The 144179-nt window shown below is 45.3% G+C and overlaps 1 protein-coding gene across 7 annotated transcripts; it reads left to right on the top strand.

Annotated features, from left to right (window-relative positions):
• The first annotated feature begins 39058 nt into the window (after positions 1-39058).
• On the top strand, positions 39059-138377 carry LOC141132666 (potassium voltage-gated channel subfamily A member 1). Of its 7 annotated transcripts, XR_012242950.1 has the most exons (3): positions 40202-40659; positions 40936-43618; positions 137928-138377. XR_012242950.1 is itself a non-coding variant. In XM_073621304.1 (2 exons), the coding sequence occupies exon 2, from the start codon at positions 41355-41357 to the stop codon at positions 42822-42824; it is 1470 nt and encodes a 489-aa protein (XP_073477405.1). In that variant the 5' UTR covers positions 39059-39333; positions 40936-41354; the 3' UTR covers positions 42825-44294. The 7 variants fall into 7 exon arrangements, 6 of the variants coding, with proteins under 6 accessions (XP_073477405.1, XP_073477403.1, XP_073477404.1 ...); XM_073621304.1 differs by lacking the exons at positions 40202-40659; positions 137928-138377 and adding an exon at positions 39059-39333 and having other exon boundaries at positions 40936-44294; XM_073621302.1 differs by lacking the exons at positions 40202-40659; positions 137928-138377 and adding an exon at positions 39059-39396 and having other exon boundaries at positions 40936-44294.
• Positions 138378-144179: the final 5802 nt, after the last annotated feature.

Below are 144179 nucleotides of genomic sequence, written 5' to 3'. Positions count from 1 at the left end.
CCTGAAGTGCGAAGACAGTAGAAACATCCACAAAAAAAAGCAGACACCCCAAGGTATTTTTTAAGATGCATAGTGAGTCTTTAGAAATTCCTTTTGTTTGCCACATGTTTCTGGAGAATGTGGAACGATAATGAAAAAGACATGCACGGAGTAGAGGAGGAATGGAATAAGCGTAATGCATACATGACAGGGTGAGAAGGGGAACCGGTCATTAAGGGGTTAACATAATTAAGTAACATATTAGTATTGGCAGTTACCTTATTGGCTTAGAGTAGGGTGTGGCAGGGTGGGGCCAGTAGCCAGTTGCCTGGAGGGGAAGGTCCCGGGACACTTGCTTTGGGACAATCATCAGAAGAGCATCCTGCTGTCTGTGTTCCTGTGTTCTGAAGAAGGAAAACAAAAATGAGCGATTTAGAACGTCTGATGGCTCAGCTTAGGGCTGCTGCAGCTATTAATGGCCCAGACTGGGTTCAGAACCAGGTTGCAGCCACTCTGCAAGAGGTCCACCAGAGCCCCCCACAAGCGGGGTATTCCGTGCCACGCGCTCAGAGATCTCGGCCGCTGGAGCGCTTTAGCCCAGATCGGAATCCCAGGCTCAGCGCCGGCTAGGGACCCCACAAGTGGACCCTCCAGGCCCCCCTGCTAAGCGTATGTCACCTTCTGCTGGGGGTAGTCCTGGGAGGAATCCCCATCTTAGGCGGAGCCCACGGGGAGGTGACACTCACCGCCGCAATGCTACTGTCACCTCCTCCGTCGTCCGGATCCAGGAGCATGCGGCTGCATCTACTGGCGAGGTACCGGTCGGTGGAGCGTGGGAGAGCTACATCTGCGGGCGTCGGCATGTCCCCAGGTGCGGCCGGCGGCCCTTTTCTTGGAAGAGACGTGCGGCGGGGGAAGTCGGGCATGTCTGCCCTCGGTGCCAGAAAGTCGCAACTTACCTCCGGGTCCTGGCCGGGTCCTGGGAGAGAAGATGGTGAGGAGTGCGGTAATGCGCGTGGGAGGCGGAGCTCCAGCGCAGCTCGGGGGATGCCTCGGAGCAATGGCCGGATGTCTCAGCAGGAATCGCCTGCTGCGGTGGACGAGAGGAGCCGAACGGAGGACGGGAGGGATGGCAGACCTGACAATCGGCGTTCGGAGGGGGAAGTGAGCAGTGAGGAGGACGGAGAGCTGGAGGAGGAGAGCCGTGCTGCATCCAGGGATTCCGCATCTGCGGCTGGGGGGGCCCCTCGGTACTGTGCAGCCTGGTGAGTACCCTTCTAATGTCTTGTCTGCTTTTTGTCCTTCTGTCGGGGAGGGCTTAGAGGTTAAGGGTCATGAGGGTTAGGGGGGCCAAGTCTTTCAGGGGTGAGTGGTGGTGAATTATTGTCATGTTTGCGGGACTTGCTGGGTAGATTGGAGGGCTCGGTTAGGGATGGGGCTCCGGTGACGGCGTGGGACCCGCCGGGGGCAGGGGATGGCAGCACAGGAGACGGCAGCACAGAGGACATCCCTCACGCCAGTGGTGCAGGTTGGGTTGGCGGCTGACACGCAGACAGAGAGTGCCGAGCTTGGCCCAATCGCGACGGCAGGGAAGGAGAAGGCAGTGGACAAGACGGCGGATCGGGTGTGGTCGGCGGATGCGGCGAATGCGGCATGGAAGGAAAAGGAAGCGGACAAGACGGCGGATCAGGTGCGGTTGGCAGATGTGGCGAATGCGGCAGGGAAGGAGAAGGAAGCGGACAAGAAGGCGGATCAGGTGCGGTCGGCGGATGCAGCAAATGCGGCAGGGAAGGAGAAGGAAGCGGACAAGACGGCGGATCAGGTGAGGTTGGCGGATTCGGCGAAGTGTGAGGTATACGTTTGCTTCAAGGGACCGCTCGGTGCTCATCTTAAACAGGAAGTACGTGACAAAATCTGGAAATGAGAATATGTGGAAATTTTTTCCCTTCTCCCCTTAGAAAAATTTAATTTGAATCGGATTAAACCGGACGAAAGCAAGAAGGAAGAGGAGGAGCGGCAGAGATATCGGCTTATCCCACGTACGTTTGCCAATTGGTTGCAGGCGTTTGCCATTTTGGCCAGTGTAATCGGAGAAAAGGCGCTGGATAATTGTTCGGCCCGTTTTTGTTATTTGGACACGATTGGTGAGGCGTATAGAGTGTAAGGCGGTACAGCATGGCTTCGTTATGACGAGCAATTCCGCCAGCGAAAAGCCATCAGGTTATCTATTCGTTGGGATCATAAGGATATCGGCTTATGGATATCCAGGAGGGGCTGGTGGGACTTCCACTTCTGGTGCGCCGGCTGCTAGGAAGAAGGGGTTGTGTTGGCAGTTTAACGATGGTTCCTGCCATTTCGGCAACTCCTGTCATTTCAAGCACGAATGCTCAGGATGTGGGGGCAGCCATTCACTCTCACGCTGTCTCAAGCAGGGTAAAGGAAACACTGGGGACTCCTCTGGAAAGAGGGTCGACTCCAGTGAGGGTGGAAAGGATGGTTCCTTTTCTAAATAGGTACCCTGATCGGGAGGCAGCTCAGCTCCTGGAGGCAGGTTTTAGGGCGGGTTTTCATATTCCATGCAGTTTAAATGCTGATCCCCCATTGGCGAAGAATTTACGTTCGGCAATGCTTCACCTGAAAGTGGTTTCGGAGAAACTCTTTAAAGAGGTGGCTATGGGGCGCATGAGTGGCCCCTTTTTATCTCCGCCTTTTCCGGGTTTGGTTGCCTCGCCGTTGGGGGCAGTCCCGAAGAAAGGCCCCGGGAAATTCAGGATTATCCATCACCTTTCTTATCCTAAGGGAGCCTCTGTTAACGATGGTATTGATCCGCTTACGTGCGCGGTTACATATACCTCGTTTGATGCGGCTATTTCATGGGTGCGTCGATATGGCCGCAGTTCCTTATTAGCCAAAACGGATGTGGAAGCAGCTTTTCGGCTGCTTACGGTTCATCCCCACAGATTACATTTGTTGGGCTGTCACTGGCAGGGATCGTACCTTGTGGATCGATGTTTACCAATGGGTTGCTCAATTTCATGTGCCCTGTTTGAGACTTTTAGCTCTTTTGTCGAATGGGTGGTGCGGGATGTGTCAGGTGTGAACTCTGTCATTCATTATCTGGATGACTTCCTTTGCATCGGGCCTTCGCATTCTTGGATTTGTGCGCTTCTTTTGGGGACCTTGCAGCATATATCGCAACGTTTCAGTATTGCTTTAGCCCCAGACAAGACGGAGGGTCCCAGGACGGAATTGGTTTTTCTTGGCATTACGATTGATTAGTTGGCTATGGAATGCCGGTTGCCGTTGGATAAATTAGTGACGCTAAGAAGAGAGGTCAAAGAAGCTTTTGGTCGACGGAAATTGCAGTTGAGGGAACTGCAGTCGTTATTAGGTAAACTGAATTTTGCTTGTCGGATCATTCCGATGGGCAGGATTTTCAGTCGCTGGCTGGCGGCAGCGACTTCAGGTGCTAGTGCACCAAGGCACTATATTTGGTTGACTGGAGAGCTCCAGGCTGACCTTCAAGTTTGGGATCTGTTTTTAGAGTCTTATATTGGACACTCCCTCTGGATGGCTGGGCCAGTGAGCAACGCAGACTTGGTTTTGTTTACCGATACGGCTGGTTATGGAGCATTTTTCCAGGAGAAATGGAGTGCGGAAGGGTGGCCAGAGGAATGGCAGTCGGCTGGCTTTCTCAAAAATCTGGTACTGTTGGAACTATTTCCAATTGTCCTGGCGGTTGAGATATGGGGGGAGGCCTTTCGCAATAAAAAGGTTCGCTTTCACTGTGATAATATGGGAGTGGTGTCAGCAATTAATTCTATATCTGCTTCTTCCCCACCAGTGGTGCGCCTTTTGGTTTTGCTCTGTCTTTGCTTAAATACTTTTATTTATGCTGTACACATTCCTGGAGTTTGCAACAAAGTGGCAGATGCTTTATCTCGATTTCAGTGGGACGAGTTTCACGTGTTGGCACCGGAAGCGGAGCAGTATGGGATGCCTTGTCCCCAAAGCTTTGGAGGATCGCTTTGGAGTTGCCGCTGGACTGATTTGGGATTCATTAAGTACTGCAACCTGGGAGGCGTACTCAAGGGCATGGAGGGAATGGATTTCCTTGCTGGAGGAGGTAGGCACTGGGGGGTGGAGGTCTCTTGGTTGGTCCTTTATTTTGTGAGTCGCAATTTTGAGAGGGGTCTATCAGCTTCTGCGGTGGACCGTAAATTGGCCGGCCTGGCTTTTTGTTTCAAATTGCTGGGTGTACAGGATTGTAGTAAAGCGTTTGTGATACAACAGGCCATGAGAGGGTATCGTAAGGGTCGCCGAGCGATTGATTTGCGGAGCCCTGTGTCTTTTCCTGTTTTAGAGGCCATATTGAGTCAGTTACGTACGGCTTGTTCGGCCTCTTATGAATAGACTTTGTTTCAGGCGGCCTTTCTGGTGGCCTTTTTTGGGGCTCTTCGCATTAGCGAACTGGTCAGTCCTTCCAAACGGGTGGCTGGGGGATTGATGGTTGAGGACGTTGCTTGTTCCACTTCCTCGGTTAGGATTTGGATTAGGCGTTCCAAGACTGACCAGAGTGGTAAAGGCTTGCTGGTATGGCTTTTTGGGGGTAATGGTCCCCCATTTTGCCCGGTGCCTTGGAACAATTCTTGTGGGTTCGACCGCGGACCGGCGGTGCTCTGTTCATACATGCAGATGGCTCGTGTTTATCAAAATTTCAATTTGTTGCTGTCTATCGTAGGTGCCTAGCGGCAGCTGGGTTTAATCCTCTTGGTTATGCTTCTCACTCCTTTCGTATTGGGGCGGCCACTGGATGAGAAAATTGTTAGGCGCATTGGTAGGTGGGAGTCTAACCGATTCCGTTTGTATGTTAGGCCACATTTGTTATTAGGTAAAATTTTATGCGGATGGGGTTTCTTCATTTTTCTGTACTGCTGTTTTTGTGTTGTCTATTTTCTGTGGTGGTGCACTGTGTTTGTTTTTCTTTTCAGATGCCCACTGATGCCTCGTTTAGATAATGAGACATTCTTTTGTGTTTTGGGGGGCTAGGAGGGCAGAGGTTCGACACAATGACAGGCAGGTGGGTCTTAATCAGGAGTCGGGCAATGTAAGTTGGATTGGGATCCCAGGTATGCTATGGGGCCGGGTAGTCCCGGAGTTCTCTCATTTTGCCAGGTTGGATAAGTCACTGGATATTTTGATTCTTCATGTGGGAGGTAACAATTTGGCCTCCGCTCCGGTAGGGAACTTATCAGGGATGTGAAGTTTGATTTCCTTCGACTTTGCACTGAGTTCCCTGGTATGCTCATTATCTGGTCTGATATCGTTGCTCGTACATCCTGGCAGATGGCCAGATCGGTAGAAAAAATCAATAAGGCACGAATTAAAGTGAATAAAGAAGTGGGGAGGTTTATTGTTCGTAATGGGGGATTGGTTATTCGCCACTTAGATTTGGAGACGGGCACCTGGCATTTTCTTAGAGGTGATGGTGTCCACCTTAATGCAGTTGGGACTGATCTATGGCTGCTAGATTTGGAGGTTGGGCTACGTTGGGCTACAAGGAGATGTTCAGGTGTGGAGGGGCGCCCAAGTGTAAGGCATTACTCTTGGAGCGCAGTGGCGGTTGGGGTCCTTGACGAAGGTCTATTCAGGGTTATTGGAAAACGGTGGGGATACATCTGAGGTATGGAATCCTCGAGTGGGTACGGTACGACGCATATCAGTGTTAAGGTTAGGTTATGTTTATAGAAAGTATATGTTTAATAAATAGGCCGTGTTCGGCCATTTTAACTCCACTTATGTCTTGCGAGGTCATTAATTCAATTAATGGGGAAAAGGGGAGGGGGTAGGTGGGTATTGCAGAGGTGGTATAGTAGCAGGTGAGCTCTTACCTACCCTAGTCATGTATTTTTTATAGAAAGTTGTACATTAATAAGATACAGTATTTGTACCAGACAACATGGGCATAGGGCATGGGCTTAGAATTACACAAATGTATATTATTTAGTCTGCGTGAAAGTTATAGAGTCTAGAAACTATGGCGCAATGGTGTAGTATACTCTTTTGCCCCATACACACGATAGGGTTTTCCGACGGAAAATGTTCTATGGGAGCTTGTTGTCGGAAATTCCGACCGTGTGTAGGCTCCATCGGACATTTTCCATCAGAATTTCCGACACACAAAATTTGAGATCTGGATCTCAAATTTTCCGACAACAAAATTTGTTGTCGTAAATTCCAACCGTGTATACACAATTCCAACACACAAAGTTCCACCCATGCTCGGAATTAAGCAGAAGAGCCGCACTGGCTATTAAACTGCATTTTCTCGGCTCGTCATACGTGTTGTACGTCACCCCGTTCTTGACGTTCGGAATTTCCCGACAAGATTTGTGTGACCGTGTGTATGCAAGACAAGTTTGAGCCAAAATCAGTCGGAAAAAAACATGGATTTTGTTGTCAGAAAATCCTATCATGTGTACAGGGCATTTGTGTGTGTATATACAGTATATACATATTGTGAGGGGTTAGCTCGGCAGCGGGTGTGTGTGACCCCCTGGATGGGTTCACCACACAAAAACAGGCACAGCAGACAGCTTGGTAGGTGAAACAAAAACAAAGGTGCGGTTTATTCAGACTAGATGCATTGAAAAATAACAGAAAAACAAAAAAGAAACATGAAAAGAAATCCTGGTCAGCTTGACCGCTTACTACACACGTAGATTCCCTAACTAACAACTGGGTGCAGCCTTGTGCTGCCCCAGACCCTATCTCTCTTTGAGAAGTTTTGCCACACAGGCGTTAACTCACCGCAAAGCTCAGATACCACACTCCCCAGTCTACACAATCACAGAACTGGTTCCAGGATGGAGCATCTCCCTAAGCCTGCTGGGGTGTTTTCTATAGGTCTTAATGAGCCCACTTACTTCAGCTGGGCTCATTAACTCTTCCCCTGCAGGACTCCCAGCACTCCCCCTAGTGGTATAAGTCAGCATAAAGCCTGAATCTAGGGCATACATATTTTCCATCCTGGATGCAACCAGGTGATTTTACCTGCCTGCTGTCACATACCCCCCCCTCTTGTTTCAACCTTGGGGTTGGAACACACGCAGTCAGGCACGCATGTACTCGAGACAAAGCATCCACATTCCCCATTTTAACGCCAGGGCGATGCTTTACTGTAAAGTTGAATTCCTGTAGGGCCAGGAACCACCTATTTATCCTTCTATTGGTCTCCTTGTTTTGAGCCATCCACTTTAAAGGAGCGTGATCAGTTACCAGGTCAAAGTGCCTACCTAATAGATAGTACCGAAGGGAATCTAGAGCCCACTTCACAGCTAAACACTCCTTCTCAATTGTGGCGTAATTTACCTCATGGGACTTCAATTTCCTGCTGAGGTAAATGACTGGGTGCTCTTCCCCGTTCCAGACCTGGGACAACACTGCTCCCAACCCAACGTCTGATGCATCAGTTTGTACAACAAAGTCCTTAGAGAAGTCTGGGGAGTACAACACTGGCTGGCTACATAAGGCAGTTTTTAATGACTGGAATGCTGCTTCAGCCTCCGGGGACCATTTGACCATGACAGACTCTTTCCCTTTTGTCAGGTTGGTGAGGGGCACAGCCTGAGAAGCAAAATGGGGGATGAATCGCCGATAATAGCCAGCGATTCCCAGAAAGGCTCGTACCTGTTTCTTGCTGTTGGGACGTGGCCAACTCTGTATGGCCTCGACTTTATTGACTTGAGGCTTTATCACTCCCCTCCCAATAGTGTACCCCAGATATTTGGCCTCCTCCTGTCCAATGGTACACTTCTTTGGATTGGCCGTAAACCCAGCTTCCCGAATGGAGTCTAAGACTGCTTGCACTTTTGGCAGATGTGAGACCCAATCTGTGCTATGGATAATCACATCATCCAGGTAAGCTGCAGCATACTTCTGATGGGGCCTCAGAATCTTGTCCATTTTCCGCTGGAATGTTGCAGGTGCATTCTGTAACCCAAACGGCATTCTCTTGTATTGAAACGCCCCATCTGGGGTTACAAACGCAGTTTTCTCCTTGGCCGACTCGGCCAGGGGAATTTGCCAATACCCTTTGGTGAGATCGAGAGTTGTCATGTATCGGGCTGTTCCCAGCCGGTCGATCAACTCATCTATACGCGGCATGGGGTAGGTGTCAAATTTTGTAACTTTATTCAATTGTCGAAAATCGTTACAAAACCGCCAGCTCCCATCAGGTTTGGGCACTAGTACGATAGGACTGGACCAGTCACTCTGGGACTCCTCTATCACACCCAATTCCAGCATCCTTTGAACCTCCCCACGTATTGCCTCCCGTCGGGCCTCTGGTATTCTATAAGGTTTTAGTTTTACCCTTTCTCCTGGCGGGGTAATAATATCATGCTCTACGCCAGATGTTTCTCCCGGCAGCTCAGAGAAAATCTCTTTGTTGCGAAGTACAAACTCTTTAACCTCCTGTTTTTGGGGTTTCGATAAGGTGACTGCGATTCCAACCTCAGGAACAAAGCAATCAGACTGGACCGGTGACAAAGTCTCTGCAACTAGGGATTCCCTATCCCTCCAGGCTTTCAGCAGATTGACGTGATATACCTGTTCCAGCTTTCGCCTTCCTGGCTGTCTGACCCTATAGTTCACCTCGCTCAATTTTTCAAGAACTTCGTATGGACCTTGCCATTTGGCCATGAATTTGCTTTCAACCGTAGGGACTAGCACCAATACCTTATCCCCCGGGGAAAAAGTACGGGTCTTGGCCCCACGGTTGTACACTCTCTGCTGTGCTAACTGCGATTGGGCCAAATGTTCCTTTACGATTGGCATTACCTGTGCAATTCTATCTTGCATCAGGGCGACATGCTCAATCACACTCCTGTGGGGAGAACTCTCATTTTCCCAAGTTTCCTTGGCGATATCCAGCAGTCCTCTTGGGTGTCTCCCATAGAGTAACTCGAAGGGTGAGAAACCCGTAGAGGATTGGGGTACCTCCCTAATGGCAAACATCAAATAGGGTATTAGACAGTCCCAATTCTTTCCATCTCTATCCACCACCTTCTTTAACATTTGTTTTAGGGTTTTGTTGAATCTTTCAACTAACCCATCTGTTTGGGGGTGATACACAGACGTACGTAATTGTGTCACTTTGAACAACTTGCATAGTTCTTTCATAACCCGGGACATAAAAGGTGTACCTTGGTCCGTAAGCAGTTCCTTACAAATACCCACACGGCTAAAAACAAGAGATAGTTCTTTGGCTATGGTTTTGGCCGAGGTATTTCGAAGAGGAATTGCCTCCGGATAACGGGTGGCATAGTCCATTATAACCAAAATGTACTGATGCCCCCTAGCGGACTTCATTATCGGACCTACCAAATCCATTGCGATCCTCTCAAAGGGGACCTCAATGATAGGAAGAGGTACCAGCGGGTTACGGAAATGTGGCATAGGTGCCGACTTCTGACACACAGGGCAGGAGGAACAATAATTTTCTGTTTCCTTCATGACCCCAGGCCAATAGAATCTCTGCAATACTCTCTCTCTGGTTTTCTCTGTCCCCAGATGACCTCCAAGAATGTGCCCATGGGCCAATTCCAACACCAACTTCCTGTAAGGTTTGGGCACCACAAGTTGCTCAACGGTTTCTTCTGCCCTTTGAGCCACTCGATACAGTAGGTCCCTTTCCACAGTGAAGTACGGGTAAGTGCAAGTTTTTTCTGGGTTCACTAACTCGCCATCTATTTTCACCACATTTTCCCGTGCCTTTATTAGGGTGGGGTCTTTTAACTGTTCTGTGGCAAAATTTTCCCTGTGAACCTCAAGATCTGAAAATTCCACAGACGGCATGTTTTCATCTGAGGATGTTGGCTCCTCCCCATTTTCTCGAGTTTCCCCTGCCAATACCGACAAGGGAAATTCTGGAGAGTCCTCACCACTCTCAGAGGAATTCTGGTCATCATCTTTCTGGTCTATAGGGGCACCAGTGGGGGGCTCAGGACAATCCCAGAGTTCCCAGAACATTGGAAAATCCCTTCCCACAATGGCATCATGTGGTAAGTGAGACACTAACCCCACCTGATGAGAGAGGTTACCTTTGTGGGTCTCAAAAAACACTGAAGTTACAGGATACTCTCGGGTGTCCCCATGCACACAAATAACAGCCACCTTGTTATTCCCAGAGACCACTGTAGTAACTAATTCAGCCTTTATCAATGTCACCAGGCTACCTGAATCCAGCAACACATCCACATTTCTACCATTAATACACATTTTACATAAATGTTTCTCAGGTCCCCGAATGGCAGTACAAGCGACTGTCGCAAACATCGACTGACGTCTGTCCCTTATAAAGTCACATTGCATAGGTTCATCCACAACTGGGCAATTAGCTGAAATATGTCCCTCTTGCCGGCAGCGGTAGCAAATAATCTTTTTCGCTGCCTCTTGCGGCCTGGGCTTCCCGGGCTGCTCCCGCCAGACATTAGGTTGAACCCCCACCTTCTCACTCTCTCCACCCTCACCCCTTGGAGTCATCTTACCCGCCACTGGGGATGGTCTGGTCTTAGGGTGGAAAGTCCGTGAGTCCCTGGAAGAGGTGGTCAGGTTCTCTGTAGCCAAGTACCTCTCAACCAGATCCACAAGCTTATCTGCAGTTTCTGGGGCTCCATGGCTTACCCACTTTTGGATGGCAGTAGGAAGAGCTCTCAGGAAACGATCCATAACAACACGTTCCACAATGTTTGGTGCGGTCAAAGTCTCTGGCTGCAGCCACCTCCTGCTCAGGTGAATGAGATCATACATTTGAGACCTGGGGGGTTTTCCAAGCCGGAAAGTCCAGTTATGTACACGCTGAGCCCGGACGGCCAGGGTGACACCCAGCCGTGCCAATATTTCTGTTTTTAGCACCACATAGTCTTTTGCTTGGTCCGGCTCTAGGTCATAATAGGCTTTCTGCGATTCCCCTGTTAACAGAGGGGCCACAAGTCCAGCCCACTGCTCCTTAGGCCATTTTTCCCTTTCAGCAGTCCTTTCAAATGTGGTCAAAAACACCTCCGGATCATCCTCTCCAGTCATTTTTGTCAGTAAACGGCTCACACCAAAGGATGCAGTATTAGTGGAACCACTTGCCTCACTGGTCTGCGGCCGTTGCTGCATTAATGTCTCGATTTGTTGTTGGAGTCTCTGCTCTTGCTTTTGTAACAGCTCTATTAAGCGGGCCTCAGATTGCTGCTGGGCTCGTTGCTGAGCGTCCAGACTCTGCAGTTGAGCTTTCTGCTGAGCTTCCAGACTCTGCTGCAAAGTTGCATTTATCTGCTGCTGGGCTGCAAGGCTTTGTTGTTGAGCTGCAAGGCTCTTTTGCAAACCTGCATTTGTCTGCTGCTGATTTGCATTTGCTAGAGCCAGCTGTCTCAGTATCTCCTCCATGCTGGCCTTTTAAAAAAAACTGCCCCTGCTTCTCCACCAACTGTGAGGGGTTAGCTCGGCAGCGGGTGTGTGTGACCCCCTGGATGGGTTCACCACACAAAAACAGGCACAGCAGACAGCTTGGTAGGTGAAACAAAAACAAAGGTGCGGTTTATTCAGACTAGATGCATTGAAAAATAACAGAAAAACAAAAAAGAAACATGAAAAGAAATCCTGGTCAGCTTGACCGCTTACTACACACGTAGATTCCCTAACTAACAACTGGGTGCAGCCTTGTGCTGCCCCAGACCCTATCTCTCTTTGAGAAGTTTTGCCACACAGGCGTTAACTCACCGCAAAGCTCAGATACCACACTCCCCAGTCTACACAATCACAGAACTGGTTCCAGGATGGAGCATCTCCCTAAGCCTGCTGGGGTGTTTTCTATAGGTCTTAATGAGCCCACTTACTTCAGCTGGGCTCATTAACTCTTCCCCTGCAGGACTCCCAGCACTCCCCCTAGTGGTATAAGTCAGCATAAAGCCTGAATCTAGGGCATACATATTTTCCATCCTGGATGCAACCAGGTGATTTTACCTGCCTGCTGTCACAATATATATTTGAAATTTATCAGCCCTGATGCTCTGACTGCCTGTCTAATTTCTTGAGGTGCTAAAATTCCAGGTAATTCCCAGTAAAAAAAAAACAAAAAAAAACCCCCAGATTTACCATTTTTGAAAAGCAGACACTCCAAGGTATTGTTCAGCATGGTGAGTTTTTTAAGGTAGTGATTTTTTGCCATTAAAAAAGTAAATAATATTTTATTTTATTTTAAAAGTTATCTTTTAACAAATTATTTCTCACAAATGGCACAGGCATACCTACAATTTACACCCCAAAGCACATTCTGCTACTTCTCCCAAGAATGGAGATACTGCATGTGTGGGTATTTTTATCCTAGAGCAAACACTCCAAGGTATTTTATAAGAGGCATAGTGAGTGTTTTAAGGATTTTTTTTTTGCCACAAGTTTTTAGAAAAGGTGGAGAGAAAATGAAAATGTATTTTTTATATATATTTTTGTCAAATTAATAAGATATTTCTCATGCATGGCATGGACATTAGAATTTAACCCAAAATACATTTTACTGCTTCTCCTGAGTATGGGGATACTATATGTGTGAGACGAGCGCCAACAATTACATATAGGAGAATCTCCTGTTTACTCTGCGGCCTCTTTAATACAAAGTCCTGCCTCCTATGATAGACAGAGCAGTCATCCAATGGTAGTCCAGGAGACGGGACTTCCTATTACAGACCTCGCTGAATAAACGGTAGATTCTCCTGTATGTACTCTGATGGCGATTCATTGGGGACCAAAAAAGATATATATATAAATCACCAGGGGGGCTGTATTAAACCGGAATGCAGGCCGCGATTGGCCTGCGGGCCGGACTTTGGACATCCCTGCTCTAAAAAAACAAAACAAAGTACAAGGACTGTTTCTGGACTGAAGTGTGTCTGGAAATTCATGTGCCTGGCTGTGCAGGGTGGGAGACGGACCACAATCACCAGAGGCCCCTACGGGGGTAGCACTACATGTGCATTTGGAGATCTGTGATATAAGGTGGTTCTACAGCTGGTATTCTACAGCCCTTGTAAATAGAGTGGCACATGTACAGTAGGATATTGGTGATCTGAAATAAATCTGCAGCTAGTACTCTACAGGTCTGATAATTGGATTGGCACATGTGAAGTAGGGGATGTTGTAGGACGGTTCTACAACTGGTTCTTCACAGCCTTGGAAAATCGAGTGGCACATACACAGTAGGATATTGGTGATGTAAAGTGGACCTGCAGCTAGTACTCTGCAGCTCTGGTGAATGGATTCACACATGTGCAGTAGGGGGTTGGTCATGTTGGGTCGTCTTGCAGTCGGAACTCTGCAGCCCTGATAAATGGATTGGTACATTTGCAGTTGGGGATCAGTGAAGTGGGGTGGCCCTGCAGTTGGTACTCTACAACCCTGGTAAATGGACTGACACATGTGCAATTGGGGATCAGTGATATAGGGTGGTCCTTCAGCTGGTAATCTATAAACCTGGTATATAGGTTGACATGTGTGCAGTTAGTGATCTGTGATTGGCACAAGTGCAGTTGGGGAATGGTGAAGTATGGTGGCCATGAAGCCTATTAATCCATAACCCTGGTTAATAGAGTGGCATATGCGCAGTTGGTGATGAGTGATGCAGGGTGGCCCAGTAACTGGTACTCTACAGCCCTGGCAAAAGGATTGGCACATGTGCAGTTGGAGATCTATTATATAGGGTGGTCCTGCAGCTGGTACTCTACAGCTTTAGCAATTGGATTGGCAGATGTGAAGTAGGGCATCGTTGATGTACAGCTAGTACTCTACAGCCCTTGTAAATAGAGTGGTATATGCATAGTAGGATATTGGTGATGTAAAGTGGACCCCCAGATAGTACTGTGCAGCTCTGGTGAATGGATTGGTCCATGTGCAGTAGGGGATTTGTCATGTTGGGTGGTCTTGCAGTTGGAACTCTGCAGTCCTGATAAATGGATTGCTACATTTGCAGTTGGGGAATGGTGAAGTAGGGTGGCGCTGCAGCCTTTTAAACCATAACCCTGCAATATACATTGGCATATGTGCAGGTAGTAATGGCCCAGTAGCTGGTACTCTACAGCCCTGGTAAATGTATTGTACTTGACATTTTATATTTGGGATTGGTTATATAGGGTGCCCTTTCAGTTGGTACTCTACAGCCCTGGTAAATAATTTGGCACATGTGCAGCTGGGGATCAGTGATATAGGGTGGTCCTGCTGCTGGTAATCAATAAACCTGGTATATAAGTTGGCATATGTGCAATAGGTGATCTGTGACTGGCATAAGTGCAGTTGGGGAATGGTGAAGTAGGGTGGCCTTTTAATCCATAACCCTGGTATATAGATTAGCATATGTGAAGGTAGTGATGAAGGGCCCCACAACTGCTGTATGTCTTTCAGAATTCCCCCATGTGGATCTCTAATAAATGGTTCAAGAGAATAGATACACAGATGCGAGACCTCATTTGGAAACGGAAAGGAGCCAGATTTAGTTTAACTACCCTACAATATAGTAAAGATAGAGGAGGTCTAGCAGTACCGCATCCTAAACTATATGTTTTGGCCTCTCAAATGCAGCAGCTCACGGGGTGGGAGAGTGATGAAGTCTTGGATGATCCCATAGTCCGTCTAGTAAAAGATACCCATTTACAATTCCAACACGCACTACAGGCTCAGGGTCAGGTGACCTCCCTGTCGGTGACCTCCTCCCCGCTTCTAAGGGAACTATTTTATGTGACCGTCAGAAAAGGACAGATTTCCACAATCTATTCAGCATTGTTGCTCTCCATTCAGGACCATGCGTCCTTGAAATGTAGCGCTAAATGGGCCACAGACATCGAGAGATTGATGGTGATCAATGGGACATGGCATTGGAATCAATCCTATTGTCTCCATTTCGGCCTCCCACAGGTTATCGCAGCTGTTTATTCTGCATAGAACCTATCGTACGCCAACTAAACTGTCTGCATGGGGCTTGAGGGATACACCCCTATGCCCAAAATGTAAAATTCACCAGGGGGACCTCATCCACATGCTGTGGCGATGTCCAAAGCTCAATAGGTATTGGACAGCGATCACACAGACCGTATCCCGTTTGGCGCAGGTACCGATGCCCTCCACCCCTCTGGTGTTTCTATTGGGTGTGATTGATGAGGGGAATGTACACTATGATCACTAGACTGCCATACCTGGCTAGAAAACTTATAGCCAGACATTGGATGACGTCTACTGTACCAACGGGGAAACAATGGATTGTATATGTGAATTCACTCTTGAGCAGGGAACAACTGGCATATCGCCATAGAAATGCCGTGAAAAAAATTGAAGCTGTCTGGCAGCCATGGATGTCTGATCCAGCTCTTGCCCCCCCCCCCCCACAATTAGTAATGGGGGGGGGTCGGTGATGTAGGGGAGATCGTTGATATAGGGGGTCCTGTCAGTTGGGCATTGGTGATGTAGGGGGTCCTGACAGGTGGGATCAATGATGCAGGGGGGATCGATGATGTAGGGGGGATCGATGATGTAGGGGGGATCGGTGATGTAGGGGGGGTCGGTGATGTAGGGGGTCCTGTCAATTGGGGAACGATGATGTAGGGGGATCGATGATGTAGGGGGGATTGTTGATGTAGGAGGTCCTGTCAGTTGGGGATCGAAGATGTAGGGGGATCAGTGATGTAGGGGGTCCTGTCAGTTAGGGATCGATGATTTAGGGGAGATCGATGATGTAGGGGGGATCAGTGATGTAGGAGGGATTGATGATGTAGGGGGGATCGGTAATGTAGGGGGGTTCGGTGATGTAGGTGGGGGTCGGTGATGTAGGAGGGATCGATGATGATGTAGGGGAGATGGGTGATGTAGGGGGGATCAGTGATGTAGGAGGGATCGATGATGATGTAGGGGAGATGGGTGATATATGGGTGATATAGGGGGGATTATTGATGTAGGAGGGATCGATGATGATGGGGGGATCAGTGATGTGGGGGGATCGGTGATGTAGGGGAGGTCAGTGATGTAGGGGGGGTCGGTGATGTAGGAGGGATCGATGATGATGTAGGGGAGATGGGTGATGTAGGGGGGATCGGTGATGTAGGAGGGATCGATGATGATGTAGGGGACATGGGTGATGTAGGGGGGATAAGTGATGTAGGAGGGCTCAATGATGATGTAGGGGAGATGGGTGATGTGGGGGGATCAGTGATGATGGGGGGATCGGTGATGTAGGGGGGATTGGTGATGTAGGAGGGATCGATCATGATGTAGGGGAGATGGGTGATGTAGGGGGGATCAGTGATGTAGGGGGGATCAGTGATGTAGGAGGGATCGATGATGATGTAGGGGAGATGGGTGATGTAGGGGGGATCAGTGATGTAGGAGGGATCGATGATGATGTAGGGGAGATGGGTGATGCGGGGGAATCGGTGATGTAGGGGGGATCGATGATGATGATGTAGGTGAGATGGGTGATGTGGGGGGATCGGTGATGTACGGGGGTCGGTGATGTAGGAGGGATCGATGATGTAGGGGAGATGGGTGATGTAGGGGGGATCAGTGATGTAGCAGGGATCGATGATGATGTAGGGGAAATGGGTGATGTGGGGGGATCGGTGATGTAGGAGGGATCGATGATGATGTGGGGGGATCAGTGATGTAGGAGGGACCGATGATGATGATGGGCGGATCGGTGATGTGGGGGGATTGGTGATGTGGGGGGGTCGGTGATGTAGGAGGGATCGATGATGATGATGTAGGGGAGATGGGTGATGTGGGGGGATCGATGATGTAGGGGGGATCAGTGATGTAGGAGGGATCAATGATGATGAAGGGGAGATGGGTGATGTACGGGGGATCATTGATGTAGGAGGGATCGATGATGATGTAGGGGAGATGGGTGATGTGGGGGGATCGGTGATGTAGGAGGGATTGATGATGATGTGGGGGGGATCGGTGATGTAGGGGGATCAGTGATGTAGGAGGGATCGATGATGACGGGGGATCGGTGATGTAAGGGGGGTCGGTGATGTAGGGGGGGTCGGTGATGTAGGAAGGATTGATGATGATGATGTAGGGGAGATGGGTGATGTGGGGGGATCGGTGATGTAGGAGGGATTGATGATGATTTGGGGGGATTGGTGATGTGGGGGGATCGGTGATGTAGGGGGGATCAGTGATGTAAGGGGGGTCGGTGATGTAGGAGGGATCGATGATGATGATGGGGGGATCGGTGATGTGGGGGGATCGATGATGTAGGGGGGGTCGGTGATGTAAGAGGGATCGATGATGATGATGTAGGGGAGATAGGTGATGTGGGGGGATCGGTGATGTAGGGGGGATCAGTGACGTAGGAGGGATCGATCATGATGTAGGGGAGATGGGTGATGTGGGGGGATCGGTGATGTAGGAGGGATTGAGGATGATGTGGGGGGATCGGTAATGTAAGGGGGATCGGTGATGTAGGAGGGATCGATGATAATGATGGGGGGATCGGTGATGTGGGGGGATCGGTGATGTAGGGAGGGTCGGTGATGTAGGGGGGGTCGGTGATGTAGGAGGGATCAATGATGATGATGGAGGATCGGTGATGTGGGGGGATCGGTGATGTAGGGGGGATCAGTGATGTGGGGGGGATCAGTGATGTGGGGGGGTCGGTGATGTAGGAGGGATCGATGATGAGGATGGGGGGATCGGTGATATGGGGGGATCGATGATGTAGGGTGGGGTCGGTGATGTAGGAGGGATAGATGATGATGATGTAAGGGAGATAGGTGATGTGGGGGGATCGGTGATGTAGGGGGGATCAGTGACGTAGGAGGGATCGATGATGTAGGGGAGATGGGAGATGTGGGGGGATCGGTGATGTAGGAGGGATTGATGATGATGTGGGGGGATCGGTGATGTAGGGGGGATCAGTGATGTAGGAGGGATCGATGATGATGATGGGGGATCGGTGATGTGGGGGGATCGGTGATGTAGGGAGGGTCGGTGATGTAGGGGGGTCGGTGATGTAGGAGGGATTAACGATGATGATGTAGGGGAGATGGGTGATGTGGGGGGATCGGTGATGTAGGAGGGATTGATGATGATGTGGGGGGATCGGTGATGTAGGGGGGTCGGTGATGTAGGGGGGGTCGGTGATGTAGGAGGGATCGATGATGATGATGGGGGGATCGGTGATGTGGGGGGATTGGTGATGTAGGGGGGATCAGTGATGTAGGGGGGGTCGGTGATGTAGGAGGGATCGATGATGATGATAGGGTGATCGGTGATGTGGGGGGACCGGTGATGTAGGGGGGGGTCGGTGATGTTGGAGGGATCGATGATGATGATGGGGGATCAGTGATGTGGGGGGATCGGTGATGTAGGGGGGGTCAGTGATGTAGGAGGGGTCGATGATGATGATGGGGGGATCGGGTGATGTGGGGGGATCGGTGATGTAGGGGGGTCGGTGATGTAGGAGGGATCGATGATGATGATTTAGGGGAGATGGGTGATGTGGGGGGATCAGTGATGTGGGGGGATCAGTGATGTAGGGGGGTCGGTGATGTAGGAGGGATCGATGATGATGATGGGGGGATCGATGATGTGGGGGGATCAGTGATGTGGGGGGGGGTCAGTGATGTAGGAGGGATCGATGATGATGTAGGGGGGATCGGTGATGTAGGGGGGATCAGTGATGTAGGAGGGATCGATGATGATGATGGGGGGATCGGTGATGTAGGAGGGATAGATGATGATGTAGGGGGATCGGTGATGTAGGAGGGATCGATGATGATGATGGGGGGATCGGTGATGTGAGGGGATCGATGGTGATGTGGGGGGGTCGGTGATGTAGGAGGGATCAGTGATGTAGGAGGGATCGATGATGATGATGGGGGGATAGGTGATGTAGGAGGGATCAATGATGATGTAGAGGGGATCAGTGATGTTGGAGGGATCGATGATGATGTAGGGGGGATCGGTGATGTAATGGGGATCGGTGATGTAGGGGGGGTCGGTGATGTATGAGGGATCGATGATGATGATGGGGGATCAGTGATGTGGGGGGATCGGTGATGTAGGGGGGGTTGGTGATGTAGGAGGGATCGATGATGATGATGGGGGGATCAGTGATGTGAGGGGATCGGTGATGTAGGAGGGATCTATGATGATGATGGGAGGATCGATGATGTGGGGGGATCGGTGATGTAGGGTGGGTCGGTGATGTAGGAGGGATTGATGATGATGTAGGGGGGATCGGTGATGTAGGGGGGATCGGTGATGTAGGAGGGATCGATGATGATGTAGGGGGGATCGGTGATGTAGGGGGGATCGGTGATGTAGGCGGGATCGGTGATGTAGGGGGGGTCGGTGATGTAGGAGGGATCGATGATGATGATGGGGGAACGGTGATGTAGGGGTGGTCGGTGATGTAGGAGGGATTGATGATGATGATGGGGGATCTGTGATGTCGGGGGGTCGGTGATGTAGGAGGGGTCGGTGATGTAGGAGGGATCGATGATGATGATGGGGGGATCGGTGATGTGGGGGGATTGGTGATGTAGGGGGGGTCGGTGATGTAGGAGGGATCGATGATGATGTAGGGGGGATCAGTGATGTAGGGGGGATCGGTGATGTAGGGGTGATCAGTGATGTAGGCGGGATCGGTGATGTAGGGGGGGGTCGGTGATGTAGGAGGGATCGATGATGATGATGGGGGGATCGGTGATGTGGGAGGATCGGTGATGTAGGGGGGGTCGGTGATGTAGGAGGGATCGATGATGATGTAGGGGAATCGGTGATGTAGGGGGGGTTGGTGATGTAGGAGGGATCGATGATGATGTAGGGGGGATCGGTGATGTAGGGGGGATCGGTGATGTAGGGGGGATCAGTGATGTAGGCGGGATCGGTGATGTATGGGGGGTGGTCGGAGATGTAGGAGGGATCGATGATGATGATGGGGGGATCGGTGATGTAGGGGGGGTCGGTGATGTAGGAGGGATCGATGATGATGATGATGGGTTGATCGGTGATGTAGGGGGGGTCGGTGATGTAGGAGGGATCGATGATGATGTAGGGGAGATGGGTGATGTAGGGGGGATCAGTGATCTAGGAGGGATCAATGATGATGATGTAGGGGGGATCGGTGATGTGGGGGGATCGGTGATGTAGGAGGGATCGATGATGATGATGGGGGGATCGGTGATGTAGGAGGGATTGATGATGATGTAGGGGGGATGGGCAGTGTAGGGGGGCCGGTGATGTAGGAGGGATCGATGATGATGTAGGGGAGATGGGTGATGTAGTGGGGATCAGTGATGTAGGGAGGGTCGGTGATGTAGGAGGGATTGATGATAATGTAGGGGGGATGGGCAGTGTAGGGGGGCCGGTGATGTAGGAGGGATCGATGATGATGTAGGGGAGATGGGTGATGTAGTGGGGATCAGTGATGTAGGGAGGGTCGGTGATGTAGGAGGGATCAATGATGATAATGTAGGGGGGATCGGTAATGTGGGGGGATCGGTGATGTAGGAGGGATCGATGATGATGATGGGGGGATCGGTGATGTAGGAGGGATCGATGATGATGATGGGAGGATCGGTGATGTAGGAGGGGTCGGTGATGTAGGAGGGATCGATGATGATGTAGGGGGGATGGGTGATGTAGGGGGGTCGGTGATGTAGGAGGGATCGATGATGATGTAGGGGAGATGGGTGATTTAGGGGGGATCAGTGATGTGGGGGGGGTCGGTGATGTAGGAGGGATCAACGATGATGATGTAGGGGGGATCAGTGATGTGGGGGGGTCGGTGATATGGGGGGATCGGTGATGTAGGGGGGATAAATGATGATAATGTGGGGGGATCGGTAATGTAGGGGGATCAGTGATGTGGGGGGATCGGTGATGTAGGGGGGATCAGTGATGTGGGGGGTCGGTGATGTAGGAGGGATCAATGATGATGATGTGGGGGGATCGGTGATGTAGGGAGGGTCGGTGATGTAGGAGGGATTGATAATGATGTAGGGGAGATGGGTGATGTAGGTGGGATCAGTGATGTGGGGGGGTCGGTGATGTGGGGGGATCGGTGATGTAGGGGGGATCAATAATGATGATGTGGGGGGATCGGTAATGTAGGGGGGATCAGTGATGTGGGGGGATCGGTGATGTAGGGGGGATCAGTGATGTAGGGGGTCGGTGATGTAGGAGGGATCAATGATGATGATGTAGGGGGGGTCGGTGATGTAGGAGGGATCGATGATGATGTAGGGGGGATCGGTGATGTAGGGGGGATCGGTGATGTAGGCGGGATCGGTGATGTAGGGGGGGTCGGTGATGTAGGAGGGATCGATGATGATGATGGGGGAACGGTGATGTAGGGGTGGTCGGTGATGTAGGAGGGATTGATGATGATGATGGGGGGATCTGTGATGTGGGGGGGTCGGTGATGTAGGAGGGGTCGGTGATGTAGGAGGGATCGATGATGATGATGGGGGGATCGGTGATGTGGGGGGATTGGTGATGTAGGGGGGTCGGTGATGTAGGAGGGATCGATGATGATGTAGGGGGGATCAGTGATGTAGGCGGGATCGGTGATGTAGGGGGGGGGGTCGGTGATGTAGGAGGGATCGATGATGATGATGGGGGATCGGTGATGTGGGAGGATCGGTGATGTAGGGGGGGTCGGTAATGTAGGAGGGATCGACGATGATGTAGGGGGATCGGTGATGTAGGGGGGGTTGGTGATGTAGGAGGGATCGATGATGATGTAGGGGGGATCGGTGATGTAGGGGGGATCGGTGATGTAGGGGGGATCAGTGATGTAGGCGGGATCGGTGATGTATGGGGGGGGGTCGGAGATGTAGGAGGGATCGATGATGATGATGGGGGGATCGGTGATGTAGGGGGGGTCGGTGATGTAGGAGGGATCGATGATGATGATGATGGGTTGATCGATGATGTAGGGGGGGTCGGTGATGTAGGAGGGATCGATGATGATGTAGGGGAGATGGGTGATGTAGGGGGGATCAGTGATGTAGGAGGGATCAATGATGATGATGTAGGGGGGATCGGTGATGTGGGGGGATCGGTGATGTAGGAGGGATCGATGATGATGATGGGGGGATCGGTGATGTAGGGGGGGTCGGTGATGTAGGAGGGATTGATGATAATGTAGGGGGGATGGGCAGTGTAGGGGGGGCCGGTGATGTAGGAGGGATCGATGATGATGTAGGGGAGATGGGTGATGTAGGGGGGATCAGTGATGTAGGGAGGGTCGGTGATGTAGGAGGGATCAATGATGATAATGTAGGGGGGATCGGTAATGTGGGGGGATCGGTGATGTAGGAGGGATCGATGATGATGATGGGGGGATCGGTGATGTAGGAGGGATCGATGATGATGATGGGAGGATCGGTGATGTAGGAGGGGTCGGTGATGTAGGAGGGATCGATGATGATGTAGGGGGGATGGGTGATGTAGGGGGGTCGGTGATGTAGGAGGGATCGATGATGATGTAGGGGAGATGGGTGATTTAGGGGGGATCAGTGATGTGGGGGGGTCGGTGATGTAGGAGGGATCAATGATGATGATGTAGGGGGGATCAGTGATGTGGGGGGGTCGGTGATATGGGGGGATCGGTGATGTAGGGGGGATAAATGATGATAATGTGGGGGGATCGGTAATGTAGGGGGATCAGTGATGTGGGGGGATCGGTGATGTAGGGGGGATCAGTGATGTGGGGGGTCGGTGATGTAGGAGGGATCAATGATGATGATGTGGGGGGATCGGTGATGTAGGGGGGGTCGGTGATGTAGGAGGGATTGATGATGATGTAGGGGAGATGGGTGATGTAGGTGGGATCAGTGATGTGGGGGGGTCGGTGATGTGGGGGGATCGGTGATGTCGGGGGGATCAATGATGATGATGTGGGGGGATCGGTAATGTAGGGGGGATCAGTGATGTGGGGGGATCGGTGATGTAGGGGGGATCAGTGATGTAGGGGGTCGGTGATGTAGGAGGGATCAATGATGATGATGTAGGGGGGATCGGTGATGTAGGGGGGGTCGGTGATGTAGGAGGGATCGATGATGATGTAGGGGAGATGGGTGATGTAGGGGGGATCAGTGATGTGGATGGGGGTCGGTGATGTAGGAGGGATCAATGATGATGATGTAGGGGGGATCAGTGATGTAGGGGGAATCAGTGATGTAGGAGGGATCAATGATAATGATGTGGGGGGATCAGTGATGTGGGGGGGTCGGTGATGTAGGAGGGATCAATGATGATGATGTGGGAGGATCAGTGATGTGGGGGGATCGGTGATGTAGGAGGGATCAATGATGATGATGTTGGGAGATCGGTGATGTAGGAGGGATCGATGATGATGTAGGGGAGATGGGTGATGTAGGGGGGATCAGTGATGTGGGGGAGTCGGTGATGTGGGGGGATCGGTGATGTAGGAGGGATCAATGATGATGATGTGGGGGGATCGGTGATGTAGGGGGGATCAGTGATGTGGGGGGATCGGTGATGTAGGGGGGATCAATGATGATGATATGGGGGGATCGGTGATGTAGGGGGGATCAGTGATGTGGGGAGATCGGTGATGTGGGGGGGTCGGTGATGTTGGAGGGATCGATGATGATGATGGGGAGATCGGTGATGTAGGAGGGGTCGGTGATGTAGGAGGGATCGATGATGATGTAGGGGAGATGGGTGATGTAGGAGGGGTCGGTGATGTAGGATGGATCGATGATGATGTAGGGGAGATGGTTGATGTAGGGGGGGTCGGTGATGTAGGAGGGATCAATGATGATGATGTAGGGGGGATCGGTGATGTGGGGGGATCGGTGATGTAAGAGGGATCAATGATGATGATGGGGGGGATCAGTGATGTGGGGGGATCGGTGATGTAGGAGGGATCAATGATGATGATGGGGAGATCGGTGATGTAGGAGGGATCGATGATGATGTAGGGGAGATGGGTGATGTAGGGGGGATCAGTGATGTGGGGGAGTCGGTGATGTGGGGGGATCGGTGATGTAGGAGGGATCAATGATGATGATGTGGGGGGATCGGTGATGTAGGGGGGATCAGTGATGTGGGGGGATCGGTGATGTAGGGGGGATCAATGATGATGATATGGGGGGATCGGTGATGTAGGGGGGATCAGTGATGTGGGGAGATCGGTGATGTGGGGGGGTCGGTGATGTTGGAGGGATCGATGATGATGATGGGGAGATCGGTGATGTAGGGGGGTCAGTGATGTAGGAGGGATCGATGATGATGTAGGGGAGATGGGTGATGTAGGAGGGGTCGGTGATGTAGGATGGATCGATGATGATGTAGGGGAGATGGTTGATGTAGGGGGGATCAGTGATGTAGGGGGGGTCGGTGATGTAGGAGGGATCAATGATGATGATGTAGGGGGGATCGGTGATGTGGGAGGATCGGTGATGTAGGGGGGGTCGGTGATGTAGGAGGGATTGATGATGATGTAGGGGGGATGGGTGATGTAGGGGGGATCAGTGATGTAGGGGGGGTCGGTGATGTTGGAGGGATCAATGATGATGATGGAGGTGGGATTGGTGATGTGGGGGGATCGGTGATGTTGGAGGGATCGATGATGATGATGGGGGGATCGGTGATGTAGGAGGGATCGATGATGATGATGGGAGGATCGGTGATGTAGGGGGGGTCGGTGATGTAGGAGGGATCGATGATGATGTAGGGGGGATGGGTGATGTAGGGGGGTCGGTGATGTAGGAGGGATCGATGATGATGTAGGGGAGATGGGTGATGTAGGGGGGATCAGTGATGTAGGGGGGGGGGTCGGTGATGTAGGAGGGATCAATGATGATGATGTAGGGGGGATCAGTGATGTGGGGGGGTCGGTGATGTGGGGGGATCGGTGATGTAGGGGGGATCAATGATGATGATGTGGGGGGATCGGTAATGTAGGGGGATCAGTGATGTGGGGGGATCGGTGATGTAGGGGGGATCAGTGATGTGGGGGTCGGTGATGTAGGAGGGATCAATGATGATGATGTGGGGGGATCGGTGATGTAGGGGGGATCAGTGATGTGGGGAGATCGGTGATGTGGGGGGGTCGGTGATGTTGGAGGGATCGATGATGATGATGGGGAGATCGGTGATGTAGGGGGGTCGGTGATGTAGGAGGGATCGATGATGATGTAGGGGAGATGGGTGATGTAGGGGGGATCAGTGATGTAGGAGGGATCAATGATAATGATTTAGGGGGGATCGGTGATGTGGGGGGATCAGTGATGTAGGAGGGATCAATGATGATGATGGGGGGATCGGTGATGTAGGGGGGTCAGTGATGTAGGAGGGATCGATGATGATGTAGGTGGGATGGGCGATGTAGGGGGGGTCGGTGATATAGGGGGGGTCGGTGATGTAGGAGGGATCAATGATGATGATGTAGGGGGGATCGGTGATGTGGGAGGATCGGTGATGTAGGGGGGGTCGGTGATGTAGGAGGGATTGATGATGATGTAGGGGGGATGGGTGATGTAGGGGGGATCAGTGACGTAGGGGGGGTCGGTGATGTAGGAGGGATCAATGATGTTGATGTAGGTGGGATCGGTGATGTGGGGGGATCGGTGATGTAGGAGGGATCGATGATGATGATGGGGGGATCGGTGATGTAGGAGGGATCGATGATGATGATGGGAGGATCGGTGATGTAGGGGGGGTCGGTGATGTAGGAGGGATCGATGATGATGTAGGGGGATGGGTGATGTAGGGGGGTCGGTGATGTAGGAGGGATCGATGATGAAGTAGGGGAGATGGGTGATGTAGGGGGATCAGTGATGTGGGGGGGGGGGTCAGTGATGTAGGAGGGATCAATGATGATGATGTAGGGGGGATCAGTGCTGTGGGGGGGTCGGTGATGTGGAGGGATCGGTGATGTAGGGGGGATCAATGATGATGATGTGGGGGGATCGGTAATGTAGGGGGATCAGTGATGTGGGGGGATCGGTGATGTAGGGGGGATCAGTGATGTGGGGGGTCGGTGATGTAGGAGGGATCAATGATGATGATGTGGGGGGATCGGTGATGTAGGAGGGATCAATGATGATGTAGGGGGGATCGGTGATGTAGGGGGGATCAGTGATGTGGGGGGATCGGTGATGTAGGAGGGATCAGTGATGTGGGGGGATCGGTGATGTAGGGGGGATCAGTGATGTGGGGGAATCGGTGATGTAGGGGGGATCAGTGATGTAGGTGGGATCGGTGATGTAGGGGTGGGGGTCGGTGATGTAGGAGGGATCGATGATGATGATGGGAGATCGGTGATGTGGGAGGATCGGTGATGTAGGGGGGGTCGGTGATGTAGGAGGGATCGATGATGATGTAGGGGGATCGGTGATTTAGGGGGGGTTGGTGATGTAGGAGGGATCGATGATGATGTAGGGGGGATCGGTGATGTAGGGGGGATCGGTGATGTAGGGGGGATCAGTGATGTAGGCGGGATCGGTGATGTATGGGGGGGGGTCGGAGATGTAGGAGGGATCGATGATGATGATGGGGGGATCGGTGATGTAGGGGGGGTCGGTGATGTAGGAGGGATCGATGATGATGATGATGGGTTGATCGATGATGTAGGGGGGGTCGGTGATGTAGGAGGGATCGATGATGATGTAGGGGAGATGGGTGATGTAGGGGGGATCAGTGATGTAGGAGGGATCAATGATAATGATTTAGGGGGGATCGGTGATGTGGGGGGATCAGTGATGTAGGAGGGATCAATGATGATGATGGGGGGATCGGTGATGTAGGGGGGGTCGGTGATGTAGGAGGGATCGATGATGATGTAGGGGGGATGGGCGATGTAGGGGGGGTCGGTGATGTAGGGGGGGTCGGTGATGTAGGAGGGATCAATGATGATGATGTAGGGGGGATCGGTGATGTGGGAGGATCGGTGATGTAGGGGGGGTCGGTGATGTAGGAGGGATTGATGATGATGTAGGGGAGATGGGTGATGTAGGGGGGATCATTGATGTAGGGGGGGTCGGTGATGTAGGAGGGATCAATGATGTTGATGTAGGTGGGATCGGTGATGTGGGGGGATCGGTGATGTAGGAGGGATCGATGATGATGATGGGGGGATCGGTGATGTAGGAGGGATCGATGATGATGATGGGAGGATCGGTGATGTAGGGGGGGTCGGTGATGTAGGAGGGATCGATGATGATGTTGGGGGGATGGGTGATGTAGGGGGGTCGGTGATGTAGGAGGGATCGATGATGATGTAGGGGAGATGGGTGATGTAGGGGGGATCAGTGATGTGGGGGGGGGGTCGGTGATGTAGGAGAGATCAATGATGATGATGTAGGGGGGATCAGTGCTGTGGGGGGGTCGGTGATGTGGAGGGATCGGTGATGTAGGGGGGATCAATGATGATGATGTGGGGGGATCGGTAATGTAGGGGGATCAGTGATGTGGGGGGATCGGTGATGTAGGGGGGATCAGTGATATGGGGGGTCGGTGATGTAGGAGGGATCAATGATGATGATGTGGGGGGATCGGTGATGTAGGAGGGATCAATGATGATGTAGGGGGGATCGGTGATGTAGGGGGGATCAATGATGTGGGGGGATCGGTGATGTAGGGGGGATCAGTGATGTGGGGGGGATCGGTGATGTAGGGGGGATCAGTGATGTGGGGGGGTCGGTGATGTGGGGGGATCGGTGATGTAGGGGGGATCAATGATGATTGATGTAAGGGGGGATCGGTAATGTAGGGGGATCAGTGATGTGGGGGGGATCGTTGATGTAGGGGGATCAGTGATGTGGGGGATCGGTGATGTAGGAGGGATCAATGATGATGTAGGGGGGATCGGTGATGTAGGGGGGATCAGTGATGTGGGGGGATCGGTGATGTAGGGGGATCAGTTATGTGGGGGGATCGGTGATGTAGGGGGGATCAGTGATGTGTGGGGGTCGGTGATGATGGGGGGATCGGTGATATAGGGGGGATCAATGATGATGATGTGGGGAGGGATCGGTGATGTAGGGGGGATCAATGATAATGATGTGGGGGGATGGTAATGTAGGGGGATCAGTGATGTGGGGCGATCGGTGATTTGGGGGGGTCGGTGATGTAGGGGGGGATCGATGATGATGTAGGGGGGATCAGTGATGTGGGGGGGGGTCGGTGATGTAGGAGGGATCGGTGATGTAGGGGGGGATCAGTGATGTGGGGGGGTCGGTGATGTAGGGGGATCAGTGATGTGGGGGGATCGGTGATGTAGGGGGGTCGGGTGATGTGGGGGGGTCGGTGATGTAGGGGGGATCGATGATGATGTAGGGGGGATCAGTGATGTGGGGGGTCGGTGATGTAGGAAGGGATCAATGATGATGATGTGGGGGGATCGGTGATGTAGGGGGGGTCGGTGATGTAGGAGGGATTGATGATGATGTAGGGGAGATGGGTGATGTAGGTGGGATCAGTGATGTGGGGGGGTCGGTGATGTGGGGGGATCGGTGATGTAGGGGGGATCAATGATGATGATGTGGGTGGGATCGGTAATGTAGGGGGGATCAGTGATGTGGGGGGATCGGTGATGTAGGGGGGATCAGTGATGTAGGGGGGTCGGTGATGTAGGAGGGATCAATGATGATGATGTAGGGGGGATCGGTGATGTAGGGGGGGGGTCGGTGATGTAGGAGGGATCGATGATGATGTAGGGGAGATGGGTGATGTAGGGGGGATCAGTGATGTGGGGGGGGGTCGGTGATGTAGGAGGGATCAATGATGATGATGTAGGTTGGATCAGTGATGTAGGGGGAATCAGTGATGTAGGGGGAATCAGTGATGTAGGAGGGATCAATAATAATGATGTGGGGGGATCAGTGATGTGGGGGGGTCGGTGATGTAGGAGGGATCAATGATGATGATGTGGGGGGATCAGTGATGTGGGGGGGTCGGGTGTGATGTAGGAGGGATCAATGATGATGATGTTGGGAGATCGGTGATGTAGGAGGGATCAATGATGATGATGTGGGGGGATCGGTGATGTAGGGGGGATCAGTGATGTGGGGGGATCGGTGATGTAGGGGGGATCAATGATGATGATATGGGGGGATCGGTGATGTAGGGGGGATCAGTGATGTGGGGAGATCGGTGATGTGGGGGGGTCGGTGATGTTGGAGGGATTGATGATGATGATGGGGGAGATCGGTGATGTAGGGGGGGGTCGGTGATGTAGGAGGGATCGATGATGATGTAGGGGAGATGGGTGATGTAGGAGGGGTCGGTGATGTAGGATGGATCGATGATGATGTAGGGGAGATGGGTGATGTAGGGGGGATCAGTGATGTAGGGGGGGTCGGTGATGTAGAGGATCAATGATGATGATGTAGGGGGGATCGGTGATGTGGGGGGATCGGTGATGTTAGAGGGATCAATGATGATGATGGGGGGATCAGTGATGTGGGGGGATCGGTGATGTAGGAGGGATCAATGATGATGATGGGGAGATCGGTGATGTAGGAGGATCGATGATGATGTAGGGGAGATGGGTGATGTAGGGGGGATCAGTGATGTGGGGGAGTCGGTGATGTGGGGGGATCGGTGATGTAGGAGGGATCAATGATGATGATGTGGGGGATCGGTGATGTAGGGGGGATCAGTGATGTGGGGGGATCGGTGATGTAGGGGGGATCAATGATGATGATATGGGGGGATCGGTGATGTAGGGGGGATCAGTGATGTGGGGGAGATCGGTGATGTGGGGGGGTCAGTGATGTTGGAGGGATCGATGATGATGATGGGGAGATCGGTGATGTAGGGGGGGTTGGTGATGTAGGAGGATCGAAGATGATGTAGGGGAGATGGGTGATGTAGGAGGGGTCGGTGATGTAGGATGGATCGATGATGATGTAGGGGAGATGGTTGATGTAGGGGGGATCAGTGATGTAGGGGGGGTCGGTGATGTAGGAGGGATCAATGATGATGATGTAGGGGGGATCGGTGATGTGGGAGGATCGGTGATGTAGGGGGGGTCGGTGATGTAGGAGGGATTGATGATGATGTAGGGGGGATGGGTGATGTAGGGGGGATCAGTGATGTAGGGGGGGTCGGTGATGTTGGAGGGATCAATGATGATGATGTAGGTGGGATTGGTGATGTGGGGGGATCGGTGATGTAGGAGGGATCGATGATGATGATGGGGGGATCGGTGATGTAGGAGGGATCGATGATGATGATGGGAGGATTGGTGATGTAGGGGGGGTCGGTGATGTAGGAGGGATCGATGATGATGTAGGGGGGATGGGTGATGTAGGGGGGTCGGTGATGTAGGAGGGATCGATGATGATGTAGGGGAGATGGGTGATGTAGGGGGGATCAGTGATGTAGGGGGGGGGTCGGTGATGTAGGAGGGATCAATGATGATGATGTGGGGGGATCGGTAATGTAGGGGGATCAGTGATGTGGGGGGATCGGTGATGTAGGGGGGGATCAGTGATGTGGGGGGTCGGTGATGTAGGAGGGATCAATGATGATGATGTGGGGGGATCGGTGATGTAGGGGGGATCAGTGATGTGGGGAGATCGGTGATGTGGGGGGGTCGGTGATGTTGGAGGGATCGATGATGATGATGGGGAGATCGGTGATGTAGGGGGGTCGGTGATGTAGGAGGGATCGATGATGATGTAGGGGAGATGGGTGATGTAGGGGGGATCAGTGATATAGGAGGGATCAATGATAATGATTTAGGGGGGATCGGTGATGTGGGGGGATCAGTGATGTAGGAAGGATCAATGATGATGATGGGGGGGATCGGTGATGTAGGGGGGGGTCCGGTGATGTAGGAGGGATCGATGATGATGTAGGGGGGATGGGCGATTGTAGGGGGGGGTCGGTGATGTAGGGGGGGTCGGTGATGTAGGAGGGATCAATGATGATGATGTAGGGGGGATCGGTGATGTGAGAGGATCGGTGATGTAGGGGGGTCGGTGATGTAGGAGGGATTGATGATGATGTAGGGGGGATGTGATGTAGGGGGGGTCGGTGATGTAGGAGGGATCAATGATGTTGATGTAGGTGGGATCGGTGATGTGGGGGGATCGGTGATGTAGGAGGGATCGATGATGATGATGGGGGGATCGGTGATGTAGGAGGGATCGATGATGATGATGGGAGGATCGGTGATGTAGGGGGGGTCGGTGATGTAGGAGGGATCGATGATGATGTAGGGGGGATGGGTGATGTAGGGGGGTCGGTGATGTAGGAGGGATCGATGATGATGTAGGGGAGATGGGTGATGTAGGGGGGATCAGTGATGTGGGGGGGGGGTCGGTGATGTAGGAGGGATCAATGATGATGATGTAGGGGGGATCAGTGCTGTGGGGGGGTCGGTGATGTGGAGGGATCGGTGATGTAGGGGGGGTCGGTGATGTAGGAGGGACTGATGATGATGTAGGGGGGATGGGTGATGTAGGGGGGATCAGTGATGTAGGGGGGGTCGGTGATGTTGGAGGGATCAATGATGATGATGTAGGTGGGATTGGTGATGTGGGGGGATCGGTGATGTAGGAGGGATCGATGATGATGATGGGGGGATCGGTGATGTAGGAGAGATCGATGATGATGATGGGAAGATGGGTGATGTAGTGGGGGTCGGTGATGTAGGAGGGATCGATGATGATGTAGGGGGGATGGGTGATGTAGGGGGGTCGGTGATGTAGGAGGGATCGATTATGATGTAGGGGAGATGGGTGATGTAGGGGGGATCAGTGATGTGGGGGGATCGGTGATGTAGGGGGGATCAATGATGATGATATGGGGGGATCGGTGATGTAGGGGGGATCAGTGATGTGGGGAGATCGGTGATGTGGGGGGGTCGGTGATGTAGGAGGGATCGATGATGATGTAGGGGGGATGGGTGATGTAGGGGGGTCGGTGATGTAGGAGGGATCGATGATGATGTAGGGGAGATGGGTGATGTAGGGGGTTCAGTGATGTAGGGGGGGGGTCGGTGATGTAGGAGGGATCAATGATGATGATGTGGGGTGATCGGTAATGTAGGGGGATCAGTGATGTGGGGGGATCGGTGATGTAGGGGGGGATCAGTGATGTGGGGGGTCGGTGATGTAGGAGGGATCAATGATGATGATGTGGGGGGATCGGTGATGTAGGGGGGATCAGTGATGTGGGGAGATCGGTGATGTGGGGGGGTCGGTGATGTTGGAGGGATCGATGATGATGATGGGGAGATCGGTGATGTAGGGGGGTCGGTGATGTAGGAGGGATCGATGATGATGTAGGGGAGATGGGTGATGTAGGGGGGATCAGTGATATAGGAGGGATCAATGATAATGATTTAGGGGGGATCGGTGATGTGGGGGGATCAGTGATGTAGGAAGGATCAATGATGATGATGGGGGGGATCGGTGATGTAGGGGGGGTCGGTGATGTAGGAGGGATCGATGATGATGTAGGGGGGATGGGCGATGTAGGGGGGGTCGGTGATGTAGGGGGGGTCGGTGATGTAGGAGGGATCAATGATGATGATGTAGGGGGGATCGGTGATGTGAGAGGATCGGTGATGTAGGGGGGGTCGGTGATGTAGGAGGGATTGATGATGATGTAGGGGGGATGGGTGATGTAGGAGGGATCAGTGATGTAGGGGGGGTCGGTGATGTAGGAGGGATCAATGATGTTGATGTAGGTGGGATCGGTGATGTGGGGGGATCGGTGATGTAGGAGGGATCGATGATGATGATGGGGGGATCGGTGATGTAGGAGGGATCGATGATGATGATGGGAGGATCGGTGATGTAGGGGGGGTCGGTGATGTAGGAGGGATCGATGATGATGTAGGGGGGATGGGTGATGTAGGGGGGTCGGTGATGTAGGAGGGATCGATGATGATGTAGGGGAGATGGGTGATGTAGGGGGGATCAGTGATGTGGGGGGGGGGGGTCGGTGATGTAGGAGGGATCAATGATGATGATGTAGGGGGGATCAGTGCTGTGGGGGGGTCGGTGATGTGGAGGGATCGGTGATGTAGGGGGGGTCGGTGATGTAGGAGGGATTGATGATGATGTAGGGGGGATGGGTGATGTAGGGGGGATCAGTGATGTAGGGGGGGTCGGTGATGTTGGAGGGATCAATGATGATGATGTAGGTGGGATTGGTGATGTGGGGGGATCGGTGATGTAGGAGGGATCGATGATGATGATGGGGGGATCGGTGATGTAGGAGAGATCGATGATGATGATGGGAAGATGGGTGATGTAGTGGGGGTCGGTGATGTAGGAGGGATCGATGATGATGTAGGGGGGATGGGTGATGTAGGGGGGTCGGTGATGTAGGAGGGATCGATTATGATGTAGGGGAGATGGGTGATGTAGGGGGATCAGTGATGTGGGGGGATTGGTGATGTAGGGGGGATCAATGATGATGATATGGGGGGATCGGTGATGTAGGGGGGATCAGTGATGTGGGGAGATCGGTGATGTGGGGGGGTCGGTGATGTTGGAGGGATCGATGATGATGATGGGAAGATCGGTGATGTAGGAGGGGTCGGTGATGTAGGAGGGATCGATGATGATGTAGGGGAGATGGGTGATGTAGGAGGGGTCGGTGATGTAGGATGGATCGATGATGATGTAGGGGAGATGGTTGATGTAGGGGGGATCAGTGATGTAGGGGGGGTCGGTGATGTAGGAGGGATCAATGATGATGATGTAGGGGGGATCGGTGATGTGGGAGGATCGGTGATGTAGGGGGGGTCGGTGATGTAGGAGGGATTGATGATGATGTAGGGGGGATGGGTGATGTAGGGGGGATCAGTGATGTAGGGGGGGTCGGTGATGTTGGAGGGATCAATGATGATGATGTAGGTGTGATTGGTGATGTGGGGGGATCGGTGATGTAGGAGGGATCGATGATGATGATGGGGGGATCGGTGATGTAGGAGGGATCGATGATGATGATGGGAGGATTGGTGATGTAGGGGGGGTCGGTGATGTAGGAGGGATCGATGATGATGTAGGGGGGATGGGTGATGTAGGGGGGTCGGTGATGTAGGAGGGATCGATGATGATGTAGGGGAGATGGGTGATGTAGGGGGGATCAGTGATGTAGGGGGGGGGGGTCGGTGATGTAGGAGGGATCAATGATGAAGATGTGGGGGGATCGGTAATGTAGGGGGATCAGTGATGTGGGGGGATCGGTGATGTAGGGGGGGATCAGTGATGTGGGGGGTCGGTGATGTAGGAGGGATCAATGATGATGATGTGGGGGGATCGGTGATGTAGGGGGGATCAGTGATGTGGGGAGATCGGTGATGTGGGGGGGGTCGGTGATGTTGGAGGGATCGATGATGATGATGGGGAGATCGGTGATGTAGGGGGGTCGGTGATGTAGGAGGGATCGATGATGATGTAGGGGAGATGGGTGATGTAGGGGGGATCAGTGATGTAGGAGGGATCAATGATAATGATTTAGGGGGGATCGGTGATGTGGGGGGATCAGTGATGTAGGAGGGATCAATGATGATGATGGGGGGGATCGGTGATGTAGGGGGGGTCGGTGATGTAGGAGGGATCGATGATGATGTAGGGGGGATGGGCGATGTAGGGGGGGTCGGTGATGTAGGGGGGGTCGGTGATGTAGGAGGGATCAATGATGATGATGTAGGGGGGATCGGTGATGTGAGAGGATCGGTGATGTAGGGGGGGTCGGTGATGTAGGAGGGATTGATGATGATGTAGGGGGGATGGGTGATGTAGGGGGGATCAGTGATGTAGGAGGGGTCGGTGATGTAGGAGGGATCAATGATGTTGATGTAGGTGGGATCGGTGATGTGGGGGGATCGGTGATGTAGGAGGGATCGATGATGATGATGGGGGGATCGGTGATGTATGAGGGATCGATGATGATGATGGGAGGATCGGTGATGTAGGGGGGGTCGGTGATGTAGGAGGGATCGATGATGATGTAGGGGGGATGGGTGATGTAGGGGGGGTCGGTGATGTAGGAGGGATCGATGATGATGTAGGGGAGATGGGTGATGTAGGGGGGATCAGTGATGTGGGGGGGGGTCGGTGATGTAGGAGGGATCAATGATGATGATGTAGGGGGGATCAGTGCTGTGGGGGGGTCGGTGATGTGGAGGGATCGGTGATGTAGGGGGGATCAATGATGATGATGTGGGGGGATCGGTAATGTAGGGGGATCAGTGATGTGGGGGGATCGGTGATGTAGGGGGGATCAGTGATGTGGGGGGTCGGTGATGTAGGAGGGATCAATGATGATGATGTGGGGGGATCGGTGATGTAGGAGGGATCAATGATGATGTAGGGGGGATCGGTGATGTAGGGGGGATCAGTGATGTGGGGGGATCGGTGATGTAGGGGGGATCAGTGATGTGGGGGGATCGGTGATGTAGGGGGGATCAGTGATGTGGGGGGGTCGGTGATGTGGGGGGATCGGTGATATAGGGGGGATCAATGATGATGATGTAGAGGGATCGGTAATGTAGGGGGATCAGTGATGTGGTGGGATCGTTGATGTAGGGGGATCAGTGATGTGGGTGATCGGTGATGTAGGAGGGATCAATGATGATGTAGGGGGGATCGGTGATGTAGGGGGGATCAGTGATGTGGGGGGATCGGTGATGTAGACGGGATCAGTTATGTGGGGGGATCGGTGATGTAGGGGGGATCAGTGATGTGTGGGGGTTGGTGATGTGGGGGGATCGGTGATATAGGGGGGATCAATGATGATGATGTGGGGGGATCGGTGATGTAGGGGGGATCAATGATGATGATGTGGGGGGATCGGTAATGTAGGGGGATCAGTGATGTGGGGCGATCGGTGATTTGGGGGGGTCGGTGATGTAGGGGGGATCCATGATGATGTAGGGGGGATCAGTGATGTGGGGGGGTCGGTGATGTAGGAGGGATCGGTGATGTAGGGGGGATCAGTGATGTGGGGGGGTCGGTGATGTAGGGGGATCAGTGATGTGGGGGGATCGGTGATGTAGGGGGGTCGGTGATGTGGGGGGGTCGGTGATGTAGGGGGGATCGATGATGATGTAGGGGGCATCAGTGATGTGGGGGGGTCGGTGATGTATGAGGGATCGGTGATGTAGGGGGGATCAGTGATGTGGGGGGTCGGTGATGTAGGAGGGATCAATGATGATGATGTGGGGGGATCGGTGATGTAGGAGGGATCAATGATGATGTAGGGGGGATCGGTCATGTAGGGGGGATCAGTGGTGTGGGGGGATCGGTGATGTAGGGGATCAGTGATGTGGGGGGATCGGTGATGTAGGGGGGATCAGTGATGTGGGGGGGTCGGTGATGTAGGGGGGATCAGTGATGTGGGGGGATCGGTGATGTAGGGGGGATCAGTGATGTGGGGGCATCGGTGATGTGGGGGGATCGGTGATGTAGGGGGATCAATGATGATGATGTGGGGGGATCGGTAAAGTAGGGGGGAGCAGTAATGTGGGGGATCGGTGATGTGGGGGAGTCAGTGATGTAGGGGGGATCGATGATGATGTAGGGGGGAACAGTGATGTGGGGGGGTCGGTGATGTAGGAGGGATCGGTGATGTAGGGGGGATCAGTGATGTGGGGGGGATCAGTGATGTGGGGGGTCGGTGATATAGGAGGGATCGGTGATGTAGGGGGGATCAGTGATGTGGGGGGTCGGTGATGTAGGGGGGATCAGTGATGTGGGGGGTCGGTGATATAGGAGGGATCGGTGATGTAGGGGGGATCAGTGATGTGGGGGGTCGGTGATGTAGGGGGGATCAGTGATGTGGGGTGGTCGGTGATGTAGGGGGGATCAGTGATGTGGGAGGTCGGTGATATAGGAGGGATCGGTGATGTATGGGGGATCAGTGATGTGGGGGGGTTGGTGATATAGGAGGGATCGGTGATGTAGGAGGGATCGGTGATGTAGGGGGGATCAATGATATGGGGGGGTCGGTGATGTAGGAGGGATCGGTGATGTAGGGGGGATCAGTGATGTGGGGGGTCGGTGATGTGGGGGGATCAGTGATGTGGGGGGTCGGTGATGTAGGGGGGATCAGTGATGTGGGGGGGTCGGTGATGTAGGAGGGATCGGTGATGTAGGGGAGATCAGTGATGTGGGGGGGTCGGTGATGTAGGAGGGATCGGTGATGTAGGGGGGATCAGTGATGTGGGGGGGTTGGTGATATAGGAGGGATCGGTGATGTATGGGGGATCAGTGATGTGGGGGGGTCGGTGATGTAGGAGGGATCGGTGATGTAGGGGGGATCAGTGATGTGGGGGGTCGGTGATGTAGGGGGGATCAGTGATGTGGGGGGTCGGTGATGTAGGGGGGATCAGTGATGTGGGGGGGTCGGTGATGTAGGGGGGATCAGTGATGTTGGGGGTCGGTGATGTAGGAGGGATCGGTGATGTAGGGGGGATCAGTGATGTGGGGGGGTCGGTGATGTAGGAGGGATCGGTGATGTATGGGGGATCAGTGATGTGGGGGGGTTGGTGATATAGGAGGGATCAGTGATGTAGGGGGGATCAGTGATGTGGGGGGTCGGTGATGTAGGGGGGATCAGTGATGTGGGGGGTCGGTGATATAGGAGGGATCGGTGATGTATGGGGGATCAGTGATGTGGGGGGGTTGGTGATATAGGAGGGATCGGTGATGTAGGAGGGATCGGTGATGTAGGGGGGATCAATGATGTGGGGGGGGTCGGTGATGTAGGAGGGATCGGTGATGTAGGGGGGATCAGTGATGTGGGGGGTCGGTGATGTAGGGGGGATCAGTGATGTGGGGGGTCGGTGATGTAGGAGGGATCGGTGATGTAGGGGGGATCAGTGATGTGGGGGGGTCGGTGATATAGGAGGGATCGGTGATGTAGGGGGGATCAGTGATGTGGGGGGATCAGTGATATAGGAGGGATCGGTGATGTAGGGGGGATCAGTGATGTGGGGGGGTCGGTGATGTAGGAGGGATCAATGATGAAGGGGGGATCAATGATGTGGGGGGGTCGGTGATATAGGAGGGATCGGTGATGTATGGGGGATCAGTGATGTGGGGGGGTTGGTGATATAGGAGGGATCAGTGATGTAGGGGGGATCAGTGATGTGGGGGGGTCGGTGATATAGGAGGGATCGGTGATGTAGGGGGGATCAGTGATGTGGGGGGATCAGTGATATAGGAGGGATCGGTGATGTAGGGGGGATCAGTGATGTTGGGGGTCGGTGATGTAGGAGGGATCGGTGATGTGGGGGGTCGGTGATATAGGAGGGATCGGTGATGTAGGGGGGATCAGTGATGTGGGGGGGTCGGTGATGTAGGAGGGATCGGTGATGTAGGAGGGATCGGTGATGTGGGGGGTCGGTGATATAGGAGGGATCGATGATGTAGGGGGGATCAGTGATGTGGGGGGGTCGGTGATGTAGGAGGGATCGGTGATGTAGGGGGGATCAGTGATGTGGGGGGGTCGGTGATGTAGGAGGGATCGGTGATGTAGGGGGGATCAGTGATGTGGGGGGATCAGTGATGTGGGGGGGTCGGTGATGTAGGAGGGATCGGTGATGTAGGGGGGATCGGTGATGTGGGGGGTCGGTGATGTAGGGGGGATCAGTGATGTGGGGGGTCGGTGATGTGGGGGGGTCGGTGATGTAGGAGGGATCGGTGATGTAGGGGGGATCAGTGATGTGGGGGGGTCGGTGATGTAGGAGGGATCGGTGATGTAGGGGGGATCAGTGATGTGGGGGGATCAGTGATGTGGGGGGGTCGGTGATGTAGGAGGGATCGGTGATGTAGGAGGGATCGGTGATGTAGGGGGGATCAGTGATGTGGGGGGGTCGGTGATGTAGGAGGGATCGGTGATGTAGGGGGGATCGGTGATGTGGGGGGTCGGTGATGTAGGGGGGATCAGTGATGTGGGGGGTCGGTGATGTGGGGGGGTCGGTGATGTAGGAGGGATCGGTGATGTAGGGGGGATCAGTGATGTGGGGGGTCGGTGATGTAGGAGGGATCAATGATGATGATGTAGGGGGTCCTGGTGATGAGCAGTGAAATGTCAGATCCCATTGCTCCGCACCGCCTGCAGTCCGCCGTCACACCATCACATGGAGTCCGGGGAGATGTGAGCGGCGGCTGTAGAAGAAGCGGCTGGAGGCGGCACGGATCTCTCCTATTACTGCACAGCCCCGCATAGCAGAACCGGAGGATTCCCCCCTCCCCCTCCCCTCCTGTCACCCTGCAGCTGACAGCAGCCCCTTGTCACACCGGGAATCTCCACGACACGCCGACCCCTAGCTCCCCCTCCCCCTTTTTCTTGTGCTGATCATGGAGCACGGTACGTGGTCTCCTCCTGATCTACTAACCTAAATCAGCCGCAAAGTGGGAGGACTGAGCCCGGGTAAGGCTGACAGCCAGCGGAGGAAGGAAGGGGGAGGGAGGCTGACTGATCGCCTGGCGTGGGTTGCCTCTGCAGATGGCACGGAATTGGCAGCCAGGTGCGAAGGAGAAGGGAGCTGCGGGCAAATCTCGGGCAGGAGGTGTTAGGCAGGGATGCATGGATCTCCGCAGCCTGGCACCTGATCCCCAACCCCCCCCCCCCCTGCTGCTTGTGGGTATGGATGAGCTGGGCAATGCCAATGGGCACCCTGACAATGTCTGATGATAGGGTAGATGAGTGTAGATCTGGGGAAGGGGAGATGGGGGTGATCTGGTCAGGAGATTGGGGGGTGCACTAGACATAAGATGGGGGTGATCTAGATAGGAGATGGGGGTGCTGTTGATAGGTATAGCTGCAAGTGGGCACCTGGGCACAGACAGCTGCCTCTGGACTGGCTGCTCCATCTCCTACACGTGAAATGAGCTCTCTTTCCCCTCCCACATGTTCCTTCATATACACATTATCATGCCTAGTAGATGATCTGACCCCCCCCCCCCTGTTTTTCCTTTAATTCACATAGATGGGGGGGTCTGCCTGTATTGCATGCCGCCTGCATTGCGTCTCTATGTGAATTCCCATAGAAAAAAAAAATGTTTTTGTTTTTTTCTCCTTCCTTGGCAGTAAAAAAAAAAAGAAAGCCTTTAGGATGTAGTATTTGGAGTGGCTGGACTTGTGATGGCCAGGGAGGATGTTGCTGCCCTCTCCTCTCCTGCACCAAATCGCTCTCAGGTTTCTGCTGATACTGCAACGTCAATAAATGGTTAGTTTGCTGTCCCTCTTAATGTATTCAGACTTAGCAATAAGCCACACTCATTGCTGCTGGTGATGCAGCTGGTCTGCAGTTCCCTGGATTCTCCCGGCTCCCTATGCCTCTTTTGGAATAAGTGAGGATTTTACAGCACACATTATTTTACTATTATTTTTTTTTATTTTTTATTTTTTTGTATCTACTCATTTTATTTAACGGAAGAGTTGCCTGTGCAGCCGCCTTTGACTTGCTTTCGATGCAGCCTTCCATAGCATGCAGTATGAATATTTCAGCAGGACGTGCACTGGCTGATGGGCTGCTGTAAACCGATCTGTTTGTTTAAGGGGCACAGAAGGCTGATCTGCATGCGCCTTTTATTTTTAAAAATTTTTTTTTTCCAAATGCTGCAAGGCTTGACGCATTCCCATGCTGCTATCACAGTACCTACCATGCTGCTGCAGCTACACACAAACAAGGTAAGACACCAGCACTTGCCTTAATCCCCCCCTTCTCCTCCCTTTGCTCCCCTCCACACTGCATCCTATTCACTGCAGTAGAGTGATTTGTTTGTGTAGTTCCCTGAACTTGGTGCTTTGTGTCGGAATGTGAAGTGTTTTGCCTTGCCTTGCTCCGAACCACTCCAGAAAGTCTGCATGTCTGGGTATGTGTTTTTTGCACATTGGGGGTAGTCGATTCCCTATTTTTTCCTCCTTTTTTTTAGTGGTTCTTCTTTTCTTTTTTCCCCCCTGCAGCTTTCTTCTACTGCACTGCTGTTATGATCCGGTTTACCTAACTGTGAAAGCAAAAAAAAGAGGAGGGGAGAGGAAGAGGAGGAAAATCTGCTGAGTTGGCAAAGCCTTTAGCATCCTGCAAGCATTTCTGGAGAAGGGTGACAGCAAGCCCAGCAATGAAATATTCGGAGAGGAGAACTGACTTGCTGGATTAGAGCAGAGAGGAGTGAGAAGATTTTTTTTTTTTGCAAGATTTGGGTTGGCCGAGGGCGGATTTTGGTTGTGGTAGATGTGACGGGGGCATCGAAGTTGGCATCCCTTGGTCCCCTTACTGTGTTTTACCTTGAAGACCCTGGACGGGTTAGAAGGAGGGTGCTGCATCAGCAAAGTGGTTACCCCCAGCGGCATCCCCTCCCCCACCCCTCCTCCCCTGCAGCAAAATGACCGTGATAGCGGGAGAAAACATGGACGATACGTCAGCCCTTCCAGGCCACCCTCAAGACAGCTACCACCCTGACCACGATGACCATGAGTGCTGTGAGCGGGTGGTCATAAATGTGGCTGGGTTGCGCTTTGAGACCCAGTTAAAAACCCTTGCTCAGTTCCCCAACACATTGCTTGGAAACCCCAAAAAAAGGATGCGCTATTTTGACCCTTTGAGGAATGAGTACTTTTTTGATCGTAACCGCCCTAGTTTTGATGCCATACTGTACTACTATCAGTCTGGGGGTAGGCTTCGTAGGCCAGTCAACGTACCCCTGGATATGTTTTCTGAAGAGATCAAGTTCTATGAACTAGGGGAAGAAGCCATGGAAAAATTTCGTGAGGACGAGGGCTTTATCAAAGAGGAGGAGCGCCCCTTGCCAGAAAAAGAGTTCCAACGTCAAGTGTGGCTTCTGTTCGAGTACCCTGAGAGCTCAGGCGCAGCAAGGATCATTGCCATAATTTCGGTCATGGTAATCCTCATCTCCATTGTCATCTTCTGCTTGGAGACTTTGCCAGAATTAAAGGACGAGCGGATCTTCAGCCGCAGAGTGGACAACAGTACAGTCTTTTTCAAATCCAACATCTTCACAGATCCCTTCTTCGTGGTGGAGACTCTCTGCATCATCTGGTTTTCTTTTGAGTTGGTGGTAAGGTTCTTTGCTTGTCCCAGCAAACCAGAATTCTTTAAGAACATCATGAACTTTATTGACATAGTGGCCATCATCCCGTACTTTATCACCTTGGGGACTGAAATGGCTGAACAAGAAGGTCCCCAAAAAGGGGAGCAGGCAACCTCTTTGGCCATCCTGAGGGTCATCAGACTGGTAAGAGTATTTAGAATCTTCAAACTCTCCAGACATTCTAAGGGCCTCCAAATTTTGGGACAGACCTTGAAAGCTAGCATGAGAGAACTAGGGTTGCTAATCTTTTTTCTGTTCATTGGGGTCATCTTGTTCTCCAGCGCAGTGTACTTTGCTGAAGCAGAAGAGGATGACTCTCATTTTAGTAGTATACCTGATGCTTTCTGGTGGGCGGTGGTATCCATGACCACTGTGGGCTATGGTGACATGTACCCTGTGACAATTGGAGGCAAAATTGTGGGCTCCTTGTGTGCCATTGCTGGTGTCCTGACAATTGCCCTGCCTGTACCTGTCATCGTGTCCAACTTCAACTACTTCTACCACCGAGAAACTGAAGGGGAAGAACAGGCTCAGTTACTCCATGTTAGCAATCCCAATTTAGCCTCTGACAGTGACCTGAGTCGCCGCAGCTCTTCCACTATGAGCAAATCTGAGTACATGGAGATTGAAGAAGATCTGAATAATAGCATAGATAATTTTAGAGAGTCGAATCTGAGAACTGGCAACTGCACCGTAGCCAATCAAAACTGTGTTAACAAAAGCAAGCTACTGACAGATGTGTAGAGCCACACCCCCTTCCCAAAGCTGCAGGATCTCATTGGCTCTGCCACTTTCTGTAGATGCTTTAAAACTAGTCTTTTGAATGCTTTACCATCGTTAATGCATTGTTGCATTGCGAATTTGTGCTCAGCGATCAAAAAAAAAAAATACAGAAGCTTTCAGGATCCGTGAAAGATAATTATCATTTATTTTTAAATGGGATTTTTTTTGTTTTGTTTTGTTACCACTGGTCATTGGGAAGTGTCTCCCAACCAGTGGTCTTAGATAAAGGGGTATAAACAAAGTACTACAGGACAGCAACTTACAAATACTTTCTTCCCTTTGCTTGTCGATCTTAAAGTTTCAGAACAAAACCATTGATTAAAGATATGCATGGATTTTTTTCAGTAGCTTTCTTGAAAGACAGTTGCTTTGAACATCCAAGGAAGTTCTCCTTAACCAAGGAGTATGAAGTATGCAATTACTTGCTCTTTTTTTGACCTGAAGAAGTGTATTACTGTCCAGTGAAATATTATGCACTTAAACGATGACCTGATCCATAAAGCACCTTAGGAATCAATCCATGACTTTGCTCCATCATAAAGGGAGAGGGACATATATTTAAAAAAAAAAACATTTAAATGGAAAACAATGGACAGACATCTGCAATTGCTGCTAGAGTTTTCTTTCTTAAATGCAGATGAGTTCGACCTTTTTCTTTTTTAATTTCTCTTTGGTTCACAAAACTTGGATGCAACTACCCCTCTTCTCTTTATGCCTCTCCTCCCTCATCATCCTCGTTGCAAGACAGCACAATGGTATTAATCATAAGCATGTTTTTCAATTTGATACCAGTTGTATTTATTTGGTAATCTCGCATGCTTGAAATGTTACCTCAAAAATATGGGGGTTAAGTTTTATTTTTCCTTTGGTAATTATTTTTAAAATTCCTAATTGGATCACTTTGTCTTCCAAAGGGGTTTGGGACAGCTTGCAGTGCAAGATGCTGTGCCCCTCTCTGGCAAAACAAAGGGTGAACTTAAACCATTTTTTAAATTGTTATTTATTATTTGAATTTTATTTCGGTTATTATCATTTGCATTCACCAAAAGTGCACTCCTAATTTCTGGAAAACAAAAAAATGAAAAAAAGAAACTTTAAATTAGTAATTTGCAGTACTGTATGTAAATGCATAGCAAGTCAAATGGGGACAATAACCTTTTCTTAGAAGACCACGCATGTTCAAGTATTCAGCATTATGGCCTATTTGACTAAGGTGTAATTCGAAGTAAATTTATGCATGATATCAGTATTAAAAAGAAAAAAAAAAGAAAAAAAGAAAAAAAAAAAAAAAAAAAAAAGAAAAAAGTTCTTAATGGATTAGGAGCCAGTTGGAATATAAGGGCCTATTGATTTTCCTGAAGTATGACTCAGGGAAATATGTTAACTTTTTCCAGGCATAACTATTAAAAAACAAAAATTCAAAAATACATAGGGAGAAGGTGGGATTTTGATAAAAGTTGGAAAGGATAGTATTTAGTAATACCTAAGACTTAAAAAAAAAATGAATTGAGTAGATTTACTGAACTGGTGCAGATGCATGCATTTTGCTGCAGTCTCAGAATGTAATTTTACCATTTACAGTATGCATTAAAAACTGCAGACCATGTTCTTAGCCTCTCATCATTTGACATCCATAGACTTTTTTTCTACAGCTCTAGAATGTGCTATGTTCTAGAGAGGAGAACGATCGAGATCAGGAATGGGTTACCTGTGGCTCTCTAGCTGGTAAGGAAAGGCCGCTCCCAGCATGCATAGCTAACAGAAGGAATGACTCCCAGAAAGCACCGTTGTTCTCCTGTTGTTGAGAGCTGACATTCTTCATGGTAACGGATGCTAGGAGTTGTCTGTCCTCAATATCTAGAAAACTGGAGGTTGCCCAAGCCTCATCTACATAGTTGCTAGTGCCTTTATCCTTCCTTCACCGACTTTGCTGAAAGTGCCTCCGTGACTAGAGCTAAGATGTACAGGAACTGTACTGTGTAAAAAAAAGTCTTGATAACTTCATATGAATCCCTAGGGGCGTGATCTCCCTTTGTGTCACCTGAAAAAAAAAAAAAAAACTCTAATGTACAGAGCAGGGCCAGTATGCTTGGATGTATATTATCTTGAAAGATCATTTGTATTATTAATGCTTTTTATTTGTTAAGCAACTAAAAAGCTTTTTATATTGCTTATGTGCTGTATGAAGAAAATTGATCTTTCAGCCTGTGAGAGTTTATGCACTTAAAAAGCTACAACTTTTCATTTTTTTTTCTTTCATTTGCTGTTTGGTCATTGTCCGATTATGTGTTCCTTCCTGTTCTTTGCCAGACTACCCAACAATTCATATGCAATGCAATGCAATGCAATGCTGCAGAATGTTATTTACTATTTTAGACGCACAATGTCATGGGTATCGAAAATACGTATATACCCTGAAAATATGAAACACTCAGTATAGTGTCTCTTTATTGGAAAGGTTAATGCTTGATAAGCAGTGCATTACAAAGGTTATCCCACCGTTGTGATAAATTTGCTACTGAAAGAAATGGCAGAGATATAGAATACTTTGTAAAGAAAAAATAAATTACTAATTTTTTTGTTGGGTGACTTGTAAGTCACCTGACGTAATCTGAATGGGTTTTGGGCCCCAAAAAATTGTTCAAGGGTGTCTACAAAAATGGATATTGGCAAAGCCTGAATATGTTCCGTTGGGTACAGTTGATGGAATAAAAGCCTGTATGTGCTATTGTTCATAGCTGCTGTTTACAAAGTTTCGCATCTTCCTGCCCTGAAATTCAGGATCAGATTTGCCAGGAAAGTGGGCAAATGCAGCTACGTTTTAAAGGCTTACACCTCTCCTGTGATTTCACTGTTTTCCCACAAAATCATTTGTGTAAAGTGAGCATTTCACCCATCAGCTTTATCAAGGGATGTACAACAAAAGGTGACTTTGGCAAAGGATCATTATACTAAACCATTTCTGAAATCAGGCTGCAGAAATACACCAAACCTCGTTCATTCAATTTTGTAAACTACTCTCAGGCTGGAGGCATGTACCTTCCAAGCGACCCCAATAACGTCAGCTCTTGGAGTCACTCCTCGGCCTGTTCCTTTCTGCCTCCCGCACCTCGCTGTTGGCCAGTGAGGCCTGCACATCACATTGAAGGACCATTAGGAAGCAGGAAGGGATGGGTCAGAAATTGACTTTCAGCACAGGAGTCTAGATTTGCATGACTGAGCACCAAGAATTTTGGGGCTTTTTAGAACCTCTAAGTACCTGATTTCAGTCCTGTAAGTAGTTTAGGAATTTTAAGGGACACATCGTTTACTTTAGCATAATAAAATAAGCATATAAATGGGGTTTAAACTTAACATTTAAAAATAATAAAATGTTTTTGCAGGTTAGGTACCATTAGGTACCTGTTTTTATCACTGTTATGTCTGAAGGATGAAAATCCTTCTACACTTAGATGAAGAAGGTAACATAAGTCTTGGTCCATAATTCCTGAAAACAGATGTGAAATTAGGAAAAAAATGCTGTTACTATTATGTTCCTTGAAGTTTGAATGAAATAAAAAAAACATATGCTTTGCTATCATGTATAGACAAAATTGTATCTGAGGGATAATTCAGGTTTTTCCTTCTTTAGCATTGTAAACCTAAATTAATACAGCTGTGAGAAAACATTTGGGTACCCATGGTCAAGGCATGTTTTGTTGATTTTCCAAAGGGGTATAAAAAGTTTTCAGGGAACAATCGTTAAAGGTGAATTATAATCCTTTAAATATTTTAGAGGTATACATCTAAAAGAGTTCATCTCAATTTAAATAATGATGTCAGTGGGGTTGATTTACTAAAACCGGAGAGTAAAAAATCTGGTGCAGTTTTACATGACAGGGAATCAGCTTCTAACATTTCAGTTCAAATAGGCTTTGACAATAAAAAACCTGGAAGCTGATTGATTTCTATGCAGAGCTGCACCAGATTTTGCACTTTCCAGTTTTAGTAAATCGACCCCAGTGTGTATTTGCAGATTAGAAACTTAATTTCCACGAACAGTATGTAAAAATAAATGTACATGAAGGCAGCCATACATGTTCATTACATGTGCAGCTATTTGTCCTGCTTAGCAATGTTCTTCAGTGGTTTCTTATCTCAATACAGGTCTTCTAGAGAAAATCTGTTTGATTAAAAGTAGTAAACTCCACACAATATCAAATAACATTAAAAACCCACAACATCCTATCTCCTGGTAGGCAAAGATCATGTGACCAAAGCTGTCTAGGCCTTAGGTCACATGAAAAATCATATTTTTAAAATACTGGTTCCATTGATTCATTAGAAATCTGGGAGTAGTAAATCAATTTTAGATTTGGATATAACTCAAAATCGGCCATGAACTATTTACAATTATTGGCACGTCAAATGAAAATAAGCAGAAAAAAAAGAGATTTCGAGTTTAATCCTTTTATTTGCTCACAAATCAGTCAAAAATGCCAACATGTTCAAAGGTTCTTAACATGTCCCCTCTTCAAAGCTAAGGAAGAAAAATCACAAACTACTTCAGGAAATGAGATAAAAAGATATTGTATTGTCCTTTAGAGAATTATCTACTAATGAAATCTGTAGGTAGATATCAGATTAGCAATGTACATAGGATACATCTTTTAGTCTCCTTTCACAATACTGACTTATTAACTGACATATCAGCATGAATAACCACTTGCTCAAACTCAATCTTTCCAAAACTGAGCTCATAATATACTCCACCGCCTGTGCCTTCCTCCCCGACTTTTCCATCAAGATCAATAATACAACTATCAGTCCCTCCCCTCCTGTCAGGTGCTGACAGGTGCTAGGTTTAATCCTGAGCTTTGACCTGTCCTTTCAGCCCAAAACCCAATCAGAGTCCAAATCTTGCAGACTTCACCTCTATAACATCTCCAAAATATGCCCCGTTTTAGCCAATGAAACCTCCAAGCAACTCATTCACTCCCTTGTTATCTCTTGTCTTGACTCTTACAACTCTTTCCTCATAGGCTGACCTCTACACAGGCTATCCTCCCTTTAGTCTATTATGAATGCTACTGCCTGATAAATGCAACGTACCCACCACTTCGTGTCCACCACCCCTCTTTGCCAGTTCCTCCACTGGCTTCAGATTGCCCAACAAATTAAATTCAAAATACTAACAACATACATATCCATTTACAACTCTGCCCCAAGCTGCATCACTAATCTTGCTTCAATATATCACCCAAACCATACTCACTGCTCCTCCCAAGACCTCCTACTCTCTAGCTCCCTTGTTTCCTCTTCCCATGCTCATCTTCAGAGCCTCTCCTATCCTCTGGAACTCTCTACCCCAATATATATGGTTATGTCCTATTCTGTCCACTTTTATGTGATCCATGAAAACTCAAGTCTTCAGGGAAGTCTATCCTGCTTTCACCTAATAACTGAACTTTTAATTCTCTCATCAGCCCACCCCTCACAGTTATTTAATTATTTATTTCAGGTACTTATTTAATGCCGTCAATTTACACAGCACTTTATATATATATTGTACATTCACATCAGTCCCTGCCCCCAAGGAGAGTACAATCTAAGGTCCCTAACGCATATTCATACATACATATACTAGGGCCAATTTACACAGGAGCCAATGAATCTACCAGTATGTCTTTGGAGTGTGGGAGGAAAACGGAGAACCCACGCAGGCACAGGGAGAACATGCAAACTCCAAGCAGGTAGTGCTGTGATTGGGATTCAAACCAATGACCCTAGTGCTGCTAGGCAGAAGTGTTAACCACTTTGCTGCGTCAAAAGTAAATGTGCAGAAGACAAGAGATTTTGAGTTTTATCTAGTTATTAGCCGTTGTACCACTTGCCCCTCACTACTAAATTGTATGGTCTTAGGAGCAGGGAACTCATATCCCTCTTGTATTGAATTAAACTGTAACTGTACTGTCTCCCTTTATAATGTAAAGCACTGCACAAACTGTTGGCACTATGTAAATCCTGTATTATAATAATAATAGGTAATAATAACCTTAGAACATTTTTGAGCCAGAAATTGTCTCCAAATAAACATGGACACAATTCCTATAGTAAAAATACTGAGGGGTTTCTTTCTGCATAGTGGATTTAGGATACGCTAGTTAATTTGGCTCATTTCATAGGAACAGCTGATTTTGGGGAAGTTGGCCCAGGTTGATGGAAGTTGGCCCAGGTTGATTTCAGCACATGATGTCCATGCCAATGATTTTGGCGCCAATAAGATAAGTCTGGCTTTTTAAGTCATTTGGTAGGTGTCAGTGGTTAGGGAGTTAGGTGTTTGGTTAAAGTGATTCTTTCCATTTTTCACTTACAAGAGATTTTTATTGAAATAGGGTAGCGTAAAATTACTTTTTTAATTGCCAAAAATATTAGACAGCTAGAACATAGCTGCCGAGAATGTAAAAACACCCAACAGTATAAATAGAATAGTAATCAACCAAAATTATCGCCTGCAAGTTAGAGTAGGCATCGATCCTTACCATTTTTCAAGCGTGCAAACAAGTAGTAAGTTCTCCTGTTCTGTCAGATGTTTCATAGTACATAGTTACATAATAGGTGACGTTGAAAAAAGACATAAGTCCATCAAGTCCAACCTATATATTTCAAAAGTGATCTTTCTTTTCCCAAAACATGCGTTGTTGCTGATATGCAACTTTACTTTCACTGGGCGAATTGCTATGCAAAGTCTTTATAAATCAACACTGTAAGGTTAAGTGTTAGGTTAAGGCTAAGCATTAAGAGATTCATTTCAGGACTGGATTAACTGTTGGGGGGGATTTTAAACAGTTGATTTTAAGGTAGTAGGTTAAGCATTTGGGGTTTCGTGCTAGGGATACATTTTTTTAATGCTGGAAACTCTATGCTAAAATGTACCAACATTTTGTGTTTTTCTTTTGTCCAGTTTATTACATTTAGCAAAAACATGAAAACTTTGCTTTTCATTTCCAACACTGTAATGTGTAGTGTTTAAAGCGGAAGTTCACCCTAAAAGGGAAGTTGCGCTTCAACACCTTCTGCCCCCCTCCTCTGGAGTTGTTTTTGGAGGGGGTACCTAGTTTTAGCAGTGTCCCCTTCTGGGACTTGCCACAGGTCTCAGGAGGCTGCGGGACCAATCACAAAGTGCAGCGCGACTCGCGCATACGCAGTGGGAAGCCGGCTGTGAAGCCACAAAGAATCACAGTTGGCTTCCATTAGTAATAATGCCAGCATTAGGGACCCAAAGTAAACAGGTAAGGACAGGTAAATGTCCTTTTTTTAAAAAAAAGTCAGCAGCTACAGTATTTGTAACTGACTTTACATTTTTTTTTCTAAATTCTGTTTCCTGTAGAATTTGTGCCTTACTTAGAAAATTCAAAAAACATGTGATCGGAACAAGGGTGCCCAAACCAATCTCACAACCATAAATGAAAACCGTATTGCAAATCATAAGAGGGCATTAAGCTTCAGTGTAAAGTACAGAAAGGAGAACATGCAACTGGTGCAATAGGAGCCGCCCCCTTGGATTTTTAAGGCAGAAATGGGAGTAATGAAGTATGTAAAAGGCAACCAAGTGCCACTAACCGAGTGGCACTTGGTTGCCTTTTACATACTTCATTACTCCCATTTCTGCCTTAAAAGTCCAAGGGGGCGGCTCCTATTGCACCAGTTGCATGTTCTCTCTTTTTATATTTAAAGTATGTTGGCAGTCCTTCATATTCGATTCCCTCACAATCTTTTTCTCTTTTTTCAGTGTAAAGTACAGTAGATGATGTTACATGTAAATAGCGAATTTGAATGGCCTTTCAGCCATTTCTCCAAAGATGTTTGTACTGTATGCATTACATGTAAAATAAGATACAGTATTGTTAGCCATGAGGCTAACATAGACAACCTGGAATATATAGAATTTGGGAGTTCCCACACATCTATGGGCTTCCGCATGGGTACCGAAATGGCTGCATGTTCTGTTTTTTTTTATTTATTTTTTTATATATTTTTATTATTATTGTTATTATTATTTTTATTCTGGAAAGGCTGAAGTGTGTGTATGACACTTTTCTCATTGTAATTCTGCCCATCTGGTTAACCCTTTGTTTGAAGTACAGGGATAAAGTCACATAGCCTAGGCATGCAGATCTAAAAGTTAAACGTCTGATGAAATGTCGTACCTTTTTCAAATGCGCTCAAATGTCTTTGTAGACCTGAACGTGCACTTGACAAATTGCTTGTTATTTAAAGAAATAATAAATAAACATAATATTTTTTACAGTCGGTTTACTTCTGAATTTGTTCTATGGGTTGTATGTAATGCAATGGTTCAAAACTAGCCATACACATGGCAACTTTACAGCAATTTCTACTGCTTTCAATTGAGCTGGAATTGGAATCCCAAGCAATCAAATGTGGAAATTAATGGTTTCAAGGAGGCTGCAAGGAGATGGGATCATAATTGCCTTAATCAAACCCAGCAGAAAAATCTTATCACTTTCGTCAAAATTGCTGTAGTGTTTCTGGTTTTGATCATATCTTTCAAACAAAACTATCAATTTATAGCCTGAATATTTGATTGATCAAAATCAGGTGGAGAATTGAATTCATGTTTTTTTTATAGACAATTACTTTAGATTTTATGATCGATTCTTGGTTGGTCGAAAGTAGTTAAAATTGCCTCAAAGTTTCCATTTGTATGGCCAGCTTTAAGTCATATAAATCTATAAAAACTGAATGCATGAGCCCACCATTGTTTATATTGATTACTTTGTACTGTTTGTGTTAAAATGAATCTGATTTTTTTAATGCATATTTCATCAATTGCAAAACTAATCCATAAGGTTTCTTTTTGCGTCAACTTGCTTTCTACTCCAGTCAAATAAATAACTGGGGCTTCTATATGAAAAAATAAGGATCTTGAATTGGTGCAAAGGTTGAAATTCAATCCAACTACATGTATTTACCCTGAGAATTAAATATAAAAGTTGGCTTTTTGCTGTGGGCTGCTCCTGCACTTGTGCTCCATTCGGTGGGTAATGCATGCAGGTTAGATCAGGGGTCTCCAATCTTTCTAAACAAAGGGACAGTTTTCTGTCCTTCAGATTTTACGAGGGCCAGGTTTTGGCCAGGGGTCTCCAATCTTTCTAAACAAAGGGCCAGTTTTCTGTCCTTCAGACTTTACGAGGACTAGACTTTGGCCAGTGGAAGTAGAAAATACGCCAGCACCAATGGGAGTAAACAATGATACCATACCATCTTTGATATTCGTGGGAGGAAGAGTGCCCCATCGTTGGTGTCAGTGAGAGAAAGAGTACCCCATCATTGGTGTCAATGTGAGGAATAGTTCCTTATTATAAGTGGGAGAAATAGTAATCCAAGGGCTAGATAAAAGCAAGCAAAGGGCCGCATCCAGCCCACGGGCTGCAGTTTGGAAACCACTGGATTAAAAGATCTATAAAACAAATTGAGTGAAAAATGGAATCACTTATACATGGTCATTTTTATGTTGTGCATTTAAATCTTTCATGTTTTAATTTTTGAATAGAGTAGGAAAAGGTTAAATCCCCATGTCAGTTTATTTTCAGTTGCATGGGAGATTTCCCTACACATCCCGACACAACAGAAAATGGGGAATTCCCTATTGGAAGATTTACCCTCATTTTTTGTTTTGGTGACAGCAAAACACGACAGAGGCTCTCAATGTTCTCCATTATGTCCAAAATAAATATAATGCTTTGGCTGGATTTGGGCTAAAAATCTTAACAGGATGTTTGCTTGCACATAGTTGGATGATTGAAATTAACATTCTCTACTTTATGTAGTTCATTTACTAAGGGATTAGATACTGTTCACTAAATACAATGTTCAATGAGATTAGTAATAAAGCTGAAGAAGTGTTTGCTTTGATCATTCAATCATATGCAAGTAAAAAGTAATTTTTTTTGTCCTTGCACCCGATTATTTACATTTACTAAGCTTTTTGAACATTCACTTTGGGCGTTATTTACCAAAGGCAAATCCACTTTGCACTGAAAGTCCACTTGGAAGTGCAGTTACTCTAAATCTGAGGGGTAGATCTGAAATGAGTGGAAGCTCTGCTGATTTTACCATCCAATCATGTGCAAGCTAAAATGCTGTTTTTTATTTTCCTTGCATGTCCCCCTCAGATCTACAGCGACTTTACTTCCAAGTGCACTTTTAGTGCAAAGTGGATTTGCCATTCGTAAATAACCCCCTTTACTATGTTAACTGCCTCTATCCTTTGGTAAATCAACCACATTAAGTGACAGGTTCTGCATTTCAGGATGTAGTGCTTGGACCGAAGGGGCCAGGCTCATATGTTGTCACGTGGTGAAGGGGAGCAGGTCATTAATTTTGTGTAAGTTCCAACAGGCAGGAGAGGTTAACTTATATGTTACTGGATGGGGGAAACAAACTTTTAAGAGTTCCTGCCCTGAATAGACAAAATAACACATTTCCCTTAAACATTGGTACAGAAGGGTCATGTGGTATGGAGCACATCTTGGAATCCATCTCATTTTCTCTTTTGTCATAGCATTTCTTTGTGGTGTCAAATGTGTGTTGGGGTTTCGTTTTTTCGTTAAAATGGTGACATAAAATTGGTTCTCTTCTAGATGTGGTGAGTGATGAGTTCTTGTTCAGTTAAAAAGAATTTGCCAGAATGGCGATAAGGGAGCTGTCACCCTCACTCTTGCTTCACAATCCTGGGGGGTGGTTTCTTAACATGAGAAGATGAACACAACAGTAACCAATCAGGTTTCATGTCTCATTTTATGCAATGATTCTGATTCGTTGATTTAAGCAAGAACATGTTTTCTTTTCCTCAGTATTAATGAATATTCAGCAGTACAAACATTCACCCAGGTTTGGATTGTGTATATTAGGTGTCCCAACACTTGGTACATGCATTCTTGTTCAGGATTAGTGAAGGTGGGTCAGGCTGATAGCCTTGGAGAATGCATTTTTAAAAACAAGTCGGCAATGGCAGCTTCCATATTTATACGTTGATTTTATTTTAAGTACGTCATGATTTTAATATGATGTATGTATAATATGTATTTGTGCTCATGTTGAATTTATGCTATGTTATTTACCTGAACGTAAATTATTGGAATGTAATTAATGACTGTATTTGCAAAGACCATCGGACTTTTGATGCTGAAAAGTCCGCCCGTGTGTACGCTGCATAACTCAAATCACACCAGCAAAAAAACTTTTTGCATTAAGAAAACAGACTTGAATAGAATGTTCTTCTTTTAAACCAGAGTTTAGTGGCACTTTAAAGCCAAACTCTTGGCAGAGTAAGACACAGAGTAAGCAGAAAGGCTTAGAGTAAGACAAATACTGTGTCTCCTATATATCTTTTAAGGTACCTGAATTTGACTCAGCCTTTACAGTACTTGTACAGCAGAGCTCAGAGAAGGAAAGAAGGAAAGAGAGAGAAGCAGTAAAAGGAGCCAACCAATTGTGGTGCAGTGCAAGAAGTTTGCTGATATGAAGAGAGAGCAGAACTCTCTCCTCATGCATGCAAGTGAAAGTGCTATAAAGTGCTATAAAGTGCACTATATATATATACTATATATAGTATATATACTATATATACTATATATAGTCTCAAGAGTTATGTGTCTAAAAAGAAGCAGTAGGGGATTCCGAGGTGATCCACTAAAGGGGAGAACCGACTTGCAGTTTTCCCAAGATTATTAAGTCCATAATGAGTCCCGGAATTCAGAGGATCAGAGAGATTTGGGTTTGAAAAGAGCCCCCAACCCTACTTTAGTTCTGAAAGAGATAACTCACCTGTGAGAGAGGGCTGAAAAGAGCAGGAAACAGCCAGCAGGTGTCCATGAATAGTTGAAATAAAGGTCACAGTTTTGAGAAGACTGTGGACTGTTTGGGCTACTAAGATGCTGCTGGGCTCTTGTGACTTTTTGGGAACTTTAACCACTTCCGGACCAGCCGCCGCAGTTTTACTGCGGCAGGTTGGTTCCCCTGCGCGAAACCACGTAACTATACGTCGGCTCGTGGGGTCCGGATAGCAGGCGCGCGCGTGCCCGCTGCGGGGGTGCAGCGGGGGTGCCGATGCTCGTGAGGGATCATGAGCTGGAGACACAGAACAGGGACGAGTGTGTGTAAACACACACTTCCCTGTTCTGTTCTGACAGCAGTGACAGTTTGTGTGTTCCTCCCCCTTCAGTTAGAATCACTTCCCAGGGAACACAGTTAAACCCTTCACCGCCCCCTAGTGTTAACCCCTTCACTGCCAGTGACATTTTTACAGTAATCAATGCATTTTTAATCGCACTGATCGCTGTATTAATGCCAATGGTTCCAAAAATGTGCCAAAATTGTCTGATGTGTCCGCCATAATGCTGCAGTCACGATAAATATCACGGATCGCCGCCATAGTACTAGTAAAAAAAAAAATAATAATAAAAATGCTATAAATCTATTTCCTATTTTGTAGATGCTATAACTTTTGCGTAAACCAATCAATACGCTTATTGCGTTTTTTTTTACCAAAAATATGTAGAAGAATACATACAATTGGCCTAAACTGAGGAAAAAAATAGTTTTTTAATATATTTTTGGGGGATATTTATTATAGCAAAAAGTAAAAAATAATGCGTTTTTTTTCAAAATTGTTTTTTTTTGTTTATAGCGTAAAAATAAAAACCACAGAGGCGATCAAGTACCAGCAAAAGAAAGCTCTATTTGTGGGAAAAAAAGGATGTCAATTTTGTTTGGATACAATGTCGCACGACCGCGCAATTGTCAGTTAAAACAACGCAGTGCCAAATTGCAAAAAGTGCTCTGGTCAGGAAGGGGGTAAATTCTTCCAGGACTGAAGTGGTTAAGCCCTGTTGTGGAACACCGTATTTACGACCTACATTTGTGGTGTCATTAACTTAATATTGACACTTGCTGCAGATCGCATTTTGTTGAGTGAGTTTTGAACGTGGTGTAGGAAATGCACATGGAACGTGGGTTTCCTGCACCACATTCTGGTGTGAACCGGCCCTTGTACTAGAAGTGTTTAGACTGTTTAGGTTTGGTTTTATGCTGAAGAAAGGCTATTTTGTTTGCCTGTTTTTGAAGAAATAAAAGCTGTTTTTAAAATATAGTGTGTGTATATATATATATATATATATATATATATATATATATCTTATACAGGATTTATATAGCACCAACAGTTTACACAGCGCTTTATATATATGAGGGAGAGAGAGAAAAGTAGTTACTAATTTACATGTCGTATATAGAGTATCTCACATAAGTGAGTACACCCCTCACTTTTTTGTAAATATTTTATTATATCTTTTCATGTGACAACACTGAAGAAATGACACTTTGCTACAATGTAAAGTAGTGAGTGTACAGCTTGTATAACAGTGTAAATTTGCTGTCCCCTCAAAATAACACAACACACAGCCATTAATGTGTAAACTGTTGGCAACAAAAGTGAGTACACCCCTAAGTGAAAATGTCCAAATTGGGCCCAATTAGCCCCCCCCCCCGATGTCATGTGACTCATTAATGTTACAAGGTCTCAGGTGTGTTAAATTTGGTGTTATCACTCTCTCTCTCAAACTGGTCACTGGAAGTTCAACATGGCACCATGTCGCCCCAGAAGGAAGCCTCTTCTAAAGATGATGCACAAGAAAGCCCGCAATCAGTTTGCTGAAGACAAGTAGACTAAGGACATGGATTACTGAAACCACGTCCTGTGGTCTGATGAGATCAAGATAAACTTATTTTGTTCAGATGGTGTCAAGCGTGTGTGGCGGCAACCAGGTGAGGAGTACAAAGACAAGTGTGTCTTGATTACAGTCAAGCATGATGGTGGGAGTGTCATGGTCTGGGGCAGCATGAGTGCTGCCGGCACTGGGGAGCTACAGTTCATTGAGTAAACCATGAATGCCAACATGTACTGTGACATACTGGAGAAAAGCATGATCCCCTCCCTTCGGAGTCTGGGCCACAGGGCAGTATTCCAACATGATAACGACCCCAAACACACCTCCAAGATGACCACTGCCTTGCTAAAGAAGCTGAAGGTAAAGGTGATGGACTGGCCAAGCATGTCTCCAGACCTAAACCCTATTGAGCATCTGTGGGGCATCCTCAAATGGAGAAGCAGGTGGAGGTGGAGAAGCACAAGGTCTCAAACATTCACCAGCTCCATGATTTCGTCATGATTGAGTGGAAGAGGACTCCAGTGGCAACCTGTGAAACTCTGGTGAACTCCATGCCCAAGAAGGTTAAGGCAGTGCTGGAAAATAATGGTGGCCACACAAAATATTGATACTTTGGGCCCAATTTGGACATTTTCACTTAGGGGTGTACTCACTTTTGTTGCCAGCGGTTTAGACATTAATGGCTGTGTTTTGAGTTATTTTGAGGGGACAGCAAATTTACACTGTTAAACAAGCTGTACACTCACTACTTTACATTGTAGCAAAGTGTCATTTCTTCAGTGTTGTTGAATGAGAAGATATAATAAAATATTTACAAAAATGTGAGGGGTGTAATTACTTTTGTGATATACTGTATATATATATTTATGTACAGTATTTATTTAGGTATTTACATGTAACAATCAGTATTTTTTGATAGAAAATTACTTAGAACCCGCAAATATTATATATTTTTTTAAAGCAGAAACCTTAGAGAATAAATTGGTGGGTTTCGCAATTTATTGATGCCACACGGTATTTGTACAGCGGAAAAGATACACTTTTTTAAATTTTAATGCAAAAAAATACAATACACAACCCATTTTTTTTGTAAAATAGATGATATTACCTTGAGTGAATAGATATCAAACATGTAATGCTTTAAAATTGTGCACGCCCGTGCAGCGGCGACAAACGACATCAATTTTGCTACCCATATGCGACAATTTGATAGCCTTTACAGGTTACTACAGTAGAGTTACAGAGCAGGTGCTACTGCTAGAATTACTGCCAATGATCTGATAACTCACATGTGTGGGACAATCGCTGTTGGCTTGCATTCGCTTTTGCGTACGAGCACGGGGGGGACAGGGGCACTTAAAAAAAAAAAAAATTATATTCATTCTTGTGATGAATATACTTGTGTAAACATCCTTGTGATAGCCCTTAAAAGCATTCGATCACACCGATTTTTGAAAATGATGCCGTTGACAACTGGGTAAACGCGGAAATGATGTCAGGTCATCTTTCCAGGTTACCACAGCCGAGAGCCGAACAAAGCTGATCCTTGCTTTGTATGGCTCTCCAATTAGCCGGCTGGTTGCTCGGGTCTCCCGGTGGAACGAGAGAGCCTGAGAAAGGTGCAGTAGACAGCTAGGCTAGTAGGCTAGTTAGCCGCTTGGTTGGCTTTTTGAGTTGACCGCCAACGCAAAAAAAAACGGTAACGGGATAATGCCTGTATAAATATATATATAGTATATGTGTTCGTACATCGCTGGTCGCAAGTGTAAATTTTCATATACTATATATATATATATATATATACTGTATGTGTATATATATGTTGGAGCAGTAAATTACGTTACTGTTTACAGGGATTGGACTGGTTCACCATAATTTAGTATCCATATCTAACTGCCATCAATGCATTTCTTACATTCTCTGTAATGGCAACAATATAATACAGTAGGAAGAGTGCAGAGCTAGGAATTCTTGGCAGAAGAGGTCATGCATAGTGTGTGTAGTGTTCTGTGCCTGTATATAGTCTTGTAGTATTGTGTTATCTTGATTTCCATAGGTTAGGCTGTATGGAAAGACAGGTGGTTCTATGGCCATGTTGTGTAAGGCAATTGAATTGTTATCATTGCTAATGATTAGATCACGCTATGGTCATGCCTAGTGTTCTTGTTATATTGGAGATGTTCTGCTCTTTGCATGATCTATAAAATATTTGTAATATAGTCATATTGTGATATAGTCATCCTGAGTACCCGCCATTTTATATCTGTACAAAGTAGGACAATTTTATTCTATTAAATTATGCTCTTCTAAACTTGGGGATAACAGTGCCTCTTTGCTCCATAAAGGCATTAGGGGAGTATTTATAAAGCAGTGAATGTTATTTTCAGCAAACATTCTCTGGTGGAGAATCTTACGGATCCGTGTGTTTTAAATGGCAGTGACTCATTCTCCACCAGAGAATATTTGCTAAAAACCACATGCACCTACAAATAGACCCCCAGGTGTTTAGTGTGGGGGAACTCAAATGGCCTGAACAGAGCCTTGACCTCAACTTTATTGAACGCATTTGGGAGGAATTGAAATGCCAATTGTGAGCCAAGTCTTCTCATCCATTATCAGTACCCAACCTCACAAATGTTGTTATGGTTGATTGGGCAGCAAACCTTGTGGAAACCCTTCCTATAAAATTGGAGGGTGTTATAACATCAGAAGGAAGTGGTGGAGGGGAAATGCCTTACTAATGCCCATGGTGTTGAAATAGGATGTCCAACAAGCTCTTAAAAGCATGATGGTCAGGTGTCCACAAACCTTATGCCATATAGTGTATAAGATACCAGGACCTAAGTCTTCCTGTAACTAGTATTGAAGGTTTGGGTGAACTAACCATTTAAGTGAACAGTACATAAACAGTAATAATTGTAAAAGGAAAGTAGCTTTAAAACTTTTTTTTGTTTCTCCTTGGACAGATTCCATGATGACCATTTACAAACCTTCATGGTGTGAGCAGTGTCACTGCCTATTTGTCAGCATGTGACATCTTATCCCGCTTATTATGTGGTATATAAATAAGGAAATGAGAGCAGGCACCATGTATCTTGTGTCTCGCAAATGTCTCCATGCAGGTATTATGTGTCCGAAGCTACCATGTATCAGCAAACAACCCGAGAGCCCGCTATGTGTCATAATAGTCTGCTGTACAAATATGAGACATGGGCGCACAATTCACACTTCACACAACGGCACAACACGGACCGACAATGGGGGGTGGACGTGACACAGAGCTTTGGCTGCCCATTGTAGCATAAAGAAAAGATCAAAATTGCACAGCATTGGTTATTGTTTTTGAAGAAGAATGGTCTGGGGAAAAAATGTTCTGCTTAAAGTGTATGTAAATCCTAACAATAAACTAGTTGCAGAAAATATACCCGTTGATCTTGCCAGAAACCTTATGAGCTGATTACCAAGAGCATCAGTCTCAAACTTTTCAGTATGAGGCCCACGTTGTGAATTTTACTAATTTTCGTGGACCAGGAAATCAGTTTCATTACGTAAGTCCCCCTTAGTGTACATCCAGGAGTGCCAATCAGAGTCCTCACCGTACATCCAGAAGAGCCTATCTGAGTACTCCCCTACATCCAAGAGTGTTCTTGGGTTTGGATAAATTTTTTATCAATAAAAAGAGCTTTTGATAAAATTTAAAAGGCACATCTGTCTAGACACTGGAGGACAGGGGGACATGCAGCACAATTCAATGATCCTATTGCATCTGTGTCCATTAACGCAAACTGTCAGATTAGTCAACTGTTTAGCCCATGGTGAGGCAGGAGGCTTTCACCTTCTGGATGTGGAAAATGGACAGTGGCAGGAAGTGCTGGAGTATTTAAATTATAAGTACTAGGTCATGTTTACAGGTTTACATTGACCAAAAAAGGCTCTCTAATTTATCCATGTGAGGTGTATGTATTCCATGTCTACACATTGTGTAATGCAGTTGTATTATGATTAGGTCCAATAGTAAAACCATGTTGGCAATGTATTCTGTTTCCCTACATTGTGTAGTGCAGTTATGTTTTAATTATGTCCAATGGTCAGATCATGTTGGAGGTAGACTATTTTGTGTCTATACATTTTGCAATGCAGTTGTTATACGTATGCCCAACATTCAGATCATGTTGGAGATGTAGTATTCTGTGTTTATGCATTGTGTAATACAGTTGTGTTATGAGTATGTCCAATGCTCAGATCATGTTGGAGGTAAAGCATTCTGTGTCTATACATAGGGGTTGATTTATTAAAGGCAAATCCACTTTGCACTACAAGTGCACTTGCAAGTGCACTGGAAGTGCAGTCGCTGTAGATCTGAGGGGAAGATCTGAAATGAGGGGAAGCTCTGCTGATTTCATCATCCAATCATATGCAAGCTAAAATGCTGTTTTTTTATTTGCCTTGCATGTCCCCATCAAATCTACAGCGACTGCACTTCCAAGTGCACTTCCATTGTGTAATGCTTTTTTGTTATAATTATGTCCAATGATCAGATCATGTTGGTGGTGCAGTATTATGTGGCTCTACATTGTGTAATGCAGGTGTATTATGAGTAGCGATGGGCCGAACGGACCCCTGTTCGGTTCGCACCAGAACTTTCAAACACAGCGAAAGTTTGGACCCGAATAACGAACCCCATTAGTCAATGGGACCCGAACTTCAAAAATCAAAAGTGCCCATTTTGAAGGCTTATATGCAGGTAATTGGGCATACAATGATTATAGGGGTCCGGGTCCTGCCCTGGGGGACATATATAATTAAAAAGAAAGTTTGTCAAAAACTGAATTTTTTAAATGAGCAGCGATTTTTAGATTTTTAAAGTGAAAGCATAAAAATGAAAAATTCCTTCCAATATAGTGCCTGGGGGGTCCCCATAGTTTATCTGTAAAGTGGCAGATCTCTACAATGCCTAGAATCTGCTGCAGCAATAACTGCATTTATAAAGCCAAAAAAAAAAAAATGAAATTTTCCCTGCAAGCTGCTTTTTTTTTGCACAGCAACAGTTGGGGAGCCAGTGTGTATGATGAGGCCACAATGTAGTGCACTGGGAACAAGATTAGAGATTTTTTGGATACATTCTGGTGTCACTTTGACTTTGGATAGAAGTAAGGGGTGTGTAAAAATTGGTCTTTGGGTGTCGGTGGTGCCTTCCCACCATAACCCTATAGAGGTAATCTTGATGAAAGCAAGAATTGGCCTTGCTGTAGAAAATTGCAATGATATGCACCTGTCAAACAGATGCTGAAAAATTTCTCTTTGGGTGTGGGGGGAGCCTTCCCACCATAACCCTATAAAGGTACTCTTGGTGAAAGCAAGAATTGGCCTTGCTATAAAAAATTGCAATGATATGCATCTGTCAAACAGGTGCAGAAAAATTACTCTTTGGGTGTAGGGGGCACCTTCACACCGTAACCCTATAGAGGTACTCCTGATGAAAGCAAGAATTAGCCTTGCTGTAAAAAATTGCAATGATATGCATCTGTCAAATAGGTGCTGAAAAATTACTCTTTAGGTGTGGGGGGGGGGGGGCTTCCCATCGTAACCTTTATAGAGGTACTCTTGGTGAAAGCAAGAATTGGCCTTGCTGTAAAAAATTGCAATGATATGTACCTGTCAAACAGGTGCAGAAAAATTGGTCTTTGGGTGTCGATGGTACCTTCCCACCGTAACCCTATAGAGGTACTCTTGATGAAAGCAAGAATTGGCCTTGCTGTAAAAAATTGCAATGATATGCACCTATCAAACAGGTGCAGAAAAAATACCCTTTGGGTGTAGGGGGCGCCTTCCTACCATAACCCTATAGTGGTACTCTTGATAAAAGCAAGAATTGGCCTTGCTGTAAAAAATTGCAATGATATGCACCTGTCAAATAGGTGCAGAAAAATTACTCTTTGGGTGTGTGTGGGGGGGGGGGGCGGGGCCTTCCCATCGTAACCTTTATAGAGGTACTCTTGATGAAAGCAAGAATTGGCCTTGCTGTAAAAAATTGCAATGATATGCAGCTGTCAAACAGGTGCAGAAAAATTACTCTTCGGGTGTGGGGGGCGCCTTCACACCGTAACCCTATAGAGGTACTCTTGATGAAAGCAAGAATTGGCCTTGCTGTAAAAAATGGCAATGATTTGCACCTGTCAAACAGGTGCTGAAAAATTGGTCTTTGGGTGTCAATGGTACCTTCCCACCGTAACCCTATAGAGGTACTCTTGATGAAAACAAGAATTGGCCTTGCTGTAAAAAATTGCAATGATATGCACCTGTCAAACAGGTGCTGAAAAATTGGTCTTTGGGTGTCAATGGTACCTTCCCACCGTAACCCTATAGAGGTACTCTTGGTGAAATCAAGAAATGGCCTTGCTGTAAATAATTCCAATGATATGCACCTGTCAAACAGGTGCAGAAAAAATATTCTTCGGGTGTAGGGGCGCCTTCCCACCATAACCCTATAGTGGTACTCTTGATTAAAGCAAGAACTGGCCTTGCTGTAAAAAATTGCAATTATATGCACCTGTCAAGCTGGTGCAGAAAAATTACTCTTTGGGTGTGGGCGAGGGGGCCTTCCCACCGTAACCCTATAGAGGTACTCTTGGTGAAAGCAAGAATTGGCCTTGCTGTAAAAAATTGCAATGATATGCACCTGTCAAACAGGTAGTGAAAAAAATGGTCTTTGGGTGTTGGTGGTGCCTTCCCACCGTAACCCTATAGAGGTAAGAATTGGCCTTGCTGTAAAAAATTGCAATGATATGCACCTGTCAAACAGGTGCAGAAAATTTACTCTTTGGGTGTCGGGGGGCACCTTCCCACCGTAAACCTATAGAGGTACTCTTGATGAAAGCAAGAATTGACCTTGCTGAAAAAATTGCAATGATTTGCACCTGTCAAACAGGTGCTGAAAAATTGGCCTTCAGATGTTAATTGTGCACATGAAACCTATACCAAAAACATTCTTCCAGATGAAATGATTGAACACCCTCAAAGCTAGGCAGCCTCGAAGTCCTGCAAAGATTCTACATCCCGAAAAGACTTAATCAGTGATAACGGCATCAGGGGCTTCATAGCTGGTAATCCAGGACTGATTAATTTTTATAAAAGTCAAATGGTCCACGGAGTCTATGGAGAGACGCGTTCTATTATCAGTAACAAAACCTCCTGCAGCACTGAATGCCCGTTCTGAAAGCACACTGGATGCAGGGCAGCCCAACAACTCAAAAGCATACTGGGCAAGTTCTGGCCAGTGATCTATTCTCATGACCCAGTAAGTCAGTGGATCGTCAGCTGGAAAGCTCTCTATCTCTGTTTTGGCCCCGAGGTAATCGTCCACCATGTGATGCAGACGCTGCCGATAGGATGTGGAAGCTGATAGCCCTGGGCAGCGAGGAATTAAAAAAATTCCAAAATGCCTCACTTAGGCGGACGCCATCTCCAACGCTCCTCTCTTGACCAACAGAAGACTCAAAACGACGTTTTCCACCACACTGTAACCTACTGGAGTCAGGAAAAACGCTCAATAAAATCCTCTTTAACGTGTCCTCAAGAGATTTTATCTTCTGCACTCTCTGTGGGGACGGGATGAGTTCTGAGACCTTCCTGTTATAACGGTGGTCAAGGAGGGTTGCTAACCAGTAATCACCCTTCTCCTTTATGCCACGTATTGTTGGGTCCTTTCGCAGGCTTTGAAGCATGAGGTTGCCCATGCGCCTCAAATTTGCCGAGGCTTGAGAAGCAGACTCCTCGGGGTCACTCAGGATGACAGCATCTGGAATTTCCTCCTCCCAGCCACGTACTACTCTCAAGGGTCCTGGGTTTGGAAAGGCATTACTTACAGATTGACGCATGTCTTCCTCTTCTTCGAAGCCTATGAAAGTGCCAGAATCCACTTCCTCATCCTCCTCCCCTCTCTCCTCCTGTGTGTTCTGTGACGTAGGAATGAAGGTGTCTGGATAAAGTGGGCCTTGAAAGGAAAGGAAGTCCTCCTCTTCCTCCTGCTTCTCTGCCTCCAATGCCTTGTCCATAATGCCACGCAGAGTCTGCTCCAGCAGGAACACAACAGGAATTGTGTCACTGATGCATGCACTGTCACTGCTCACTATCCGTGTGGCCTCCTCAAATCGTGACAGTACAGTGCATGCATCCTTAATGATCAGCCATTGGCGTGGGGAAAAAAAGCAGAGGTGGCCTGAGCCTGTCGTTGTGCCGTACTGGCACAGATACTCGTTGACGGCCCTCTGCTGCATGTATAACCACTGCAGCGTTGCCAAAGTCGAGTTCCACCTGGTGGGCATGTCACAAATCAGGCGGTTTACAGGCAGGTGGAATTCCGAGCATTGGCTGTGTATGACTGCCTGAAATGGCTACAGACTCTTGTGGCCTGTTTTATACATCTTGCAACCCTGGGTACGTACTTAGGAAACGCTGCACCACCAAATTGAGCTGTCAGCTTTCCCTGTCTAAGGGCGAACAGGAGGTTTGAGCCATTATCGGACACCACCATTCCTGGCTCCAGCTGGCATGGTGTGAACCACCTCTGGGCCTGTCCCTGCACAGCTGCAAGAATCTCTGCTCCGGTGTGGTTCCTGTCCCCTAAACTCACCAGCTGAAGCACTGTATGGCACCTTTTAGCCTGGCTCTGGGAATAGCCCTTTGAACGCTTAGGGGGTACCTGATGTTCATAGGACAATTCTGCAAAGGAGGGCATGGAGGTGGCAGAGGAGGAGGGGGTAGAGCTCACAGGTCTGGCATCATTACCACCAGCTGTATGGAGACGTGGGGGCACAACAAGCTGCAGCACCGAGTCCTGTCCTGCATCCTTTCGAGTTGCAAGCAGCGTTACCCAGTGTGCTGTGAACAAAATATATCGTCCCTGCCCATGCTTGCTGGACCATGTGTTAGCAGTAAGGTGGATTTTATGGCTGACTGCCTTGCCCAAAGATGTCAGAACATTCCCTTCCATGTGATGGTAGAGAGATGGAACGGCCTTACGTGATGCCTTGTTAGGCATGTGGTAGCCAAATGGTTGGTGTTTTTGCCACGTTTGATGTGCCTGAGACACAGTTTGCAGATAGCAACAGTGCGATCTGTTGCAGATGTGCTGAAAAAGGCCCAGACAGCTGAGCTTTGGGGAGAGGGCCGGGAGATAACAGCTGCAGAATGTAATGGAATAGGGTGGCTGCTCTCTACTCTTTCTTGATGTCAGCCTCCTTGGGGTTTGCCGCCTCACCTTCAGTTTCCTCCTCTGCTCTATCTGGCACCCAAGACACATCAGTGACCTCATCATCATCACTATCATCATCATCATCATCTACATCTCCTCCATCTTCATCATTACCACTGGAGACAACATGGAAATAAGCTGCGGCTTGGGGAACATGAATGCCAATTTGTCTACCAGTGTTCCTCCCTCTCTCTAGGCTCATGTTCCTGTCATCCTCAACCTCAGAACCAACATCTGAATCCAGTAATGGCTGGACATCGTCAAGGAGCAAGTGGCTGACGCTGTGGTCAAATAACTCAGCTGACTCATCAATGGCTGATGTTAGCGCTTCGGCAGGAATAGATGTGAACAAGGAGATAGGTTTATTCACTTTGGCAACTGCAGGGGACTGCACACTTGTCTCTACTTGCGTGACAGAGGATGAGGAGGATGAGGAAGGTTTAGTAAGCCAGTCCACCACCTCCTCTGCATGCTGTGGCTGGATTGCACGGGCAAACTCACTAAACAGAGGAAATGATGCCCTGCCTGAGGACTGACCACCACGTCCACCTTTGCCTGTGGACACATTTGTTGCTGGCCCACTTACAGTGCCAAGAGAACGTCTGCCTCTCCTTGTTGTCCTCTTAGACAAAAAACTATATGGCGTTAAACTGGCGGTAACGTACACAGAACTATATGGCGTTACACTGGCAGTAACGCATGCAAAACGACATGGCATTAAACTGGCAGTAATGCACACAGAAGTAAATGGCGTTAAACTGGCAGTAACACACACACAGTAAATGGCGTTAAACTGGCAGTAACGCAATCAAATAGACGGTGTTCAACCGTCACTACACTGATGCTATCTGAACTATCCCTACTCTAGCTTTACACTAATGTTAAGATTACTAACACGGTCTCACTAAACTGCACTGAAACTATGTGAGTTGTCCCTAGTCCACACTAATGTATGTATGAATGACACGGACTCACTACACTACAGTGAAACTATCTAGCTGCACACTATGCTAAGCTGAATGATGGTCCTCCTCATAACACTCACATTATCCCTAGACTGACACTAAACTAATATTCTACACTGACAATTGAAGCAAAATAGCATAGTATAGTACACTAACTAACTGATAGCACTGAACAGAGCCCTGTTCTATCTCTCTCCATGCCAAAATCACACTGAAAATGGCTGCCATTGAAAGAATCCTTTTATACTGTGGGGCGGGAATGAGCCATGATTGGATAAAGTCATGATGGCAGTGTCCAATCATGATGCTGACAGTGCTCTGTGCTCTGATTGGCTGAAGCTTCCACTGCTTGAGCCAAACGGGGCTTGCAATGCACTGTTCAGCGTTGCAATGCATTGTGGTCGGTTCGGGGGGGGCAACAAACGGTCAAACGACCCGTTTCTTCAGCTGTTTGCCGAACAACCAAATGAAGAAAGTTCTGCCTGAACTTATGCTTCACCCGTCCCTAATTATGAGTATGTCCAATGGTCAGATCATGTTGGAGGTGCAGTATTATAGTATTATATGGCTATACATTGTGTAATGCAGTTATGGTATGAGTAGGCCCAATGGTCAGATCATGTTGGAGGTGTACTATTCTGTGTCTATCCATTGTGTAATGCAGTTGTGGTATGAGTATGTCCAATGGTCAGATTATGTTGGAGGTGTAGTATTCTGTGTCTTTACATTGTGTAATGCAGTTGTGTTATGAGTATGTCCAATGGTCAGATCATGTTGGAGGTGTAGTATTATGTCTAAGGATGCACCAATACCAATTTTTTAGCAACGAGTACCGAAACTTTTTTTTAAGTACTCGCCGATACCAATTACCGATGCCTATTTCCCAAGTCCCAGCCCAATCTTCACCTGGTGGGCTAATGAAGGAAGCATTCTGAAAGGTGTTTCTTCATTCCCACACTCCACAGGTGAAGATTCAGCTCCTACAGAATAATAGCTAGCGGCAGGGCTGGTGCACCCCCCCATCCTGGCACCCTAAGCAGCCTGAAGCCTCCTGGTTATGTCCCCGACTGCTGTGAATTGTCCCCACTTCTAATAAAAGTCTGAGAAAAAACAACTCAGATCACCCCAATTCCTGCATCTTCACACCTTAAATCACCCCAATTCCTGCACCTTCACACCTCAAATCACTCCAATTCCTGCACCTTCAGGCTTCAGATCACCCAATTTCCTGCACCTTCACACCTCAAATCACCCCAATTCCTGCACCTTCAGGCTTTAGATCACCCAAATTCTTTTGCCTTCACACCTCAGATCACCCCGAATCCTGCATCACTGTAGTCCCCTGTACACCTGCTCTGCTGCTGCACCACCTTGCACATCTGTTCATCACTGTATCCCCCTATAAACCAGTTGCCCACTGTACTTTCTACATATCTGCTCCCCACTGTACGCATATGTTGCCCGCTGTACACCCCCCCTGCACATAAGTTCCCCACTGTACACATTTTCCACTGTACACCGCCCCGCACATCTGTTGCCCAATGTACACGTTTCCCGCTGTACACCCCCCTTGCACATATGCTCCCCACTGTACACGTTTCCCACTGTACACCGCCCCGCACATCTGTTCCCCACGGCAACCCTCCCTGCACATATGTTTCCTGCTGTACACCCCCCTACACATATGTTTACCACTGTACACCTCCCCTGCACATATGTTTCCCGCTGTACAACCCCTCTGCACATATGTTCCCCACTGTACACCTCCCTGCACATATGTTCCCCACTGTACACCTCCCTGCACATATGTTCCCCACTGTACACCTGTCTGCACATATGTTCCCCACTGTGGCTTCTCTTCGACTTGGCTCTCTCCTCTTGTGGTCGTGCTGCACTGCAGGCTGGGAATGGGGTGGAGACCCAGCAGGAGAGTGCTCTGATCCTACAGGGAGCCCTAGCAGCAGCTGCCCCTGGTTTTAATCACATTTATCTGTCAGCGGGGAAGACCATTGACAGAGGAATGAGTCATCAGTTGTTAAGGATGCGGCAGACCCGCTCCTTAACAATTGGTAATTGCTGCATTCTTTTGTGTACATTTCAGTTGTCAGCAGGAGAATCCCGCTGACAGCTGAAAGAGCCGAGTCAGTAGGTATCGGTTTTAAGTATCGGTGCATTTGCACGAGTACCGATACTCATGCAAATGCTTAATATCGGCACTGATATCGGCATTGGTGCAACCCTAATCCTATGTCTGCATTGTGTAATGCAGTTGTGTTATGAGTATGTCCAATGTTCAGATTATGTTGGAGGTGTAGCATTGTGTGTCTATGTATTGTGTCTTGCAGTTGTGATATAATTATGTCCAATGGTCAGATCATGTTGGAGGTGTAATATTCTGTGTCTATACATCGTGTAATGCAGTTGTTTTATAATTATGTCCAATGGTCAGATCATGTTGGAGGTGTAGTATTGTGTGTCTATAAATTGTGTAATGCAGTTGTGTTATAATTATGTCCAATGGTCAGATCATGTTGGAGGTGTAGTATTGTGTGTCTATAAATTGTGTAATGCAGTTGTGTTATAATTATGTCCAATGGTCAGATCATGTTGGAGATATAGTATTCTGTATCTATACATTGTGTCATGCAGTTGTGTTAAAAAGCTTTGGCCATACTTCTCCTTTAATGGCACCAGCACACTAGTCTGCAAAAGGCAGTGCATTTTTATGTGATGTGTGAAAACGTGCAATTTTGAACACGTTCTCACATTGCGCCTCATGTGAACAAGCCCTAAAATGTTGTTTGTGAGGCCGAGCTCAGTGGTAAGGAGTTTGGGATGCAGAGTTCAGTGGTCAGTAGTTTGTGATGAAAGAGTTGTCTTGTACCTGTAGAAATCACAGAACCACAGAGCTTTTTTTTTACAAAGAGCCACTTTTAAACTTTTTACAATTTTGCCACAGCACCCCTAAGGAGCCCAGATGGTACTCCGGTTGAAAAAGGCTTAGCTAAATATACTTCAAGAACCACTGGTGTATAGTGCAAGTATAGCCTAATATCAGAACCTTTAAAGTGTTTATTAACCCCCCCAAAAAAATTGAGATCCTGGTCCCTTAAAGCCGATTAAACAGCACAGTGCTTGTGCTGTGTAATCTGCCCCCCTCTAAACTGTAAAAAAACCTGCCTGATCCTGACACTTCCTGTATCTCCCTCTCTGCGCTGACCACGAAAATCATTGCTGCTGAGCCTTGACCACCGTGGTCAGAGAACATTCCTTCGTGATCTGCAGCCCTGCTCTCAGCTCTCCTTTCTCCCCCTCACCCTGTCTTCCCTGCCTGTCAGCTCCGTGTTCTGTGTCTCTGTCTCCACCCCCCCTCATCCCTACCACTATTAGTATGAATACAATTTTATATATGGTCACTGGCAGCCCCTCTATTATAGTTAGGCATAGCACACTGTATTAATCTTTTATAAAAACGAGGCTTGTAAATACCGAATTAGTGCGATCTTCAGGCCAGTCACGTGACTCTTTGCCAGTTTCCAGGGCTACTGCAGGAGGGGCTGAGCGGCCATGTGACCTCCCCGGCTGACGTCAGAGGGAGATGTCAGCCCCTCCTGCAGAAGCCATGTTTTGGAGGTATACAGTGGCCCAAATCATGTGTCCGGCCTGAAGATCGCCCTGACACAGAGACATAGCATGTGATTCGCATCCACACTGCGGTGCCGATCACATGCGATGTCTGTGCAATGCGAGTTCAGCCACACAGTTGTATGGCTGAACTCGCATTGGATTCGCAGGAAAATAGTGCAGGGACTTTTTTTTCCCTGCACTGGAATCGGATCGCATGGGTGTTCTCTGGGGGTGATCTGGGGATGAAAAGTGAAAAAATGTAGCGCTAAGTGAATATGAATAAACATTCAACACTAATGACAAAGATGAAATCAAGTCCATATGTCTTTAGACTAGAAGATAAATAATGTGGTGTAACAAATCATAAAGTCTAAAACCAAAAAAAATAAGTGATGAAGTGTCCAATTGTGTCAGAACACAGAAAGGACCATTCATGGATGATGAATATCCAGAAGGAACTGGCAGGGATGATATTGATCCGTGCGTGGAACCGACATCAATAATACTCAACATCAAAGGATAAGTAAAGATGGGTACTCTTACCAAATCTGGTGGACTCCTCTGTCAGTGACATGGAGTCAGTAAGGCAGTAAGCCCAACTGGGCAGATGAGGAGATGTCCCGGACGATGGAGCTGGCAAGGTGGACTTCAACCGAACCTCCAGGGGTCATCAGGGCAGGATGTGCCACGGATGGCCCACAATGGGCAATCGTTCTCATCCAGGCAATATGTGAAAAGAAGATTAAGACTTCCGCATGGTGCAGGTAAAAAAAGGGGGATTTTTAATTCTAAAAAGCCAAACAAGTAAAAACGTGATCACTGTAAAAACTAAGGCAGCATGGAGAAGGGGTAAACGCCCGATGCGTTTTGACCTAATGGTCTTCTACTGGGGCCTGGGAGCCACGCCCCAGTAGAAGACCATTAGGTCGAAACGCGTCGGACGGTTACCCCTTCTCCATGCTGCCTTTGTTTTTACAGTGATCACGATTTTACTTGTTTGGCTTTTTAGAAATAAAAATCCCCCTTTTTTTACCTGCACCATGCGGAAGTCTTAATCTTCTTTTCACATATTGCCTGGATGAGAACGATTGCCCATTGTGGGCCATCCGTGGCACATCTTGCCTCCAAAGTCTTTTGTCTGGAGTTCCTATTTCGATGACCTGTCCCGATGACCCCTGGAGGTTCGGTTGAAGTCCACCTTGCCAGCTCCATCGTCCGGGACATCTCCTCATCTGCCCAGTTGGGCTTACTGCCTTACTGACTCCATGTCGCTGACAGGGGAGTCCACCAGATTTGGTAAGAGTACCCATCTTTACTTATCCTTTGATGTTGAGTATTATTGATGTCGGTTCCACCCATAGTTACATAGTTACATAGTAGGTGAGGTTGAAAAAAGACACAAGTCCATCAAGTCCAACCTATGTGTATGATTATGTGTCAGTATTACATTATATATCCCTGTATGTTGTGGTCATTCAGGTGCTTATCTAATAGTTTCTTGAAGCTATCGATGCTCCCCGCTGAGACCACCACCTGTGGAAGGGAATTCCACATCCTTGCCGCTCTTACAGTAAAGAACCCGCTACGTAGTTTAAGGTTAAACCTCTTTTCTTCCAATTTTAATGAGTGCCCGCGAGTCTTGTTAAACTCTCTTCTGCGAAAAAGTTTTATTTCTATTGTAGGGTATTTGTATATCGAAATCATATCCCCTCTCAAGCGTCTCTTCTCCAGAGAGAATAAGTTCAGTGCTCGCAACCTTTCCTCAAAACTAAGATCCTCCAGACCCTTTATTAGCTTTGTTGCCCTTCTTTGTACTCGCTCCAGTTCCAGTACATCCTTCCTGAGTACTGGTGCCCAGAACTGGACAGCATACTCCAGGTGCAGCCGGACCAGAGTCTTGTAGAGTGGGAGAATTATCATTGTATCTCTGGAGTTGATCCCCTTTTTAATGCATGCCAATATTCTGTTTGCTTTGTTAGCAGCATTGCATGCCATTGCTGAGCCTATCATCCACTAGGAACCCCAGGTCCTTTTCCATCCTAGATTCCCCCAGGGGTTCTCCCCCCAGTGTATAGATTGCATTCATATTTTTGCCACCCAAATGCATTATTTTACATTTTTCTACATTGAACCTCATTTGCCATGCAGTTGCCCACCCCATTAATTTGTTCAGATCTTTTTGCAAGGTTTCCGCATCCTGCGGAGAAGTTATTGCCCTGCTTAGCTTAGTATCGTCTGCAAATACAGAGATTGAACTGTTTATCCCATCCTCCAGGTCGTTTATGAGCAAATTAATTAGGATTGGTCCCAGCACAGAACCCTGGGGAACCCCACTACCCACCCCTGACCATTCCGAGTACTCCCCATTTATCACCACCCTCTGAACTCGCCCTTGTAGCCAGTTTTCAATCCATGTACTCACCCTATGGTCCATGCCAACGGACCTTATTTTGTACAGTAAACGTTTATGGGGAACTGTGTCAAATGCTTTTGCAAAATCCAGATACACCACGTCTACGGGCCTTCCTTTATCTAGATGGCAACTCACCTCCTCATAGAAGGTTAGGAGATTGGTTTGGCAAGAACGATTCTTCATGAATCCATGCTGATTACTGCTAATGATACCGTTCTTATTACTAAAATCTTGTATATAGTCCCTTATCATCCCTTCCAAGAGTTTACATACTATTGATGTTAGGCTAACTGGTCTGTAATTCCCAGGGATGTATTTTGGGCCTTTTTAAATATTGGTGCTACATTGGCTTTTCTCCAATCAGCTGGTACCATTCCAGTCAGTAGACTGTCTGTAAAAATTAGGAACAATGGTCTGGCAATCACTTTACTGAGTTCCCTCGGATGCAAGCCATCTGGTCCCGGTGATTTATTAATGTTAAGTTTCTCAAGTCTAATTTTAATTCTGTCATCTGTTAACCATGGAGGTGCTTCCTGTGTTGTGTCATGAGGATAAACACTGCAGTTTTGGTTACTGAAGCCCCCCGATTCACTCGTGAAGACTGAGGAGAAGAATAAATTCAATACCTTCGCCATCTCCCCATCCTTTGTAACCAGATGTCCTTCCTCATTCTTTATGGGGCCAGTATGGTCTGTCCTCCCTTTTTTACTGTTTTACATACTTAAAGAATTTCTTGGGATTTTTTTTGCTCTCCTCCGCTATGTGTCTTTCATGTTCTATCTTAGCCGTCCGAATTGCACCCTTACATTTCTTGTTGCATTCTTTATAAAGTCTGAATGCTGATGATAATCCCTCAACCTTGTATTTTTTGAAGGCCTTCTCCTTTGCTTTTATATGCATTTTTACATTGGAGCTAAGCCATCCAGGGCTTTTGTTCGCTCTTTTAAATTTATTACCCAATGGGATACATTGGCTAATGCCCTTATTTAATATGCTCTTAAAGCAAACCCATCTCTCCTCCATATTCTTTGTTCCTAATATTTTATCCCAATTTATGCCTTTTAGCAAGGTTTGTAGTTTAGGGAAGTTGGCTCTTTTGAAATTCAGTGTCTTTGTATTCCCTTTATGTTTCCTATTTTTGTGATTTATACTGAAACTAGTTGACCTGTGATCGCTGTTACCTAAATTGCTCCGTATTTCCACATCCGTGATCAGGTCTGTATTGTTGGTAATCAGTAGATCCAGTAATATTTTATTTCTAATATTCAGTCTACCATCTGACCCATAAAATTGTCCTGCAAGACATTAAGGAACTGGCGAGCCTTAAATGAATGCACGGTTCCCTCCGCCCAGTCTATGTCTGGATAATTAAAATCCCCCATTATGATAACACTTCCCATCCTTGCTGCTAATCCAAATTGTGATAGGAGATCTGTCTCCACTTCCTCCCTCAGGTTAGGGGGCCTATAGCATACTTCCAGTATTATTTTCCCCTTAGCTTCATCCCTTTGGAGCTCTACCCATAAGGATTCCACCTCCTCCCTAGCTCCCTCAGTGATGTCATCTCTCACATTCACTATTCACAGTACATTATTCTTGATATATAGGCATACCCCTCCCCCTTTTTTACCCTCTCTATCCTTGCGGTAAAGGGTATACCCTTGAATGTTTGCCAGCCAATCATGAGAGCTGTTGAACCTGGTCTCTGAAATTCCCACAAAATCCAAATCCTCCTCGTACAACAGTATCTCTAGTTCACCCATCTTGTCCGCCATGCTCCTGGCATTGGTGAACATGCCACATAGTTTAGACCGGTCGCATATTGTCCTTGTATTGGGTGTTTCGAGATTGCAACTAGGACTTGCTACTATACTTACGTTGTGTTTTTGTGCTTTGGTTAACCTATCACTAATGCCCCCAATACTACCCTCTGGAATATCTTCCGCGCTGACTATCTCTACCTCTGGACCCTCCCCCCCATTGCCTAGTTTAAAAACCCCTCTAACTTTTTGGCCATCTTCATTCCCAGCAGATCTGCACCCTCCTCATTTAGGTGCAGTCCGTCCCTTCTATAGTACCGGTTATCGACTGAGAAGTCGCCCCATCCACCCACGGATCAATATCATGCTTGCCAGTTCCTTCTGGGTATTCATCATCCATGAATGGCCCTTTCTGTGTTCTGACACAATTGGACACTTCATCACTTAATTTTTTTGGTTTTAGACTTTATGATTTGTTACACCACATTATTTATCTTCTAGTCTAAAGACGTATGGACTTGATTTAATCTTTGTCATTATTGTTGAACATTTATTCATATTCACTTAGCGCTACATTTTTTCACTTTTCTTCGTATTGTTTTTGTCACAATGTATGTAGCTGCTTTTTCTTTTTCACATTAGTGAGCGCAGTGTTTTTGTATATTTTTTCACTGTGATCTGGGGATGTCAATAACAATGTATTGACACCTGCAGCGATTCGCAGAAGGCAGTGTGAACTGCCTGCGGGAGAAATGCGGTGCGGGAACCGGCGCTGTAATCGCGCTGGTTCCCGCATCGCATATGTGTTAACCTAGGTTAAATCGGTATTTACCAGCCACGTTTTTATAAAAGACTAATACAGTGTGCTATGTCTGCCTATAATAGAGGGGCTGGCACTGATTTGTATCTATGGGGTAACAAACACTTTAATTCCAAACTGCTTAGGCCTCTTTCACACTGACGATCCGTTCAGGTCCGCCTGTCAGTTTTTTAGGCGGACCTGAACGGACCCTCCATAGACCTCCATAGATGTCCACTGACATCCGACCCGCTCCGATCCGAAAAAGTGTAACGGAGGAAAAACCTACTTTTCCATCCTATTTCGAATTGGGAGACGACGGACTCTATGGTTCGTCATCATCCGATCCCCCATAGGGGAGAGCGGCGCTCTGACAGGTCAGTCCCTGCACAGTGTGCAGCGACGGACCTGTCATCTGCCTCACAGGTGTAAATGCTACATGAATCATCTGCCCTTACTCAAGATGGCCTCTTCTAGAAATGTAAGGGGAGTGTTTTTTAAAGTGATTTCTCAACAAAATAAAACATAGAGACAAAACTAATTACTGTATTTATTGGCATTTAACACTCACTTTTTCACCCTGAAAATCGGGTGCAAATAGTGTGTGCGTGTTATACACCGATCTTGAAATTTGGGCTGCCTAGGAGGGAATGGGGAGGGGGGGGGGGGGCGGGACGAGCGCTGTCAGATTACATACAGCGAGAATCTCCTGTTTACTCAGCGGCCTCTATAATCGGAAATCCCGTCTCCTGGGCCACCATTGGACCAGTGTTCTGTCTATCATAGAAGCCGGTCCAGGAGGCGGGACTTTGTATTAAAGAGGCCGCCGAGTAAACAGGAGATTCTGGCTGTATGTAATCTGACGACACTCGTCCCGCCCCTCACCCTGTCCCCTCCGAGGCAGCAGTAATCTTAGGTGAGTCTGTAGATGGGCATTGATCAGGCTGCATTCATGGCAATGGTGAGGCTGCATATGGGCATTGATCAGGCTGCAGATGGGCATTGATCAAGCTGCATTGATGGGCAATTGTGAGGCTGTAGATGGGCATTGATCAGACTGCATTGATGGGCAATTGTGAGGCTGCAGATGGGCATTGATCAAGCTGCATTGATGGGCAATTGTGAGGCTGCAGATGGCATTAATTAGGCTGCAGATGGGCAATGGTGAGGCCGCATTGATGGGCACTGACCCTTATTTTGCTTTAAAGTTCTTTATTTAAAATTTGAGTTTTTTCGTGAAACTTCCCTCCTAAAATGAAGGTGCGTGTTATACACCTGTGCGTGTTATATGCCGATAAATACGGTAAATATCGTTTTCAGTTTGTGGTGCTCAGATACAGTAAAATTCCACTTTAATGTAATGCTCACTGACTGGCAACAAAATGGTACAGTCTGTGCACAGCATGCTTTGGGCAGATCATGTATCCTATCTACTTTTAAGTTATGTTTTGCTTTTTTTGAATGTAAAGCCCCCATGTTTTAGTTTTGGAAAGTATAAAAAACCTTTGATGTTTTATTTATTTATTTATTTATTTTTTTGCTGCCAAATTTTTCTGCACTTCCTGTTCTAGAGACGAAACAGCAAGTGAGATTATTTTTCTACTAAATAAAGTGAATTTCTATTGTTTATTATAGTGTCCTTATTGGGGGATTTGCCCTTACTACTTGTTCTGGGGGACATTTAAATATTTGGATGTCTTCTAATTTTCATTTTCAGTGATAAAGGTCACCAGGACAAATAAAGAGGATGAACCCACTTAAAGGAAAAAAAAAGGAATAAAAACCTTATAGAGTTTCTAATCTTAATCCTGGGCTATAAAATAAAAAATGGTTTAATAAAATAATTCCCACTGATTAACAACAAAATAATACATTTTGTGCACAGTATGCTTTGGGAACATTGTGTATCGTATCTACTTCTGAATTTATTTTTTCAAGCAGTGATACGTTTAATTGCTAATTTCACTTATGCTATAATAGTTCTAAAATTAAAGATCTTTTGGGTGTCATGCGTACTCAGATGTAATAGCCTGTGACTGCTAACAACAAAGGGCCAGAAACTGCTTCAACTGATTGTAATTATGTTATATTGACTCTCTGATTCTTCCTGTACTGAATTGTATTGTAACTATACTGTCTGTCCTACTGTTATAAAGCGCTGCGCAAACTGTTGGCACTATATAAATCCTGTAATATAAAAAATAATATTACAATCCCCACCATATTCTAGTCCAGGAGCAGGTGGTGTCTTGCCTCTTTTAGAACTATAGCAAGACCCAAGTCTTTATGATATGCAGTGCCTTAAAAAAAGTATTAATACCGCTTAAAATTTTCCACATTTTGTCATGTTATAACGAAAAACGTAAATGTATTTTCTTGGAAATTTTATGTGACACACCTACACAAAGTGGCACATAATTGTGAAGTGGAAGGAAAAATGATAAATGGTTTTCAAAATCTTTTAAAATAAATATCTGAAAATTGTGGCGTGCATTTGTATTCAGCCCCCCTGAGTCAATACTTTGTAGAACCATCTTTTGCTGAAATTACAGCTGCAAGTCTTTTTGGGAATGTCTCTACCAGCTTTGCACATCTAGAGAGTGACATTTTTGCCCATTCTTCTTTGCAAAATAGCTCAAGCTCTGTCAGATTGGATGTAGAGCGTCTGCGAACAGCAATTTTCAAGTCTTGTCACAGATTCTCAATTGGATTTAGGTCTGGACTTTGACTGGGCCATTCTAACAAATTAATATGCTTTGATCTAAACCATTCCATTGTAGCTCTGGCTTTATGTTTAAGGTCGTTGTCCTGCTGGAAGGTGAACCTCTGCCCCAGTCTCATGTCTTTTGCAGACTCTGACCAGCTTCCCTGTCCCTACAGAAGAAAGGATTCCCACAACATGATACTGCCACCACCATGTTTCATAGTGAAGATGGTGTGCAGTGTTAGTTTTTCGCCACACATAGCGTTTTGCTTTTAGGCCAAAAAGTTCAATTTTGGTTTCATCTGACCAGGTGCTGTATCCCCCAGGTGGCTTCTTGCAAACTGCAATCGGGACTTCTTATGGCTTTCTTTCAACAATGGCTTTCTTCTTGCCACTCTTCCATAAAGTCCAGATTTGTGGAGTGCATGGCTAATAGTTGTCCTGTGGACAGATTCTCCCACTTGAGCTGTGGATCTCTGCAGCTCCTCCAGAGTTACCATGGGACTCTTGGCTGCTTCTCTTAATAATGCTCTCCTTGCCCGGCCTGTCAGTTTAGGTGGATGGCCATGTCTTGGTAGTTTTGCAGGTGTGCCATACTCTTTCCAATTTTGGATGATGGATTAAACAGTGCTCCATGAAATTTCCAAAGCTTGGGATATTTTTTTATAACTCAACCCTGCTTTAAACTTCTCCACAACTTTATCCCTGACCTGTCTGGTGTGTTCCTTGGCCTTCATGATGCTGTTTGTTCACTTATGCCGCGTACACACGATCGGACATTCCGACAACAAAATCCAGGATTTATTTCCGACGGATGTTGGCTCAAACTTGTCTTGCATTCACACGGTCGCACAAATGTTGTCGGAAATTCCGAATGTCAAGAACGTGATGACGTACACACGATCGGAATTTCCGACAATGGATTTTGTTGTCGGAAAATTTGAGAACCAGCTCTCAGATTTTTGTTGTCGGAAATCCTGACAACAAATGTTCGATGGAGCCTACACACGGTCGGAATTTCCAGCAACGAGCTGACATCAAACATTTGTTGTCGGAAATTCCGACCGCGTGTAGGTGGCATAAGGTTCTCTAACAAACCTCTGAGGGCTTCACAGAACAGCTGTATTTATACTGAGATTAAATTACACACTGGTGGACTCTATTTAATAATTAGGTGACTTCTGAAGGCAATTGGTTCCAGTATATTTTAGTTAGGGGTATCAGAGTAAAGGGGGCTGAATACAAATGCACGCCACACTTTTTAAATATTTATTTGTAAAGAATTTTTAAAACAATTTATCATTTTCCTTTCACTTCACAATTACTGTAATTATTGGCGTATAACACTCACTTTTTCATCATGAAAATCGGGTGCAAATGTGGGTGTGCATGTTATACGCCAATACTTCAATTTTAGCTGCCTCGGAGGGGACAGGGAGGGGACGGGACGAGCACCGTCAGATTACATATAGTGAGAATCTCCTGTTTACTTGGCGGCCTCTGTAATAGGAAGTCCCGTCTCCTGAACCGCCATTGGACCACTGTTCTGTCTATCATAGGAGATTCACACTGTATGTAATTTGTCGGCGCTCGCCCCACCCCCCTCCCTGTCCCCTCTAGGCTGCAGATGGGCATCGATTAGGCTGCATTGAAGGCAATGGTGAGGCTGCTGCATTGAAGGCAATGGTGAGGATGCTGCATTGATGGCAATGGTGAGGATGCTGCATTGATGGCAATGGTGAGGATGCTGCATTGATGGCAATGGTGAGGTTGCTGCATTGATGGCAATGGTGAGGCTGCATTGATGTGGACTGATGAGGCTGCGTTGATGGCATTCGTGAGGCTGCAGATGGGCATTGATCAGGCTGCATTGATGGCAATGGTGAGGCTGCAGATGGACACTGATCCTTATTTTGCTTCAAAGTTCCTTATTTAAAATTTAAGTTTTTTTCCTGAAACTTCCCTCTTAAAATGAATGTGCGTGTTATACGCCTGTGCGTGTTATACGCCGATAAATACGGTATGTGCCACTTTGTGTTTGTCTATCATATAAAATCCCAATAAAATACATTTATGTTTTTGGCTGCAACATGACAAAACGTGGAAAATGTGATAGGGTATGAATACTTTTTCAAGGCACTGTAAAACACAAATAATAGAAACAGAGAGTGTCTGTACAACATAACTGTGCATTGTGTTCAACATCTTCAGTCTGGATAGAGTTGATGGTTGTATAGAGTATAACAGAAATGTATTATATTTACGGTCAGTCTTCAGGAAATGTTGAGGGGGTGTAATGTTCTATGTTGTCTGTGCCTGTACAGAGTGTTTTTGAAACTATGTTTGTTGTGTTACTTTTTGTTGATGGCAAACATGTGTTTTTGCCATTTTTGGTGCTAAAAAGGCTTGCCCCTTCCATATCTCTAAATTCCAGTAAACATGTCTATAGGTAACAAGTCCTTCCTTCAGACATATATAATAATGTTCATTCTTTCCTCCCTTTCTTACTTCTTTCCTTCTCACCCCCCGCCTCCATTTTCTTCTTCCTTTTACTTTCTTGCCTTCCTCTATCCCTACTTTTTTCCTTCTTTCCTCATTCCTTTCTTCCTATCTTCCTTCCATCCCTTCCCCTTTCCTTCCTCCTTCCTTTTTCTCCTTTTTTCCTTACTTCTCCCTTTCACTCCCTTCCTCAATTCCTTTACTTCGTTTCTGCCTCTTTTTTTTCTTTCATTCTTACTTATTCCCTATCCACAATAAACAGCCTGGATAAAGGAATCTCCCCTCTTGCTATTAAATTTAACCACTGCAATACCAGGCACTTTTACCCCCTTCCTGCCCAGGCCAATTTTCAGCTTTCAGCAATGTCACACTTTAAATGACAACTGCATGGTCATGCAACACTGTACACAAACTAAATTTTTATCATTTTTTTCACACAACTAGAGCTTTATTTTGGTGTTATTAAATCACGACGGGGTCTTTTATTTTTGCTAAATAATGAAAAAGACAGAACATTTAAAAAAAAAAAAAAGGCATTTAACTTTGTCTTTGTTATAGAATTTTGCAAATAAATAATTGTTCTGCACACATTTGGACCAAAATGTATTCTGGTACATTTCTTTGGTGAAAATAACCCAAATCCGTGTTTATTATTTAGGCTGTAGGAAATGTTTAGAGTCCACAAACTATGGTATATATCCAAAAAATGATCAATCCTGATGTACTGACGGCCTATCTCACAAATGTCAGGACAGTACAAATATGCCCCAAATCACCCCTTTTTGGAATGTAGACAGTCCAAGGTATTTAGTAAGAGGCATAGCAAGCTTTTTGAAGTTGTAATTTTTAGTCATCATTTTTTAATTATTTTTTTTTCTTTTTTTTACAATTTTTTTCTAACACTTTGATCAGAGCAATATAATGTTACCATAGTAACATTGTATTACTCTTGGGAAGTGATCAGTATTTTTTTTTTTTACACCTTATGTTTGCATATAGTAATGAATTTCATTGGTATATGCTAGCAGACAGATTAAGACAGATTAAGACAGATTAAGCTGCAGCGCAGCCGCGCTAGCTCCGATCCAGGAGAACGTCATATGATGTCCACCTGGTTCGACGAGAGGCCTGTCCAGCCTTCAATTTACTATAGGCTGGGCAGGAAGTGGTTGAAGGCCAGCGGGATCTGTGGCTGCTAGATACCCAAATAGTAATGTTTGGCTGACAGTTTTTAATGACCTGGATGCTGGCTATTAAAACTTTACTGCACTTGCTAAAATGGGGCAAGGACTTTTTCTGTTCCAGCAGGACTGTGCCCCTGTGTACAAAAGCAACTCCATAATGACATGGTTTGATGAGTTTGGTTTGAAGGAACGCGAGTGGCCTGAACAGACTACAACCTTATTGAACACCATTGCGATGAATGGGAAGGTCAATTGTGAGCCAGGTGTTTTCATATATCAGTATATGACCTCAGAAATGTTTTTTTCTGGTTGAATGGGCACGCATTCCCGCAGAAACACTCCAACATCTCATGCAAAGCCTTCCCAGAAGAGCAGAGTCCTTGGGAATCCAGGACCTGTGTTTGCTGAATACCCAAATAGTGACTGCATTTGTTTGGATTACAGTTTTCCAACCGACAATTTTTCAGTCAAAGTTTGTCAAATCAGGTGGTGCTGTCGGGCCACCCAAAGCTCAAAGTGTGGCCAACTCAGCAGGAAAAGGGAGACATTTGAGCAGCTAATGGCGAGTTTTAGTTTCTCTCAGCCCACAGCCTTCGTTCTTTCTTTTTCCTGGCTATGGTGATAGATAGTCAGGAAGCTCTGGTACACATCTTCTGCCTTACAGAGATATTAAAACACAAAAATCTGGCCTAACAAATGGGCTAATTAAAAATTTAAAAGGAAGAAGAGCATTAAGACTGTTACAGTCCTTGGAAAGAATCCGCTACTTGGTACAGTATTGTGCATGTGTCTGCAAACATTAAATGCTGCATTTTAGCAAGTGCTGCAAAGTTTTAATGGCCAACGTCCCACTGGAGGGAAATAATAGCACTCTTTTAAAGGGCCAGTAAACTGACAATAAAAATGACCTTTGTGTTAAAGGCAATATATAGGGTGCAGATATACATGTGCAGTCATTTTACCTTTTTTTCTCGTAAAGGTCACCAGAAAGCAATTGTTTGTGTAGTGTTCTTTTGTTTATATGCTTACGGCCTCTTTTTTCCATCATCATCTTTTCCATGCCTATATGTGTTCCATGTCTATTGGCTTAGTATTTGTCAGACAGTGTTCTGTTCAGCTTTTTGTTTAATGTTGTTAGACATCTTAGTTACAGTTATGAGTGTGCCTTATATGCGGTTATTAGACGGTAGTCTTACACAAAAAAATACACTATATGGCCAGAAGTTTGTGGACACCTGAGCATCACACTTGCTATGCGTTCAAACGTATGTTGATACTACTAGAAAGTATTGAGTTCAGGTGTTTCCAATGAAGAGTATTATTAATGCCACAGCTTACAAAGTTATTTTAGATGGTTTCTGAGCTTTTCAAACTTGTGTAACAATTTGTGGAAGGCCCCTTTCTGTTCCAGCATGACTGTGCCCCTGTGTCCAAAGCCAACTCTATAAAGACATGTTTTGATGAGTTGGATGTGGAGGAACTCGAGTATTCTGCATAGACTAAAACCCTATTGAACACCTTTAGGATGATTTGAAAGGCTGATTGCGAGCTAGGTCTTCTCATTGAACATCAGTATCTGACCCCAGAAATGTTCTTTGGGCTGAATGGACACACTCTGAAATCTTGTCCAAAGCCTTCCCAGAAGAGTGGAGGTTGTTAAAGCCGCAAAGGTGGGTGGGGTGCAATCTATATTAATGCCCTTGGTTTTGGAATGGGACATATATTAAGCTCATATAGTTGTGATGGTCAAGTGTCCACAAATTTTTTTTGACCATATGTTGTATGCCAACACCATATTGTTTTTACCTTCAATTTTTACCCATGTATAATATTTTTAAATGTCCCTTTAAAGTGTATAGACAAAACTTCCCAGAGATACCACAGAATTTGAGAGAAGATATCCCCAAAGTGAGGGAATTCCCATCTTAGTCAGTTGTCTGCACCTTTTGCTCTGGTGACAAAATTTTGAATTTTTCATTGCTTTCTGACTCAGAAACAGTGGCTACTGGGACAAACAAAAGATTAACCTCTTCAGCCCCGGAAGATTTTCGCCCTTAATGACCAGGCCATTTTTTGCCAGAAATAGAGCTTTCTTTTGGTGGTATTTTATCACCTCTGCGGTTTTCATTTTTTGCGCTATAGACGAAAAAAGACTGACAATTTTGAAAAAAAAACAAACAATAATTTTTACTTTTTGCTATAATAAATAGCCAAAAAAAATGTAAAAAAAAAATGTCTTCATCAGTTTTTAGGCCAATATGTATTCTTCTACATACTTTTGGTAAAAAAATCGCAATAAGCATATATTGATTGGTTTGTGCAAAAGTTATAGCATCTACAAAATAAGGGATAGATTTATGGCATTTTTATTTTTTTTTTACTAGTAATGGTGGTGATCAGCTGTTCCTGATCACTAGGAACAGATGATCACTCTGTAGTTCCCTGTAAGAACGGGGATCTGTTTGTTTACATCGACAGATCCCCGTTCTGGTTCTCTGTGGAGCAATTGCGGGTGGCCGGCGGACCTTGCGGCCACCAGCCACGCGCATCAGCTCCCCCGCTGTGCAGCTATAGCTGTTAAAGGAACCGATGTACAGCTACAGCGATTTGCGGGAATGAGCCGACCTGCCGCAGTATAATGATGGCGGCTGGTCAGCAAGCGGTTGAAGAGGAAGTAAACACTGTTTTTTTTTCTTCCCTGCAAAGTAAAAGCATAATGTGCTAGTTTGTACCTGCTGCAGGCTGCATCCATCTTCACCCATCTTCCTTCCGGGGCCGCGGACTCCGGCTGTGTGACTGGCCGGAGCCGCGTGACGTCACTCTGCGCTCGGGAGCCGCTGGTCACGGCACTGGCTTCTGAAGAAACAGCATGGGCGGCCTTTCCTTCAGAGAACGTGTGCCGATGACATCATCGGTGCAGTATACAGTGAATAACGGTGCACGTTTAGGAGATATTTACAGTACCTATAGGTAAGCCTTATTCTAGTGAATATTGAACGAAAAAACCTTGCGCTATAAACGTTAACTGTGAATATAGTGATTAATTACAGCTGCTCCCTTTAAAGTGTAGACATGCTAACTTGATTAATTGTAAATGATTTTAATAAACATTTTTACTCTATGGTTCCTTCCTTCTTATTTTTAATGGGATACCATGGTGGAGAGGAGGATATATATTCTAAAGCCTCATACACACGATCGGATTTTCAGCCAGGAATTGTGTGATGACAGACTGTTGGCAGAAAATCTGACCGTTTGTACGCTCCATCGGACAATTTTTGTCGGATTTTCTGCGGACAAATGTTGGATGGCAGGCTTATAAGTTTTCCGTGGACAAATGTCTGTTGTCAGATTTTCCAATCATGTGTACACAAGTCCGTCAGACAAAAGTCCAAAGTACAAACTACGCATGCTCGGAAGCAAGGACGAGAGAAGCGGTCGGTCTTGTAAACTAGCATTCGTAATGGAGAATTAACATTTGTGACGCGGAAAAATATGGAATCTCGAAATGCAGCGCACTTTCTCTTCTTCTTTAATGGGATAATATTGAAGCTGATTTGCTGGTGATACTGATGGAGTTCTGCCAAACGTATTTTAAAAGGTTTTTTTTTCTAGTGATGTCAAGAATAATATTATTATGCTTGTTTGTTTTTTTTTTGGGCAAGTTACCACAACACCATTATCCCGTAGTTTTTAAGATCAAAGATACAACTATATTGGTGTCCCTTCTTAATTTTACTTTTTTTTTTTTTTTAATGTAACTCCCTACTCCCAAACTGTAATTTGAAGTAAAACACATAGCCAAGTATTATTCTCCACATTTTTTTTATTGTACATTAAAAAAAGAAAACAAATAAAATTAAACATGCTATCTGCCAATAGAACTTAACCAAAAAGTGCATTCTATGCATCCAAAAATATAGAAAATATACCAAATCAAATCATTATTCAACCAAAAAATAAAATAAAAGCCTCATGAACGTGTCCTGCTTCTTAATATAGGGGGTCAACAATGCCAAGAGTTGGTGAAAGCAGGGGTCCGTCATCCGGAGATAATTCTGAAAATCATCTGGATTATTCTCCTGGAGCTCCAGCAGCAAAGGCATATGACATAATTGGTCACGATTAACCACTTATGGACTGAGCCTCTTTCTGAGATTTGTTGTTTACAAGTTTTTGCTTTTTTGCTAGAAAATTACTTAGAAACCCCAAACATTATACATTTTTTTCTAACAACCTAGAGAATAGAATGGCGGTCGTTGCGATACTTTCTGTCACACCGTATTTGCGCAGCGGTCTTACAAGCGCACTTTTTTAGAAAAAAATACACAACAGACAACAGTAAAGTTAGCCCATTTTTTTATATTGTGAAAGATAATGTTATGCCGAGTAAATTGATACCCAACATGTCATGCTTCAAAATTGCGTCCGCTCATGGAATGGCGACAAACTTTTACCCTTCAAAATCTCCATAGGCGATGCTTAAAAAATTCTGAAGGTTGCATGTTTTAAGTTACAGAGGAGGTCTAGGGCTAGAAATATTGCTCTCACTCTACCGATCGCGGCAATACCTCACATGTGTGGTTTGAACACTGTTTTCATATGCGGTCGCTACTCAAGCATGCGTTCGCTTCTGCACAAGAGCTCGTCGGGATGGGGCACGTTTAAAAAAATTTTTATTATTATTATTTATTTTACCTTTTATTTTTTATTTTTACACTGTTTTTTTTAAATGTACATATCCCTTGTAATAGAAAAAAGCACGACAGGACCTCTTAAATATGAGATCTGGGGTCAAAAAGACCTCAGATCTCATATCTAGACTTAAATGCAATAAAAATAAAAATTGTCATTTAAAAAAATTAAAAAAATAAATAGCTAGCTGCTGCCATAATAATGATATCCTCCTTCAACCAGCCACCGTATAACGACGGCGGGCGATCCGTAAGTGGTTAATAAAGCAACCAATTTTTGGTCCAAGAAATCCTCCTCTTCCTGTTCCTGGACTGAACTTTGGTCAAAGCAGTAACTCCAAGGCCAATAATAAATAACACATTATCTCCTCCGATTCCACAACATGTCTGGTTGAGGAACGGTCATGAAATGAAAAGCGTGAAATAAAAAGTGCTAACTGAAAAGTGCGAATCAACACTCACCAAACTTCTACTAACATGAAATTAGCAGAAGGAGCCCAAAAGGTGGCTCCTGACAATGCAACTTCCTCTTTATCGGCTCGTAGTATGTCTTGTACGTCACTACGTTCGTGTTTGTTGGCCGACAATTCCTTGCAGTTTGTATGCAAGACAAGTTCCTGGCGAACGCCCTTCAGACAAAAGTCTGATGTTTTGTCTGCGGAAAATCCAATCGTGTGTACGAGGCTTTAGTCTCCTGACACATCTCCATTGACATTCAAGCAAGTTTAAAGATCCCACCTAACAAGCTTGTTTGATCTTTTTTTTAATTAAAGAGGTCATATTTTTCTGGTGTGTAGGAGGTCTTAACCAAGCACATTGGGTGTATTCTGCAGAGATTACTGCCAATGGTGATGGTGTTACATTTTTGCAAATATATCACTGAAGAATTTATGGACTTTTAAAAGGACTGGTTTATTATCATAATTATTCACAATATTATTGAGAACGTTGCACTTTATTAAGGCTTATGAAGTCGATTGGTTTTTCAACAAATGTTAATTACTGTTGGAATTGTGTTTATATCACTAGCGCCCCCTACCATCATTTACAAAGCCTTATTCTAGGCTTACCTATAGGTACAAATAATACAGGAAGGTTTACTTCCTCTTTAAATCTCCCTAGTGTGGACAGAAACAGAAATAAAGACTTGTCAGGGGTTTTAAATACTCACCTTTCTCTTTTTGTCTTTACATATGCTTTACCACCGCAATACTGGGCTGTTTCACCCCCTTCCTGCCCAGGCCAATTTTAAGCTTTTAGCGCTGTTGCAATTTGAATGACAATTGCGTGGTCATGCGACACTGTGTCCATAGGAAATGTTTACCATTTTTTTGAGACAGATAGAGCTTTCTTTTGGTGGTATTTAATCACCACAGGTTTTTTTTTATTTTTTTGCTAAGAAAAACTAAAAAAAAAACAATTTTGAAAAAACATGTTTCTTAGTTTCTGTTAAAAATTTTAGCAAAAAAGTAATTTTTCTCCTTCACTGATGTGCTCTGATGAGGCTGCACTGATAGGCACTGATAGGATGCACTGATGATGTGGCACTGATGAGGTGGCACTAATGAGGCTGCACTGAAATTCGGCACTAATGGGAACGGATAGGTGGCACTTATGGGCACTGATGAGGAGGTTCTGATAGGCAGCACTAATGAGCACTGATAGGCAGCACTGATAGGCTGCACTGATGGGCACTGATAGGCTGCACTGATTGGAACTTATGGGCACTAATAGGCTTCACTGATAGGCTGCACTGATGATGTGGCACTGATGAGGTGGCACTAATGAGGCTGCACTGAAATTCGGCACTAATGGGAACGGATAGGTGGCACTTATGGGCACTGATGAGGAGGTTCTGATAGGCAGCACTAATGAGCACTGATAGGCAGCACTGATAGGCTGCACTGATGGGCACTGATAGGCTGCACTGATTGGAACTTATGGGCACTAATAGGCTTCACTGATAGGCTGCACTAATTGGCACTTATGGGGCTGCACTAGTAATCAGGGAACTGACAATCAGTGCACTGATTATCAGTGTAAATGTGCCCTGTCACAATTGCCGGCTCCTGGCTCTCCTTTACTCACACTATGACAGCGCATGAGGAAAGGAATGCTGATAACCGGCCAATTTATTTTTGTAATCAGCTTTGATTGGACACAGCTAATCACATGGTAAAGGCCGCTGTGATTGGCCCTTTACCATGATCACAGAGCGCGCCAGATGCACGCCACAGGGGGCACGTGTGGGGCGTGGTTCTGGGAGGGCATTCATGGGCACCCTCCCAGAACTGGATGACCGAGCTGTACCCGTCTTTTGGCTATAGCACAGTCGGGAAGTGGTTAAATCCATGTGGCACCACTAGGCTTTAGATCAGGGGTCTCCAAACTTTCTAAACAAAGGACCAGTTTACTGTTCTTCAGACTTCAGAAGGGACAGACTGTGGCCAGTAGGAGTAGAAAATGCACCGGAGTCAGTGGGAGTTTACAATGCCTCAGGCTCGGTGGTCAACGGGAGTAAAAAAATTTACGTAGCACCTGTGGTCAGTAGGAGAAGGAATAATGACCCATCATTGGTATTAGTGGGAGGAAATATGCATCAATGTTGATGTTAGTAAGAGGAATTGTCCCCTACTGTTGGGGACATTGAAAAAAATATATACAGTGGGTAAAATAAGCATTGAACATGTTACCATTTTTCTAGGTAAATATATTTAAAGGTGCTATTGACATGAAATTTTAACCACATGTCGGTAACAACCCATGCAATTCATACATACAAAGAAACCAAAACAAATACGTTCAGAAATTAAGTTATGTGTAATAAAATGCAATGACACAGGGAAAAAGTATTGAACACGCTAACTGAAATTTACTTAATACTTCGTACAAAATCCTTTGTTGGTAATGACAGCTTCAAGATGCCTCCTGTATGGAGAAATTGGTTGCATGCATTGTTCAGTTGTAATTTTGACCAATTCTTCCACACAGTCTTCAAATCTTGAGGGTTTTGTGGGCCTCTTCTGTGAACTCTGATCTTTAGTGCTTTCCACACATTTTCTATTGGATTCAAGTCAGATGATTGGCTGGGCCATTCTAGCAGCTTTATTTTCTTTCTTTGAAACTAATTGAGAGTTTCCTTGGCTTTGTGTTTGGGGTCATTGTCTTGCTGAAATTTCCACCCTCATTCCATTTTCATCATCCTGGTAGATGGCAGCAGATTTTATCAAGAATGATTTGGTACATTTTTTCATTCATCCTTTCTTCCACAATATGAAGTTTGCCTAGTACCGTATGTGGAAAAACAGCCTCACAACCATGATGTTCCCACCTCCAAACTTCACTGTTGGTTTGGTGTTTTTGGGGTGATGTGCAGTGCCATTTGACCTCCAAACATGGTCTGTATTATGGCATCCAAAGAGTTCAATTTTGGTCTGATCTGACCAGACTATATTCTACCAGTATTTCACAGGCTTGTCTAAATGTTGAGCACCAAACATTTAACAAGCTTCAACATGCTTTTTCTTCAGCAATGCAAGAGAGAAAGAGAGCAGTGCCATCTAAGTGCAGCAATGATAAACATTTTTATTGTAAGGATAATAAGTACAACTCACAGGATACAAGAAGGTAAGCACTTGTGATATAATGGGGTTCATTTGCTCTAGAGAGGACATGCTGTGATCCAAGGTGAGAACACTGCTGATGTTGGCTGCGCTGGTGGCTTCCAATGCCTTCAGGGACACAGGTTCGCTCAGAGGAAGCCGCTGACATCACTTCTAGGTAGAAAGTGGAGCCGGCTATGCTCATGTTAAGAGCATGGCTGCTCCTTCATTAAGAAATCCCATAGCCCGCTCCACCTTCTCCACTTCCACCCAAATGTGATGTCCGATGTGAACCCCATTATACCACAAGCGCTTACCTTCCTGTATCATGTGAGTTGTACTTATTATCCTTGCCTACAGGTGCCCACTATTGTTTGTTTGTTTTCCTTCAGCAATGGAGTCTTGCGTGGGGAGCGTGCATACAGGCCATGGCGGTTGAGTGCATTACTAATTGTTTTCTTTGAAATAATTGTACCTGCTAATTCCAGGTCTTTCTGAAGCTCTCCACAAGTGGTCCCTGGCTCTTTAACAAATTTCTCTGATAATTCTTTTCACTCCTCTGTAAGAAATCTTGTGAGAAGCACCTGGTCATGGCTGTCTTATGGTAAAATGACGTTCTTTCCACTTCCGGAATATGGCCCCAACAGTGCTCACTGGAACATTTAAAAGTTTAGAAATTCTTCTGTAACCAATTTCATCAGTATGTTTTGCACAATAAGGTTGCAAAGGTCTTGAGGGAGTGTTTCTTGTGTGACACCTTGGTAATGAGATATCTTTTTATAGGCCATCAGTTGAGATTGAACCAGCTGATATTATTTTGCTCTGACAATGGTCAGGATTGCTTTCTAATTACTCATAGATTTCAGCTGGTGTCTGGGCTTTCCATGCCTTTTTTGCACCTCCCTTAGTGTGTTTAATACTTTCCCTGTGTCATTCCATTTTATTACACATAACTTAATTTATAAACTTATTTGTTTCGGTTTCTTTGTATGTATGGATTGTATGGGTTGTTACAGGCATGCGGTGAAAATTTCATGTCAATAGCACTTTTAGAAATATATTTACCTAGAAAAATGGTGACGTGTTCAATACTTATTTTTACTCATTTTTTAAAATTTATACATGTTTCAGGTTTTTTTTTTTTTTTGTCTGAGTATAGATCTGTGTTTGTCCCAAGCATTTTTGAATCCACGTACTTACACTTACTGCTATAATAAATATGTCAATTATAAAAGTGGGATAAAAGAGATTTTTAGAAAAGGGAAAGGGATTATAGATAGATTGTATATAGTCCTTTTAATCTTTTTGTTGCTATGTGATATACAAGTGATCAATTTAAAGAAGAGCTAAACTATATCTGAGCACCACAAACTGAAAATTATTTTTATTCATTTTTAACTATTTTAATTTCAACTATTTCATTCATTTTTGATATTTAAAGCAAACTCGCAGCCATGTCTCCGTGATTTATTTTGTTGAGAAATCACTTTGAAAAACACCTCTATAGCATTTCTAGCTGTGGCCATCTTGAGTAAGGGCAGATGATTCATGTAGCGTTTACTTCCTGGAATTTATCTGTCCTTAGCTCAGGAGCATAGACAGGATGTTTAGCTGAGCCCCCCTCCTCTCCTAAAGATATATAACATCCAAAGACATGCTGGTAGGTTAATTGGCTTTTATTCAAAATTGGCCCTAATATATGAATGTGAGTTGGGGACCTTGGATTGTGGGCTCCTTGGGGGTGGAGACCGATGTGAGTGTGTGGAGCGCTGCATAAATTGATGGTGCTATATGGATACCTTAAATAAATAATATATAATGGAGGAGCATCTTGATGATATGCAATGTGCAGGGATAGGGACAATTGTGGACACACACCCACACTCACTCAGGTTGAACTGGATGGACTGGTGTCTTTATTCAACCTTACTAACTATGTAACTATGTAGCATAATTTTGCCAAGAAAGCAACTGAAGAAATGGAAAAAAATAGAAAACAAGTACATTTAGTAAACTTTGCTAACTATTTACAACTAGCAGCATAAGGATTAGAAATAGTTAAAGTGTTTATGAATCTAAATGTTAAAAGGGTAGTACTGTTATCAGGTTTTTATTGCTGTTTTTGTCTCTATCACTTCCTGCGAAAGTGATGGGAAAGGAAGTACCGTAAGTGGAAACACTATAAAGATTCTAACTTCCTAGGAGGTGTAGGAAAACAGGAGCGCCACACCAGTGGTTTGGAAATCCAGGAACATTTATTTCATTGTAGAAATCAAAGATAGAAAGCCAACACATTTCCGAGGATTTACAGTTCCCACTTCATCATGGCTCCAACTTGCTGTTTGCGGACTTGAATAGATAAGGGAACTGTGGAGTAATATGGCTTATTACTAGTAGTCAGGCTTCAAAAGCTGGTTAGCCATGTATACTTAGCCATAGCGGTCTGTATCATTTCTGCCAAAGGTATAGATTACACAAACACAAAATTCAATAAGGTAATCCATTTAGAAGCTGGGAACTGGAGGTGCTAGGGTTTTGAGCATTTAATACGTGGAGTTAATTGTGTTGCTTGTCTGGTTGTGCAGTATGGCATATAGGTGTGCATCACAAGACTTGCTGTACAATACTGCAAATCCTTTATCCATCTATCTATTTCTCTGGAGCTCATCTTTAAGACAAAGAAATTATCTGGGCAGAACCCAATGCTTTTATAAGCCTATTGATGGTTTTTGTCTTGTCTGACATCTTCCTTTAAGTATCAGCAGAATGTTTGCCGTCACTGCTGAATTATTGCTGTTTTTAGGGACATAAATTGTGTCAGCCTCATCAAAAAAAAGACGAATTCTGAGAAAGTTTGATATTACTCGTTATCATTTCAGAAAAAAAAGACAAGACTTGCAATAAATGCAGCCTGAGTGGAGTGTGTTTTTAATAGTACAGTGATCTGGCAATTTACTGAGGTCTAAAGAGGATATTGTGCTAAGACAGCAAGAAAATAAAGCACTTGGGTATCATTATCCCCTTTCAAAGGTGATCAATATTCCTCCATTCTTTGCTGAGCAAAGGTCTGGAGCCAGTCCCTGCATTGCTCTGTTTTTCTCCAGGGGCATGACGTGGTCACTTCTTAGGTTCTAGCATTTGTATTCTATCTATCTATCTATCTATCTATCTATCTATCTATCTATCTATCTATCTATCTATCTATCTATCTATCTATCTATCTATCTATCTATCTATCTATCTATCTAATCTACTATGTGCATTACAAAAGGGGGTCTTCATCCAGTCCCAGGACCAGCCGTTGATCATGATAACAAAAGTGTGCTTGCCCCACTGCCCCTGTTATCACATCAGTATATAAAGGTAAAGGTGCCTATAACTCAGTGTTCATTTTTACGTCAAATTTCAATTTTGTTTTAGTCATAGTTTTTTTTTTTTTTACTAAAATGCCATTTTTCTTTTAGTTGTATTTTGGTCATCTAAATTATTTTCGTTTTAGCTGTATTTTAGTTGACTAAAATCTCCAGTACATTTTCGTCAATTAAAATAGTCAATATATTTTAGTCGGCTAAAATCTAATGAGTTTAGTTAAATTGTAATGAATGCATTATTTAAGCATTTCTCTAGAATTGCCAAACTCATTATATACTCCTGGAGTAAAAATCAGTTAACATGTTTTATTTATGGTATTAAGGTTTGAACATGCACTACAGACGAAGGGGTTGATTTTCTAAAACTGGAGAGTGCAAAATCTGGTGCAGCTCTGCAAAGACACCAATCAGCTTCCACGTTTTATTGTCAAAGCTTAAATCAACAAGCTGAAGTTAGAAGCTGATTGGCTACCATGCACAGCTGCACCAGATTTTGCACTCTTCAGTTTTAGTAAATGAACCCCACAGATTTAGCCGTTGTGATATATAGCGACTTTAAAAATATAATAGCAAGTTTCATAAACAAACAAAATTATTACTTTTTGACAAACAGAACTGCAACTTTAAAATATAAAAAACAAAACAAAAAAAAACCTGTAAATTCTATGGGCTGGAATGCCATTGTGTATATTATCTGAACATATTACCAACATTAAATATTAAGAAAAGAAAATAAGAAAAGCCTTTTTCTTTTTCTTTTTTTTTCTTTCAGCAACTTAGTAGATCCCCCCTACTTATTCGTTTGTGGTAATGCAATACATGTTTAAAGCTCCACCCACATTTTTATTTATTTTTTTTATTTTTTAATGGCACCCGTTCTACTGGTATTAATCAAATTCTCTAATAGATGTTCTTACTAAATCCGCTGTTGTATTACATGTTTTTTTTCTAACCTTTTGTCTTTTCTGTGCTGTGCGGTTCCATCTTGATTGTGGCCATGTGAAGCTCTTTTCTGGGATATGGTGCTGCTGGCTAACCAGCCTGCATCTCCTGATCTCGTGCATTACACACAGGGCGCATTGCGGGGATTGTCTCGGGTTGCCATCACACTGGGCGACCCACTGACTCCTGGGAACGATGACGCACATCTCCCAGGAGCAGAGGCGCTGCAGGAAATGATATCCATCACTGCGGCCCCGAAGGAGAAAGAATACACAAGATACCTTAGCAAAAAGCTACACAGAGTAAGAAAAAAATAGAAATATATATATATATATATATATATATATATATATATATATATATATATAATATATATATATATATATCCAAATGTTATTTAACTTGCAGGACTGTACCCATTGAGACAAAGATTAAATTATGGGTGGAACGCCGCTTTAAACTTTAATGTGCTATTATTATAGGCTGGGGATGGACTTGTGCTGCCCATTTAGAAAAAGTCAGCAGAAGGCGCCAAAGAGATATTGTGAATGAGTGTATTGTGTGGAACTGCACAGGAAAGGGAAAGGATTGATGGGAGCCTGCGTCTCTCAGCCAATACAGGAAAACAGAAGTTCAGGTGGGTAAACATCCCTCCCTCACATTTTCATTCCCTTTTTGTGAGTTGATGAAAATTGGAATTGATTTTTATCATAGTTTTTGTCAAATGACTTAAAGCGGAGGTCCGCCCACCCCTGTAAAAATGAAAAGCCAACAGCTACACATACTGCAGCTGTTGACTTTTAACCACTTCAATACTGCCCATAGACATATGACATCTGCAGATGGGATCTCCCATCCTGGGCGGGCATCATATGACGTCCTCGGCTTCCCAGTGGTGTAGGGGGTGCGCATGCATGCCGCATCACCGAGAAAGCGATGCGCATGCCTGGCGACCACAATTTCCGCCGGGCACTCACGATCGCTCGTGACAGAGCAGGTACCAGAATCGGTGTGTGTAAACACAAAGATCCACGTCCTGGCAGTGGAGAGGAGACAGATTGTGTGTTCTTAGTATATAGGAACACCGATCGGTCTCCTCCCCTAGTCAGTCCCATCCCCCCACAGTTAGAATCACTCCCTAGGTAACACATTTAACCCCTTGATCACACCCTAGTGTTAACTCCTTCCCTACCAGTGACATTTATACAGTGATCAGTGCATATTTATAGCACTGATCACTGTATAAATGTCACTGGTCCCAAAATAGTGTCAAAATTGTCCGATATGTCCTCCGCAATGTAACAGTCAGGTATCTGCTCCCCCCCCCCCACCGGAAAGGTGCCAAATGTGGTACCAGAGGGGGGAGATAAATGAGCGGAAGTTCCACTTTTGGGTGAAACTCGGCTTTAAATTTAATTTTATTTTCGATTAGTTTTCATCACTGAAAACATGCAGCTGATGTAAACTATGTCGAAAATATTTTCGTCAACAAAGTTAACACTGTTTTAAAGATGATGGGTAGACAGACGGTCAGGACAACCTGGCTACTGAAAGAATTATTTTCTGGCTAAGTTTGCTTATCCAAGCATTCAGATTTTAGATATAGAGGGGAAAGGAGGAGCAAAAAAAGTGTAGACCAGGTGGTAGAGGAGACAAGTAAATCTAATCAGGAACAATAGCTATTGGAGAGTGCTCTTCTGTCCTCCAATAGGTCAGAGTGGTGGGGGGAATGAAGAAGCTCTTTGGGTGAACATGTAAACCTAAAAATTAGCTCTTAACATTTGCCATGCAATTTAATTAAACTTTTAAATCCCTAATCTTAACCCCTGATGCTAACCTTAGCCTAACACTAACTGAATCTAGATGTGGAAACTACTGTATTGGCACAGTTAACCGCCAACATCTGAATATACACTTTCAATCTCCGCTCTGAGATCCACATACACCAAAATATTGGAGCTGAGAGCATATGATAAACAGTAGGCCTGTGTATGGAATGAAAAATTATTTCACAGGCTTTGTGGAATCCCTTTCCCTGACAAATGTCTTACCAAAGGCAATCAGAGCTTCTTGAAATACAATACAGTTGGCTCCCAGTGGTGACCTGATCAGTCTGTTGAGGAGTCTATAGTCTTAAAGTCCTCCAAGTGCCCTTTGTATGGGAATGTCCTAGTTGTCAGGGTCAATTTAGTCTGTTATGCATGTAGAGTTATAAATACTCCCATCAATTACTTCTGTTTTTATGCCTGGTGGTCGTATGATACATGTTATGTATACATACAGTACATCAGATAAACTAAGGATTTGAAAGTTAATTGAATGAGCGCTTAAAGGGATTCTCCCTACTCGTGTTCCAGTTTAATTCAGCAATGAGTAACATTGACTGTAATATGAATCGGTTTCATAATCTGCCCCAAGTCAGCTGCTTTTATGATAGAAGGCAATCCTCAAAGAACCTTCCAGCTATTTTGATTGCAAACCCAAATTAGGCATGTTGTGATCTTGCAGGCCATGACTGCATGGTGGCAAATATTGGAGATGCTGAACTGTCTTGAAAAGCAATATCTTGGAAACCAAAGTTTGGTAGACTTCGGTACACAAATTGCTTCCAAAAATCTCATAAAATATAAATTAATAAAGAGTGCATAAATCATATTGGGCTTCATTCACAAAAGCGGTATCATACTGCATCCGAGTATGCAGTAAGATACTGCATAGCATTTTTCAAAATGTTTAGCAGTCACTAAAAAACGCTACTAAAATACTGCATGAGTTATTTTATGAAGTCATGCAGTATTTTAGTAGTGAAAGCCTGCAGTAATTTACCACAGGAGGTAGCCGGTGTCCTTACCAGGGGCTGTCACTAGCTGGTTGTTAAGGAGCGAGCAGTCTCTGGTGTCCTTAACAATCAGGAACTGTCAAGGTTAAGGAGCGGGTGCCCGCCACTTTCTTAACAACAAATGAGACTGGGGTTCCCCGCTGACAGCTGAATGTAAAAAAAAAAAAAAATGCCGGGAATAAAAACTAAGAAAAATAACAACCAAAATTTAAAACAAGGGGGTCCCCAGTTCCCGCCCCCCCCCCCTCATAAATATGGAGCACACAGTACTCCTACTCATTCACCCAAAAAAAATGTGTAGTATAAAAAAAGACATTATTCCCCGGGTGACTCCACCTCCTTGTGATGTCGTCAACCCAGCATGCCCCTGGTCAATGATGTCACAAGGGTGGCCCTGCCCTTTAGTTATTTAAGAACTGGCAGATGGCGAAGCTGGCAAGCTGGCAGACAGTGGGAGCCTTCGGTTCTACTGGACTTTTTTTTGTCTGAGAGGCAGGCACCGTGATTCACGATGAATCTACACCGGGGGACATTTATTTTTATTTTTTAAATAAAGGACTTTTTTTACACTACACATTTTTTTTTGGTGAATGAGTAGGGGTAAAACCACCGGCCAGGGTTGTGGGGAAGAGGCCCTTGTCCCCATCAACTCGGGGACAAGGTGTTTTGGGGGGGCAGAACACCCCCCTCATGCTGAGGTCATGTGGACTGGTATGGTTCGGGGGGACACTCGCTCATCCCCTTCCTTTCCTGACCTGCCAGGCTGAATGCTTAGATAAGGGTCTTGTGAGGATTTTGGGGGGACCCCACAACATTTTTTAAAAGATTTTGGCGTGGGTTCTCCTCAAAATCCACACCAGATCTGAAGGGCCTGGTATGAATTGGGGGACGACCCCACGCCGTTTTTTCTTACGTTTTATTGCCGGCATTACCCCACTGACAGCTGATGCCTCAGAAGTTAAGGATGCGGCGGCCGCCTGCTCCATAACAACTAGGTTGTTTTCTGGTCATTAAGGATGCCGGTGGCTGCCGGTTCCTTAAATATCACATGCCGATGCCACTACTTATTTACTGCATGCATTTTTTTTTTTTTTGTGACTTGACTTTTACTCCTGTTTTATATGGTGTTTACCAAGCTTTTTTGCTTTATGCAGTAAATACTGCATAAAGCAGTAGTACATTGATATTTTCAAGATCGCATGCGGTATTTGGGAAACCACCTAAACACCGCATACAATCTGGTTCTGTGAATGGAGCCCAATATCAAATTAGAGTCCAATGAAAAATTAAATGTCAAACTCGGGTAGTCAAACGTGAATACAAACTCTTCACACCAAATGGGCACCAACCACCTTATACAAATAAAGCAGCTTATCCTAATGGGCTATAATTTTAAGGTTTATTGATCCAGCATGTCTCACGTCATGATATCTCTCGCACATTATTGCTTCCTCTTCAGTGGGCAACAAATTCCTAGATCCTATCCACTTTGAGACCTATGGGATATTTCTAGTTTCAGGAAGCAAAATGTTTAGATTATTATTATTGTTATTATATAGGATTTATATAGCGCCAACAATTTTTGCAGCCCTTTACAATAAAAAGGAGGACAGTACAATTACAATACAGTTCAATACAGAAGGAATAGGAGAGCCTTGCTCATGGAGCTTACAATCTAAATGGAGGGGGTGGTGGTACAAAAGGCAATAGCTGCAGGGGATGATCCGAAGGAGGTGACTCAAGTACAGTTCTTAGGTGGAGTTGGGGAAGGCTTCCCTGAATAAGTCAGTTTTCAGGGATTGCCCAAAGGTGGACAGGGCAGGAGCTAACCGGACATACTGGGGTAGAGAGTTCCAGAGGATGGAAGGGGGAGAAGTCCTGGGAGGAGCGGAGATGATGATTTGGGTGATATCGGCAGATGAAGTTGGTGATGTAGCTGGGGGCGATGTTGTGGATGGCCTTGTATGTTGTGGCTAGTATTTTGTATTTGATATGATGGGGTAAGGGAAGCCAGTGAAGTGATTGGCAGAGAGGGGCAGCAGTCATGGATCGGTTAGTAAGGTGTATTAGTCTGGCAGCAGCATTCATAAAAGACTGAAGGGAAGGTAAACCAGTGAGGAGGGAGTAGCAGTAGTCAAGGTGGGATATAACCAAGGAGTGAATAAGTTGTTTTGTGGTGTCCTCAGTTAGAAAGGGGCGAATTCTGGAAATGTTGCAGAGGTTAAGGCAGCAAGATTTAGCCAGTGATTGGATGTAGGGGTTGAAGTATCGATCAGAATCTAGGATTATACCAAGCACCCTGCACCCAGATACACAACATCCATCCACCCAGGCAGGATGTATTATTCTAAAGTGCTGTTAGACCTATTGAGATGTGGGGTCTAAATGTTTGGTTAGCTGCTTTATTTATATAAGGTGGCTGGAGCACATTTGGTGTAAAGGGTTTGTATTTACGGCAGACCAGCTGAGTTTGAGTTTGAATTTTTTTCCTGGAATTTGATAATATTATGATTTAAGCACTCTTTATGAATTTATGATTTATGTGATAGTGCAACACTGATTTTGGAAACAGTTTATGTTGGATATTTGATGTGTGAATATCAGTGAGTGCTGCAGTCACACTTAATATACAGGTGCATCTCATAAAATTTAAATATCATCAAAAAGTTCATGTATTTCAGTAATTCAATTCAAAAAGAGAAACCTAAAATTCAGTATCTCAGAAAATTAGAATATTACATACAAAAAAAAAAAGCATTTTTAATATAGAAATGTTGGCTTAATGAAAAGTATGTCCATGTACAGTATAGTATGCACTCAATACTTGGTCGGGGCTCCTTTTGCATGAATTACTGCATAATGCGGCGTGGCATGGAGGCGATCAGCCTGTGGCACTATTGAGGTGTTATGGAAGCCCTTGTTGCTTTGATAGCGGCCTGCAGCTCATCTGCATTGTTGGGTCTGGTGTCTCTCATCTTCCTCTTGACAATACCCCACAGATTCTCTATGGGGTTTAGGTCAGGTGAGTTTGCTGGCCAATCATGCACAGTGATATCATGATCATTAAACCAGATATTGGTACTTTTGGCAGTGTGGGCAGGTGCCAAGTCCTGCTGCAAAATGAAATCAGCATCTCCATAAAGCTGGTCAGCAGAGGGAAGCATGAAGTGCTCTAGAATTTCCTGGTAGAGGGCTGTGCTGACTTTCGGTTTGATAAAACATAGTGGACCAACACCAGCAGATGACATGGCTCCCTCAGCTAGTAACAGCTCTTTAAATACTGAGTTCATGTAGGGAATAGTCTTCCTGTCACCAGGAACTCCCACGAAAAGGGATGAGAGAAACTGAGAGTTTAACTTTTTGTAAAAATTGGGAGATTTTTGTGATATTTTGACATTTCAGAAAAATCCATCACAGACTACAAGGTAAAATAAGGATATTTAAAGTGAAACTGTTACCTTCCCCATTGGGGAAAAGTGATAATGTCTTTGCAAAGAACTATGAGACCCCCTTATGATCACCTTGTCTGTGTTTCCCTACCACTCCTTCCTCCATCACAGCCAGCCAGTGTAGCCATCTTGTTTAACAACTATGGAGAAAATACTGCTTTAATGACAAGATACCATTCTAGTCCTGAACAAGTAGGGGACTCCCTCAAAACATGCATGGGTTTTGGAGGTCTCTTGTACTTTGGGTCAAATACAAAAACATGTGATTCAAAAAACCTTGATGGCTGTTTGAAAAGAATGACATGATGTATTCTGCTTGTTTTTGGTTGACTTACTTAGTGTTTCATGCAAATACACTTGAATTTTAGCAGTATGTACTTTCTGTTTTTTGTAACAATAAATTATTGATATTATATTATATTTTGTGGTAGTTTTACTCTTACGATCACATGTGTTGACATTAAAATCCCTTCTGAATTTCCTGCCATAGATGATATGAATTTTGGGTAGTCAACACTGTTTCCAAGGTTTCTCGAGTATCTACCCTACTGATTATTTTACTATTTGGATGGAATCTTTCTTTAACCGCTTGCCGACCGGCGCACGCCGATGTACGTCGGCAGAGCGGCACGGCTGGGCAAATGGGCGTACCTGTATGTCCATTTGAATTTCCCGCCGTGCCTGTGCATGCGCGCCGGCCGGGAGCTCCGTGAGTCGGGTCGCGGGTCCCGCGGACTCGATCGCCGCGGGGATACCCGCGATCGCCTCGCGGAGCGGATGAACGGGGAGATGCCGTTGTAAACAGCGTTCTGCCTAGTGACAAGTGTCACTCGATCTCTGCTCCCTGTCATCGGAGCAGAGATCAGTGACGTCACCCACACAGCCCATCCCCCTACAGTTAGTAATCACTCCCTAGGTCACACTTAACCCCTCCCCGCCCCCTAGTGGTTAACCCCTTCACTGCCAGTGTCATTTACACAGTAATCAGTGCATTTTTAATCGCACTGATCGCTGTATAAATGACAATGGTCCCAAAAATGTGTCAAAAATGTCCGACATGTCCGCCATAACGTCGCAGTTACAATAAAAATCGCTGATCGCCGCCATTACTAGTAAAAAAAAAAATTATTAATAAAAATGCCATAAAACTATCCCCTATTTAGTAAACACTATAACGTTTGCGCAAAACAATTAATAAACGCTTATTGTGATTTTTTTTACCAAAAATATGTAGAAGAATACGATCGGCCTAAACTGAAGAAAAAAAATGTTTTTTTTTATATATTTTTGGGGGAAATTTATTATAGCAAAATGTAAAAAATAATGTGTTTTTTTCAAAATTGTCGCTCTTATTTTGTTTATAGCGCAAAAAATAAAAATCGTAGAGGCGATCAAATACCACCAAAAGAAAGCTCTATTTGTGGGAAAAAAGGGACATCAATTTTGTTTGGGAGCCACGTCGCACGACCGCGCAATTGTCAGTTAAAGCGACGCAGTGCCGAATTGCAAAAAACGCTCTGGTCAGGAAGGGGGTAAATCCTTCCGGGGCTGAAGTGGTTAATGTGTCATTATTGATGGCACGATGGCGGGCAGATCTAATTGCATAGCAAGACCTGCAACTGTACTGGTCATATATAAAAGAGACCTGCTGCTCACTTGTATACCAACACTCTTATGATGTTACTATTCAATAAATGTGCTGTGCTTCTACCAACCTTAAGTCTTCTTGAACAAATACTATTTGTTAATCTACATAAATAATCAAGTACACACTATATATGTATGCAATTATTCAACAATAGAAATTAAAAAGAGTGTCAACTTCTTTTCTTACATAAAATCAATCCCAATTTCAGTGCACATGCAATATAGTGACAAATGAACATATATGAAACCATATAGTCTATATTAAATGGTATATCCTCAAACCAAAAATATAAATGTAAAAATGATGAAAAAAACAGCCCAATTTAAATTGTTGTATAAGTGATCACCACTCCTTCTATGCAATCCTTACAGGTGTGCATCTACTACAGCAAGTGATAACACCCCACTCGTACCCCCCTTCTGGGTGTGCTCTCACCTCTATAGGTGGACAAGGATTGCACAGAAGTGGTGATTACTTATACAACGATTTACATTCCATTTATTGTATATGGCCATAAGCCTGGCTTGTACCATCATGTCAATGCCAGCTCATGCTAACTGTTTGGATGGTAATAAGGAGAGCCGGCAAAACTGTAATCCTTGAAGTGACGTTTATTGGTACATCAGAGTGACAATAAAACAATAAAGCTGACGCGTTTCGGCAATAGCCTTAGTCGTAGCTATAGCCTTAGTAGTAGTCAGCTTTGTTTTATTGTCACTCTGATGTACCAATAAACGTCACTTCAAGGATTACAGTTTTGCCGGCTCTCCTTATTACTGTTGCATTGGAGTGTGTTGGGACACATCGAGCCTCGGCACCTGTGAGTGGACCTGGTGTATTGATTAAGTTGTCCCTGCAGAGAGCGCTGTTACCTTTCTTCTTTTCCATAACTGTTTGGATGGTTGTTCTGTTATGATCCCCCTTGTCCATTTTGTTGGCTAGAAACATGTCTTACTTCTACGCAGTGAATTTAATGCAGATGTCTTTGCTGCCTAAAAGAAATGCTGACAGTTTTAATACCTCTACATACAATTTTCCCTGGGATCCCCAAATACTGACCTCTAATATGAAAATGCAGGGAAAGAGAAAGAACGGCTGAGGTTCAACCCACCCTTGCACACCTCCCACACCTAAGTATTAGTCCATAAAGTGAACCTGTGGCTAAACTATCTACATTTAGGTATCTACATGATCTTTGTAGCTGCAGGCTCTGTAGAAAAAATGATCCTCAAAGTTCACAGCAGAAACACTAAAATCATTTGAGTCCAGTCTCAGCACTTCCCATCCCTCTCCTGCTCTGTGTCCATGTTATAGCTTTGAAGGTTGGTGGTTTGACATGTCAGGAGGGATAGCAGGGGGAATTGAGCCATTGAAAATAAAACTGCTTCTACAGTAAACTTTGAGGATGAATTGCTCCACAGAGCCTGCAGCTACATAGGTTAGCGAGGGCTTGTTTTAAAGCCCATAGTGCTTGTTAGGAATTTAAATATTTGATAGTTCATAGCCTGCCCACAGTTGCACTATAAAGTAGGCACTTGGCCTTAGTAACCAATGGTAAGGTACAGAAATCAGGAAGGGTGGGCTAGTCCTCCACTTTAAATTATTTTTTGTACCCAATAAAAACATTTGTAAAAAAAATAAAAATTCTCAAATCAGTATTTGCATAGTAGAGCACCCCAATTCTCATTGGATGTTTAAATATACTAAATAGGAGGATTTCTGTAGTGCAGTTGGTTGGTTTTAAACACATATCCAGGAGAAAAAAAAAATCATTGGGGCTTCTTGGATCTTCTGTACCTATGTCCAGGCTTGAAATAAGAAAAAAGGACACAGAGGTCTGTGCATTGGGCAGCAAGGTTTAACGGAGTGGTAGCATGACTCTTATTTAATGATTCATTCCTTCATATAAATGGAAGCTGTGCTGTATTATCAACAACTACACATTTCTAGTCATTGACATTTATCTGAAAATATTTTGTCTCGATTTTATGCTTTTGTTGTTCCATATTCAGTAGCTATAGATGTGGGTAAACTTGCCCTCAAGGTGCTGTCTGTGAGCAGAAAGGGGGTTACTGTCCTTGCTGAAGAACTGCTGACATGTTACACCCTAGTACCTAGTGTGTCACTGGGACAGGGGGTGATAGGGGATCCTCCCAGTGGGGACATAGGACATAGTAACACCCATGTACATAGTAGTTTCAGCTACTGCAGAGAGCCATACAGGGGAATCATTTCCTGTGCACCATCCTCTTCCCTCTGATGCCCAGGCTCATTGTGTGTTTCCTTCCCTCCTCTCCTGCTAGCTGCCACAGGCACACAGGGGGATATTTGAGGATGGAGAACGGGGAAAGGAGACGGTAAATGTGTATCTGTCATATTTACCGGCCCCTTTCTTTCCTGAATGAACACAATGGGGGTTATTTACGAAAAGGCAAATCCACTTTGCACTACAAGTGCACTTGGAAGTGCAGTTGCTGTAAATCTGAGGGGAAGATCTGAAATGAGGGGAAGCTCTGCTGATTTTATCATCCAATCATGTGCAAGCTAAAATGCTGTTCTTTATTTTCCTTGCATGTCCCCCTCAGATCTACAGCGGCTGCACTTCCAAGTGCACTTTCAGTGCAATTTCAAGTGCACGTTGCACTTGTAGTTTGCACTTGTAGTACAAAGTGAATTTGCCTTTCGTAAATAACCGATCGGTACCAATCACTCATATTAAACTGTGATTGCTATGCTTCAGTTTGTGAATGAACAGGAGCCTCTTTACTGAATGCTTTCTGTTCATTCACTGTCCAGTGTAGCTGAGGCTGCAGAAAAAAGGACTGAGGAATTAATATTATTGGTCCCTTTCTCTCTCTCAAAACGGAGACATCAGAGATCTGTTTAGGCTGTACACCTGCACCCACATGCCTGTCAAATTGGGACCTGCGGCTGTGTTTATACAACTGCTCTGTGTCCCCATAGCGTCACATAGCCTGCCTACACACAGCTCCAACCACATAAAAGAAAAACACTGATTCACATTGTACAGGCCACATCACCCATGCAAATTAATTTTAAGACCTTATTTACACACAGAGCTTTATTTATTACCTCATTACAGTTTTATCTTTTAGATTTTGCAGGCATTTTGTGAAATTATGTTGTGTTTGTTTCCGCTAAGAATGATTTTAGTGTTTTTTTAGAAAAACTATTGTAATTTCTAACAGCAGTTCTGCTTGTGAATAACATAGTAACTGGGTTTAGTTAGATTGTTGTACAGAAGCATTTAGATATACTTTGAATATTGTCAATTTTTTCTTGGATGGATGATCATTGAAGGATATTATTTTTCCTTAGCAACAGCACAATGGGTAGAGATAGCAAGTTCTCAATAACTTTTGCCAAATTCTCAATGCCCAAACTCAGAATCATACAGTGCCTTGAAAAAGTATTCATGCCCCTTGACATTTTTCACATTTTGTCATGTTACAACCAAAAACGTAAATGTATTTTATTGGGATTTTATGTGATAGAGCAACACAAAGTGGCACATACAAGTAAATATGAGAAGTGTGATGTGCATTTGTATTCAGCCCCCCTGAGTCAATAGAACCACCTTTCGCTGCAATTACAGCTGCAAGTCTTTTTGGGGATGTCTCCAAATCTACCAGTTTTGTACATCTAGAGAGTGACATTTTTGCCCATTCTTCTTTGCAAAATAGCTCAAGCTCTGTCCGATTGGATGGAGAGCGTCTGTGAACAGCAATTTTCAAGTCTTGCCACAGATTCTCAATTGGATTTAGGTCTGGACTTTGACTGGGCCATTCTAAACCATGAATATGCTTTGATCTAAACCATTCCATTGTAGCTCTGGCCGTATGTTTAGGGTCATTGTCCTGCTGGAAGGTGAACCTCCGCCCCAGTCTCAGGTCTTTTGCAGACTCTAATGCCGTGCACGCACGGTTGGATTTTCCGACGGGAAATGTTGGATGTGAGCTTGTTGTTGGAAAGTTCGACCATGTGTATGCTCCATCGAACATTTGCTGTCAGACTTTCCTCCAATAAATGTTAGCAGGTTCTCAAATTTCCGCCAATAAATGATAGCAGGTTCTCAAATTTTCCGCCAACAAAACTTTGTTGTCCGAAAGTCTGATCGCGTGTACACAAGTCCGTCGCACAAAAGTTCACACATGCTCAGAATCAAGCAGAAAGAGCCGCACTGGCTATTGAAATTCCTTTTTCTCGGCTCGTCATACGTCTTGTACGTCACCACGTTCCCACTTCCTTTATTGTTGGCCAACATTTGTGTTACTGTGTGTATGCAAGACAAGTTTGAGCAAACAACCTTCGAACACTTGCCGTGTATTTGGTTCTATCCATCTTCTTATCAACTCTGACCAGCTTACCTGTGCCTGCTGAAGAAAAGCATCCCCACAACATGATGCTGCCACCACCATGTTTCACGGTGGGGATGGGGGTTTATGGGGGTTTAGGGTGATGTGCAGTGTCAGTTTAGTATTTTGCTTTTAGGTCAAAAAGTTCAATTTTGGTCTCATCTGACCAGAGCACCTTCTTCCACATGTTTGCTGTGTCCCTCACATGGCTTCTCCCAAACTTCCAAACAGGACTTCTAATAGCTTTCTTTCAACAATGGCTTTCTTCTTTCTTCTTCAAACTATGGAATAGATTTAGGGAATTTTTATTTATTTTTTACTAGTAATGGCGGTGATCAGCAACTTATAGCAGGACTACAATATTGCTCTGGACAAATCGAACACCTGACACTTTTGACACTTTTTTGGGAACCAGTGACACTAACACAGTGATCAGTGCTAAAAAATATGCACTGTCACTGTACTTATGACACTGTCAGGAAAGGGGTTAACATCAGGGGCGATCAAGGGGTTAAATGTGTGCCTAACATGTTTTACTGTGTGTGCTGTGTGCTCATTTTACTAAGCAATGTGCTGTTTTTTACTTCCTGCTTTGCAGGAAGAAAAACAGCACATTGCTGTTGTCAGAAGGGAGCCCTGTGTTTGTTTATCTACAGAGGGCTCTCTTCAGTAATCTCCAGAGCTGATCGTGGGCTGCTGGCGACCAATCAGTGGCCTTCAGCCACTGATTGGTTGATGCTGCAGTCAATCGCAGCACAGCCGGGGGAGCGGGGGCGCACTCTCTACCCCTGCGCGCGGATCACGTACCAGCTACATGATCTGGCGCAGAGCAGCCACCCTGCCGCAATATATAAGCGGTGGGCAGTCGTTAAGTGGTTAATGCTCCCCTTCCCCGTCCTGTCAGTTTAGGTGGACAGCCATGTTTTGGTAGGTTTGCAGTTGTTCCATACTTTTTCCATTTGTCACGCCAATTGTCAGTTAAAGCGACGCAGTGCCGAATCGCAAAAAATAGCATGGTCATTAACTGCTTGCCAACCAACGCACGATGATGTACGTCGGCACAATGGCATGGCTGTGCAAATGGGCGTACCTGTACGTCCCCTTTAGATTGCGGGCTAGTGGGTGCATGAGGACTGCGCATGTGGACTGTGTGAGCGTGCCCGCGGATCCCGCGGACCGGATGTCCACCGGTGGCCCACGATCATGACACGGAGAGGCAGAATGGGGAGATGCCTATGTAAATAAGGCATTTCCTGGTTCTGCCGAGCAACATGACAGGGATCTACTACTCCCTGTCATCGGGAGCAGTGATCTCTGTCATGTTCTAGTGAGCCCATCCCCCCCTACAGTTAGAACACAGTGAGGGAACACACTTAACCCCTTGATCGCCCCCTAGTGTTTAACCCCTTCCCTGCCAGTGTCATTTACACAGCAATCAGTGCATTTTTATAGCACTGATCGCTGTATAAATGACAATGGTCCCAAAATAGTGTCAAAAGTGTCCACTGCAATGTCGCAGTCACGATAAAAATCGCAGATTGTCGCCATTACTAATAAAAATATACGCTTATTGCATTTTTTTTTACCAAAAATATGTAGAAGAATACATATTGGCCTAAACTGAGGAAGAAATTTTTTTTTATATTTTTTTTGGATATTTATTATAGCAAAAAGTAAAAAATATTGCTTTTTTTTTCAAAATTGTCGCTCTTTCTTTGTTTATAGCGCAAAAAATAAAAACCGCAGAGGTGATCAAATACCACCAAAAGAAAGCTCTAATTGTGGGAAAAAAAGGATGTCAATTTTGTTTGGGTACAGCGTCGCACGACCGCACAATTGTCAGTTAAAGCAAAAAATGGCCTGGTCATTAAGGGGGAAAATCTCCTGGGGCTGAAGTGGTTAATCTTTTGTTTGTCCCAGTGCTCTAGTGAGGAAGGGGGTAAATCCTTCTGGGGCTGAAGTGGTTAAGGGGGCAAATCCTTCCGGGCTGAAATGGTTAAACTTCTCCACAACCCTATCCCTGACCTATCTGGTGTGTTTGGTGTGTTCCTTGGCCTTCATGATGCTGTTTGTTCACTAAGGTTCTCTAACAAACCTCTGAGGGCTTCACAGAACAGCTGTTTTTATACTGAGATCAAATTACATACAGATGGAATCTATTTACTAATTAGGTGACTTCTGAAGGCAATTTGTTCCACTAGATTTTAGTTAGAGTATCAGAATACAGGGTTGGCTGAATACAAATGCACGCTACACTTTTCAGATATTTATTTGTAAAAAATTTGGAAAAGCATTTCTCATTTTCCTTCCACTTCACACTTATGTGCCTCTTTGTGTTGTCTATCACATAAAATATTAATAAAATACATTTACGTTTTTGGTTGTAACATGACAACATGTAGAACATTTTAAGGGATATGAATACTTTTTCAAGTCACTGTATATAGTAGACCAGCCTTTTTCAACCAGGGTGCCGTGGCCCTGGGGTACCTTCTAGGTTCTACAGGGGGGCCTTGGGAAAATGGCTAAAGAATTCCCCAAACTTGTCAACAGGCCAGATGGTGGATCAAGCCTGCCTTTTTTTGCTACACAAAACCATAGTTTTTCATTGGACAGCATTATAACCTTGGGCAATATGTGGACCAGCTGCCGGTATCCTTACAAGAGATCTTATAGGTTGATAAGGAGGATGTCAGATGCCTGAGGATGTCCTTATTTGTCCATCTCCCTCAGAACTGGGGCACATTAGCTGAGGTTGAGAAATTGTGGAAGGAGCGAAATGCTAGAATACTAGTCAGTAGCAGAGTACAAAGAGGTATTTGTTTTGTAATAAAAAAAACACCTCTAATGTTAGTGTAGATGCTGCTGCATTATGTAAAACTATGTGTTTCATTTTTTGTATTTTAGAATGGGTTCCCTGGAGATTGTGAATCATTAGACACAGTAGAATGAATTTTATACAGTTCTCTCAGACTATGCATATTACTGCTGTAGCCACCGTGCCCTAAGTAGGAGTGTCTATTTCAATTCAGCGGCTCTAAGCTGCAGTCAATTTAGGGCTCATACACACTACAACTTTTAAACTTGAGTTTAGGAGCTTTTGGTGGTTTTTTTTGCCAAAGCTCCTAAACGCGACTCCATAAAAGCCTATGCGTCCATGTACACATAGGCTTTTACAAGAGTTTAGAAGCTGCTGCGGTTAGGGGAGCTTCAACCTCCCTCTCCTAAAAGTAGAAGACTTGCATTCAAGATAGGAACGTTTTGACCGCCATCCGCAAAACACGGCAAAATCATGGTAAAATCGCGGCATGATTTTGCCACGTTTTCTGTTTTCCCGCAGCCGGCAGTCAGCCTAGTGTGTACATGAACCCTAATAGTTCAACTTTCTCTGGTTTCTCCTAGGTCCTTTTTGTCCTTCTGTTTCCTGTAGGTGGCACTGCTGGAAACACTAACCAGTGTTATAAATAGGTAACTTTCCCTGGCCAACCAGTAGGGGTTTCCTGGCCACTAGTGCATCCTGGGAAAGGGTAAAAATATTCATGGTGTGACCTTGGGAAGTCTGTTCTCCCTTGGGCCTCCTGCCTAGGGGAGGGGTGTGTTGCTGCTGAAACCTCCTGAGAGGGTGACCATGTGGGTGGAAAAGGCCTGGATTTGGGTCCTAGCCTGTGGGTCCTAGGGATTGAGGAGCTATGGGTGACCTGATGAGGGGAAATTTTCTCCCCAGGGTGCAGGCAGCTGATTTTTCAAGTGCTTTACAGTCAGGAGCTACAATTACAGAATGCAAGGTTTGCTTCAAGGTTATCTATCTATGAAGTATTTTTGTTCCCTTTATGTGGAGTCTGGTAGTTTTTGGTGTCCTTAACCTCTCCCCCTGGAGTTTGTCTGTGAACAATAAACTCATTTTTGTTTTACCTTAAAATGACTGTTCACATCCCACTAATAATCTACCCTAGAGGCAGGGCTTTTTTTTTCAGGGGGAACCTGGTGGAACTCAGTTCCACCACCTCTGGCTCAGACCCTTGGGGGGGGCCTGCTCACCACAACCACTTGTAAACACAGAAGTCCGGTTTCTGTGTTTATAAGTGACAGTTCTGCACTCTGTGTGTAACCCACGCTGAACTCTGAACTCTGTATGTAATGCCCCTTTAAGACCCTCTTACTGTTCGTGAAATTCAACTGACCACACCCACTATTTGATGTGATTTGAAGGGTGTGTGTAGGGGGAGGGGTTTTGGGGGGTCGTGGTTGCGTTCCAGCACCTATTGTTTGAGAAAAAAAGCCCTGCCTAGAGGTGAAATATCAGCCTACTCTGTCTATGAGGGTTACCACCAGGCTTACAAGGGTCAGGGGGTGCTTTAATGGTATGTGTGTCTAAAGGGAGAGCCCTATAAAGATGCACTTTGCATTATGCTCTAAGTGCATCTACCCAAATAAAAGTGTTATTTGACAAATAGGAGGGCTACAGTTACTGACATCAAGTTTTGAAAGCTTCAGTTGTCTGGCTGTCATGCTGATCCAATGGCTTAACTATATAATGTCTCTGATTGGCAGGCTAGGTTTATTTTGAATTGGCTGTCAATGCACCTGCATTATTTGCCATGCACACAGTGTTGTATATTACATGTGTCAAACACAAGGCCTGTGGGCCGAATCCGGCCCTCCAGGCCATTTCATGTGGCCCTCGCATGTCTCCTACAGCTGCTGGAGAGCTCCAGCCCTCCTCTGGTCCTCCTCCAGACCCTTAACTTTATGCTTCCCAGTAATGCCCCAGCTTCTTCCCAGCAGCAGCACAAGGTAGGGGGGGTACACTACGATGTAAGGGAGGGTGGGGAACTATTGACTTCTGATGGTGGGGATGCTCTGAACATCTAGTCTCACAGATACAACCAGCCTTTGAGGGCAATCGTAAAGCACATGTGGCCCGCAATGAAATTGAGTTTGATACCCCTATTGTAAATGTAAAACACAATGCAGATTCCTGGAGTAACACATGTAGAAAGGTCCCAGGCCTCCTTCGGTCTAATGAGAACCTCCAGGGCCAGAGACAGCTGACATCCTTCTGTATATGATGGGTTGTGAGGCATTGTGGGTGCAAGGTAATTAAAGTTATTGGGTGCCGGACACTTCTTGAATGCAAAAGAGAGTTTATTTCTCTTAACACACTTTTTGGGGGAGAGAGGGTTAGGGCCAGGACACCCTTAGGTAGTTGCAAGATCAATTAGCAGACTCCGAGACTTCAATAGGAGGACAGCCATGCAGGGAAAGACATCCGGAAAGATGCCACATCTGCATGTGTAGGAATGCTATCTCCTATGGCAACAGTCTTTAACAGTCTCTTAGATTGTAAGGTCTAAGGAGCAGGGCCATCTGATTCCTACTGTATTAAAGCGTATTGTATTTGTACTGTCTACCCTCAAGTTGTAAAGCGCTACGTAAACTGTTGGCGCTATATAAATCCTGTATTATAATAATAATAATAACAGTTCCTAAAACAAAGTGTAACAGTTCCTTCACTTCCACTAAAATCACTTCTTGTAGCTCTTCAGCCCACTGAGCTCCCAGTCTCTCACTAGACTAGATGATTCACTGACACTGAATCCCTTGAGCTCCTCCAATCTTCGCAGTATTATCTTCCTCAAGGGTCACCCCCACCTCTCTGCTGGGTCCCTAGCTTGGCACTCACGATACCTCTCAAGCTTCACCCCACTGGCCGGCTCAGTCCCTGGCTTGACACACAAGGCTCACCTCCACTGGCTGGGTCCCTGGCTTGATATCCACTAAAGTTTCCCGATTCTTCAGCGTCCCCAGTTGGTGAGAATGCTGCTCCAGTACTTGCTTCAGTTACCACTGTGGTCCCTGGCTTGACACACAAGGCTTACCTCCACTGGCTGGGTCCCTGGCTTGATATCCACTAAAGTTTCCCGATTCTTCAGCGTCCCCAGTTGGTGAGAATGCTGCTCCAGTACTTGCTTCAGTTACTCACTGTGGTCCCTGGCAATAAGGTGGTTGGTCCCTTAGTGGCAACAGCTTTTCCTTCTGCCTCCGTCCATGTCAGGTTCTCCGGCTGGCAGAACCATCACTTTTGGTTGGACTGCAAGCCGCAGCCCCAACCCTGCACTGTTCTCTTGCTTCTGGATAGTCCCTTAGACAGCCTAGCAGCCAGATGTGCCCGGGACGGGATAGGCCCCATCTCTGGCCTAGCAGCCCAGGCAGTACAACACATGTCCACTCAGACAGCAGTCCAGCTGGCATAGAACACTGATCACCTTACTCCACCCAAATATATAGGTTCTCCCAGCAGTCCAAGGGATTCAAGAAAACCCCTGCCCATTGGCTGAGGTACCCCATATGCTCTTCTCCTATCCAGTACCAGCAGGTACCCGGGCCACCTAGTGGTAGAAGAGGAAAGTGCAACAAGGTCAAACAGGGAGAAGTCAATTGTTCTCTAACAATTAGCCAAGATGACTATTCCTGGCAGGTAAATTTAGGAGCAACCCAGCCTAAACTCCAGGGTGCTACATACATTTTACCACATGTTATCACAAGTCAGGTGGGTAGTCTGAGGTAGTCTGAATAGAGTAGAGCTAAAATCTTTTCAGATATGAGGGGAACCCCGTTACCTTGGTGTCCCCATTGGAAGATTTCTTCTCAATTCATTTTCCAGTGACAACCTTGGATTTCCCAACATTTTCTGTGTCCCTGTCTATGGTTACCAGGACAAACAGAGAAAGTGTAACTCCCGAGCCAGGACAGAGAGAGCAATGAAACCTTACAGAGACACAGGATCTATGCCTCCCCTCCTGTCAGAACGGTGATCTGCCTTGTTTACATAGGCAGACCACCGTTGTGCCTCTCTGTTGAAAGATTAGCGGTTGCTGGGTCGGAAATCGAATCCGCGGTACCCGTCGCTGGGCTCCCGCTGTGTGTGATCCACTGGCGGCGTGCAAGTGCACTCCGTACCCGGAGAATCCGGATCCCATATATATATATATATATATATATATATATATATATATATATATATATATATATATATATATATGCGATTCGGCACAGAGATACTGCCCTGTAGCAGTAAAACTGCTATAGAGCGAACCTTAAGTGGTTAATAAAAGGTGCTTATTTTGCATATTTTACACATTCATACAGACCGCATACACCTGACAAGAGTCAATTCAGGACGAAACAAACAAACACAAAAAAAGATACAGTACAAGGTAGGTACAATACAATATAATTCTAAGGAGAACAATACAATACAAAACTCTCTGTATTGAAGATAAGGACATTTACTGTCGACAAAAAGAACAATACAGAAGAAGAGTCTGTCAGGGAGGATAATTCTCATTTAATGGGGGACTGTGATTTGGGAGCCTCTTACATTGGTCAAACATAGTTGCTAGATTTTTGTAAATTTTTCAGGACGGGTTCAACTATTGTATATAGTTTTAATTTTAGGAAGATAGTCATTGATGAGATTGATAACATGCACAATACAGGTAGGAGTATTCTCTTTCCATCAAAGAAGAATAACCTTTCTGGCGAAAGGAGCACCAGATGAAACATTTTTGGGCGTTTGAACGTTTTTTGGGTGGTAGAAGACACATAAGAATCTGGTAGATCTAGTAGGCACACCTCCAGGGTGTTGGGGCCTGGAAAACCAAGACTGATGACCTCAAAATCATGTATGTGGGACAAGTAGGAAGCAATATGCGTACAGGTCTAGCGCAAATGAAGTATTCCTAAAGGTTGGAGCAATGGTTACAGGCATTATGAAGTATTCCTAAATGATGGACTTTTGCTAGCGTCTAATAAAGCTGATGAAGAAATTCGAACTGCATTGGTTTATTCACCATTCCTATCACTTTACTAAACCAAACTGGTTCTAGATCATTCCACAGGTCCTCATCCAGAGGGGGATTTAAGGACTTCTATTTTTGCAGGGCCAAGCTGAAAGGGCGAGAAGCATAGGATTGCATAAATGCATAATGTCAGATGTAGGCTTGACTTGTTTTTGCTGAAACAGGAAAGTTTCCAGGCAGTGAATTGATATGGAGCCCAATTGCACAAGATTGACGTAGGGTGAGAAGCATAGGACTGCAGTAAAGCGTAAATGTCAGATGTGGGCTTGACCTGTTTTTGTGGAAACAGGATGCTTTCCAGATGGGATCTTGAGAATTTAATTTAATAGAAACCCAATTGCAAAATAATTTCATGATGTAGAATGAGATATCTAAAAAAAATGTTTTTTGTAAATGTTGAAGGATTCCTTTAATTGTTTTAAGGGGAGAAAAGTGCAATGTTCAGCTTCAACCTTAAAACTTAACCCCTAACACAAGTCTTACAGTGTATACCTTAAAAATTAACTTTGACCCTGTTCTTCCCCCAAATTGAAATCTAAGCCTAACATAGACTAGCTCAGTGGTTCTCAACCCTGTCCTCAAGTACCCCCAACAGGCCATGTTTTGGGAATTTCTCTTAGATAAAATAGGTGTCCAAAATACCAAGCCATTGACTCCGATTTAAAGCACCTGTGCAAGATAAAGGAACACCTGCAAAAATGGCCTGTTGGGATTATCTGAGGACAGGGTTGAGAACCACTGGACTAGAACCTTTAATACTTAAGCCTAGTACACACGATCAGAAAATCAGACAAAAAATACAGCTTTCGAAGCAATCATTAGATAATCTGATTCTTAGTACACAGCTTTCGAGAGCCGATCACGACACCTCATTCAAAATTATCAGAAGGGTCAAATACGAAAATTTTGCTTGTACGATACCAGATCGTACGATTATTTGTTTAATCAGTACAATTTTCGTCCGAAAATACAATATAAATACAATGCAATACATGACATCACTTCTGAATTTTTATTCTGCCGTACAAGGATTTTCGTAACTTTAATAACCTCTTAATTTTCAATATGGAGACTAGCATGCAAAATTGGTCCAATAATCTCATCGTGTGTACCAGGCTTTTACCTAAATGGCGCTGAAAATATCTCACAAGAAATCTTTACAATCCCAGTGCAGAAATCTAGGCGCTGAGACAAAACGTTTTGTAAATCAATTTCCATTAGTATACATGAAATGTGTATGTGTGTTGTCTGCACTTGTTTGGTTATTCTATGAAGGAAATCAGACATGGCAAGATAAATAACCCAACAGAAAACAGAGTGATTTTCAGTTTCAGGACTCCTGTCTTATACTAAGCTAGACTAATGCCGTACACACGATACGAAAATCGGAAGAAATATTTTGTCGAACGATCTGCCGATTTTCGGATCCTTAGTACGGTGCTTTTCACAGCCGATTCTGTTTTTTTCGTCAGACAAAAGCTGGATGTGCGAACTATAACATTTTTGTCGGATGTGAACTCAACATCCGATTTACGTTTAGTTAGTGCGGTTTTTGTAGGAAAAAAAAATCGTAAAAGCAAGACTACACATGCTCAGAAACGAAAGAATACATACAAAACGATTCAACACATTACGTCACTTCTGAAGTTTTATTCTGTCGTATGAGAATTTTCGTATGGTGAGACTAGCATGCCACAAAAAACGGACGAATGGTCGTCCGAAATCTGATCGTGTGTATGAGGCTTTAGGCTCACTGCTGATTCTGTTGCAGGGGTATATGTGTATTATGCGTAGTGCATGCTAGTTCCCATTTCCAGGAAAGCTGATCTCCCAGCACATACCACTTGCCATCCTCTGTTCAGGACACATCTCACTGGTAAGGAAACGTTTTTTCTTCCCTACTTTTGAAGTGCACAGGGTTGAGCGCAGGGAACTGGCAATCTTAGAGGAGTGTTGGTTTTAGATTAAATAATGGGTGTTTGTATATTTGTTGCTATTTGAGTCTACATTTGTCTGTCACCTTGAGAAAGGGGGCCTATGTGTCCTCGAAATGTTGTGGAATGTTGTCTGTTTCTGTACTTTGCATTTATGTTCTCAGCCATTTGGCGTTCTATCGACTTTTTCACATTTCACATTTATCGATGGTCGTGCATCCTCCAGTGTGTGATGTTAAAATGTATTGTCACTGAATAGATTGTTGATGAATAGATTTTTATTGCTGCCTGTATTTCCATTGGGGATATTTTCACTCACTTCTTGTTTCCAGAAGTAAGGAGCATTGTCCCCCTAATGTTATGGAAAGTAACGCACTCCTGTGATCCCACAAAACTGGCTGTATGGCATTAAACTGGTGTCCGCAGTTCTGCAGACTATTGTATCTAAACATTTCCGCTGCCCAAATATAGGCTAATAGAGAAGACACAGACTCGAGGCCTGATAGAAAGAAAATCTGTCAGGAAAACACAGAGGCCTGTCTTTTCCTTTAGAAAAATGCTCATTGCCTGGCTGCCATGTTCTTTTGCTTCACTTCCGTGAGTTACTGACCAGGGGCAAGTATGCAGATAAAGACACCTGACATTTTCTGTATCTTTCATGACCTCATATTTGTTTCAGGACGGTGACTTGGAATGAATTGTAGCCCTTTTATAGTTCTGCCCCAAAACACAGTCCTGTTTGGCAGAGGGGGGATCTGATCTTTCTCTTCTGCAGTTTCACTTTTACTTACAGGTCTCCTTCCCACCCCAAGCCAGTGACAGCTCAGTGAAAGGACACAGAGCACTCTGATGAGCTCATCTCTCTGTCACTCTGCTGTCTTCTCCAATTGGATACTGCTTGCACTGCGACACAACTGATTGGTTCCTTTAGCTGATTCTCCCTCCCTGTCTTTGAGCTCTGCTGTACAAGGACTGCTGAAATCATGTGGCAGTGGCGGCAAATCACATCGCATGAAGCTTGTCACCCAAAAAGAAGCAGACAAGCTTCACGCAATGTGATTTGCCACGCAATAAATCGTGCCACAGTCACGGCAAAACTGCATCGTATTTTTAGGTGCTATTGAAAATAATGGCACTTGAGCCTGCGTTTTGCGATCATAGTGCATTTTGAGATCGCAGGCAGAATTTTTCCAAGGTCCTGGAATGCTCAGGTGTAAACGGGGCCTTAATGACTATATTATCTGCAAAAAATGTACATTAATTTGGATTTCAGCCTTAGGCTGGATTCACATCTATGCATTTTTAGTGCTTTTTGCATTTCACAGATTTGCACTACAGTCCATTTAACATGGTTTCCTATGGAACATGTTCTGTAGGGCAAATCTGCAAAATGCAAAAAGCATTAAAAATGCATAGGTGTGAATCCGGCTTAAAGCTGAGCTTTTAAGCACAGGGCAGCATAGTGGGTTAATCGTTAGCACTTCTGCCTTGCAGCACTGGAGATCTTGGCTTGACTCATGGTCAGGAGACTATCTGAATGGACTTCCATGAGTTTCCATTGGGATATTTGGCTGCTGGCCCTAGTGCGTGTGTGTATATATGTATGGGTGTGTATCTATGGGTGTGTATATAGGGACCTTACATCATAAGCTCTATAAGGGTAAGGATTGTTGTATATGTACAGTTTTCAAAAATTAGCAGTATATAAATGCCTGAAATAATTATTTTCCTGCTACTGTTTAGTAAGATCTCAGTTCTCTAAGGTGCTGCTAATCACTGAATCATTGTGCTACAAATTTGTGCCAATAAAGTGTTATCATTTTCAGGCCAATGTTCTCACCGAGAGAGCCTGCATTTTACCTAGAATACCTTCCTAATTCCAAATAGATGCATTACAGTCACTTAAAGTGAAGCCGTGTCACCTAGGTAAAACGGACTTAACTGTAACACGAGACGCAGTATAATGAGTCTGATGCAGGCTGATCGTGTATTGACTTACGTGCAGGACAGGTCCTGAAATAGATAGCATACAAAACCATATCAGTGTTACATCGATGAACTCACAGCACTATGTCACTTTACTACTTTTAAGTGACAGAACAAAATAGGGCCATCGTTACATGGCCTCACATGTCATTCTAACAAGGACACTTTCATCTGCAGCTTCCTCTCCGTCCGCGGACCTCTTTACATCCAACAGCTTCCATGCAGGAGATTACAACCTGTGAAAGTGGCATTGTTTGCCATAGCCAATTGTTTAAAAAAAAAAACATTTAAAGTGGTTGTAAAAGCAGAAGTTTTTTTTTTTTTACCTTACTGCATGCAGCCTCGCCCACCCCCCAAGTACATACCTAAACCTGATCTCGATACAGCTATGTGCATGAGAGCCGAGGATCTCTCGCTCCTCATTGGCTCAGATACGTGAGCAGGAGCCATTGGTTCAATCAGAGGCAGTGATGAGGAGTCTGAGACAGCTGAACATAGATAGAGGAAAAAGGCCAATCACAGCGGCCCTTTACCATGTCATGAGCTGTGTCCAATCACAGGTGATCACATGTAAACAAATGCAGGTTAATGACATTTCCTTTCATCAGTGCTGTCGCAATGCAAGGAAAGGAAAGCTGATAACCTGCTATCCTGTGACAAGGGACATTTGCACTGATAATCAAGGCATTGATCATCAGTGCCCTGATGATCAGTGCAGCCCCAACAGTGCCAATCAGTGACTGTAAGTGCAGCATATCAGTGCTATCTATCAGTGCCCTTTAGTGCCTCCTACCAGTGCCCATCAATGCCACCTTATTAGTGCAGCCCCATCAGTGCAGCATATCAGCGCCCATCATTGCCACCTATCAGTGCCCATCAATGCCACCTTATCAGTGCAGCCTCATCAGTGCTCATCAGTGCAGCCTCATCACAGCACATCTGTGAAGAAGAAAAATTACTTATTTACCAAATTTTATAACAGAAATGAAGAAAATGGTTGTTTTTTTTTTGGTGTTTTTTGGTATTTTATAGTTTGTTTAGCAAAAAAATAAAAAAGTCAGTGGTGATTAAATACTACCAAAAGAAAACTCTATTTGTGTGAAAAAAAAATGATAAAATGAGTACAGTATTGCATGACCGCGCAATTGTCATTCAAAGTGTGAGAGCGCTAAAAGCTGAAAACTGTCCAGAAGGGGGTAAAAGTGCCTAGTAGGCAAGTGGTTTGAAAAAAAACTGGCTCCTAAATTCAAAGCAATATTGTCCAGCCCTGTCCTAACCCATTATATTGTATCTTCTTGCTTTATCCTCTGGGGAACTTTCTCCAACAACAGGCAGAAGCAAACCATGCGCTACGCTTACACCCCTTTCACACTGGGGCGGTTTGCAGGCGTTATTGCGTTAAAAATACCGCCTGCAAACCGACCCAAAACAGCCACTGCTGTTTGTTCAGTGTGAAAGCCTGAGGGCTTTCACACTGAAGCGGTGCGCTGGCAGGAGAAGAAAAAAACTCCTGCCAGCCACATCTTTGGAGCGGTGAAGGAGCGGTGTATTCACCGCTCCGAAACCGCTCCTGTCCATTGAAATCAATGGGACAGCACGGCTATACTGTGGCAATACCACGGCTATAGCCGCGCTATTCAAGCGGTTTTAACCCTTTTTCAGCCGCCAGCGGGGGTTAAAACCGCACCGCTAGCGGCCGAATACTGCCGCAAAAACGACGGTAAAACAGCGCTAAAAATAGCGCTGTTTTACTGCCGACGCCCCCACCGCCCCAGTGTGAAAGGGGCCTTAGGGGAATTCCAACGAATACTGAAAACAATAACAGTCAGCGCTCAGGCTGGCTACAGCGGCCCACTATATGTAGACTAGTGGCACTCCAACCATGGCAGGGCCGCTACTCTCACTTTCAGCTCCGTGATCAAGTGACTAAAGGCCTATGGGCTCATGATTGCCCATCTTGGGTGCCTGGAGCAGCATTATTGGCTACACAGGAAGTTTACTTTTATATCAATACTTAAAAATGAAATATGGGCAAAGCTTTTTTTGGACCATACTTCTCTTGTGAGTCACAGGAGCGCACTTGCTTGTGCCGTCCTGTGACCCAGAATCAGCCGACAGCGGGCTAAAGCCGCAGTAAACAGCCAAAATACACAGTTTTCCTTCTTTGCTGGGTTAGTGTTCTTTGTTTAAAGGTACACAAGAATCCCTTAGCAAAGCAATAAAACATTACAGCTGCCACCTGCAGAGGCGTCACAAACATGTTTTCCTAACGTGCCCTCTTGGTACACGACCCTGACATTTGCAAACAGTGCAAAACAGAAAATAGCATTTCAAACAGGTTGAAATAGGAGGCTTGTGGGACCAGTCGTAGGACCGTGTAGTACTTTTGAAAATAGCATTGACCCTAGCAATGTAGGGAAGATCACAGTACTAGTCTGCAACCTACTAGCCTGTGAGTGTGTGTGTGTGTTTTACAGTTTAAGGTCTATATAAGGCCAGCTGTCTTCTTCCTCGCTGGCATGCTGTATGCATGCAGTATATAGGCTTCCCAAAGAGAATTTCCTTTTTCAGTTTCGCAGAGGTGAGGGCTACTGGGATTCCTGCAGTTAAATGCCTAGATGTATGCTCTGGACTCAGCAGGTGCAGTTCATCCATCTTATTCTTGGGAAACGCTTATGATGACAACTTGTTTGTGCATCTTTGTCCATCTAGTGATTTAACTTAGTAACTCTCTCTCTTTCCTGCTCCCTCTCCCCATCCTGCTTTTCCTCCATGTCTATCCTATTCTCTCCTTTTTTATCTTTCTCTTTCCTTTTTATCCTCTGTTTTTTTATCTTTTTTATCTATCCCTTTCTCTCTTGTCTTCCCCTTTCTTTCCCCCTTCCTCACTGCCTTTACCTTTTCTTCTCTCTTTCACCACGTTCCTTCTTTCTCTTTCTTTCCCTCTAACACAGGGGTCTCAAACTGGCAGCCCTCCAGCTGTAGCAAAACTAAACGTCCCATCATGCCTCGGCCTGTGGGAGTCATGCTTGTAACTGTCAGCCTTGCAATGCCTCATGGGACTTGTAGTTTCGCAACAGCTGGAGGGCCGCCAGTTTGAGACCTCTGCTCTAACACCTACATCCCTTTTTATTAAAGTGGTTGTAAACCCAAAAATAAAACTAACAAGAAAAAAAAACTGCAAGACAAAGGCATAATGAGCTAGTATGCTTAGCATACTAGCTCATGATGTATTACCTGAGATCGAAGCCCCCGCAGCGGCCCTCGTTCACTGCTCCGGCCGGTGACATCGTTCCCGGAGTTACTTCCGGGTATCACGGGCTCCGGCACTGTGATTGGCCGGAGCCGTGATGACGTCACTCCCGCGCATGCGCATGGCAGCCGCTGGTAACGGCACAATCTAACTGAAGCAACGGCATGTACTGCCATTGCTTCAGTGCTCATGTGCCGATGACGTTGGCACATGCAGATACAAGGGATATCTCCTAAACCGTGCAGATTTAGGAGATATCCAGGGTAGCTACAGGTAAGCCTTATTATAGGCTTACCTGTAGCAAAAAGTGGTTGTAAAGGGTTTACAACCACTTTAATAAAGCCTTCCCATGCTTTTTCTGTCCGCTTATATTGCTAATAACCCACACTCTCTCTCCCTCTTTCTCCCTTCAACCCTAGATTCTTCCTCTATTTTCCCAATGCTGGCCATACACTATGTGATATTTGCTACATGGATGGCCCTGTTGGCCCCGTCCCACCCAACATCCTTCAACTTAAAATGAAAGGAGCCAAATGGAATTTTTTTGGCTGAACAGTGTTTGCATTCAGTCAGATGCAGCCACTGTTCAAGTGTTACTAAACCCAGGACCCTGCATTCACTATTTCTGGTCTCAGAACATGGAAATTATTTTAGTAAATATAAACTGCTAAATACCTTTTCTCATCCGCAGTATATAACAGTCTTAGAACTTCTATTAGTGTCTGGCCGAGCACTGGTTAAAGCTTGTAGGAGGAGTTTTCATTCTCCTCGGACTGTCGTATGAGGCTGCATGACCCCTGACCCTCTGTCTGGCCAGTTCTGATTGGTCCTGTGCTGATCACATGCACCCTCCCAAAAAAATAAAATAAAATAAAACAACTCTCTAGCAATACACACCAAACTGAGCATGTGCAAAGTGCCTCCAAGGCTCTGTACTATCAGCGGATGGATTGGGGTCAGTGGAAGAAGGGGAGGATCAGAGAAGACAGGATCAAACAGCCTTTTTACGCAATGCAGTTGATTAATCCTTTAGGTTCCAGAGTGAGTATAACAAGCATGCTTTACTGCAGGGATATGCAATTAGTGAACCTCCAGCTGTTGCAGAACTACAAGTCCCATGAGGCCTAGCAAGACTCTGACAGCCACAAGCATGACACCCAGAGGCAGAGGCACGATGGGACTTGTAGTTTTGCAACAGCTGGAGGTCCACTAATTGCATATCACTGCTTTACTGCATATACAGACTGATTTTACTGTTGTGGGTTTACTAACAATTTAAGATGTGGTTGTCACGAGCACAATCAGCACAGCATAAGCTTAATCCATCCTTATTGTGTAATATGAATGTAGGAGTCTGACAGGGTATCGCCGCTCTCCTCTCCTCTTTTCATGGCTACCCATAAATCACCTGATTGTACCCTCTTATTTATGAGAAGGGAGTAGTGAACTGCATTTGTACCAATTTACCTAATGGGTCCAAATGCCCAAATAAGAGATGCCTATGCAAAGATTTCTCAATTTTAAATGGAGAAGGCAGGGCTGGTTCCCTTTACTGCTATCTCAACACTATCACCTAGCCCTGGCTTGTCCATGGCTGAACTGGCTTTTAACTCAAGCTAAGTCTGTCACGGTCATGCATTTTCTCTATACAGTATATGTCTACGGATAATATACGATATTTTTACCTAATGTATGGCATCCTTTATTGATTTTAGATGGAGAGCATGTGCTTCCTTTCACCTCTTCCCCCAGGACTTAAAGCCAAACTCCAGACACTCCAATGTGTTCTTATACCCAGGACCCTGCATTCACTATATTTGGTCTCCCACAGTACACAGAACATGGAAATGCAATTAATATAGTAAATATAAACTGCTAAATAACTTTTCTCATCAGCAGTAAACAGTGCCTGGAAAAAGCATTCATACTTCTTGAAACTTTCCACATTTTGTCATGTTACAACCAAAAACGTAAATATATTTTATTGGGATTTTATGTGATAGACCAACACAAAGTGGCACATAATTGTGAAGTGAAAGGAAAATGATAAATGGTTTCCAAAATTTTTTACAAATAAATATCTGAAAAGTTTGCCATGCATTTGTATTCAGCCCCCTTTGTTAGAGAACTCCTTTATTAGGGAACCTTAGTGAACAAACAGCATCATGAACGCCAAGGATCACCCCAGACAGGTCAGGGATAAAGTTGTGGAGAAGTTTAAAGCAGGGTTAGGTTATAAAAAAAATATCTCAAGTTTTTAACATCTCACGGAACACTGTTCAATCCATCATCCGAAAATGAAAAGAGTATGGCACAACTGCAAACCTACAAAGACATGGCCGTCCACCTAAACTGACAGGCCAGGCAAGGAGAGCATTAATCAGAGAAGCAGCCAAGAGGCCCATGGTAACTCTGGAGGAGCTGCAGAGATCCACAGCTCAGGTGGGAGACTCTGTCCACAGGACATCTATTAGTTGTGCACTCCACAAATCTGACCTTTATGGAAGAGTGGCAAGAAGAAAGCCATTGTTGATCCTTGTGAGATCCATAAGAAGTCCTGTTTGCAGTTTGTGAGAAGCCATGTGGGGGACACAGCAAACATGTGGAAGAAGGTGCTCTGGTCAGATGAGACCAAAATTGAACTTTTAGCCTAAAAGTAAAATGCTATGTGTGTATGTGTGGCGGAAAACTAACACTGCACATCACCCTGAACACACCATCCCCACCGTGAAACATGGTGGTGGCAGCATCATGTTGTGGGGATGCTTTTCTTCAGCAGGGACAAGGAAGCTGGTCAGATGGGAAGATGATTTGAGCCAAATACAGGGCAACCTTTGAAGAAAACCTGTTAGAGTCTGCAAAAGACTGAAGACTGGGGCAGAGGTACACCTTCCAGCAGGACAATGCCCCTAAACATACCGCCAGAGCTACAATGGAATGATTTAGAGCAAAGCATATCCATGTGTTAGAATGGCCTAGTCGAAGTCCAGACCTAAATCCAATTGAGAATCTGTGGCAACACTTGACAATTGCTGTTCACAGACGCTCTCCATCCAATCTGACAGAGCTTGAGCTGTTTTGCAAAGAAGAATGGGCATAAATGTCACTCTCTAGATGTACAAAGCTGGTAGAGACATCCCCCAAAAGACTTGCAGCTGTAATTGCAGCAAAAGGTGGTTCTACAAAGTATTGACTGAGGGGGGGCTGAATACAAATGCACACCACATTTTTCAGATATTTAATTGTAAAAAATGTTGAAAACCATTTATCATTTTCCTTCCACTTTGTGTTGGTCTATCACATAAAATCCCAATAAAATACATTTACGTTTTTGGTTGTAACATGCCAAAATGTGGAAAATTTCAAGGGGTATGAATACTTTTTCAAGGCACTGTATAGCAGTGTTGTGATTTATATCAGTGTCTGGCAGAGCACTGGTTAAATCTTGTAGGAGGAGTTTTCATTCTCCTCTGAATGTACTATGAGGCTGCATGACCCCTGACCCTCTGTCTGCATAGTGCTGATTGGCCCTGTGCTGATCTCATGCACCCTCCCCCAAAAAAACTCTCTAACAATACACACTAAACTGAGCATGTGCAGGGTGACTCCTAGGGCTCTGTACTATGAGCAGATGAATTGGGGACAGTAAAAGGAGGGGAGGATCAGAGAAGACAGGATCAAGCAGTCTGTTTACATAATGTGGAGGATTACTCCTCAGGTTCCACAGTGAGTATAACAAGCATGCTTTACTGCATATACAGACTAATTTTATTGATGTGGGTTTAGTAACATTTTAAAGTGGTTCTAAAGCCTTAAGGGTTTTCACCTTAATTCATTCTATGCATTAAAACCTTCTGTGCTGCAAATCCCCCCCAGCCCCCTCTTAGAGCCCGATCCAATCTAGCGATGTGCATGAGAGCAGTCATTTGGAGCAGTCATTTGGAAAAACTGTGAAATTTCTAGTACAGAAGGGCTAAAGTTAAACCTTCAGATCATCACTAGTCACAGATCACCCTCCGTGCAGTAAGAAGCATTCAAGCGGTATTAAACCCAAAACAAAAAAATGTAAGATATTGCAGCTTACCAATCATTAGATGTGGTGGCTGCATTCGTTTTCTTCTCTTTGGCTTTTTTCCCTCTGTATTCACCTGGTCGTCTTGCCAGTAACACACCTCCTGCCCTGGTGAGCCACTGCTCTAGAAGAATGAGCAGAGGAGGCCAGCAGAGAGCAGCATTGTCAGTCTGGGGGGGGGGGGGGTCGTGTTAAATGTATTAGCAAATTTAGAACCACTAACAAGTCAAAACCCAACTCCAGCTCATACATTATAAGAAGTTACAGCAAAGAGTTGTTTTCCTTTTGGGATAAAGGTTTTCACGAGTAAATAAAAGCTGATCATTTTAATTACCCATGCCAGTGGTTTGTCCCATCCATGAAAAATGATACATTCTCCTGGAGAGCTTGTGCTGTAAAAAAACAAAAGGCTGGATCACCAGATGAAAATAGAAGAAAGAAAGCCTAAAAAGGAAACTAATACAGCCACCACATCTAAGAATTGATAAGCTGTAATATAATAAATGTTGCTTTTGGATTTAGTACTGCTTTTACTTAGGCCTCATGTACACTGGATGGTATAAAAACACCATTAGCTTGACTGCTGAGGCGCAATGGGCTTACGTCCCAATTAACGTAACACAATGGGATCAAGTCCCCCACTACTAGGGATGAGCTTCGTGTTCGAGTCGAACCCATGTTCGACTCGAACATCGGCTGTTCGATCGTTCGCCGAATTGCGAACGATATGGGCCGTTCGCGCCAAATTCGTGTGGCGCGTCACGGCCCATAATTCACTGCGGCATTGCAGTGCATTGCTTGCTGATGATTGGCCAAGCATGCACTATGGCCCGCATGCTTGGCCAATCACAGCGCCGCCTTAACAGAGAGCCATAATTGGCCAAAGCCAAGGAGGCTTTGGCCAATTATGACTCAGGGGATTTAGTACACGCCCCACACTATATAAGGCCGCCTGCACGGCGGCCCTGTGCAGTGTGTTCCGGTGTGCTTAGAGAGAGAGAGAGACAGTGTCATTTCATTTGAGTTAGCTAGATTAGGCAGGACAGTCAGTCAGTTAGCTGCACTTAAAGTGTATTGTGTATATATATGCATCCCAGGTGTTGCATATATATATATATATATATACACTGTATTCAGTTTAGCTAGATCCGTTCCTGTTATCTTCTAGACTATTTACATTTAGTGCAGTGCGTCCTGCTCACAGTGTTCAGCTAGATCCATTCCTGTTATATTCCTACTGACAGGCAGGCTTGTCTTGTTACAGTATTTTGAAGAAAATTACTGGTGTTCTTTTGATCCTATTAGTACCACAGTCAGGCAGCTAGACTATTTACATTTAGTGCAGTGCGTCCTGCTCACAGTGTTCAGCTAGATCCGTTCCTGTTATCTTCTTACTGACAGGCAGGCTTGTCTTGTTACAGTATTTTGAAGAAAATTACTGGTGTTCTTTTGATCCTATTAGTACCACAGTCAGGCAGCTAGACTATTTACAGTTAGTGCAGTGCGTCCTGCCCACAGTGTTCTGCTAAACCTACAAGTAAGTGGGGTGCGTCCTGCTCACAGTGTTCAGCTAAACCTACAAGTTAGTGGGGTGCGTCCACCTCACAGTGTTCAGCTAAACCTACAAGCTAGTGGGGTGCGTCCTGCTCACAGTGTTCAGCTAGATCCGTTTCTGTTATCTTCTTACTAACAGGCAGGCTTGTCTTGTTACAGTAAATACAGCTACCTGAAGAAAATTGCTGGTGTTCTTTTGATCCTATTAGTACCACAGTCAGGCAGCTAGACTATTTACAGTTAGTGCAGTGCGTCCTGCTCACAGTGTTCTGCTAAACCTACAAGTTAGTGGGGTGCGTCCTGCTCACAGTGTTCAGCTAAACCTACAAGTTAGTGGGGTGCGTCCACCTCACAGTGTTCAGCTAAACCTACAAGCTAGTGGGGTGCGTCCTGCTCACAGTGTTCAGCTAGATCCGTTTCTGTTATCTTCTTACTGACAGGCAGGCTTGTCTTGTTACAGTAAATACAGCTACCTGAAGAAAATTGCTGGTGTTCTTTTGATCCTATTAGTACCACAGTCAGGCAGCTAGACTATTTACAGTTAGTGCAGTGCGTCCTGCTCACAGTGTTCTGCTAAACCTACAAGTTAGTGGGGTGCGTCCTGCTCACAGTGTTCAGCTAAACCTACAAGTTAGTGGGGTGCGTCCACCTCACAGTGTTCAGCTAAACCTACAAGCTAGTGGGGTGCGTCCTGCTCACAGTGTTCAGCTAGATCCGTTTCTGTTATCTTCTTACTGACAGGCAGGCTTGTCTTGTTACAATAAATACAGCTACCTGAAGAAAATTGCTGGTGTTCTTTTGATCCTATTAGTACCACAGTCAGGCAGCTAGACTATTTACAGTTAGTGCAGTGCGTCCAGCTCACAGTGTTCTGCTAAACCTACAAGTTAGTGGGGTGCGCCCTGCTCACAGTGTTCAGCTAAACCTACAAGTTAGTGGGGTGCGTCCACCTCACAGTGTTCAGCTAAAGCTACCTGTAGAAGGTTGGTGGTGTTCTCATACTACAGGCAGGCAGTTGATTTTGCTAGCTGCAGTATCAGTACATATATATATATATATATCCCAGCTTAGTGCAGCTACAGGCCATTAGTATGTCTGGAAGGCCAAGAAGGAGAGGCAGACAGTCACAAGCCAATAAGAGAGGGCAAGCAGGCTCTGTGTCTAGTGCTGGTCGTGGAGACGGTGCATCCTCATTAGCACGTGGCCATGGGACACGCTTGGCCTTTTTTTCGGCAGCTGGCCATGTTGAGCCGCAACATGCGGAAGACTTGGTCGAGTGGATGACCAAGCCGTCCTCATCCTCCTCATCCTCTCTCACCCATGCCCAGGGTACTTTGGACCTGGGACGAGGAGGAAGAGGAGGAGGAGGAAGATTGTGTCAGTATGGAGGTGGAGCCTGGCACTCAGCATCAGCAGCAGTCTTTAAGGGATCAGTCCCAAGAAACACATGGACTTGTACGTGGCTGGGAGGAGGTGGCTGCGGACCATGTCGTCCTTAGTGACCCAGAGGACTCCGGACCGAATGCCTCAGCAAACCTACGCTGCATGGCCTCCCTGATCCTGCAAAGCCTGCGTAAGGATCCTCGTATTCGTGGTATCAAGGAGAAGGACCAATACTGGCTGGCAACCCTCCTTGATCCACGTTACAAGGGTAAGGTTGCGGACCTTATCTTGCCATCGCAGAGGGAGCAGAGGATGAAACATCTTCGGGAGGCCTTGCAGAAAGGTCTGTGCAACGCGTTCCCAGAGACTGGGAGGTTACAAACTCCTGTTTCTGGACAACGTGTTGCTGAGGCTTCGGTCAGTCAAAGAAGGATCGGTGGAGAAGGTGGCCGTCTGACCGATGCGTTCAGACAATTTTTTGGTCCGCAGCCCCAAGGTATGATCGGTTCCAGCAACCATCGCCAGCGTCTGTTTTACATGGTGCAGGAATACCTAGGGGCAAGATCAGACTTGGACACCTTTCCCACCGAAAATCCTCTGGGTTACTGGGTCTTGAGGATGGATCACTGGCCAGAGCTTGCACAGTATGCAATTGAGCTACTGGCCTGTCCTGCATCCAGCGTTCTTTCGGAACGCACATTCAGTGCTGCTGGAGGCGTGGTAACCGATCACAGGGTGCGTCTGTCCACTGACTCGGTCGATCGACTGACCTTCATAAAAATGAATGAGTCTTGGATCACCACCAGCTACCAAGCACCTGATGCTGATGTAACCGAATAATTTTTTTTGAAATCTCAGATCCCTTCAAAGACTGCCTATGCTGATGCTGAGTGACTATCCCTGAGTAATTATCCTCTTCCTCCTCAATCATCACGCTGATAGCTTGTAAGAACATTTTTGGTTCTGGGTGCCACCACCAGTGCCTAAGGCACAATTTTTCAGCCCCTGTTTAACAGGGGCGTGTAATTACGATTTTTGATGTAATACTTTGCAGCAGGGCTCGTTCCTGCATTCCAACTAGAGTGTCTGTGAGGGGTTGCAGTGTTGTGGCACCAGCACCAGTGCCTAAGGCCCAATTTTTCAGCCCTTGTTTAACAGGGGCATGTAATTACAATTCTTGATCTAATATTTCACAGCAGAGCCCTGTGAGGGCTTACAGTGTTGTGGCCACAGCAACACCTAAGGCCCAAATTTCTGCTGAGTATATAGGGCAGGACCCTACTTTCAAACAACTAACTTACAAACGACTCCTACTTGCAAACGGAAGGAGACAACAGGAAGTGAAATCTACCCCTAGGAAGGGAAATTCTCTCCTGTAAGAGTTAATATGGGAAAAACATTTCTCCTTTCCACTGATGCTTTCCAATCCATTGGGACAAAAAGTGAGGTGAAATCTTCTGAAGAGGAGGAAAGACAGCAAAACAAATGTCACAGGGGTGATAACCCTTCCCTATGTTTTCCAAAAAGCTTAAAAAAGATTTTTTGGCTGGAGCTAAACACGTTAAAAATGTACCCGTTCAAAATTACAAAGAGATTCTACTTAACAACAAACCTACAGCCTGTATACTGCTGTTCAGAGTATATAGGGCCTGGTGGCCCCACACCTTTCCTTATTTTAATTTGGGTGCGGGGTTCCCCTTAATATCCATACAAGACCCAAAGGGCCTGGTAATGGACTGGGGGGTACCCATGCCGTTTGTCTCACTGATTTTCATCCATATTGCCAGGACCCGACATTACATTAAACCCGCAAGCAGTTTTAAATGAGATTTTTTCCTTTAAAAATGACATTTGGTGCAGGGACTGTTCTAAACACGGGAAACACGCGTCACTTTACAGGCATACTATAGACACCCCTCAGGTACGATATTTAAAGGAATATTTCACTTTTTTTTTTTTTACTTTAAGCATCATTAAAATCACTGCTCCCGAAAAAACGGCCGTTTTTAAAAGTTTTTTTTGCATTGATACATGTCCCCTGGGGTAGGACCCGGGTCCCCAAACCCTTTTTAGGACAATACCATGCAAATTAGCCTTTAAAATGAGCACTTTTGATTTCGAATGTTCGAGTCCCATAGACGTCAATGGGGTTCTAATGTTCGTGCGAACTCTCGGTCCGTTCGCAGGTTCTGGTGCGAACCGAACCGGGGGGTGTTCGGCTCATCCCTACCCACTACCCTTGCCCTTTACCCCATTAAATAAGACACTTACAACCATTAGGTTGGAAAGGGCAAGGCCACAGCTTTATTAAATTCCAACACGTAACATGTGAACATATTCAACCAGTGCCAGTCACCGTCGTACTGTGACCACTTAACCAAAAGATGGAAGTAAGGACTGTCCTTACCATAAGTGCTGGACAGACAGCCTACTTACAATTTTCCATCAAGGGCATAGCCCATTAAAGCAACTTTAACTTCTGGCAAGGTCAAGAAAACTGCAGCAAGCTGTGACATACATAACATAGGAAAAAAGGGGCGGGAGGGTGGGCAGCTTTTCCAAACGACTCTTCCAAAAGACCCAGAATTCCCTGGGGCACATGTTCCCTGAGCTCAGGCCCATCCCAACTGTCCCAACCAATCGTTCCCCTTGTCATGCACCTAGCCATGTCCCCATCAGTCAAGGCTCTCTTTCCCTAGGGGGCTCAAGAGGCCTTCATGACTGCCGAGGCGCAATGGGCTTAGGTCTCAATTAACGTAACACAATGGGATCAAGTCCCCCACTACCCTTGCCCTTTACCCCAATAAATAAGATGCTTACAACAATTAGGTTAGAAAGGGCAAGGCCACAGCTTTATTAAATTCCAACACATAACATGTGAACATATTTAACCAGTGCCAGTCACAGTCGTACTGTGAGCACTTAATCAAAAGAGGGAAGTGGGGCCTGTCCTTACCATAAGTGCTGGACAGACAGCCTCCTTCCAATTTTCCATCAAGGGCATAGCCCATTACAGCAACTCTAACTGCTGGCAAGGTCAAGAAAACCGCCAACCACCTGTCAGTTAATAACTGACGAGCGCCCCACCACAGCCAGCGCCTGTTCCACACCTTGCTGCAAGCCAAGGTTGAAAATGTCCAACCGGGACCAAAGGAGCAAACACTCTGGAAGGACTTGGGGCGAGATCATATGTAAAACCCAAATTCTTCCCGTGGCTCCGAAATGCCGCCCGACGAGCGGCCCAGTAAATGAAGGAATCTCCCACGATCCAGACCATAGCCGGGTAATGATCTGAAATTTAAAACAACGGGTGTGGGCGGACATACAAAGAAAAAAACGGAACGATTCCCACCTACCCAAACGCTGGGGTTCCGTATTAGCGAAACCCATGCCCAAAGCCGTGGTGGCAGCGCAGACTCGAAAAGAGTGGGTCGCAAAGTCATGCGAAAGGAGGCCAAGTTTTCTTCTTTTTTCTTTGAGTCAGCATCGAAAAACCCACAAAAATTGGAACCTGCTAAGAGAGGAGGAATCGGCATGGACAAAGAAGCTAGGGGACAGGGGGCGTGAGGACAGGAAGGGGGGGCAAAGAAACAGGGCAGAAGGAGCCCCCGCAAGGGTACAAAACACCCCTTCTGCCCTTGCCAAAGCTGTCGGTTTTTGATGTGCGAAACAGAACAGAACCGACACGCAGTGCTCAGAGAAGGTAACGTCCTGCCCTCGGACACCGCCCGCCAAGGACGCTTTTATGATGTCCTCCCACCCACGGAGCTGAAACCAGAAAGACAAAGCAGAAAAGCAGACATAGCCGATGAAACCAAGGAACCGGAAGAACCTTTTGTAGTAAATAAGCAAGGTAAGAAAATAAAGCCACGCGTCATTCCTGTGAAGACGAGATGGCAAACTCACTGCCCGACACCTGGACCCATTCGTCCCACACGCGACAGTACGACGCCCACATCAGAGGGGACAGCGATGCCCGGAGGAGGTTTAGCAAACATCTGAAATGAGGTTCCACAAGTAGGCCGGACAATGGAGGCCCTCCAGGGAAGCCGACGGTGTGGGGGCGCGGAAACGATCAAGCTGTGTACGAGAGAGAGCATCCGCAATATCATTACCAGTTCCAGGGACATGCCTAGCTCTAAAGCAAACGTTAAACTGAAGGCACTTTAAAACCAAAAAACGCAGCAACGACACAACCAGAGGGAATCTGGCAGACCGTTGATTGACCACCTGCACCACGCTCATGTTATCGGACCAGAAAACCACCTGGCGATTGCTCGCCCCACAGCTCGATGGTGACAATAATCGGAAAGAGCTCCAGCAGTGTGAGGTTGTGCAGAAGATCCATGCGGGCCCATGAGGCCAGCCAACATTCAGCAGACCACTCCCCTTGGAAAAAAGGCACCGAAACCACAGGAGCCTGCCACATCAGTGTATAGCTCCAGCTGCGAGTTCGGTACCTCCTCCAGCAACCAACGTGACTGCCCATTGTAGGACTGGAGAGAGGATAGCCACATTCCCAAGTCATCCCGCATGGGCTTGGTGATACGGATATAATGGTGGGGGGGTAGCCACCCCCTTTGTGGCCCACACCAGACGTCTGCAGAAAGCCCTCCCCATGCGGATGACACAGCAGGCAAAGACCAATTGACCCAGCAAAGACAAGGTGTTTCAACTGCATGTTTTTAGCCCCTTTTGCCAAGCGAACCAGGGAGAGTAGCCTGGCCAGCTTGTCACTGGGCAGCCGTAAAAAACATCTTCACGGTGTTGATTTTATTATCCAAGAAGGCCAGAACTGTCACAGGGCCCTCGATCTTGTCGGCTGACAGCGGGATTGCAAACCGCTCGCAGGCGTCCTGAAAAACAGACAGGAGCTGCTGGCACTCACCGCTTTCAGCTGAGTCCAAAAAGAGGAAGTTGTCCAACAGCCGCCTGAACTACCCATTCAAGGAAACTACTAAAGAGTTCAAAGAAATAACAAGAAATGGCACAACCCATGGGAAGGCACATGTCAAAAAGTAGCTTCCCTGAAAGTAGCATCCCAGCAGATGGAAGCATTCCGGGTGGACCGGGAGGAGGCAGAAGGTGGACTCAACGTCCGCCTTGGCTAGCAAGGCCGAAGGGCCAGCCGCCCTGATCAGGTGGAGCGCCTTGTCAAACGACGTGTAGTGGACCCTGGATTCTTCCTTGTCGGTGCCGCCGTTAACCGAGGAGCCAGAAGGATAGGACATGTGATGGATAAGGAGGAATTTTCCCTCAGCCCTTTTGGGGACCACACGGAAGGGGGGGAAACCCTTAGGTTGTGGAAAGGGGGAGATCAAACGGGCTCGTCATCCTCCCCAAATCCAATTCCTTCTGGAGTTTCTCGGCCACCACGGACTCGAATTGAATGGCCGTTTTCAAATTAGGTGCCATGTTCGGCACATCCAAAGGAGTAGAGGGGATCCAAAAACCAAGGTCCAAACTGTCCCTCAAGATCAAGGCCTCTCTATGAAAGGGGGGTACCGGTCTAGCAAGGGAAGCATCTCTGACACGATCACTGGGGTCCTCTGGTTTAGAAATGTCAGGCTTGGCCCCCGACCAGGAAAGCGGTTGTTTTCCCTTTCGGGAGCTTTGGCTGGGTGAGCGTCCCGCAAAGTGAGCACTCGTGCTTAAAATGGCACGCAGGGTACCACTTGCAGTGGTTCTCATTGAACAGCCAGCATAGACCTTTTTTTTGGGGGGGGGGGGCAGCCGACACTGCGGAAGAGAACTATCTGGGGGGCTGTAACACACAAAGAGTCCTTCATACCATTGGCCGGGAACCGAACCCGGGCCTCCCGCATGGCAGGCGAGAATACTACCACTGAACCACCAATGCTCCACACTGGATTTGTCTATCGTCTCATGGTCGGGAGGGACTAACGCGAGCAAATCCATAAATACGTGACACCAGATTCTATCCTAGACGTCTTCCGACAGGTGCGTGTCAGTGGCGAAGCTGCCCACAAAGCGCCACCCACGGAAGAGGCCAAACTGAATACCAGACCCGATGCACCCATGCGAGATGGACCGATATACAACCACAATGCTTTTGTCCGGCGCACCCGATACAACAGCATCACTAGACCTACCCCAAATCAAATCACAATCATACTCACTGAGTCGCGGATGTGCAGCTGAAGAAGGGCGACCAACAGCAGGTCCAGGAGGAACGCCCGGTGCAGGATAGTCCGCAGGATGAACCGGTTGGGGATCCGTCACCTCGAGGAATGTTGATGGCTGGCGAGGCAGGAGGCTGCTCGCGGAAGGAATGGTCCAGTGACAGCGGTCCCGCCACCGACCCTGAAGGGCCCGGGGGGCCTAGGCTGGCAGCCGAGCAGCATCTGGTGCCACCGGGGACTCCGGATGGAGGACTCGCGGTGGGTGCTGCCCACATCCCGGGCGTGGCGTGGATATCTCCTGCCGTGCCGGACACAGGGAGATGCTGCCAAGTAGCGGGCAAGGTCACAGTAGCAGGCCTCCAATGGGAATCTCCCGCCCTGCCGGGTACAGGGAGATGGCGGGTCGAGGCTGTGGCAGCGGACGTCTGGTAGGAACCTCCTGCCCAGCCGGGCGCAGGGAGCTTCTGGAGGTCAGGGATCAGTGATGAGGGGAGCAGGCGAGCGCCGGCCATCACCCACCCAGCCGGGCACAGGGAAATGTGGGAAGGCAGGGGTCCGAGGCATGGTCAGCCCTGCCATCCCCCACCCAGCCGGGTGCAGGGGGATGTGGGAAGGCAGGTGTCAGCGGCAGGGGGTGAGTGGCATGCACCGCCCTGCCATCCCCCACCCAGCCGGGTGCAGGTGGATGTGGGAAAGCAGTTGTCAGCGGCAGGGGGTGAGCGGCATGCGCCGCCCTGCCATCCCCCACCCAGCCGGGTGCAGGGGGATGCGGGGGCAGGGGTCAACGGCAGGGGGGGAGTGGCATGTACATCTCTGCCATCCCCCAAGCCGGGTGCAGGGGGATGTGGATGTACAGTTGACACGTCAGGAGCAGTGTTGACTGTATTCACATTTGAATCTCCCACCCAGCTGGGCTCAGGGAAAGACGCTGGCAGGGACATGCCAGCTGAATCAGACAGCATGGAGGAAGGAGGAGGATGGGCGGCCCGAACAGCAGTTCCGGGCTGGCGTGCCCAGCATCTGGTGCTGCGGGACTATCTCCATGCGGCCCCCTACCCCCCTTCTCCGCTAGGCGCCTGCAGAGCACGGCGGGGGAACCAGTAACAGCGATAGCCGGCACCTGCAAGTGGTGAGGAGAGGCGGGGAGCGTCGTGGCTCGCGCTCGGAGGGGGGGGGGCGACGACAGCTGGATGGCTCAGGGGCTCCGGGAGCGGCCCTGACCTGCATTGTGAACAGGTGAAGGGGGGGCCGTCAGGGAGAACTACGGCAGCGGACAGGAGGGGGGGGGAGCCGGTACCCATAGCAGCAGCTCCAGTGGCACGTGGGGGGTAGCAGAAGAGTAGGAAGGCCTGGAACTCGGGTGGGAAGGTGAACGGGTGCTAGGAGCCGGAGGCCCCACAGGTGTAAGTGGAGAAGGGAGGGGGGATCTCAGGGGTGAGGAGGGAGAACAGAGTCGCCTGACCTTGGAGAGCCAGCTCGTGGACCCTGGGCAACAGGAGGTCAAGAGTCTTCCAAACGACTCTTCCGAAAGACCCAGAATTCCCTGGGGCACACATTCCCTGAGCTCAGGCCCATCCCAACTGTCCCAACCAATCGTTCCCCTCGTCATGCACCTAGCCATGCCCCCATCAGTCAAGGCTCTCTTTCCCTAGGGGGCTCAAGAGGCCTTCATTAGCTGTAGAATGCTGCATTAAAACGCAAGTTTTGCTGCATTTTGCAGCATTTTTGCATTAGCGTTTGCGTTTTTAAGCAAAACTATACTCCCACAAAAGCTTGAGGCTCAGGAACGCTCATAAATGCTGGATAGCCGTTTTTCAGTGTTTTTTTAGAGTTAGGGCGTTTTTACAGCTGATAAAAATCCTCTTCAAATGCACTAGTTCTGGGGTTTTTTTCCAGCCTGAAAATGCCCCTGCCAAAAACACTAATAAAAGTCTATGTGTGCATGGACACACTGGGGTTGGTTTACTAAAGGCAAATTCACTTTGCATTACAAGTGCACTTGGAAGTGCAGTCACTTTAGATCTGACAGGAAGATCTGATTGAGGGGAAGCTCTGCTGATTTTATCATCCAATCACGTACAAGCAAAAATGCCCCTTAGATCTACAGTGGCTGTACTTCCAAGTGCACTTCCGGGTGTACTTGCAGTGCACTCATAGTTCAAAAGGGATTTGCCTTTAGTAAATAAACTCCATAGGATAACATGCTGGCGCGTTTATTGGCTGTAGAAAAAAACACCTGATGCCCAAAACAGCAGCTGTAAAATCACCCAGTGTGCATGAGGCCTAAGTTGTCTCATCAGTTTAGATTTATTGCCCTCGGAACATCTTCTACAGACTGAAATTAACCCTATATACGCACCAGAGTCACAAATCTCCTCAGCTAAAATCTTATTGGACAGCTGAGGTTTGCAGTTCTCCAAAACAAGTTTGTATTAGTGTTAGCAATGGTGTGCAAATACATTAATGGTTTAACCATAATATAAAATGGCTCATTATGGCTCTTATTTTTTCTTATTATTATTATTGCTACATCAACTATAACTTTTATCCAAAATCCTTGTCCCTATAAATGCACTGACTATGCTGACGCCTCTCCTGCTGCCTGTCTTTAATTTAGCTATTCTTTATGCTAAGACAATGACACGTATTGTCACAGTTGTCAATGCCGCTGCCAGATACTACAGACAAAGTTACCCTGGGGTCCCATCAACCTTTTCCTTTGGGGCCCTATGATTTGTAGTTACACCCATTTAAATAAGATTATGTGCATTGTGTGAAAGAATAAACTACATAATGGTATTAGTGTGTGTCGCTGCTAGTGTGTTTCCATATACATTTTTTTATGTCCACGGGGAAACTTCATTTTCATCACAAGCTTCTTTTACATTTCTTCTTTACTTTCCTTTTTTTTTTTTACTTTTTTGCTTGTTTTATTTTTCATCTTCTTTTTCTTCCCCTTCTTTAATTCTTTTCTTTTTCTTTTATTTCTTTTTTACTTTTCTTCTTTGCTTGCTTTTAGAGCCTAATTTACTACGTGAGGTGAACATGGAACAAGGACATCCAAACAAGTACAAGGAGATATAGAAACAAAAGAAAACTTCCCTAGAGTAGGCTCTTAGTTGTACTACATGGATAGTGTGCGTTACTGTTCCTTTCCTCAGAATTCAATCAGTATGCTAGGATGGACTAAAGACCACTGAGTCTCTAGGTGGCTTACCCTGTAATTTCAGCACGTAGAGGGAAATGTAAATGCATGTAAAAAATGTGAAAGCTATGTCAACAATTTACTTTCAGGTAAATCTTCCATTAATAAATGTATTGTAACATGGGACAGATCTGTGAGCAGTAGAGATGTAAGCCAAACTCCAGCCAATTTTTGCCAGGTTTTTAATTCTAAATCAAAGCAAACCATACAGCACAGACTACTAATGGAAAAAGCCTAAAGGTGGATGCACAGCAAAATTATTATTATTATACTGGATTTATATATGGTGGTACTGTGTTAAAAAAAAAAGTTTTTATTCCTGTCTGTGACCCAACTTTTTCTTTACTTCCTGTCCCTGTGAAATCCATACAAAGAAATGAAGGTAGGGTTGTTATCAGGAATGGATGATACAGACAGCAGTAGTAAAATAGGCAGAATTTGTAAGCCTTTGTTACTATGTTAAAATGTGTTTCCTGTAGGAGAGATTTCTCTTTTTTCCTTTATATTTCTTTATTATAGAATTTCATATTTACAGACCAAAATACATTCTTGTTGGAAAATCTAATCCTTATCTCCTTATTAAACTAATACATAATTTCCTTATTTCTGACACCATATATATGGTCAGTCCAAGGCAAGTTCTGAAATTTTTCTTTTTTTTTTCCTTGCATATATCATCTATACAACATAATTAGCATATACACATCTACATATATATACACAAACATACAAAAACTAACCAACCAAAAAGAAAAAAAAAGGAGAGATTTCTAATCACTTCCTGTCCCAATTGGAAGTGAAGGGAAAATTTCTCATTTGACAGAGGCTTCCTTTTCCCTCCTGCTCTATACAAATAAAAGGTTTTGGCAGGATTTTGGCTTGGAATCTCCTCTTGACTGCCCATATTTGTTTCTGGATGGCCTGCGCCATTTGCTTTAGATATTGTAAACGTTGCATTTTTCTTCTGATGTTTGACCGAATCCCTCAATTTCATCAGCCCATTGAAAGTAATTGGTATCCATCTACACATCTGTCAGTCCTTCCAGTAACTTGGAAGCACTCTGCTCGGCACAGCTTTCTGTCTGACCTGAAACTGGTTCCCTAAGTGCTCTGCATAATACAGGCCAAGTGTACTTTGTAAAGTGTAGAACGTTTGGTGAGATCTATAAAGTGTTTTAAGTGGTGGAGACAAAGGAGGAATGTTCTAGAAAATCCTCAGCATGCAGCTTGTTCAGATTTAATGCTCATCATTATACAGCACTTCTTGCATTACTGTTGAACAAAATCTATTGTCTTTTTTCTATATATGCAGTATGTATTCAGATTAAAATAAATCTTTCACACTCCTCTAACAATTCATCAGCCATGGAAAAGGAGAAGTTGTGACAGACTCGAAGCTTTGGACACTGGAGATAAACATTCAATATGAAGGAAAGAACTGAGGGGGGGAGGTTATGGTGGACTTTAGTGGTACCGTACAACAACTGAATTAGACAGTCATATATAAAATATTTAAATAGATTTTATTACAAAAATATACATCTTTAACAATAAAGTTTTTAAAAAAAAAAAAACAACAATGATAATCAACAAAACAAAACATTCAATATGGCTGCACCCAGAATAAATTTGGTATGACCATGAAATATTAATTTGCTCAATCAGAAGTTTAATCGAATTAAATTGTCACATTCCAGCTGACAACATTCTTTGTGGTGCCATGTTTCTTTTAAAGGGAACTTTTACTTTTCCAATACACAGAAAAGGCTCACTTAACCCCCCATACCTCCAGCGACATGTACCTTTTCTCTCCCAGGGGACAGATACCTGGAACTTTTGGTTATAGGTAAGCAAGCCCTGCTCTCCTCCTCCCCATGTAAGAGTGCTATGTTCTTTATGGTTTGCTCAGCACTGTCATATCGGGCTGGGGAACGAATGCATAGTCCTGTGTAAGCTCTAACAAGTCAGTCTGGAGCTTACACAGGTCTTTCTCACCCCAGTCCCATGGAACGAATGGATAGGCAGGGAAGAATGAAACTGTGAGTATTTTGGGGAAAGGGGGCGTTGTGTACAACTTACCATGATAGCTACACTGTATGACCAAAGGTAAGACAACCTCAAAATTATTGGGTTCTTGTGTTTGCAGTGAAGGGTACTGTTAATGCTATAGTGTGTAAAGATATTTTAGACAATTGTGCATTTCAAAACATGTAGCAATAGTTTGGGGAAGGCCTCTTTCTGTTGCAGTATGACTGTGCCACTGTGTACAAAACTAGCTCCGTCAAGACATGGTTTGATGAGTTTGGTGTTGATGAACTTGAGTGCTTGCCTAGAGCCCTGACCTCAATCCTACAGAACAATTTTGAGATGAATTGGAACACTGATTACAAGTTAGATCTTCTCATCGAAAATCAGTACCTGCCCTCACAAATGCTCTTTTGGCTGAATGGCCTTTAGACACCTTCCAACATTTTGTACAAGACCTTTCCAGAAGAATGGAGGCTATTATATCCACAAAAGGGGGTGGGGGGCAACCCCATATTAATGCCCATTGGTTGCGGAATGGGATGCCTAATAAGCTCATATAGGTATGATGGTCAAGTATTATCAAATGTTTGGCTGTAAAGTGTCTGACTCCTTTTATTTTGCCCTACATGGGCAAAAAAAAAATACAACAGTTAACTTTAAAGGTAAAACTCCGCTCACCTTCAGCTCAGGATCCGTTCATAAAGCTCCCAGAGTGCATGTTAAATGGTCTCCATCCACAGGTATTCAGCCAAGCACAATGATCAATGCAGCCATGGCCTTATATTAAAATGTTCACATTTATTTCAATTTATTAAAAAGCGCCCCAATAAAAACATCAAAGCAATCAGTAATGTGTTTTGACCCTGTGGGGTCTTTTCCACCAACTTTTAATAAAGATTGATAGGTCTAATTAGGTTTAATTGGTTATATACAATTAAAACATACATACAATATATTTTTGGTGGTGCATTTTTGAACTGGTTTGTAGTTGTCACCAATAAAAAGGTGCAAAATTGTGCATAAGGTCCTATAAAGGCTAATCCTGTGATGACAGATCATTTTGAATTTTTAAAATTGTTATGGGGTGAATGGGTCTTTCTATGAAAGTCTTGAGAGTTTTTAAAACGTTTGCTCATTACATATATGAGCTGTGCTAACTGCCGGAAATACTGTATAAACCAATAGATTACAATGAAATTTGTGGAACAACAACTATAATTTAGAAAATCACAGAAAAAACTGCTTTACCATAATACTGCCTTGTGATTTGTTTGCATACACCTGTAAATGCTCCGCGGGTCCTGCACATAATAAGGTAATAAGGAAGAAAACCTAGTGCACAAGGCACGGTGTAACCCCTTAGGATTTTAAATGACAGACCAAATGTAAGATAAAAAAGTATTTATTAAGTATTCACAATATATAATTCCAATATCAAAAAAAGATTAACATTTAAAAGTATTGACATAAATAGGCATGAAAACTTTGCTGCTCTGTACAGAGATTTTTGGGCTAGCAGGGATCCGTGCTGTAAATGATGCCTAACATGTTTCGGATGATGACGTCCTTCCTCAGAGACTTAGTGTCCCTTAGAACAATCGTGTTGTGTATTTGTTTTTCTACAATGAGAATATAATAGAAATTAGTATAAGAAAGTAACAATATGAATCAAAATAGATTACTCATTAAAATTACACTTTCAACATTGGTCAGCATGCTATAACATAGTTCATAACGATAAGACAGTGGATTATCGTACTTACATAGGCAGGTCAACCGATACTAGACGCATGGCAGGATGGAATTTTGTCTGTACTCCTCCTGGGCCCACAGACAGCCAGAGACGGCTTCAAGATGGTAAATAGGACCAAAGAGGTCAGCCACACCGGTACAGCATAGGAGAAAGGGGAACGCAGTCCACTGCAAGAACACCCAGCAAGAGCTGGTAAAAACCAACCACAGCCAAGGCAGTATGGCGTTTATTGTCTGTTTTAATTTACAGACTATGTTCTAGCATGCTGACCAATGTTGAAAGTGTAATTTTAATGAGTAATCTATTTTGATTCATATTATTACTTTCTTATACTAATTTCTATTATATTCATATTGTAGAAAAACAAATAACACAACACCATTGTTCTAAGGGACACTAAGCCTCTGAGGAAGGACGTCTGAAACATGTCAGGCATCATTTACAGCATGGATCCCTGCTAGCCCAAAAATCTCTGTACAGGGCAGCTACGTTTTCATGCCTATTTATGTCAATACTTATAAATGTTAATCTTTTTTTTATATTGGAATTATATATTGTGAATACTTAATAAATACTTTTTTATCTTACATTTGGTCTCTCATTTAAAATCCTGAGGGATTACACCGTGCCTTGTGCATTAGGTTTTCTTCTGTTGATATAATGGATTGGACGGATCAAATGTTCATGAACACACTGCCAATCCTTGCCTTATTGATTTAATATGGTAATAAAAGGATGTCCTGCCATTAAAGGTAAGAGTTGTAAGGATACATCATGTTATCATTTCAGGATAAAAGTGAAGCATCACCTAAACTACTACTTTAATTTTAATCACTTTAAAGCGGGGTTCCACCCAAATTTTGAACAATATCTGTATGTATTCTCTTCCTTGCCTAGATGCTGACATGCCGTTTAAAAAAATTTAAATCGCCGTAATTACCTTTTTGTTTTTCTATTCTTCTTTGCACTTCCTGGTTCTCCTCCCGTGGGAGTAGGCGTGTTTCTAGCCTCTCCCAGACTCCTGGGAGCTAGTCTCAGGCTTCCCAGGATGCCACTGAGCATGTGCGGGAACGAGCGGTGAATGCTGGGAGCACAGCATTCACCACATCCAGGAGATAAATGCTTGTGGGCTTCAAATGCCCACAATGAAGATGGAAACCGCCTGCAGTGAATAATATAAGTTATTCTTTCCGACGAAATCTGACACAGGCGGACATATTACACACAATATGTGAGTATGTAATGCTGAGAAGAAAAGTTTGTGAATGAACTCAAAAAAAAAAAAAAAACGACAGATAGGTGGACCCCTGCTTTAATTTAAAGCTGAACCCCCAGGCAGGTATAAAAGACACATATTAAGACAGCTCTGTATTCATTAATACATCATTAAATTATTTTTTTCTAAATGAAAGCAGTATAGTGTATATATTTCAAGTATGCATTTAGCTGCTTGCCTAGAGTTCAGCTTTAAAATAAGACTTCACTACCTCAAATCAAGATAAAACTTTTTGCACAAATGAAATCCTTCGACTCTTTACGCACATGGTAAAACAAGCAACAAGTGTTGATAAATACAGACCTAGGAAATCATTCAGGCAATCACCACGTTTCATTTCTGCAGCAATTTGAGTAATTAAAAGCTTTTTTTTTATCCTTTTGATACCCTTGATAAGTTGCTTTCAAACATGAAACAAATCCCAGGGGAGCCAATCACGCTCAAAGAGTGTTTGTATTCCCAACAATAAACTCGGATAACAGGCGGAATGAAGACCAAAGCACAGGAGTTACTGATTATGTTCGCAGTTAAGTGCAGAAAGGCCTCCCCGTGTAAATGGATTGGCTGTCATATTTTTAGGCACCCCCTCCCCATCAATGTACAGTATGTTTCCTTGACATTCTCCCAATTCGATGGACCGTATATCAAGCACACAGCCAAGACACCTAGAGATCCCCCTGCGTCTGCTCATTAGCAATGTACTTTCCCTTGTTTATAGCTGAGTCAAGTCTCTGTTTAATATCCTACTTGACTCAGGGGTTGAAGGTAGTTTACTGAACATAAAAAAGAACATGTCCATGTTATATATGAAGTATGGCTTTCCTGCCTACATAATCTGTCTCCTTTGACATCACAGAATAGATAAGCTGAAAGGTTGAATAGCTTAAAGGGGAACTCCAGCCTTATCTTCAGCTTTGCACTGTTGAACAGCTTCCTCTCCTGTCCTGAAATTGCTTATTTTGATTTAACTGCACACACTTACAATGTGCATTAGAAGCAGCAGCAAGTC

The sequence above is a fragment of the Aquarana catesbeiana genome, linkage group LG03, assembly GCF_042186555.1.
Source record: "Aquarana catesbeiana isolate 2022-GZ linkage group LG03, ASM4218655v1, whole genome shotgun sequence".
Classification (NCBI taxonomy): Eukaryota; Metazoa; Chordata; class Amphibia; order Anura; family Ranidae; genus Aquarana; species Aquarana catesbeiana.
The sequence above is the reverse complement of the archived record's forward strand: the minus strand, read 5'-3'. Positions and strand labels throughout refer to the sequence as shown.

Excerpts from the sequence above, each read along its gene's own strand:
- LOC141132666 (XM_073621304.1), top strand. The coding sequence starts at position 41,355 with ATGACCGTGATAGCGGGAGAAAACATGGACGATACGTCAGCCCTTCCA.